Here is a 143489-nt window from a genome sequence, read left to right on the forward strand (position 1 = left end):
GCTCTGTATCTTCATCAGCCACACGAATATCTACTGCAATCACCCAGTGTCCTTAACACTCGTGACGTCACGCCACATCGACCAGCCCCCCTCATTAATATTCAAGACCAGGTGACGTCCTCCAATGAACACCCCCCCCCAATCCTTCCTCATTAATAATCATGAGCAGGTGACGTCCCCCAAATGGACACCCCCCCCCCCCCCCCCACATTATTATTACCTACTATAATGAGCCAAAAATGTCTCTGTGCAACGCTCGTGATGTCACTCCATGTCGACCAGCCCCCCTCATTAATGATCATTAACAGGTGACGTCCTCCACATGGATCCAACCCCCCTCCATTAATAATCATGAGCAGGTGACGTCAGTCCACATCGAACAGCCCCCCTCATTAATAATCATAAGGTGACGTCCTCCAAATGAACACCCCCCCCCCATTCATAATAATTAGCGTCTGACGTCACTCCACGGGGGGGGCGAGGCGCCTCCTCTCCTCTCCTCAGCGTCAACTGACAACCCTCACTACAAAGGCAGAACCCTCACGTCACGGGATCTCCGTTACGCTGTTGAGACATCAAAGTAAAAAGGACGTCATGATGAACAAGGGGTCATAACCTTTAAATGAAATAAGTCTGTGTCACCGCGCCCTTACAAATTGCACACGCATCGATGCAATGAATATCACGTCGAGGTCTGCTTTTCGCTTGCAAGTTTCAGATTGACTGCAATACACCCGTCCTTGGACGGGCAAAAGGCTAGTTAAGAATATTGTATCAACTCCACGTGTACAGCTGCCAATGTCCGTCGATGATGGACGGGTAGTGTTAATCATAAATCCTACAAAATAACATATCCATCTGGCTCGCAGGTTAAAAGTGGTCACTTTTTTTTTCAGAGAGCTCGACCGTGGAAGGCTCACGAGTCATGCGGGGGTTTATGTTGCAAAACTCTCCGGCAAATCAGAGATATGGGGCCAGGAGGAACAGATGCCCCTCGAATCGGTAGACGCACGCACCGTGGCTTCTGCGCGCTCACCCCAAAAAAATCTCAGACCTCAGGTGGACTTCGGACCAATAGGACTGGCACCATAGCGCGATCACTGTCACGCCAGCTCACCCCGATGTAAACGTTTGCTCGTCGAGGTCAAAGTTTATCAAACGAGCCCTATCCAGGAACGATAGGAGCTGCTGCACAATCACAGTCTTGCCGAGGACGCGGCTGCCCCCGTTCAGCGTGTGCCCTGTTTGCTCTCGGTCTCTTTACACTGTTATGCAAGGATGTGTTTGTGTTGGCAGGTGAGGAGAACGTCGACACATCAAAACTTCTCGACAGTCCATCGTGTATTTAATACAGCACTCCCAACACGAAGTGTTGCCATTCCCATCCTGTTCGTGATTACTTTGATGCAAAGGCGCGTTGGCTGTGGGGAGGCCACAACAATGAACTTTGTTCACCCAGGAAAGCCTCGCTGAGTATCAATACTTTTGTTGTTGTTGTTGTTCAGGAGGGTTCTCAATTGTGTCATTGGGCGAAGTTTATGAATGAGTGTTTGGCATGTGCGAAGAAAGCTGGAGCAGCCTGTGAAAGCCCACTCATTGGAGAGGGTAAGATTCAGAATCGTCATCTGTATGTATACTGGAGGAATCCGACGAGCTATAAAGCAATTTTTTTCACAGATGTCACTCAAGGCTCCACACAGACGGAACTCAAGTGTCCAGATAGATTCACTTATCCATCCCTGTACGTCATCTCCTGGCTACTTAACAATAGAAGCCTACAACACGTGATATTCTCAACCCGACTCCCGTCCAGAAAACTAACCTGGCTTAATCCAGCTTAGCTTCGGAGGTGCGATGAGATTTCACATTCAGGGGTGATTTAGACGTGCGCACCTCAATCTGTGCGAAACCAAACGACTGATGGATCACGGCAGTAGGCAGGTGCCCTTGCAGCCAATCTGTTTACACCCAATAATGGGATATGCGCCTTGGCTTAATGAGCACAATCACGGCTGTTGTTTGGGAAACGGTCAGTGCGAGTCTTGGATTTCTGGTGCGGCACGCGTGGAAGGCTGGAGAAGTCGAAGTAACCGGTAGCTTTAGAAATGAAGCCACATTCTTGGTGCCACATCTCAATGCTGTGGGCTCTTACCACCGCAACCGCCGTCACCACCGCCACCACCACCACCGCTGCCACCACCACCGCTACCGTTACCGCCACCACCACCACCACCGCCACCACCACCACCGCCACCACCACCGCCACCGTTACCACCACCACCGCCACCACCACCACCGCCACCACCACCGCCACCGTTACCACCGCCACCACCACTGCTACCGCCGCCACCACTGCCGCCACCACCACCACCGCTGCCACCACCACCGCCACCACTACCATGGCCGCCACCACCACCACCGCTACCACCACCACCACCACCACCGCCACCACCGCTACCACCACCACCACTACCGCCACCACTACCATGGCCGCCACCACCACCACCGCGGCCACCACCGCCACCGCCGCCACCGCCGCCACTGCTGCCACACCACCGCTATCACAGCGATGTGGAGGCACGCGTGAGCACAGCCTCAGCTGAGAGATCCAAGGCAGAGCCGTGAGAATGACGGCGATGCTGACTCGTCGTGCAACGTTATTATTGTGGATTGCGCGACTGCGTAAAAAGACAGACAGCATCATGGTTAAAGTTTAACCAAATGTTACAATATACGGTGGTCTAATTTTGATTTAAAACTTTCGTGACTGCAGGGATTCATATTCTTGGTTCTTTCGGTAAAGTCACGTAGAAGGGAAACAATAAAATAATAGATTGTGTCTACAGGAAAGCTACCCATACGGATGCTTACCTGAAACCGGATTCCCACCACCATCCATCCCAGAAGAATTCCTCCATCAAGACTCTGCACTATAGAGCCCAATGCATATCCGACCAGGAACACATAGGCAATGAACTCAAGCACGTACACCAAGCTCTTAAGGCTAATGGTTACTCTGACTACAGAATCCGTAAAGCTATCACTCCAACCATGAAGAAGGACCCTCTTGAGGAGCCATTCAAAACCATCACTTTTACCCTACATTGTGGGGATCACAAAAAATATCTCCAAAATCTTGAATAAACACAAGATCCAGGTCCGTTTCAACACGTTACATAAAATCCGTGATCTGGTTCCGTCTGTAAAAGATGTGATTCCGGACATACAGTACCCTGGCGTCGACAAACTAAGTTGCCTCTGTGGTAGTAGTTACATTGGAGAAACCAAACGACATGTCTCGGACCGCATTCGTGAACACAAAGCAGACCTAAAAACGGTAGGACCAACACCTCGGCCGTGGCAGATCACTGTTATAATTCAGTAGGCTCACATGACATTGACTTCTCCAAAACAGAGGTTCTCTGCAAGCCATCCGGCTACCATGAGAGATTCGTTCATGAGGCCATCCACATATACAAACACAGAGACAATTTCAACCGAGAAGATGGATTCTGGCTTAGCAATCATTTGAAGGATTTGATAAACCATTTTGGGTCTTAATTGATTGTTTACGCTTATGGTGGCTTTCAGACCGCATCCATTATTTTCGTCTCCCCCCTCCTCTTTTCCGAACATAGATAGACTCGTCCATCTGAATAACTGCCAAATCACTCTCCGTGGTACTAACGCAAAAAAAAACCTACACTTTTTTCAAATTTTCTTGCTATGGTTTTCGCACCTGATGATGATTGCTTGTGTTGCAGTGGAAACGTCGTGAGAATGTTATTGTTTTATATTTTTATCATTTTATTGTTTCCCTTCTACGTGACTTTACCGAAAGAACCAAGAATATACGGTGGTCTTTTCAGAAAATATAACCCCAATAGTAATTCGGTTTTACAGCCTCTTCTATACACAGTGGGGGGGGGGGGGGGGGGGTTGCTTTCCAGATGATTTACTGCTTATGTTGGGGAGGAGGTGGAGGGCGTTTGGGAGGTGGGTCAGAGGGCCTCGTCAACCCCTTTACAGCCGAAACCCAACCCAGACCTCCCTCGCCCCGCGATTATAAAACCAGGAGCCCAGCGTCCGTGTCACTCACTCTTGAGCTGCGTTCACAAAGTCCGCAAGACACCTCGCACACGCCACCCTCTCCTCGTCCTCCTCGGTAAGTTACAGCGCAACGTTCCTCCCGGTGGCCTCTGCTCTCTGCGCGTGACCACATTCATCATCCTCATCATCAGCCATGGTCAATCCACTGCTGGATGACGACCTCACCCCTAAACCGGCGCCACCTCTCACGATGCTGATAACCCGCGCAGGAGGGCTCTGCTAAAACTCAACGGAACCTTTTTGTTTGATTGTGTTTCGAGCCATGCATTGATGATTTTCGTTTTTTTTACTTTTACAATGAACATGATTGCCCTTACTGTTCGCGAATCGCTTTTGTCTGCCCGTAAATTACATTCCGCACATGTGGCACGAGTGTGGGAGACGCCGGTGGTGCATCTGTCTGATCATTTCAGGAGGTCAACCCATAAAGCGCCTGGCTCTGTCCCGTGACCTCTTGGCAGCAGCATCGAGCCCGCGACGCTTCACGCGGCAGCCTAAAGATGCACCTAGCCTGGCACAAGCGCTGCGGTGACGTCGACGCCACGTGGTGGCGAACGACGGCGGCTGCTGCTGCTGCCGTTGTCGTCATCGTGTGAGTGTTAACTCAGTGGCGTTCGCTGGTTTGTTGTTGTTGTTGCAGATCAGATCAAGATGCAGATGAAAGTGGTCGCCGTGGTCGTGGTCCTCGTGTCCATGTTCGTCTGGGGTGAGTCCTCCAAAACGTGGCGCACGCCAACTCTTGACGGGCAGATCCATCAAAGCCATCGCTCGCAATTGCATTTCGTTACCACACTGCTGGACACTCTGCACCCACAACCCACCACCACTGCCCCCTCTCCCTCCTCCGAGAGACTGCAGGTAAAGAACTCTACTCTCCATTCACGTTGCAACCTCGATTGCAAAGGCAGCGCAATAACGAACGACTGAGCAGTAGTGGATGTTGTTTGTGGCTGAATATTTCGACGCGGTTGGGTGAAACCACTGCGCCGTGAACCCGCCGATCCGAGTTTGATGCCTGGACTAGGGCAAACGTTTCGTGATACCGAGTGATATCTAAACCGGTCCCGGGATGATCACCCCTCCTCCCCCATCCGCGATTTCTCACTTCACCGACCCGCACTGACCGGCGTGGTGAAGTATGGTCCAACAACTGGCACGGTGAGGAGGAGGAGGAGGAGGGCCTTCGCCCAGCAGTGGACTGACAAGAGGGGCAGTGAATAATTATTGTGTATTTGACACGAGCGTGATAATTATCCGCATATGCACGAGGCGAGGGCCAGACATCGCGTGAGTGAGTGCGGTTGCGAAACAGTCCTCATCTATTACGGATGCAATAGGGGCCGTCCATAAATGACGTCACGCACCTAGGGGGGGGGAGGTCAGACATTTGTGACGATGTGTGACGAGGGGGGGGGGGGTTGAGAAATGTGACGTCACATCAAAATGCGCAACTTTAAATAAATATAGACAACACGTTCTACTTAATTAAATAGACTTTTTAATAAATGTTTTCTCCTACAACATCAGAGTGCAGCGCCACATTACATAGTACTACAATGACAATAAGTTAAAGCAATTTGAAGCATATTCTTGGTTCTTTCGGTAAAGTCACGGAGAAGGGAAACAATAAAATAATAAAAATATAAACACTTTACCGAAATAGCCAAGAAATATGAATCCCTGCAGTTACGAAAGCTTTAAATAAAAATTAGATTTGAAGCATGCTTTTGGGGGGGGGGGGGCAGAGCTTTGTGACGTCATATTTGAGGGGGGGTCTGACTTTTAAGACGCCGTGTGACGAAGGGGGGGGGGGGTCAAAAATCGTCAAAAATCACGTGACGTCATTTATGAACGGCCCCTTACGCGTACGCACACTGCTCCGAGCTTACGGACGATACGATGGGCACACCAGTTGGACCGATTGCCCCCCCCACCCCACCCTACCGTGGCTGCACATCGGGTGCTGTTGAACCGGGCCCTTGTGATTTTTGGGGCTTTTTGGTTCCAGCCTTGGGGCGACGCACAGCGGGGGACGACTGCCATTCTGGCCACACTGCACCGCGGAGTTGGCCCAATATTGAGCCCAGAGGTGGTGGCACGTCTGGTCAGCTCTGTGGTGACCACGCGCGCGTTGCGTGCGCTCGTGACCGGCACATGAGGCTCCTGCTCCGCCTGTGTGCGCGCGCGTGTGTGTGTGTATGCACGTTGAATTTCTTTCGCGCCGTACGGAGCCAACCGTGCGAATCGGAGGTGCGGGGAAGGACAACAACACTAAACACAAAAAAATCACTTCTTAAAAGCAATTCTGCTTTTTGTGTTTAAGCGCAGTGGTGTGGCGGTTAGCTGCGCCACGCTACGAAACCCGGCAGTTCCCGAGTTCGACTCCCGTTCACGGCCAACATCGGTGACAAATATCTGAACCGGTCTTTGGTGGGCCTTCCCTAGGTCGACTAGGCCTCAAATGAGTACCTGGTGCGGTGTGTAAACATCACCACTGGGGAGACAAAGGCGGCCGGGCGTGGTGCTGGCCACCCACCCTCTACGTGTGCCGTGCTCGGCACCTTCTTCGTAGGTGCTACTCGCCAACAGCAGCACTTGCCCCCAACAGTCTGTTAAGGCTATGCGGGGGTGTCTTTGTCTGCCTGTGTAATTTGCAGCCGAGGCACGGTACGCCTGGGATGAGAACGTGCAGGCGGAAGAGCCTGACCAGGTGGACCAGGTGCGCGACATACTGGTCTCATTCATGCGCTCGCTGACCGACAAGGCACAGGAGGGCATCACCCAAGTGCAGAACAATGAGCTCGCCCAGCAGGCCGGGTAAGTGTATTCAATGACTGGGCAACAACAACAACTGTCATTCGCCACTAAGTGACAGTGACGTCACCGCGGCGCTTGTGCCAGGCTAGGTGCACTTAAAAGGCCACGTGAAGTCATAACGCCCGCTAGCAGGAGGTCACGGGGACAGACTCAGATGCCATGGGTTGACGGACTGAGACGACAGTGACTGAACACACGCCGTCACACACACACACACACCTCCGTAATTCGCCTTCGAGCCTACAGGCCAAGTGCTATTTATTAGTAAGCATTACGGGTAACATGGTACACAAGAGGGCAATATTGCCAGCAGCATCCCTGGCCACGTGTGTCCTCCACTGCTGGTGAGGTGTTCACACCCATCCACCCGCTGCAGCAGGTAACTCATTTATGATGGAGTTTGTTAAGGGAAGGCGGCTAGTGTTAACTACTTCGCATGGTATACAGGTCGAGTGTTAACTACTTCGCATGGTATACAGGAGGTCGTGGGTTCCAACCCGACCATGACGCCTGTATATTTGGAATTTGCATTTTCTCCCCGTGGTCATGTAGATTTTTTCTCGGGTCCACCAGATTTTCTCTCCTCGCTTAGAAACATGCGTTTCGAGTATGTGGCTGCTACAAATTTCCACACAAGCCACTTCGTTGAGCTATCAATTGTGGCCAGGTAACTTCTGAAAAAAAGCTGTACAGCTCAGCGGCCCTTTCCTGATTATATAAAAATACTACAGGTTCAGATACGACTCGTCACTAATTTTATTAATGGTCGAGAATGAACAGAGGTTGCTGGATCTGGGGGAAAAGTATTTTTGGATCATAGTATGAAAGAGAAAAATACACAAAGATTGGTTAAGATTGCAGTGTTCTGCCTTCCCTGCCGCTGACCATGATTCTCTTAATTTTCCAGAAAACAACTGAAGGATGGTGCTCATGCTGTATCCCAGTACAGCCGTGAATTCCTAACCAAGCTCTCGGAGTTCTGGTCAAAACTGGGCAGCCAGTAGAGAAGATGCCGCATTGAAACTACGCAATGCCCACACACAAATGCAGCACGCATCTCAACCACGGTTTCCACGTACGCACGCATGCACCCACGTAACAACGACACGGTTAAAACACGATCGCAGGCGTGTCTTCCGACACCTAGCTTTTCCCCAGTGGAAAGCCTTGATCCCGATCGACACGTGTTTCGCAAGCATGCGAGCATTCTGCACGGATATGGTTCGGACCCAACATACAAACAGTCCAGAGAAAGAAATACAATGTTCTTGTTGTTGCGAGCAATACGGTTATCCTTTATAATAAGCATTGAGCTTTCACGCTAATGAGCGAATGTTTTAATCAAATACATTTCTAAAACGTATCTACAATTTTTACTCATTTAGGTCACGGACACATGGACGTAATCGTTTATTAATAAAGTTTGAAATGTTTGTGCCTGTTTGTGTTCAATGCCAACGCAGCTCGAGGTTGGGTTTTTGTTGTTGCATAAGCTTACAGATTTATCAGCTTTCGCAGCACAAGTAGTGCTCGAGAACAAAATCCACTTCAGTGCTTCAGTGGAATCTGCTACAAAACATGCAACGCTCCTCAATGCTGCAGTTACTTTCTCTGTTGACCACACTTAATGCAAAAGGATTAAAAAAAGGGTCAAATGGTAAAGTATTGGAACGTTAATAAATTACACGTTTAAAAGATAATTCGAATGATTTCATGCAAATTTTTGTGCAAATCCGTTTGCAGTACACGGTGGAGCAAGAAAACACATTTTCACTCTGTATAACATCCAGAATCAGCTCTTATTTTCGATATGCAATTACTGTACCAAGAAATGCATTGGAACGTTACAATCTATCCCAACGCTAATACTGCGATATTGATAGGACCATTCCAGGAAACTTAGTTTAAAGCAGCAGAGAGAGGTCGAACCCATCACCAAATAATCCACGAGCTGCATTTGCTAAAAAGAGGACCGATTCACATAACGGTGAATGTTTTTTTGTTTGTAATTTACAACCATTTTCCAATCCAATGCTGGATGAAAGCCTCCTCAAGCCGTGCCGGTCATAAAGGTTAACCATACTCCAACACTTTGGTCAGTGCTGGTTGAAGAAGCAGGTCGAAGGAGCAAGTTTATTTTGCTGCTATAAATTGCTACATGAGCCACTTTGTTGAGCGATCATTCATGGCCAGATCGCTTCTGAAAAATAAGCTAATAGGTCAGTGGGCTTTACCAGGTAAGATAAAAAAGAGTAGTTGTATTTGTATATATCTTTTTGTATTACTTATCTCTCCACTCTTGTAGTGTTTTTGTATTGTTTGCTGTAACGTTCTGACCTACCCCTACTGGATAGCTGTGAAAGAGCTTCATCGCTCATAAGATTCCTCCAGTATATATATTCTAATTCTAATATCACTCACCACTTATATAGTTAGCTGTGGCCCGGAATCAAAACAAAGTTGTCTATTACCATTGATAGAACGATTGGCTCTGTATGGTGCGAAATAAGTTCAACATACGTACGAGAGCAAATTACCTAGGCCAGTGATTCTCAACCGTTTTGAATCCACGGACCACTTCCTGGCAACCCTCAGGTTTTGTACGGACTACCGTGCAACAATGACATCCAGCAATTCCTCGTTTAAACACGGCATGTTTAACTTTTTTCGCACTGCACGTAGCCAACCATATTCTTAGCTCTTTCGGTAGATACGTTGAAGGGAAACAATAAAATAATTGTTATCACGTTAAGTGATAACAATTTCACCATAATTTAACAGTAAATTAAGACTGCTCTAAATCGTAGTGTTTGAAACAGTTCTGCAAACCACTTAAAACTCAACTATTTGATGTTACCAGGTAAGGCTCACCGAGCTAAATAGCTTTTTCAGAGGCCATCTGGCCACAAATGATAGCTCAACAAAGTAGATTATCATGGGGAAATTTCTAGCAACCAAATATTCAACACGCATGTCGATTCTAAAAGTGGAGGGGGAAAACCGGAGGACCCGGAGAAAATTCCACACGACCACGTGGAGAGAGACATACAAACTCCAAATACAGAGGCGTCAGGGTCAGGATCGAACCCACAACCTCCTGTTGTATCAGGCGAGGTAGTTAACATCTCCCCACAGCCTCGCAGACCACAGGTTGGGAACCACTGGCCCAGGCAACATTTAAGCTTGTTCAATAAAATGTGAATTTGGGCATAAAAGTTGCACTCCTACCTACACACTACTCCAATAATGAATGCAGACAAGTAGTTTTCCATAATTAACTTCCTTTATTATAAAGCAAAAAACAGATAATCGTGTTCTTTAACCTTGTTTTATAAATGACTTGTTAAAAAGTCAGCATGTGGTTTCATGGTGTTACTAGCCGACCAAAAATCTGTGCAGCCTCTACGATGACAACAAAGTGTGCTCACAAGAAGCCAGTAAAGTTCTTCAGAAGCTCGGACTGTTAACGTTTCACGTGCAAGTCACTGTTATAATGTACTGTCAATACATCAACCCTGCTGTATACAACTCAACGTGGTTAGAGTCTACTGTGTCTACGACGTCTGTTTCACATAGGCAAAACAAAAGTGTGAAATCTGTGTTGTGTGAGAAATCTCCCTGTGCTGGCTTATTTGTAGAACTCGTGCTCCTGTTCATCCTTCTTTATGTTGTTCTTGTACGCTTTCTCAAAGTCCTTGGCCAAGACGATGTATCGGTTCTCCCGCACTGCGAGCATGCCGGCCTGCACAGCACAAGCGATCGCATCTCAGCACACTTACACAGATACTGCAACACCTCCCGATGAGCACAGTTTTTCTACGTACTGCGCAAAACAAGTTCAACATACATACAACACAGGCCAGATGGCTCATTGGTAGAACGGGCCCCGCGTTTTAGCACACTTATACATGTAACTGGACACAGGCCAGGTGGCTCAGTGATAGAATGAACGGCTCGCAATCGGAAGGTTGCGAGTTCAAATCCTTGTCGGGGGTCAACTCAGGCCATCATACTTAAATGGGTCGTTAAAATTAGTACCACTCTGTGGGCAAGGCCAACAGTGGATATCCTATGGACATTCACACCAGCTATAGAAATCAGGAATAACCTCCGTGACACAGGGATGTAAACACACCACCTTAATGCTGTTTTGCTCAGAAAATTACTTTGACTTGACCGTACACACTGCTGTTTCACAAAATGCACTTATCCATTTTAACCATGCAACAACTTGTATTTAGTGTCAAATTAAATACAATCATATCATGAGACTGCAATTGGTACAGTTCAACCGATTCACTACCCGAGGGTAATCATGTCACCCCTTCACCCCACCACTCTGACAATCGCTTTGTCACTTTATTACAAATGCAATAATTGGGTTGTCCTTAATGTACACGTTTATGAGCCCTCATACACCATCCTTTCTGTCAATACACTGCTGGAAGAGGGCCTCCCCACTCCGCGTGGATCGCGTGGGCGATTTAAAACAATACTGGTCAATGCGAGTTGGCAAAAGCAGGGAGCATAGAAATGGGAACACAAGACATGCAGTAAAATGGGAGTTTGCTGCACTGCCCCCTACTGCCCACAATGCCCCATGGTATATGACACCAGTGTTATGCATAGCGGTTTACTGTCCTAGCACTATCGAAAAGACGTGACAGAATTGGGCAAAATACTTGGAGATTTGGGTCATAGGCGTAATGAATGTCCTCACCTCCTGGCAGATGGAGTTAATGTCGGCTCCAGAGATCTTGTCTGGCCTTGCAACATCTGAACGATGATTCGTTAAGGTAGCCGACATACAATGTTGTAGACCATATTTCATTTGTATTATCCGTCATTAAGTGTCAACTGTTGCCCCACTTTCTAACAAACGCTTAATCTGTTATGACGGGGGCACTATAACGCTTGTAAAGAAGATCCAATATGAACCAAACTATACTTTAAAGCTCTGTTGCTGTTAGGGACTTACTATTTTGAAAACTGGAATTATTCACAAATATTGAAATGCATTTTGCCCTGAAACACTACTCGTCAGCTGCCGCAATGCTAATTCCATACTTGCCAAGAGGAACGAACATTGGAAAGCGTGACATAATGACCTTATTTTAACATCACAAGTCTGGGCTGCTTGACAAATCATAAGCCCTCGGGTACAATCCCATGATAAGATGAACAGCAGAAGGATACAATCCTCCAGGTCGACCTCCTCGGAGAGGTTCATTTTGGCGGTGACGGTGGAGAAGATGAGGCGTTTCTGCCGGCGGTCCGGCATGGGAAACTCGATCTTGCGGTCAAGCCGGCCCGGACGCAGCAGCGCTGGGTCCAGGGTATCCGCACGGTTTGTCGCCATGATCACCTGACCCAAAAACAAATTAAACATTGGGAATCTCAAACGTCGTACTCAAGATTGTTAAAGTTGTGGATTTACTCTCCAAACACACCGTTGAGCTCATGTAGTAATTAATTGGCACATTTTGTTTAAGTGACAAACCTTACTGGTTGGCTGTCAGGTGGTGGCGGGTTAACGACACATTTATACTTTTGCGATCTAACCCAAAAAACCCTTTATTATGAATAACATTGGTCGCGAAAGCCTACGTGTCAAATTGGGAATCTCCACCAACAATATTTGCAGAAACCGATCCATTTTCACACACCAACGAACTCCCCGAGATCTTCGGATCACCTTCTCCCAAGTACTCCGTGGTCAAGGCTCATTTTCTTGGGTGATCAGGCATTTTGGAACACTTTGCCTCTGCTAATAAGAGTTTTTAGACATCTAAGTCTGTTTTGAAAACTCACCTCTTTAAATTGGCTTTCATCCCCTATTCACGAGCATTTACCCCGGGCTCTGTTTATTTCCTGCTTTCCATACACAGGGGGCTACTGGGATCTACGAATGAAATGCGCCTTACAAATGCCAATTATTATCAACCACAATTGGTTATCCATCTCCACTTCTCAAATGTAGTAAGTGCCAAGGTCACGCTCACCTTCACATTGACAGTTTGATCAAAGCCGTCCATCTGATTTAGAAGCTCGAGCAGAATGCGCTGTACCTCTCTGTCAGCTGCACACAAAGTGGACAATGGCAGACATCCACAAGGGGCACGTGTGTAAACAATCTCGGCAAAACAATACAGGGTGGCAATGTCATGTCTGTCTAATGCAGAAGATGTGTTTAATGACATTTATAACGATTTATTTGTTAACTTTTACAATGTTTTTATTTTCATCAATTTGTACAAATCATTGTAGCATTGGTGTCGTGTTATCAGGTTTCCATTTGAGCTCTTGCATTTAGATCTTGCACAGCAGTGCAACTCTTCGTGTAAGAGGATGGCCAGAATAAGCAGATATCAGCACATCCCCTCCAAGTGACCCCTAGTTCCCACACTAGACGGAGAATGTTCACCACGGGATAAGAAACCTAATATTTTTTATTATCAGAGCTGTAATTTAGCTAGCTTCGGTGCAGAACCTCATCTAACGGGATGGTTACCTGGGTTGTCATTGGTGACGGGACTACCGGTACTTGAAACTAGGATCTCAGCAGTGGCAGCAGCTCAGCTCTCTGACCCGAGTTACACAGTGACATCTAGCATACACAATTTTAATGGACAAAACAAATCCTATTGTGCAATTACATTTGGACATGTAGCTATATACTTGGTGCATTTGTGATTTAAGATGACTCAACGTAATTCAATGTTGTGATACCGATAATTTAATGCATTGGAGACTCGGCCTCAATTGTTCTAAACTGTATGCGCGTCGCCGGTGCGGGCAACTGCGAGCGAGCAACGCCCACCTCCAGTCTGCGCGTCAAATCGCTTGGTGGCGATGGCGTCAATCTCATCGATGAAGATGATGGCCGGGGCGTTCTCCTTGGCCAGACGGAAGACGTCGCGCACCATGCGTGGGCCCTCGCCCAGGTACTTCTGCACGAACTCGGAGCCCACCACGCGGATGAAGGCCGCTGCACACGGCCAGGAGCAGATTTAAACCATAAATGCCCGCACGTAAAAAAAATTCACGCAAAGCGCTCCAACGCACCAGGACCACAGACATAAACGATGCACGGACAAATTAAACGTTGTTCTGCACCAAAAAAAACACCACTCCAGATTGTGTCATCCCCGACGCACGTTCAGTTTTCGTCAGCTGTCTAGCAATGATGTGCCAATGTCTCCAATTGCCAACAATGATCGAGCAGCTTACCAAAGCAATGCATTTAAGCAGTTTTATCACGAGCGAAAAGACTTACTCAAATTGTAAATGTTGTGGCTTTGCTCTGCAACACACCGGTGTGCTGTACTAGTAACGCATTGGCATGTTTTGTTCACATCACAAACCTTACTGTTTGGCTGTGTCGGGTGGTGGCAGGTTAACGACACATTTATACTCATGCGATCTAACCCAAAAATACCTATATTATGGAGTTTTATCACGATGGAATTTGGCCCGTGATGTTCAATTAAACAGCTAATGAGTAATGTTGAGGTTTTATCTTTAATATTTAATATGGAGCCGCACATGTTTACTTGCAAATAACCATGTGCCCAATGTTTCGATTTTGGAAATTAAGAAGGGTTAAGTTTGGATAGTCCTTGGATGAGCATAACACGGCATACTAGGGATTGTAGGCTTGATGTCTGGGTTGGCCAGGGGATGGCAATATGAGAACTGAATAAACGTATCTGGCACTGGGTGTTGTTGCTGAATATTTGTGAGTTTATAAGGTGTTTTTTTGTGAGTTTCCTCCAGTAACTCTCATTTCCCAAGACATAGCACTCACAAATATAAATCAGGTAATATCCCTTTGCAGGAACCTCTTGAAATTAGTACCGATGAAAGCAAGCTTAAATGGGCAGGAATGGGTTGCTTACCTGTAGTGTGGTGAGCCACGGCCTTCGCCAGCATTGTTTTGCCACAGCCAGGCGGTCCGTACATCAGCACTCCCCGAGGGGGGTCAATCCCGATCTGGGTAGACAACAAAACTCTGTGAGAAACACTCAAGAAATACAAAAAGGGATCTGCATTTGGATTCATAACAATTAATACAAGTAAAATCCACACATGCCTTAAGTGGCTTAAGGTTTCAATGTTATTACGTAATTAAGTCAGATGTGGAAAATTAAGAAGTCCATGTATTACATTTATCAATACTTTGCTTATAATGTAACAAATGGAAAAACATCTGTTATTTGCAACTAGTAAGCTGTTCAACAGTTGTAGAGTGCCAGAATGCTGGCACATGCCTGTAACCAAATGTTCTGGTGGCAAGTATTGGTTTATTAGCACAGTCGGCTATGTACAGTGCAAAAGAAGTTCCACATACATATTAAAACGGATTTGTAAACGTTAAAAACCCGCTCGGCTGCAAGATAGCCATATATGATTGTACAAGGAGTGGAATTGTAAACCCGGTTGTGCAAAACTTTGAAGAATGCTTTCCCCTCGTACGTGTTGGATTTTCTCCAGGAAATCGGGTTTCCTCCCACATGCAAAAATGCTCCTTAAGTAGCAATTAGTAAATAAAAACAAATGCAGCACTCACCAAACAAACAATCTGACTGCTCCCGAGTGAAGCCAGACTGGCCTGGAACGACCCTGGTATAGTTTAGTTGTACAGTAGAAAAGTGTAAGTGCTCTAAAGAGGTAGCAAGCTCTGTGAGAGAGGCACCTGCTTGTAGAGGTCAAAGTGTGTGAGTGGCAGCTCCACAGCCTCACGGACTTCCTGCTTCTGGATGTCCATCCCTCCGATGTCCACGTACGTCACGTCCGGCTTTTGATCTGCCAAACGCACAAAGGCGTAAGTCCATTTCTTTTCCCGGTGCCTATTTCCGTTGGCACAGCTCATGAGATTGTGACGAGTCGAGCACATAACCCAGCTAAACTTTGTATGGCCACCCACCGTAGGTGCAGACAAGCACACTTTTGAAAATTGTGCTAATCACTCACACTGTTTGTATTGTTTGGAAGTATTATTATGGATAGCTTTAACAAATATCAAACGGGTCCAAACCAGATATTTCACTCGTTGGTTCCACCTGTGGCAGCGTAACTATAGTGGTTCTGAATTGATTTCCGGCCAAATTAAATTAATTACATGGTAGCCATTTGAAACTAGTGGGTGATAAAATAATTAACTCTTATTATCCATATAGATAAATCGGTCCTACAAAAGTTTTGCTACCTTACTTAAATGGTAAACATTTCTGCCCTGGTTCATGGATGAAAATATCCCTTCGAGTTACATGCATACATCTCTCCCACAGGAAGACTGATTTGCTCTGTATACAATTATAATTTTGGTCATTAGTTTGCCTGTGACAATGGGCAACATAAATATACTGAAAATGTTCATGCCATAATTGTCAAGTCTGGACCGTGTTACATTCTTCTTGCAATGTCTCCTATGAAAGATAAAACATACAAGCAGTCACAACTCCCCCCCCCCTACGTTTAATCTTTTTCAGATCAGTTTGTTTGTGGTCAGCCACAAATCCGTTCCGTGTTATATTCGCCACGAGAAGCATGGCGGAACGTCAGGGTGCTAGTTGCTGCTGTTCTTGTCGTCGGCACACAGGTGCAGGAACCAAAGTACCTGCGGTGAGCATAGTGATGCTGCTGTCGGCCTCCGGGGGGAGCACGTCCACCAGTGCATTGCTGTGCTTGTGCAGTGCCACCGAGGCACTGGGCTTCAGCAGCTCGCGGTCGATGGTGCTCAAAATCCGCACGTAGTAGTTAGATCCTGCATGGCGAAAAAAAACAGTGGGCTCCGTTAGCCACGACATCACAAGCAGGCGAATCCAGCGGGTAAACTTACGCTGGACGTGGTGGGCGCACGCTGCGATATGGTACTTAGGAGGTGAAAGTTGGTGTAAAATGTCGATTTGTGAAAACAAACCCGCTTGGCTCTGAGGTGGTCAGAAGGTGCCAGTACAGCAAATGGGTTATGAACCCATCTGTCCAGACCTTCAGGTGTAGATATTTGCCAGGTACACCAGTTTAATCGTTAAAAGTAAAATACTCATTGACAACATTTTCCATACAACCAACTGCAGGACCCTCCTGAAAAAAAGTTGTGACGGTGATTGAGGCTTTCCTGGATAAATAACAATTATTTTACTTTGATAAATCCATAGCTTACAAATGTTAAATGTGCCAAATGTATACAGCGTTGCCATTAATTAGGTCACATTAGACAGGTTCTTAAACGATATTGTGTGCAACACCAACCAGTGGTGGATCCAACGATGCCAGTGTTCTGATCAACGGCTTCCAAGAACTGCCCAATGACGAGCGGGATGCTCTGGATTCTTTTGACCTCCTCCTGCGCATGCAGGTACTCCTTCTTGAGGTTCTTCTGCTCATCCTTGATATACTCCTCCTGCACCTCAAGGAATTCCAGCTCCCGCTGAAGCTTCTGCAATGGGCACAAAGAAGAATGTGCATTCTTAGTCAGAGCTAACAAATCTACTAGGAATTGACACAAATAACCCACCCACCCGACCCCCCCTCCCTGCTTTAGGAACGGCCTTGATACCTTGAACTTGGAGTAGAGATCTTCCAGATCATCAGGCTCAGGTGCCAGGAAAGACAGACTTGTCTGGGGCCTACTGTCAGGCACCACGGTCAGGAGCTCCTCCTGATATAAGCATACATCACATCAAACAGAAAGTAAAGAGACATCAAACAACACAATTCAACTGTAGTAGAGGCCTGCAATATAGGACAGGCTTAATACCACAAGCACACTGAAGAAACAGGATACCAAGCAAACAGCATTCAAAACGAAAATAACTATCTAATCCATTATAAGCCACTGTAAAATACAGCAATATCATACACCATAACATTGTATACGAAAGCATTGCAAAAACACCTATAACTTAAATACATCACACCATGACTCAACACAGCACAAAGGGTCACAACCACCATAAACAATGGTATGTTAAGTGTTGAATACGCGAGTCCATGCGTCAAAATAGAAACGGGCCTGGAAACAACTACAGTATTCACCCCGTTACTCTCTTCCCTTCGATAGATCTGGTCTGACCTAAGCCTCTCACTTAGGCAGGGACATGTCAGACTAACAATGACTTCTAACTTTTCGCTAAAGTTAAAACATTTCATTTTGCAAAACGATCGGCTGTTTTCATATTACCAGTTGTTCTAAGAGTTTTTCATTGTAGAGGCCTTCTGGATCGATGCTGCCCCGCAGTATTTGTTTAAGTAGCAAATCATGGGCCGGAGTCAAGTTTGTGAGTGCTAGTTATGCTTTCAACGTAACACGTAAGAGACCAAACAGGGTTTAAAACGAAAAATTATCTTCCATCGACCACATACTATGATATCATAGTCTGGAAAAAAAGGCAATAGTTTTTAATTACCGGTGTGAAACCCCATTGCTTTAGGGCGCCTTATAAATCTAAATTATATTTATTACGAACAAAAAGCAGTCAATGAGATACAAGAGTGTATGTGATACAACACGCATCGGTAGTAAGCCATTACAAGTCTGAGCCCCAAGGGCCTGGCGGTATCGCGTCTGCGGGGACAGCGGCCAAGTCCGGCAAAGCGGGGTCGCTAGGAAAAACGTAAGGCTCCGTAGCGGCCTACCCTATGACTTGGCACTTATTAAAACGCGGTGAGAGTGCGCCGAGCGCGACCTCGCGCTGTGTATCAACGGCAGCGTTAGCTCGCTCGCTCGCGCGGCGCTGTTGATGTTTCTCGAGAGCTCAGCGAGCTCAGTTTACCTGGACCTTCTCCACCACCACAGGGCCGCTCTCGTCCATTGCTGAGCTGTCTGCGAAGTCGCGTGGGCGTTAGTTTTATCGGTCTCTCCTCCGTTACCGGTGGAGGAGGAGGGAAGATTCTACCGGCAGATGGCTGTTTGTTTTATTGATGCGCCTTCCACCACCGGTGGCGTCTAGGAGTGTCTGCTGGTGACGGTTTGGAAGTCTCTACCGGCAGATGTATGAGGGTTCTTCTTCAGCTACCGGTGGCGCTTTAGAAGGAGTGCTACCGGCAGTTTTGAGGGTCCGTCTATCGCCACCGGTAAGAGGATTACAAAAAACGGAAGATCTCCACCGAATACGGAAGATTTCCACCGAATATGGAAGAGTACCACCGAATACGGAAGATCTCCACCGACCATAGAAGCGCGCGGTCTTCCCTCTGTTTCGGTGGACATCTTCCAGACTCGGCAGAGGAGGCGTCCGGGCGCTGCGCCCTGTGTAGACTGCGCGCCTTCCCCTCACGGTAACGAGTCTCGCCTTCGTTTTCGCTGACGGGCGGTTAAACAGCACAACGCTAAGACAACAAAATACACAACGCCAAGTAGCGGCTGTTTAATTTTATTTATATATAAAATCAGTCGTCGTCCCCCCCCCCTCAGCTTCCTCTCCTCGCGGCGCTTTCGCCAGGCTTTTGTGGGGGGCTACGCAGGGCCGACAGGCAGGGCGAGGTGTTTCGCGTGCGACCTCTGGATAAGAAATCAATAAAACGTTTTAACGTCGAATTACCCGGCCGTTTGCTTTTGGCGCATTAATTACCATCGGCGCTGTTGCGTTAATGTAGCGTTAAGTTGCCACGACGGGTTGCTTACGTGGTGGGTTTCGGCCGCCTCGTTGTGGTGGTGGTGGTTGTTGTTGTGCCTGGTGGTGCTGGCTTCTTCAATGGCTGAACGTGTGCTCACTGTGAACGGGACGGTGTTGCCTCATCGCGTTAATTATATTCGTCGGGGTTTCCCCCTGCCACTGAAGACGACGGCAAGATCTCGACGTTTCTGTCATCACGGTCATTGTCAAACGCAAAAAAAATATATATGGAGGTTTTTACACAGCGAGAGAGATTGAGAGAGAGCGGTGGCGCAGCTGTTAGCGCACTGTCACGAGTTTGGATTTTATATATATCGATGCCAGTCACGGCTATCGTGTGGGTTGGTGGCGCATTCTGGCTTAAGCGGTCCCGAACCGGAGGGGGAGAGGGCCATTCACTACACAACCCTCAATGACCGGCATGGAGAAGTATGGTCAAGTAAACAACCACCCCCATCTGCACCGCGTGGAGAGGAAGGGCAGGCCCTTTAGCGGTGGATTTTCAAACACGGGGGCTGTGAATGACAATTTTACATAGGATGGGGTGGAGGTGGTTTTATGAAGCACACGCAGCACAAGCGTGCGTGGGTGGGTGGTTGGTCGTGCCACGTTGAAAAGAAGATGGTGAAGTGAAAGTGAGACCTTGTGAAAACATTTCCACGAGCCTTGCGTACACTGCAAAGTCAAATGAAATGATTACCAAACTCACCGGCACTCCAGTGAGAAAATCTGCACATTTTGAAATTCCAGTAGATTACTTAAAACACTGAATTCGTCTATGGTCCAAATGTATGTGAGATAATAGAAATGTCAGCTGGCAGCCATAGTAACAAGAACAACCGCTGTTTCACCACGAAGTGATGATAACCCTTGTTAGGTTGCACATTGATGTTTTGAAGGCTCGCTGGCAAGAATTCGCGGGACAGACCCCAGGTGTTATGGGATGACTGGCAGATACACCACCAGTGCTCGCCACTGTGCCAACTTTTGCTGCGTTTTCGCTGCCCTGCGTTCTAGAACGTTCGTTCTTGTGAGCGTCGCTCCTCTGCCAGTTTTTGGAGGGCGACTGCCTGCGAGAGTACCACGACAGAGATGGAGCGATGACATTAACTGATGTGCAGGTGCTGCAGGGATATTACATCGCAGGACCATGAGGGATGGTGGTGGCGTCTGGAGGCCTTTATCCAGCATTTGATGAAAGATCGTGACTGATGATAAATTCGTCTTGAGTAAAGTCCAGTTTATGCTAATGATGGGGCACCCACTGGTGCAGGAAGGATCAAGCATGGGCTGTTATTCGTCAGCCAGCCAACACATGTGTTTTACTTGTTTGTTTTACAATCACATGCAAATTGACTGAATGAAAAGTGGAAAGATAGACGTGCAGTGGAGTCCGTTCTTTAATACCCTAGTTATGAGGAAATGCCAACTATTTGTATGGTTTATAAATACTTTTCACAACACCCTGATTGCCATTACGTATGTTACACATTGATGAGTAATTATTTTTATACCATTTACATGGTGGCTAATGAACAGGTAAAATTACACCACTTGCGATTAAATAAACATGTTTTACTCATCACCATCCCCAGCCATATTCTCTCCTGTTGGATGATGGAGCCCATCTCTAATTCAGTGCTTTGGAGGTAATGGTCAGTGGATCATACACATTTCTAAGACTAACCAACCCTTTCGTCTGGAGATAGCAATACATAAATATTTGTGGACCTTTTTTTATATCGTATTTGTCAGTTTTCTCTAGGTACTTTGGTTTCCTTTTAACAAGTGATTTTGTCCAAACATCCAAAAGCATAACCTTCCTCAAGTCTTTAGATTTCCTAGATAAGTCGTTATTTGATAACACTGTGGAGATGTAAACATGTATTTTGTTCTTCACTTGGTTAGTTTTAAAAGCGATATACCCTTTATCCAACTGATTTGAACAAATATTTATATTGGAAACCCATTGATTGCATGTTTTTTTCTGTGTGGTGGTTACAGCAACAGATAGGTTTGGCTTGGCTTGGCCTGGCCAGAAGAGTACTGCTGATTCCGCGGACTCCAAACAGTCGGATTAGTAGAGATGAACGACCGTGAGAATAACAACATCTCGACCAACCCATTCGCAGCGCTCTTTGGATCAGTGGCTGATGCAGAGCGTTTTTCAGCCAAACAGGGCCAACAGCATGGTGACAAGATTGAGGGTGAGTGTGAATGAGCAACTCTAAATAATCAGCATTTTCTCCGCCTAGGTGTTTGCTCCTTAAAGTAGCTGTATTTGATAGGAGGCATGATGATTTGGTGGAACACTGAGAAAATTATCTCAAGGTCCTGAATTTAAATCCTGGTTGGTGATGTATAAATTCCCATAAGCTGTGGTTAGCATTCCACGTATCACTGTTTGAGCAGGATGTGATGGCATCTGAATAAAATGAGTCCTGTCATAGACAAGTGGAGATTTATTTATCAGCTCAAGATTGCCATTTGAGATGAGTGCTGTATAAAGCTCATCCTGCAGAAGGAGTGACATGCCACTTCATCTGACCCTCAACACTCACCAGTGTATGCAAATATAAAGTGGGAAAATCCATTGAGATTCAATTTCTCCCCCTGCCCCACATCCCATGCCCCCCTGCATTCTCCACCCCCTCCCAACCAACACCATATGCCAATACTTTGTATACTTTAAAAATGAGACTGGAGCTGACATCACATGCCAAGCTATTATTACAAACAGTAGAACGGGTATATAGCACCGGATTAAATAAGCCAAATTATTGGATGAAACATCTTATTTGATTAAAATCTAGACCTTATTGTAAACTACATATAAGCTTTTACATTATACCTTTTTATACTCTTTGGGTCTTTCGGTAAAGTCACGTAGATAGAAAAAATATCAAAAAATCATGACGTTTCAGGTGAAAAAATACAGCATGCTTTCGTGACTGCAGGCGAACTGCTGCCTCAGTTCGCCTGCTGTATGTTTTCACCTGAAGACGATTGCTTGTGTTGCGATCGAAACGTCGTGATATTCTTATTTGTATTATTTTTCTATCTACGTGACTTTACCGAAAGACCCAAAGAGTATGAATTCCTGCAGTCACGAAAGCTTTAAATCAAGATATATGATACCTTTTTTTCTCAAATCCATGTGTATTGGTCTCAGAGTTCTTCGGCCAGCACACGCATGTATGTTGAACTTTTTTTTGCACTGTACGTAGCCGACTGCTATTTGGAGGTGCGGTGGAAGGACAACAAACTAAACAAAAAAATCTGTTATATAACATAACACTGTACAAAGCACAAGATAATATTTGGTGTCATTGTGGAGAATGAGTAACAATAAATAACCAGGCACTTTATCTCCTTCATATGCCTGTCCCTCCATATTAATAACAAAAGTTTTTTTTACACTTCCCATCTACCACACATTATGTATTCCTGGAAGGCCTTGTGGTTGACCGAAAGTGTAATATATACCTTTATTATTAATGTGGAGGGACACGTACATAGTAATACTGTTAAAGTAATAGTATACTAGGAATTGACTTACTCAGGAAAGCCACTCGTGAGTCGTACACATTAGCCACTGATTATATCTATATTTTTTTTATGCATGATAGGAGGACCACACGTTTTCACTTTTTAAATCGCACACCAGTCTGCTGTACATGTGAACGGCAAGTAACGATTTGCAACCTCGTAAAACGCAGATGAGAGCCCCACAGAGGGTTTCACGGAGAGCAGCAGCAGCAGCAGGTCGGAGAGCGCCGACGAGGAGACGGAGGACTCGGTGGAGGCGTGCAAGCGGGATTTCCGCAACCAGCAAGAGACCTGTGTACACCTCAACCTCAACCACATGATCCAGCGCGTCTTCCTCATCACGCTCGACAGCAGTGAGTCAAAGTGGCGCCCGCCGAACGTTGCCCCGCGCCAAGCAGGGGTCAAGGATTTATTTTGCTCATTGCAAGTAATCCGGTAGCATTGGGTGTAACGTTTGGAGGGATTCGCCGAGTCGACCAACTTCAGCGTGGCTTTCTGCGCTCCAAAATTACATTTTTGGCTTTTGTCAATCGATGAAAAGTTAATTGAGTTTTGTTTGGTTGAATTTGTTTGCCTTCAGATCGGAAATGACTGTAGTCTTTGCATTGCCCTGGAAAGGGCACCATATACATCCTAAATACAATAGAATGCTGTTTTTTATGCAAATTTCTGAATGTATTTTGCACGTTTTTTGAATTTAGCCTTTTTTTTTGCTTTGGATGCAGAAACAAAACGCTTCTACTTTATAGGCCATATAGTTGATCTTTTTTCAACACTGCTGTTTGATATCATATTTTATACCCCTGTGCGTCCCTTGCACAAATGTACTGTTGTCTTACTGGTCACTGACCTGGTCATAAATAATATTTACGTACTGTGTATGTTGTGCAATATTTATGGTGTTAGGTTATATCTGTTCATGATTGAACAGCTTATAAAGTGGATGTGCTATCTCCAGCATGTGTTTTCTTCAACAGGACTTGGCCCAAATATTTCTAATATACTAAATTCAATGTTAAAATCGAATGTTTCCAAAAACATTATACAGCATACATGTGTGTAGTTGTGCAGATATCTGTGTGAGGAGCAGTGGCACGGTGGTTAGTTCACTGCGCTACAAAATCTTAGTCTTAAAGGCCTCCATGAAGGGATATTTATCTTTTTGTGCGTGTACAGGTGAACCCAGTACTCGGAACAGCAATGGGATCCCACCATGCTGCGTTTATCTGCAGGAGACAGTTGCGCAGCCAGACGCACAAGACTGGCTCGATATGGACAACTTGGAGCAGGTAAGTGGTTGCATGCAATTGTAGAGCAGCTTACTGACGGACAATGGAAACGGTTCCGTATTTCCAACAGATTTCATTTCCTGACTTCGTTTTATTATCTCACTTGCACATTGTTGGGACGTGAATACAAATGAGTGCTTGCAATGCTGATTTTACTTGGTTTGTGTGGCACATTTATTGAGTGCCAGTGCTCATGACTCACCATGATTTGGATTTTTTAATCAACAATTTAGCATTTGCATAGTTCGTTCATGCATTAGTCAATGCTTGGTCTGCTCTCGAATGGAAAAAATGAAGATTTCTGCATGTGTCTTCGCCTATGGAGTATATGTTACGTTTTTAATGGTAATTTTTGCATTGCTGGTATATACACACGTCATGCACTTTCACGATTCAAATGAAACGGAGTTTATTTTAAAGTGCTGTACATTTCTTATGCCAGCATGGTGAAGAATGGTTAAACCACCCCTGCAGTCCATCACAGGTTTGATAAAGGGCTGTGGATCTATGTGGATGTATGTGTGCTAATTAAATAGTATACCATGTTTCTTGGGTTAATACGGACGGTGCGCATGTGTCTTGTGTGGCTGCAGGCGTTGTTCACGCGCCTTTTGCTGGTGAATCCGGACAGACATGTGGTTTCCATGACCGCCGGCCAGGCCAATTTTTCAGCAGAACGTGATGCTGGGGAGCACAGCGTGCTGCACTATCTCCTCGCCTGCTACCGGCGCGCCAAGATTGAGGTGCCCGTCCTCACATTCGTGAACGCGCGGGGTGGCAGTACAGCGACTGATTCTTGAATCTGTCCGTGCAGAGCTATGAACACTATCCCCGGCTGTGTGCGTGTTGGTCCTCTTCGGGAACTCCAGTTTTTCATCCCACGCGCCAATCCACTCATTGGTTAGAATTGGCCAAACATCCAAATACTGGACCTTCATGAAAAGTCTTGAGACCTGAGTGTGTAAATAAGCGTATTATAATGCTAAAACGAAACATTTATGTTGGACTGTTAGCAGATGTCTATGCCAATAACCTTTTACTGATTAAATTACAGAATATCTTGCTTGTGTGCCTTGAATTCTTCACAATTACAATAACAGCTGCATTGTACTGTATTGCAGCATAATAGTATATTCGGACTTAATATGATTGTACAATACGCACAGCACATTGCACAAATGATCTGCGAAATGAATATACGAATATTTTTGTTTGATTGAAAGGAAACGGGACACCCCGCAAAGCCAGATTTACCTCTTGGGCGTAACCACAGACACAATGGAGTTTTATTGTCTCACAGCTTTTAATGAACATGAGACAAGCAACAAAAAGCGACCCCGCTCTTGAAGGCAGGTTTCACACGCGAGTTTATACGCACACAAAATTAGCAGTGGTGGCGCGGGGTGGGGGTGAAGCCCTCCTGGTGTGTTTGTGTGCGTTTGCTTCTCCAACTTTGGGTTGCGGTAGTCCAGTCGTTAGTGCATTGCGCTTCAAAGCTGACAACCTGAGTTCGATTCCCGCTTGCGGTCAACACCAGTGACGATTTTCTGAACCGGTCCGGGGCCTCCCCTAGGTCGACTCAGCCTTAAATGAGAACCTGGTGCAATGTGTAAACATCGCCACTGGGGAGACAAAGGCGGCCGGGTGTGGGGCTGGCCACCCCCCACCCCCTTGTGTTCTGTGCTGGCCTTTATACTGTAGGTGCTCGCTAGCAACACTTACCCCAACAGTCTGTTAAGGCTACATGGTGGTCTTTGTCTTGTCTTTGCTTTTCCAGTTGGCCAAAGTCCCGGAGCACTTGCTTAGCTCCGTGGTTCAGTGCCGCAATCTGTGCGTGTCCAACGCGCGAACGAGCCTGCTGACGCCAGAAATCTACCCCGACGCGGACACGCATGCCCAGCTGCTGGAACTGCTGGCCGACTCTGCGTCCGTCACCCCCGGCGAGTGTAAACTGTTAAAAAAAAATTCCGTTTCAAATTACAACAGCGGGAGCGGTGGCCAGTTGGCTGCAGGGGTGCTAAACAGCGTGTCGGGAGCATTGCCCTGGCACCGCTGAGAAATCCCGGGCTAGAAATCGAGGCAGCCCGCCTGTGATTGTACAGGGTTGTCAAGTGCTGTGCGCTGGTGGTTGTCAGCCTGGTAAACAATGACTGAACAAAAACATTTGATTCATTTAGTTTTTTTCACTTAATTGGCTATTTTGCAGATTAACATATCTTCTGTTTGATTGGCATACAACGAATGCAGGACAATTAAAGGCTGTGCCATGGGCCCCTATTGAGGATAAATGTCTTTTGAAGTGACTTTAGAATTTGTTCTATGGCCTCATCTTTTCATGGCTGTTCTTTGATACAGGGTCGTGCACTGCTAGCTGCAATAATTCCCAATGTAACATTTCTTCATTGTGTGGCATGGTGAAATTTGCACGATTGGAATATCTATCGAAAGGGTGGCAAAGGGTTATGTTCTTCGCCTGGTACACAATAATATATGGGTTCAATCCCTGCCCTGTCGCCTGTGTGTTTGGAGTTTGTGTGTTTTCCCCGTGGTCGCGTGGATTTTCTCTCTCGAGTCCTACGGTTTTGCCATCCATATTGGGAAGCATACATTTAGCTTAATTTACTGCAACTATAAATGACCACATGATATAAGCCACTTGCATGACCTTTTGTGGCCAGGTCACCTCTGAAAAGAGCTATTAGCTTAGCAGTCTTTACCTGGTAAATGAATAACTTGTAGAAAAAAAGCAAGTGAGTTGCGTGTTATGTTTCTTAACTGCCCTCATAATAAACTAAGATGTGTATAGCTGTAACATTAGTAATTTAGTATGAAACCGATAATTAAGTGTTTAGCTAATATATGCAGAGGCAGGGTAGTGAGGGCAGACACAGATGCTTTCTATGTTTTATAACGTGACTGGGAATTGGCTTAGCAGATCTCTGCGTAAAAAACGATGGAGGACATTGTAGGATCATTTCTATACATGACAAAATCCTGCACGCATGGAACAAACTACATTTTTTACTTCTAGGGTAGTAAATTTCAACATACCACACTTTTACAAAGTTCTCTGATGTGGCAATGAGCAGAATAACATCTGTAAGATACACTTTTATAAACCAACATATTGGGTTTATTTCGAACGGCTTATCTAAGATTTGTATGAACTTCAAATGCGGGTGGAAATTAGTCAAGTATGCAATCAGGGGGAGATGATCTAATACACCCCCCCCCCCCCGGCTGTGTGTCATTTGCCAACCCAGGTGGGGCGCTAGGCGAGGGGGCCGAGTTCATGCAGGCAGTGCTGTCGGCGATGGTCACCGAGGGCGACTCCCTGGAGGACGCCTTTTGGCCAGCGCTGGACGTGCTGCGGGGCCAGCTGGACACAACGCGTCTGGAGGGACCAGCCCTGCCGCGCTGCTTGGCGGCACTCAGCGCCTGGGTAGCGCACCCCGAGATGGCCAAGGTGCGCGCGTGGTGGGGCTGCGCAAGATTGTGGTTGTGTGTGGTGTGTGCGCAACGTGGTCATGCACACAGTTGTGCAGATGCACGGCTGGCATATTATTGTGTTAACGCAGCGTTACTATAATAATGGATGCAACTGCGGCAAAGATTATTTAAAATCAAGATTTAGATTGTGAATTAAAAAAAAAAATTGATTTAAAGCTTTCGTGACTGCAGGGATTCATATTCTTGGTTCTTTCGGTAAAGTCACGCAGAAGGGAAACAATAAAATAATAAAAATATAAAACAATAATATTCTCACGACGTTTCGACTGCAACACAAGCAATCAATCATCATCAGGTGTGAAAACCACAGCAAACATTTTTTTTTAAAATTTTCTTGCTGTGGTTTTCACACCTGATTGATTGCTTGTGTTGCAGTTGAAACGTCGTGAGAATATTATTGTTTTATATTTTTATTGTTTTATTGTTTCCCTTCTGCGTGACTTTACCGAAAGAACCAAGAATATAATAAAAACAATGCTTTGTTATAACAAGCACATGCTATTATGCCATTATGACGTGTGCTTAATGTAGCAGATTGCATTACGCGAGCAACGTGTACTTTTGAACGCGTGCCGCCTCCTCTTAAATTTTTTTGTGATCTTTTCCACGCAAGCATTGTGATAAAAATGACCACATCTGTTATCTTTCAGTCGGGTCACGCCACGCGTGTTTGCACGTGCTACAATGCAACATTCGTTTGGCTTTGTGTGTAAGACATTGGGTGATATAGATATCTGACAATCTTTGCGCGACACTCAAGGGGGACGTAGAAGAGATGCAGGTGTACTCGCCCAACTACATTTAACCACTGCGCGTGTGTGTGTGTGCGCGCGTGCGCAGGTGCTGATGCGGCACGTGGCAGTGGCGGATGGCCAGCAGGGCGCGCAGTACGACAGCACGATCCTGGGTGCGGTGCTGCGCCCCTCCTGCCTGCCCCTGAGCCCCTTCGCTCCCCCAGGCCCCTCGGGCGTCGGGCAGCAACCATACTTCTCCAACCCGACACGCATTGGCCCCCACGAGCTGCACATGCAGGAGGCCAACATACACCAGGTGCACTTGCCTCATATGTCTCTGTGCTTCTATGTGCGTGCATGCACATAATGCTTTGGGCATTACAAAATATATAATTTAATTGGTATTTTCGACAACAACATTGGGTACGGGAAAGCACAGAATTCGGGTACATGACATCTGTACAACCAGCAGAAACAAGCGTAACCATAGGAGCCCATACGTATAACGCAGGAATTGAATAGAAGAGCTCGAGAAAGGAAATCGACAAATAGGAGATAGAAAAGATAAAGGAATTTAGATTAGTGATGGGCGGAAGTAGAAGAATCGGCTTTGGACCTTCCCTGATTTATAAATTACGTTTTAGCGAAATTGTTTATTTTAAGTTCCCGTATGACGAGGGATGGCTAGTTTTTTTTTTTTAAAGGAAATGTGCAGGCCCGATACATCACGTTGTGATGCACATACACTTTAAGGGATAACTGCTTAATAAAATGTATTCGTTTTTATTTAAACAAAAAAACTGCATACAGTAGTTTAGTGGTACACATTGCGGAATGTTCCCTTATGGGCCTCGAGGATCACATGACCACCCCAGCACCACGAACGAGTGTTTTTTATGTTACGCGAACTCAAGCTATGCAGAAATATTGCTAAGTGCATTATTACGCATAACACTGATCCGTATATTCTTGGTTCTTTCGGTAAAAGTCACGTAGAAGGGAAACAAAATAATAAAGATATAAAACAATAAAATTATCACGAAGTTTCGACTGCAGCACAAGCAATCATCATCAGGTGTGAAAACCACAGCAAAAAAAATATTGCTGTGGTTTTCACACCTGATGATTGCTTGTGTTGCAGTCGAAACGTCGTGAGAATTTTATTGTTTTATATTTTTATTATTTTATTGTTTCCCTTCTACGTGACTTTACCGAAAGAACCAAGAATATGAATCCCTGCAGTCACGAAAGCTTTAAATCATTGATCCGTATGTTTGCATTTGAACCTGCCTATATATATTTAAACATTGCTACTGCTATTTCCATCGTCATTACTGCATGATAATCACTGTGCTTTTAACCGTGCTCGTGCTGCAGTTGATGGCGCACCTGCAAGAGCAGATGAGCCTGGTATTGCGGACACTCATGCAGAACCCGGAGACGCGGCACAAGCTGCTCTCCTGGCTCGCCGGATGCTTGAGCGCCAATGCCGGCCGGCGCAAGCTCTGGGCCAGCCAGATGCCTGCCCTCTTCCATCAGGTGTGCAACGTGACAGGGCACGCTATGGCAGGCCCGGGTTACGTTTGTGTGCGTCTCTATGAATTTGCCTCCCCCAGGGTTGATTGAGTCTGCAGTGCGAGTACTCAGAGAAGAGCTCTCACTTGGATCCTTCAGATTTCATGAGTTATTATACGGCGAGCGTCCTCAATTTGGTCAATTTAGCTACGGTTAAAATAATGATACAAGATTAAATAGTTACTGATTTGGCTGCTTATGAACCTCGCATGGTGCTAAGTTCATAACCAGTCAGGCTCTAGATTCATATACAGGGATAACAAGAAAGGACCTTTTTTCATCCACAAAATCTTAGATCGTATCATAATAGTTGGTCAATTTTCAATGTTGCAGTTTCTGGTATGAAGGGGTAGAATTGACAAACCATGCCGTGTCACCTTGTTTCCTGACCACCATCCTCACGTCTTTGCAGGGCTTCTCCTCTGATGGTATGCTGCTGAACCTAGGCGGTGTCCTTGCACGCCTCTGCCGTCCGTTCTGCCGCCCGCATTCTCCCAAGTTGCTGAGTTTCGACCCCACGTATTGTGCAGCGGGATCGCTGGAGTCGACCGCGCGTGCGGCACGTGGAGTGCACATGGCTGGTGAGGGAGCGAGGAAGGAGCTTCTGGAGGTTTCACTTCACTTGGGAAGCACTCAGTTGGTGAATGCATCCTCAAAAAATGATATGTATTTTGGCATATCTTAATAAATTATTAAAATGGCATGGCCTAAACACATATTTTATGCAATATGTCATGAACCCCATTTCTATTGCATGATGCAGTAGCTCTTATTCTGGGCTTTCAGACACAGTGTACTTAGCTCGTCAATATTCTAAAGCTTGCTTTCAGTTTTTAAATGTTTCTCCATTTTTATAAACCATCAAATATATTACAAATGCAAATCTCTTACCTGAAGTGCTACTCTGTTGAAGGCAAAATCTGATTGTATTGTAAAATAACTTTTTCCACAACTGCTCATGATTGAATATTTAAATTTTCACTTTAAAAAAAAATGTAGCTTTTGAGGTTTTGTAACCATTCGGACCTATCGCAGAACATTGGAACCCTTTGCGTGAGAGCAAGGTCCATGTAAACAGATATCACAGAAGCTACCTTTGAGATCGCTTCAAGTGACTTGGCCTTACTTCTAATGACCTGGCCTCAGTACAGAGTAGCACTTTCCCACTCACTCTACCACATTGAGAGTAATGTTTGTCACAGCACGTTCAAAGCAGATATTGTAATTCTCAGAGCTGGACCTTAAGCACATTAATCACAGAAACAAAATTACTGTGATCTGTTATATTTTGTGCAGTCATTGGTGACCAGGCTCAGACCATCAATTCACTCCACTTAAGGACCCAGTTTAATCAGAGGTAGCTTGCCTGGATTTGAGCCCAGCATCTCAGTGGCATCAGCTCAGTGCTCTGACCACCTCCCGAGCCACCCAGCTACTAAATTGGTGGTTATTTTAATAGGCCGGTGCTTCCGTTGTGTGCGCACAGGACTGGAGAAGGAGACGTGCTTGGTGCCGAGCGACCCGGGCGAGACGGTGCATCTGGCCGAGTCGTACAACCTGCTCACTGAGATGCTGATCATGGCACAGCTGACCCTCAGTATCGGCTTTCACAGGTAGTGTGGCCCTGGGCACAGAGTGTTGGATGGCGCAAGAGTGGTCGCATGGGCATTTAGCTGGATGGGTGGCTTTTTAGCTGTACTACTAGCTGCTAAGTAAGCTGTCAGTATAGCTTTCTGTCTTCCTGCGTATCAGTGTTTCTTTTAATCTAAATGCCACTAAAGGAGATTTGAATTGTTTTTCAGAGTATTTTTTTTATTATGCAGAAAATAACACGAAAACGCAGTAAAATTTTTTTCGTGATTTTGCCTCTTATTCCCAATTATATTACAATTGTGGTACGGGCATCATGGCATTAGAAAATAAAGTACATTTTCATTCGGAACTTTCACAGAAAACAGTGCATTACTCCATGTTGGAGAATGCCCTGTGAAAGATAACATGACAGACTGAATGATCAAATTCTTCAATTGCCTCTTATCCTACCTTTAATTTGTGCTCCAATGAGTCTTCTTTGCATAGCAATTGAAGCAATCAATTTTTTAGTCCTCAGAAATGAAATATGTTCAACTAAGTGAAAAACGTCATATAGTGGTATATTTGGCAACCATTGTTCACCGGTTTAATTAGAGGCGGTTACTTGGATTCAAACCCAAGTGTCATCAGTGCCAGCTCAGTGCTCTGCCATGACATTAGCCCCCTAATCAATCTAGCCACCTCTCACAACGTTGACTTTAATTCTCCCTTTCAGTTCCTTGTAATTTGAATGACTTTGTTGAATATTTACGTAGGTAACACGAGGAGTACATACAAAACACTACTGGAAAGCAGAAAGAGAAACTTGCGGGTAAATACTGGATGTGCCTCTTGCGGCAGGCTGCACGGTGAGCTGGTCAATCTGAATCGGGCTCTGCATCAGCTCCGCGCCGCCTGGCAGGACGCCACGACGGTTGGGTCACCGGCCGCTGCTGGGCTGCAGGAGCGGTTTGAGCACGCCACCTCAGCCTACCTGAGTTTAAAGGCATGGCATCCCAACACATTTCCTAACGCAGGTGGAACCTGAGCGTGTTGTACTCTTGACAGTGTTCATCATCATCACCGTAATCGGTCTGCGGGGCCACGTCCCTGTGTGGTCCTGTCTTCTGATCCTCTGTTTGTCTCCGGCACACTCTCGTCCTTTATTTTTCAAGGCCTCAATTACTTATTTTGGCCACCTCATTGGCCTGCCTCATGGTCTTCTCTATCTGTCCCCAACTCAAAATAGCATTTTAGAAATACATTTTCCTTCATTCACTTAGTGTGATCATACCTCTTAAAACTTGTTACCTCAATAACTTTTTCTGCAGCTGTTCTTACCCTATACCATATAGTTTCCCCCAAAGGCTATTGTTGTCAATATGCATGGAAGGTGTCTGTTCATTGATTAAAATCGATTATTATGATAGATGCATCGAACTGTAAATATAGAGAATCAAATATTCTTGATGTATGCGAATTACATCCAAGTCATATGTTACATTTAGACTGATGGCATGAAAAACAGATCATTACCGAGACAAATAACAATTCCGAATCGTGAGACTTTATCCAATCACCTTTGGGGAGTGAATTTTTACATGCTTAGATGCTAAAATGTATATTTTTTATTAGTATTTTCCCCCCTCATCCTTGTGTTTTCTGTCTGCAGGCAGCCCTCACTGAGCCACAGGCACTTGGCCACTTCCTCGCCATTCAGGCCGCCACAGCCGAGCTCTGTGTGCAGTACGCACTGGGAGAGGGGCGACCGGCCGAATACCGCCAAGTGCAGTTTGCCGACGAGGACGATGGGGAGGGCAGTGCCGGATTGGTGGGCAGCCTCCTCAAATACACACCGGGTATGCTGCAGGGACTGCACATCAGAATCAGAATCTTTATTTAGACTGGAGGAATCCGATGGGCTCTCAAGCTTTTTTTCACAAATGTTTCACTATAATTACGACCATCTCTAATGTCAGTTGGTCCCTCCGTCCAGCTGTTTTGTACAGGGTGTCCATAAAAGGTATCATCTATTATTATTGAATTAAGCGCACCAGTTTTAAATGAGTTGGTAAAACTGTATTCACATGCACACATACTTGGTAGTATGAATATTTAATTACGTGAGTTTCATTCACCTAAACCTCCACTTGTTCGCCATGGTGTTTATGAAACATCATATTGAGATATGGGTGTTTTTTGCCAACATCTTGATTGTGATTGTTTTGAATGTGTCTTTTCATAATACATTTCTCAGAGTGATTGTTACTTGTGGCGTATAATACAGATATACAGGAATGTTCTGAGATCGTTATACACGATTCATGAGCTGCACTTTGAGAAATATTGGAATAACCATTTCCTGCAAAGCATTTTTAATTGACCACATTTCACGACTGCTTTCACCTGTTCTGCAGTTTCTCTGGAAGTGGTGTTGTGCCTGCTTAATGTGTGATTCCATGTCAATATGTCTCATATTTAAAAAAAATATGATACTAGCACAAAATATAATTTGGTCTCAGTGATTTTTTGCTAAACGTTCTTCGGAACGCTCATATAACTACAGTACACATGTTTCTTCATCTTATAAGAATGCCATTTTGTTAGATGGGACGTGTCTGACATCTAGTGGTAAGACTCTGTAGTGCATAGTGAATATTTCTCGCATTTCCACGAAGCATTTCCGATCGTCTAGATAAAATAGAAAAAAATACCTTTATGCCCATCTCGTATAGTGAGGTGTGTATAAAGTGTGATCTGTCCAGGTGGTAGTGATGGTGGCTAAGCAATAACAATAAGAAAAATAGCAAGTGCACAAAGTTATTCTTCCGGTGTGTCTTAAAAATCATGAGAACCATACAATAACATTACTATAATCGTATTTACCACCTATATTCATAAGCAATTTGTATTATACTTTTAACTGGATTTCACATTGCGTTAATTTGGCAGTGCCGTTATTTCCACAAATTAATTGTCAGTAATTGAGGTGGCTGACAATATTGATGTAGTGATTAATTTTTGTTTCTCTCTGTGTATGTGCCTCTTCATTTGTATGTTGTGCATAGATGCCTGTGTGTTCCCATATATATATACCATATGCATGCTTGATGGTTTGCGCTGCAGAGTTCTTGGTGGACAACCTGGCCGACCTGCTCATCTTCCTGCGGAGGTTTTCTGAAGCGACGCTGGAGGAGACTGGGGACTCCCTGCAGGACTTCCTCAAGCTTATCACCCTCTTCATGGGCAGCACTCATCGGTATGTAGCCACATGTCCCTGCAAGAGATCTGAGCAGATACTGTGTCTCATGACGTGACGCCGAGAGCAGAATCCGGATAAAATTTGGTAAAAAAGTAAACAAAAAACCTGCTCCACCATGCCTCTCACCGCTGCCGTTTTGTGCTCATTATGCTCTGCCTCCTGGTGGCACCACCGCATGCGCAGTATGCGGAACCCCCACCTGCGGGCACGCCTGGCCGAGGTGCTGGAGGCCGTGATGCCACGCGTTGAGGAGGCGACGCCTCCCTCCGGTCCTCCCGTGCCCACGCTGCGGCGCGAGCAGGCCTTCACCACTTATCCGCACGCGGCCCAGCTCGCTTGCGCCCTTCTCAACGTCTTCGTCGACATCGAGTTCACCGGTGAGTGACACAGGGCCTGCGAGGTTCCTCCCCTAAGAATACGTTTTATGTAATACATTTGTTCTTCGTGTCTTTCTCAGAGCACGCAAGGCTTTGTTTCAGAGATAAAGTAGTTTTGCGGGAGGCGAGGGCAATTTATGAGTCATCTCATTTGATTAATTGCTGTTCATTCAAATTTTGAACCAATGGGTTTGGAGGATGGTGGCAAGTGTTGTCTTGTTAAACTATGCCTTTAAAACTGAAAACTACTTACCTGCAGTACCTCTATTTTAAATACACTATCGAAAAAATAATTTTTACCCCTCTCAATGATCGTGTGTCTCAATGTGGATTTGGGAACACACTTTGTAAACAGTACATAAAATAGTACGTATTTTCAATGCGCTGTTCATATTGTAACAAGCGTTTATACCAATGTTACTCTACAGAGTAGTGGGTCACCGCTCCTCTTATCCGCATTGATACGAGCAGTATGTGGGGACTATGGCTTAACCGCAAAAAAAAACTATCTGCACAGATGCATACGGACAAGAGAAGTATTATCAAACAGGAGGAATTAACGGTGCAGCACATCTCATCTGTTAAATATCTGCAGGTAATAGGATTGTCATCGATTGATCCTGGCTGCAGACATTGGTAGGTCACAAATAATAATGCAGATAAGAGAGCGGTTTCACTGTATTAGGCATACCGTTATGACAAATAAAGGACTTAAGTCGTGTGGGCTAGTTTGAGCGGCTTTGGATAAGAATTTTGATCCTGCCCATACCCGAGCATTGAGTGCATTCGCTTGTTCAGCTCTTCTGCGCATTCGACCTCGCTGCGCTTGGACGACACGACAACAGAATGATCCGCACCAGGTGGGTCGCGGCGCTTATATGCGCGGTGGGACGGAGTCGCCAAAAATAAGTAATTTAATTACGATTTTGACTTCCATTCATTCGGGATCCCGGGGTCCCGCCATAAGGTTCAAATGGCGAATGTGCAACTGCTGGGCCATCTCACTGCCTCAAAGCGGGAGACAAGCGGAATGTAGACAGAGGCAAGGGTGTGATGGGCACGTTCGTCTGTTAACCTGTGTTTATCCAGGAAAGCCTCCCAGAGTCTGGAAACTTTCTCCGGAGAGTCGGTCTTTTATTGGGATGTTAGATTAATTTCTTCTTGTGAGTGTTTTGCATTTTTATTGAAAAATTAACCACTTGGGATAGACGTAAAAACAAATGCTGGTTATGAGGGGATTCCTCCCAAAGATCCACACAGATGTGTTCATTAACCTATTTTCTGTACTACCATGTCCTAGGCCATCTTGAAGCCCACCTCGATGTGGGAATTTTAAAATCTCCACGATCCACCGACCCTTGACTCCAAAGTTCTAGGTTACAGGTGGATGCCACGACGCCCGGCAGAATTCAAGTTGCTTTGAGAAACTCAAGGTAGAAGAGTGCAGCCCATAATGTGTAATAGCAGGTGAAAGAACAGGAGAGTTATTATGAATGGGAAGACCACTCCGGTCAGAAAACGCAAAACTGATGAACAACACACAAACACTTGTTTCTAACATTTTTACATGGTTACAGAATGTCTTGTTTTTTTTGTGTGTGTGCGCTGTATAAACAGGCGACCCGCACCATTTTGAGCAGAAGTTTAACTACCGGCGACCGATGTACCCAATTCTGCGGTACATGTGGGGTCAGGATGATTACCGGGCCAGCATCAAGGTCAGTACAAATCTCCCGACAAAAACAAAGCCGTGCTGCAGCTGAGCGTTACCCTGATTATCCCGGGCCGAAAAATAATATAATTTACGAGTATTATTATTATTATTAATCTACTTACAATCTCGTCACTATAATTGGCCTTGCCCTGTGCTCACTTGTTACGCAATTGTAATTCCCAAAAGGCTGCATTAAGTTATCGCGTAAAAAAAATGCCAGCTTGTATTTCTGTCACCTTCAGTATGAACGCGTTCCGTGTGTGTGTGCAGGATATGGCAAATCAGGCATTGCAGAACATCGATGCCACAAATGCACCCCTTTTCCTGCGATTCCTTAACTTGCTGCTCAACGATGCCATATTTCTACTGGATGAGGCCATACAGGTACGACCAACACTCCAAAAAACACAAATGCACACAAAAGCAAACATCCCCTTTATAGTCTATAATTGTTTCGAGCGCTATTAGCAAAGACCTATTGATGCTGGTACAGCCCATGCTAGGATGCCTGGTTGCCTTTTTCTCCCGAGTGCAGATGTTTACAAACTCTACCAGGTTCACGTTGAATGCCGAGTCGAGCTAGGGGAGGCCCAGGACCGACTCACATTTTCACCACTGATGTTGGCCGTGTATGGGAATGGAACTTAGGTCACTGGGTTTGTAGCTGAGTGCCTTGAAAACTGCCTCCACTCCTCCCTCATACACATGTTAATTGTGCTTTACCTACGATTATTTCTCCTTATGATTTTTTGTCTAAATCTCTGACATGATTATACTCATGTCCCATTTGAAAATAAAGTGTATATTTCTTCGATTTCCCCTTGGTTTTAAGGAAAGCGGCAGTGCTTAGTTATCTCCACGTATAAATCGACGTCTAAGTTGTAAATTCAGTGGTAAATTGTTCCCTGGGAGAACGTTCGCAGTGGACGTGAGTTCACGATGTGTCCCACCGTCTGTCGTGATGCTTCGCGATATTTTCCTCTCGGCCGATTCTCGGCAAAAGCATGTAATTAAAACTGCTTGGCCCTGTGTTGTACGCGTGGCAATGCAGTATCTGAGCCGCATCAAGGTGCTGCAGCTGGAGAGAGAGCGCGGCGAGTGGGATGGCGATGAGCCCGCAGCGAGACGCGAGCGGGAGAACAGCCTCAACATGTTTGGGCAGCTGGCGCGGTTCCACAACATCATGTCCAACGAGACGATCCGCACGCTCGCATTCCTCACGCAGGGTACCACGTCCACCTGTCTTGTCATCTGTCCAGCCATTCTTGTATGGCTGGATGAAGGCCTCACCGAAGCTTTGCCAGTCATGGTGTGGGGAGGGGGTGTGTTTGATCATATTTTACTACTTTAACACGTAGGCTTTTGCGACCAATATTATCCATAGACGTTTTTTTGTTAGATCGCGTAAATATATGAATGAATGTGTTGTTAAGACCAAAAATGGACGATTTCTCCACAAATCTGGATGTCGCCTAATGAGGCTGGTTGTAATTACCGGCGAAACATCACTGTACTCAAATTGTAAATGTTGTGGGTTCACACCCAGGACCAGTTGAGAGATCACTAATGTCCATTGTGGGTGGAAATTGGACTCATATTGACGGGTTCATGTGTGCTAACTAATCAGCCACCTCTCAATCCCAGATTTCACTCTGTAGTATAACAAATAAATAAATAAAGAGGCAAGAGTCTGGTTCACCATGTAAAATTAAATTTAAAAATGTGGCTAATCTGGTTATTGACTCTCCATGTTACAGAAGCACTTTCACAAACAGGCACGCTTGGCTATTTCTGATTTGTTGATTCCCAGAACCAGAGTTGTGACCTGGTAATCAAATGTTGCTTGGTTGATAAAGTTATTGAAGGCAGGAACAGTAGGTAACTCAGCCTGGACAGACACAGACCACTGCATCTAATGCATGGATCTAGCCAATGGTCTCCTGCCATTGAGCATGTTCCACTTGTGGGCTCATTCTGAACCCTGTGGCATCGCATGCTCTGGTAATGTCATCGGCACCATGGTGTTTTGGGAACAATAATTTAAAGGATACAACTCGTAAAAATACTCAAAATTAAACAGCTCTTGTAGATACTTACCAAGGCTGCGTGTGCCAGTTTGTGACATACATTTTAAGCCATGTTATTGAGATCAAAATACTTTCAAATCACAATCAGGCACTTGAATTTGTTGGAGCGATCTACAACAAGGAGTTCTCGATACATTTGTATAGATTAGTTGCTTATATATCTCTATGAGACCCTTGTATATAAATGCCAGTTGGGCATCATTTCTGGGCTGGGCATGATATAATTTGCAAGTATTTTTTGTTTTACGAATGATCGTTTTCTGAATTAATTTGTATTTTATAATTTTGTTCTGTTAATTGTAATTCAGCCAGGTGTAACTGGCAAAGCGCTTGACTCGCAATCATAGCATTGTGAGTTCTGATCTCTATCAATGGTTGGCTAAGCCTGCCAATAGCTGCCACTTCAAACCAACAACAGTTGTCCTATGGAGAGGCTGGTTCCTTCCAATTGTCACTTCACTGAAGAATGTAATGCTGGTTAGATGTATGCACTATCTTGGTCACGGTGCAAGCTGCCGCTCCTGTCTGCCCTTGTCTGTGTACGTCCCCCTCTTGCCCATACAGACATCAAGGCCCTGTTTGTGAACCCGGTGCTTTGTGACCGCGTCATCGCTATGCTCAATCACTTCCTGCAGCACCTCGCCGGCCCGCGCATGGGTGCCCTGAAGGTCAAGGACTTCAGCGAGTTTGACTTCCGGCCGCACCAGCTGGTCTCCGACATCTGCACCATCTACCTGAATCTGGGGTCAGTGGCGTTTTCGCGGCTGTATGGTGGCAGGCCAATGATTTACCCACCCTGTTCACCTACAAATGCTTGTGAATTAGTATGTGAAAATATATCAACCCCGTTCGTAAGGCGTTTTGTCACCAGAGCTATAGTTTGACATAGGTCCGTTTAGATTAACAATGAATTGGCCCTTTATCGTCTATAATCGATCATTCATATTAACTGTTGTCCTGTAGAAACTTGGCTTGAAGGAATTCCATTTGTCTCAGGCACAGAATGTGGTGCCCTTGTTGAGTAAAGATTCATATTAATATTTACTTCATCAACCAATGTTTCATTGTAATGATCTTGTTTGAAAAATTTATGTTGTTTGCGACATTGATTTATAAGCATTGATCTCATTTACAACTAAACCAAACTATAAACTAAATTATTTTGTATTTTATCAGGTAAGGCCCACTTAGCTATATAGATATTTTTCAGAAGTGACCTGGTCACAAATGACAGCTCAAAGAAGTGGCGTATCATGTGGAAATTTATAGCAGCCAAATACTCTAAACTCATGTTGATTCTAAATGTGGAGGGAAAAACCGGAGGACCTGGAGAAAAATCCACGCGACCATTGGAAGAACATGCAAACTCCAAATATATAGGCGTCGGGGTTGGGATCGAACCCACAACCTCCTGCATACCAGGCGAGAGAGTTAACATCTCACCACCTATGTCGAGCCATCAAAGGGAAAGAATACTTTTTGGCTCACTGATTCTATATTTGAAATCCTATTCTCTCTGAAGAAGTGTATTAGGACCTCAGTTTCTTGTCTTGTTTGAGAATCTCAGGGCCTCAGTTTAATGTCTTGTCTGAGTCAATCTGCTCTGACAGCACAGTGGACCCGAGAACCATGCTCGCACGTGAAATGTATGAATGCCCAGCAACAGAGCACACAGTGCACCCTGCCCACATATTGCACAATAATACAGTACAATTGGAATGGAATACAATTGGGCTTATAGGAATGCAAATGCACAATGAGGTGCTGTACAGTTGGGGATGTGTATCTTTTGGAAGAAAGAGAAACAGAGGAGTTGAGGTTGTTTTTAATTGTGTGGAAGGATTATGAGACAGGGCAAGAAGATACTTCATAGAGAGACAGGTCAGTCATGGGCAGAGGAGAAGAGAGATGTCTTGACCCTAAACGGGAGGTGTGTCAGCAGTTGTGGATGGCCAGAGAGGAGTGAACTCTAGACACTTGGGGCAGCGGTGAATATGTATCGTTTGTGTTCGCTTGTGACATTCGCAGGGAGAAGGAAGCGTTCTGTGCGGCCGTGCCGAGGGATGGGCGCTCCTACTCGCCCACGCTATTTGCGCAGACGGTGCGCGTGCTCACCCGCATCAACAAGCCCAGCGACATGATCACCGCGTTCGTTAACCTCGCCGACAAGGTCAAGGTACGGTGGGGCCTATATAGGCTTACAGTTATTATGGCAACGCAACGGAGAGTTCTCGCATGTCTCACAGTTGGCTTTTGGAGAAAATATGATTCACATAATTTTGAAAAAAATGTTTTGCTCTTGTCGATTTTTGTATCTTTGTCTTATTGCTTGAGTTTCTCACTGAGTTATTTTGAACTGTACTTAATTTGCACCCCACATTTTCCCCTGCGAAAAGAGACTTTTGTCTTCGTGGGTTCTCGCCTAGTTTTAAATGCAGTTCTGGGTAACGATGATATAAAGGACAAGCGTAAACATACTTGGACATTTTAAAATGTATTTGAGACGGTTCTACTTGTGAGCCCCCATGAAGCATTGTAAGACATCAGAAGAATCGCACAGTAAACGAGATGCTTAAACCTGCTGGTGTTATATATTAAAGTGCAGTTTTGTTGTTTTATCGAGCAGTTCCATGTCTCGCCCTGTTGTTTAATTTAATCCATGTGTTGACTACATTGCCAAGCTACCTCTAAATGTCATTTACATTGTGGCGGTAATAACCCAGTGTTCTATAAAACCGGCTGTTATCCCGTGCAATAAATTTCCACTTCGATGGCCCATCCCCGGTGCTATGCGAATGCATTGGCACTCTCATACTGGAAGTTAAGCATTGATGGGGAAAAACAGTGATATGCATTGCTAAAGGCTGTGGTGGGTATGGCTTCGTGAATCCAACAGAGTTCATGATATGTATGAGACTTCCAATATTCAGAGATACAAGATGGCCAGTATATGGTAGTGCAATAAACAGGTTACTCATCTGGAGGGGTTTTTGGTTTTTGCTAAACAGCGATTGTCCAATAGCGTTTAATATTCGTCGTAAATTGGGGTTCAATGTGTATTGTCGGGTTGTGTTTATAGTCAGATATCAGGTAATGTTTTCTGTTGGATATAAGTTGACTGATAGTGTTAAATATTGGTTGTCTGATGGTTTATAATGACAGTCATCAGGTGTTATGTGACATTGGTCACTAGGTAGTGTTGAATATTTAATGTCAGGTGGTGTTTGTCTAGTTGGAATGGTATGAACAAGAATTTTTTTTTTAACAAAGAAGTGTTACAAATAATCGGATCCCAAAGACTGATTCTGGGATTAGTGAGCCAGGGGGAACGTAGCATGATGTGGACACGTAGAACACGGCTCGTAGGGTACCCTACTGATGCGCCGCCTCCTTAGGCAAATGGGACACTGATGGGCAAGAAGAAGTCAAAAGATGAACAATTGTAGGGAGTTGGACCCATTTCAGCCGGGTCAACTTGTGCTGAGAGGAATTGCAAGCTCTTCACATACTCTTTGGGTTCTTCGGTAAAGCCACCTAGATAGAAAAAAATAATAAAAATATCACGACGTTTCGATCGTAACGCAGGCAATTGTCTTCTTCACATACGTTAACCATCGACCTCTCAACCCGGGGCTGTGTAGTTGGTACTGCCTGATTACCGTAGCTGTGGCTGAGGACGACCATGTGCCCGCGCAGTCTCTGGCTGACCAGCACCAGCAGGAGGAGGAGACGTACGCAGACGCGCCCGACGAATTCCTGGACCCCATCATGAGCACACTTATGCAGGACCCCGTCGTGCTGCCGTCATCGCGAGTTACCCTGGATCGTTGCACCATCGCACGGCACCTGCTCAGGTGCGCGCGTCCTGCACGCAACGCAACCCAACCCATGCCTGTGTCGGAGGCTCGTGGGTTATACTTTGACCTTGATGTCCCACATTACACGGTGTGAGCGCCGGTTATTATGTTTGTGTTATACATGGGCTTTTTTGTAAGGTGGCGAACTCGTCCACCAAGTTAAACTATGGTTTCTGGCATGAAGCGATTTTTTTTTTTGTAGATCTAAGCTATGGAACTCCTGAAGGACTGTTTGAGTTTTCATTGGACATTATGGTAAAATGCTTATTTTCTGTTTTATTTTATCATTTGTAAATATTGCAGTTTACCACTGTAGTTTCCATTTTGTGAGTACAAGTCTTACACTCTTTATACTTTTGGATTGTATATAGCCCTGTAATAAATTTTTACAGCCTTTGTCAAACCACTGCCTGTTGAAGACCTCTTCACAGCCAACACAGCATGGAGTCGGTGGTTAGTGCAGCCTGGCTAGTTAGTGCGGGCTAGCTAGTGTGGGCTAGCTAGTGCAGCCTGGCTTGTGCGGGCTAGCTAGTGCGTGCTAGCTAGTGCGTGCTAACTAGTGCGTGCTAGCTAGTGCGTGCTAGTTAGTGCAGGCTAGCTAGTGCGGCCTGGCTAGTGCGGGCTAGTGCAGCCTGGCTAGTGCGTGCTAGCTAGTGCGTGCTAGGTAGTGCGTGCTAGCTAGTGCGTGCTAACTAGTGCGTGCTAGCTAGTGCGTGCTAGTTAGTGCGGGCTAGCTAGTGCAGCCTGGCTAGTGCGGCCTGGCTAGTGCAGGCTACTGCGGGCTAGTGCAGCCTGGCTAGTGCGGGCTAGTGCAGCCTGGCTAGTGCGGGCTAGCTAGTGCGGGCTAGCTAGTGCAGCCTGGCTAGTGCGGGCTAGTTAGTGCAGCCTGGCTAGTGCGTGCTAGTTAGTGCGGGCTAGTTAGTGCAGCCTGGCTAGTGCGGGCTAGCTAGTGCGGGCTAGCTAGTGCAGCCTGGCTAGTGTGGGCTAGTTAGTGTGGGCTAGTTAGTGCGGGCTAGCTAGTGCGGGCTAGCTAGTGCAGCCTGGCTAGTGCGGGCTAGTGCAGCCTGGCCAGTGCGGGCTAGTTAGTGCAGCCTGGCTAGTCCAGCCTGGCTAGTGCAGCCTGGCTAGTGTGGGCTAGTTAGTGCGGGCTAGCTAGTGCGGGCTAGTGCAGCCTGGCCAGTGCGGGCTAGTTAGTGCGGCCTGGCTAGTGCGTGCTAGTTAGTGCGGGCTAGTTAGTGCGGCCTGGCTAGTGCGGGCTAGCTTGTGCAGCCTGGCTAGTCCAGTCTGGCTAGTGTGGGCTAGCTAGTGCGGGCTAGTGATTACTTTTTACTTACCAACTAAGTGGCTAAGCAGGGTTATACTTACAATAATACGAAAATTATGCTCTTTAATTAGCCCCACTGGATGGTGATGCTTAGCTAACTCCGTTATATAATATTTTGCTTTGGGATGACTCATTGTAGAGGGCACTGTATTACCTTTATATTATTATTTTACAATCAACAAAACACTTTGGGTAAACATTCCTGAAATGAATATAATGTTACATGGCATCCTAAAAAGTACACAGCATTGGCTGATTTTCAAGCATTCGTTATCGAGAGAACAGGAGAGCATATGGGTCGGAACACAGGTTGGATCGCAGCTTTCACTTGAGAACTTTTCCAAGGTCAACTCTGCGTAAAGGGAGCACCCTATTGTATCATCGCCGCTATGGTTATGCCCAGTCTGCCGTCGCCCGTATTTGTTTAAAACTAAAGAACATAAGCCTCATTGCAACATCTGCTATCCTACAAGGCTTTTAAAAAAATGCTTTATTGCTCTGCAGTGAAGCTGCAAAGGCACCGTGAGTAGTTTTGTTGTATAGCATGCACTGTACAGTTGAACACCTCATAATTTTCAAGGTCAAAAACTCAGTTGCTCAATTAGACACCTGGAACCCTATGCCAACTTTTGTTACAGCCACTGAACTTCATGTGATCTGGAAACAGCCATGCTATGGAGTTCAAAATTAGCATTAAAGTAAATAAATGGCGTTGCAAACATTCTGGTGCCTTAAGGAGCAAAAACTGCAAATGCTTTGGGTTTTCTGGTTTTGCCTGGTTTTTGATCCCAGCATCCAGAGAGGGCTGGATGCTAGGTTTTCCTGGCTTGTTAATGTTAAATTAACCTTCTCTTAACCCTGGCCCTCCCATTCCACACCATCCCGCAGTGACCACACGGACCCATTCAATCGCAGCCCCCTGACTATGGAGCAGGTGAAACCCGACACGGAGCTCCAGGACCGGATTCAGGAGTGGCTGCAGCAGCGGAGGCAACAGCAACAGCAGCAGCAGGAACAGCAGCAGGAGGAACAGCAGCCAAGCGGGACCAGTTAACCCCCTCCTACCCCTGCTGTGTATCCAATGTACATTTATAAAGCAAACCGGAATAAGCCAGACCGTGACTATAGCAAATATAACATTTACCAAGTGTGACTTAGCAACTAACCACGATACTGCTTGACCTACAATGTGAAGCTTTATCAGCAGGGGTGACCCATTCAACCCATAGCTTGAGTGTCAATGTCAATTAACAGCACACCGTACCAGGCAGCCTTTTACTTTCCTCGACAATGCTTGGCGCTCACATCACGGGTTGAAGAATTTATAAGCAGCATCTTCCTTGGCTAACGCTGACCGCGAGGTTATATAATGCAGCACATCACCTTGCATTCCAGACAACTGCCCCTGTTTGCAATTGTGTTAAAAACAAAGCCGTTTTGATGAGTTCAGAATGTTAAATAATGGGGGTGTAGATAGCAATGTATGACACGAGGCATTTATCAATAATAATGAATTGCTAACACGGGTAGCTTGGTGGTCCATTGGTGGCTTGAACCCAGCGATCCGATCCCTGGACATGACTCACATATTTGGTGAGTGATATGTGAACCGGTCCCGACTAACTTTCCACCTTCCTTCATCCTCTGCATTGACCAGCGTCGTGCAGCATTGCCAAGCAACCCCCATGACCGACGGAGTACGGAAGTGCTGTCACCCAGCACTGGATTGAGTAAGAGCTGTAAATTATTATAATTAAATGTATTTGCTAAAACATTTAATTTAATTTAATATTCTACGTAACATATTTAGATGGCTATACGTTTAAGTTCCTGAAGCTAGCTTTACACATGCCTTGCTGCAAGTGCAACAAGGGAAAGTTTATTGTCTTCTAAAGTGTAATCTAATGCAGCGTACAATTGGAAAAGTGAATCGGCATCGAGCCAAGTAAAATTTTTCCACTTATACTGCATGTCACCGTGTAGAAGCTTTCGAGCGTGTAAATCTGCAAAATCAACATTGAACACATGCAGGCTATATCTGTAGGCGATCGTCTGCTTTATATTGAGGCACCGTGTGTGACAGCGCCGCTCAATACATTGTTTTACAAGTCTGTTGAAATTCTTAAACATTAAAAAAACGAAGCGACATATGTTTCATCGTGAGGGCTTTTAACGGGCTAGACGAAGCATTGCCAGTGTAACCTAAGTGATCCAAAAGTTAATGAGTCTCGTCGATGTGGGAAATAATCCTGGTTTGTAAAGTAGCAACGCGCAACAAAAAGTATGGAGTAACTTTGAAAACGACCTTGCATACAGCAGGGCTACAAGCACGTTAAAATATCTGGAATTGAGACTCAAATTGTTGATTTTATTAAGCAAAAGTGCCATTATTCATTTATATTTCTCATTTAAAAACACAGCAGCCTCTTCAGTCTTGCTTTGGACTGTAGTACTAATTTTTATTTATGTTAAACATGTTTTTGGGTAGTTTGTTGTTGGAAAGCACCAGCATACCAATAGATGCCTACACAAATGCACCCCAATTTTCTTTCCCCCCGTGACCTTTTTTATTTGGTTTCTTTGCTACTGTTTGACACAGTCACGAGGCTTTTGCAACTTTTGACAGCTCCCATATACCTCTATCTGTTCTTCTAAATAAATTCCACAATAGCTGATTATTATTTAAGACATTCAGAAATCTACTTTTTTTTACGTTTCAACGATGTGTTGTCACTGTATTTCCTCTGCCTTAGTAGGTGTAGTACACACGATTCCGCTTTGACACGAGTGCGTGTGGGTCCTTGGCTTAATTGGACTCCGAAGGCAACTTCTGACGGTGAGCGCGTGCCACGGTTGGAGTGTGGAATATGCGGGTGTGGGAAGCCAACGTAGCGTGTGAAGGAACTCGCAAGTGGCTCTTATCATTTCTTTATAACTGCTCTTTGTGTTTAGTTGTCCTTTCCCCGCACCTGCGATTAGCACTACTAACGTACGGTGCGAAAGGAGTTCATACATAGACTCGCACAGAGACGCATAGACTCGCATAGACACATAGACTCACTCATTTCTTTCGAACTGCTTTTGTGTTTAGTTGCGTTAAAGAAGTTCAACATGCATACCAATGGCTTGCTTTTGAGGGCTGAGCATGGTGGTGAGTGGTGCGCTGGGGCTAAGTGAAATTTGGTATCTGTACCCAGTACAGGTCCCACTACATTGGAATCCAGTTCATTGCGGTTGTTAGACTGAGTTTCATGAGCACGCTACATTTAGCATTGCATTTATAAGGCCCTATTTCATGTTAGACTCGCTGAAGTTCACTTTTGTATTTATTTTACTATGTGAATGTAACCCGAGTTTGTTAGAAGTAGGACTTTATTTTTGTCGAATTTTCATTTGTTGCCATTCACTAGACTAATTTTTATATTTGTGTGTTTGAGTGAATGATGGACTATCTAATTCAGATGGAGCGGCCGTGAATGTTGCAGATCCTGATTTGAAATTTCTTGAATTAATTTTATTTCCGTTCTTAGTTTATTAATTTGGCTGCTTTAAAACATGGGAATAAATATCATCTCTCACCTTAATTGCATGGTCTTAGGAGTCCATAATGTACATAATTTATACTAGAACATTGTACATACCATACTTCCATATCGTACATGTGTGTGATTTGTGTATGCACACATGAATATTTCTCCATTGTATTTTTCATTTTACGCCTAGGAAACTATTAGAGGACAATATTGGTATAGACTAAATGGAAGTGGACATGCGTGTAATTGACTGCACATTGATCTGTTGTAGAGTAGGTTGTTGTCTAATGCTAAGAATTGAAGAGGAATGTTTATGTATATAAGTATATTGAATATGGTATTGGAAGAAAAATGCTTCCAATGATAAATTAAACATTGTCATTTATTTCCTGATCATATGCTGCAAACACACATTCACTAACACAAGCGCATGCACCTAGCATTTTACTGTCAAGAGCTCATTGCCACACACTCATAATTGTAATAATCTGAATCTAATTTCAAAGATTGAGGAGCCTGCTGGTTTGTCCACATTGATATGGGGGGGGGACCCATATCCCCCATCAAGGAATCTGCGGTGCACTGTATGGGTTGATACAAAATATGCAGTGCCGGCGTGGTGTGCCGTGGATTATGGGAGGAATTGGCCTTGCGATCCCATTAATCTGCGATTGTAGAGGAAGAGTGGCACGTGATTAGCTGCTGAATGCACGATACATTTGCAGATTACAATGTTTTTCAAAGAGCAAAATGGTTCAAAACAGTTTTTTGCGTCTATTTTAAAGTGTTTTTTTTTTCATTTTGAGATTTTTTTTAAAGGGAAAATCTCTTTTAATCGACTAAAAAGTCACATCAGAACACCTAATCTTACGTGGTGTAAATAAAACATTATTTGCAAAAAAGTTGTTTTTTTTCCATTCACTCGTTATCCTTGCCCACTTCGACAGATTATGACTTTTCGGTCCGTGAAGCTTTTTAAATCTGCCGCAGATAAAGGGAGCAGTGGCGAACCACCAATACAGTAGTCCACACATTATTACCATTCGTGGGTTATTGGGATGCAAATTATTGTACTTCTGTAGCTTTACACTTCCAAAAGCACGTCTAAATATCAGTGTTTTTAAATGCTTCTTGAAACTAAGTAAGAGCTGCGGTGGACTATCCACTCATCGGCAGTAGCCCCCAGCCTAGCGCGTTCCAGACGGCTGGCGCGGACACAGGCACCGCACTCAGTTGTGCCAGTGTCCAGTGGCGTCAATTCCATGGTTGACGCATGCTGAATACGCACCACTTTATCCGCATGTTTAATAATGGAAATGTTGGGATAACCAGAATGAATGCAAGTCTAATTTATCTGTTCCATATACATACACGTGCAGGTTAATATTTCTATTTCGTTTTGCACTTATGGAAGTGATGTCATTTGCTTCCTGTTTTTGTGCACATTCAAGATTTAAAATAATTGCAAACAGGACCACATTTGTTGCAGCGTAGTATAAAAGATGTAGTTTTTCAAATCATGAAGCACTTTGAGGTTTTTTTCTCTCTTTAAGATTTGCATGGTTTTTAAGTGAGGGTCGATTATCTGTAAGAGCAGGTTGAAATGCTGATGTGTTGGTATTGAGTGTAATTACAACTGGAAGTGCAAATGATTGCTGTAATAAAGCTGTTGAAGGACTCGCACGCAGCAGTCGTGTTTTAGAATTCGCATATCCCAGGTGTGAGAGATGCATAATAACAATACCGCAAGTCTTTCAAGTGTGTATGATGCATTTGCTTCATGTTGGAAAGTAATATGTTTATGTTAGAGCAAGTTAAAAAAAATTATAGAATACAGAAAACAAAAGTCTCTCTAACAGGCAACCATTCAGTTTACATTTCATACAAGAGAAAAAGGACTGTCTTTCATATCTGCAATTGTGTGCTATGATAAGAAAACTGTTCTGTGTTATCCTTGGCAATTTATAACATGTTTTATCTCTAGCAGTGGCATCGCTATTGAGTGTGCAGGTGGTGAGACGTTAACTCCCTGGCCTGGTATACAGGAGGTCGTGGGTTCGATCCACACCCAGACGCCTGCTGTATAGTTTGCATGTTCTCCCCGTGGTCGTGTGGGTTTTTTCTCCGGGTCCCCCGGTTTTCCCCCCCACATTTAGAATCAACACACATTTGGAGTATTTGGCTGCTATACATTTTCACTAAGTTGAGCTATCATTTGTGGCCAGGTCGCTTTGGAAAATAGTTATATAGCTCTGTGACGACACTTGGTAAATAAAAAAATAGCTTTTTAGTTAAGAGAGTATTAGGCACCAGGCTACGAAGAGGGTGGAAATTATACAGGGAGCCCAATTTAATTCCTTGCACCAGGGGTCCATGCCAATAACACTACTATGCCACTCATTCTAATCGTGGACTTGGTAAGAGTGAAAACACTGATTTGAAGCTTTCGTGACTGCAGGAATACATACAGTGAGGGAAGAAAGTATTTGATCCCCTGCTGATTTTGTACGTTTGCCCACTGACAAAGAAATGATCAGTCTATAATTTTAATGGTAGGTTTATTTGAACAGTGAGAGACAGAATAACAACAAAATCCAAAAAAACGCATGTCAAAAATGTTATAAATTGATTTGCATTTTGATGAGGGAAATAAGTATTTGACCCCCTCTCAATCAGAAAGATTTCTGGCTCCCAGGTGTCTTTTATACAGGTAACGAGCTGAGATTAGGAGCACACTCTTAAAGGGAGTGCTCCTAATCTCAGCTTGTTACCTGTATAGAAGACACCTGTCCACAGAAGCAATCAATCAGATTCCAAACTCTCCACCATGGCCAAGACCAAAGAGCTCTCCAAGGATGTCAGGGACAAGATTGTAGACCTACACAAGGCTGGAATGGGCTACAAGACCATTGCGATCGAAACGTCGTTATCTGTTATTTTTCTACCTACGTGACTTTACCGAAAGAACCAAAGAGTATTGAAAACACTCATTATTGACCTTATTCTACAACAACAAAAAACACGCGAAAAATCATGACACAAGAAGAGGTTTCATGTCTTTGTAGGTTCTTTATTTTGTTTTGGCTTTGCATTTTCGACAACACGGCTTGAATTGCAAACGTTATCACCCACCGCTGAACTTTATAATTCCAACACATCACAGTCGTGTATCAGTCACGAGGGAGATGTCCCGACATGCATAGTGAAGGCTGTGAAAGTGGTTGTAATAATGTCCGATGATTTGTGATGAATATAAATATAGAAATGACGGGAGTTTGTAGTGCTGGTGATGTTCACAATAATGCTTAAGAATCGTATTGAAAGGGGGTGGTAAAAAAGGCTTCGGTTTTGACCGATACCTATGATTTTGAATGACCGAACATGTGCATCAAATTACATAAGTAGACTTAACGGGTGGCATTTGTACACTTACGCACATCAACATACATTGGATGCATGTATAAAACATTTACTGCATTGCGGCCTTGCTGTGACTTGTCATGAGTGTATCTTCACTTAAATAAGTCGAAAACTACCTTGGAATGTCACACAGTTGCGTGGATAACTCCTCAAGTTTGTATTTGATGTTCAATTTGGCTCGAGCGAGCACTGGCTTCACTTTTTGACGATGCTGGTGGTGATGATACTGGTAGGAACCTCCTGGTTACACTAGCCCACAGGGGATTATTGTGTCCGCCCGTCCAAAAATGGGAGGGGTGGGGCTGGGTGGAGAGGGGAGGGTGGGGAGGGGCTGGGTGGGGAGGGTGGGCCTGGGTGGGGAGGGGAGGGGCTGAGTGGGGAGGGGAGGGGCTGGGTGGGGAGGGGAGGGGCTGGGTGGGGAGGGGCTGGGTGGGGAGGGTCTGGGTGTCGAGGGTGGGGCTGGGTGGGGGGTGGGAGGGGTGGGGCTGGGTGGGGAGGGGCTGGTCACCCCGTGGTGCCCTTATAAAACTCAACGTTTAACCTACTCACGCCGGCTTGTGCCCGCCCTCACAGTCGGGCATATTTGCGGAATACACCACACCGCCGTTGACCCTGGCCATTGACCGAGCAACCCAACGTTCTTACCAGCTCCCTCCACAGGAATGTGTTAATGGCGGTGATCATGAAGGACGATGCTTTTCAAAAGATGGGAGGGATGGATTTAATGACGGGTTGTGAACATGATACGGGTGATGGTGATGATGAAGAGTTACACTTTATGTTTAAGGAAGCAAACAAGAAGGCTTACACCGACAAGGCTGAACAGGCTTCCCAAGCCGATGACAACCACCTTCACTTGATTCATGGTCTCCGAATCTAACAAGAAGAAGAAGAAAAAACAAACATGAGTGATATCGGTAGCTGACAACGTATTTTACGTATGGTGAATTTCCTTCCCACTGTTCGGAGCCAACCGTGCATAGTATAATAGTGGTTCAAGATTGTCACGGTTCAGGGATTGAGGAGTAGCCATGTTTTGTTGGTGGTTCCACTACCATGTTAGAGGGAACACTGGGTAGGATTTGAGATAGGATTATGAGCAGCGATGCTAAACTAACTGAAACTTTTTTTTAAAGTTTACCAGGTAAAGCCCACGAAGCTATACAGCTCTTTTTCACGAAGCGACCTGGCCACAAAGCGGCTTATGTGGAAATTTATAGCAGCCAAATACTCTAAAACGAATATTGATTCGGAGAAAATTCCACGTGACCACGGGGAGAGAGCACATGCCAACTCCAAATATATAGCAGGTGTCAGGGTCGGGATCGAACCTACAACCTCCTGTATACCAGACGAGGTAGTTAACATCTAGCCACCGTAATGCAACGGCCGATAAGGGTCTGGACAAGAAACCGCATGTCCACAACAGCTGTGAGACTGGGCCCGTTTCATGCGTTGGCTACGCAAACCTGGAAATAACAAGACGACCTTCGTTGTCACAGAAAAATTAGTGCAGGACGGAAATCCAGACGTTTCATACGACACGACAACGTGAAAAAAGATCACTCGGCATTGCTGCACAATGAAAATAACAATAAGCAGTTCCTGAAGAACTGCACCGTGGTCCTCTTAGTTGCCTCGCGTTTCTTTTCACGACATTTTTTTTGCGTGAAAATGTGTCGATGTTTCTAACGCCGATAATTGCCAAGCTGGTTTGTTTGGCAAGGTGTGGACACGATGTGGTTCGTCTTTTGCGTTGGCTTACAATCTCAACTTTGCTCTTGTTATCGAATGAAACGCTGAGCTGTGTTTTCCAAGCGCAGACTCTCAGTTAAATTGAAGCGAAGCTAAATACTTAAGATTTTTATATTAAGTTGCTTGGTCTTGCACTAAGCCCACCTGGTAGATTACTCCTGATAATGTTTTTTTTAATATCAGACATGCTAATTGTTGATGTGTATACCCAGTGGATGTCGCATCAAATGTTGTGTAATACTGTTATGAGGTGAACAGTTTAATGACCAATACTTTAAGTCTGTACTTGATCTATTTGCACCGGGGTTTCTGTGATTCCACAGGCAACTGGGCAGCTTGTGTAACAGTTTAATCTTAAATAATGTATATTTGAAGTTCCTCTCTGGTAGAGGTAGTTTATATATAAAAACATTTGCCTCCATTAACAGTGATTATGTACCTAATACTATTTTATTCAGTCTAAATACAGTCAGGATGTTCCCAATTGGTTTGTGTGGCCAGTTGCTTGTGAGCATGATTTGTGTGTGGGAGGAAACGCGTGTCCAGGGAGAAACTGAGCAACATTGAAGGGAAGAAAACTGAAATACTCGCATAGACATGTCAGTAACCTACTTGCTGTACCACCGCCTAGAGGCACCACATAATTCCCTAACAAGTGTGGGCCTCGCCTACCTAATGGTTCCAACTCTGCCTGATCTGCTTCATATATGATTTTTTTGGGGGGGAGGGGGGATAGGCCACTTAATGATCTGGCCAAACTTGTGTCGTCAAAACCCTTCACCACCTGACTAGAGTCACACGAATTCATCGTCACGCGTATAGGAATGTTCCACGTGATCTACTAGCCATATCAAACTCCTTACAACGTGAAACATTTGTAAATCTGAAGCGTGAAGACTCTTCGTAACAAGTTCATTATCTTCATTTGAGAGTCACCGCGCTAGGCAGCTGGGGCTGGACACGGGGTCTCTGTGGTGTTTGGATCAAGCACGACTCGCTCGGCCCCATGACCAAACCATCCTCGAGGCGTCAAATCTCTTCAGAACTCGTAGGTTAGGCATGGATTTTGAGCCTGGATTGTACTTGGGATGGGTGACCACCACGCCTTTGGCCACATTGTGGGCAATAGAGGGCGACGCAGCACAATCAATTGTATCGCAACTTCCACTCTCTCACATCTACGCTCGTCGCCTTCACCATCCAGCGCTGACCGGCTTGGCGATGGCCAAAATAGGTCCGTGCCCTGCACGGTTTGATATGGCCCTCATCCAGCGGTGGATTGACATGAAACCTGCACATGTACGGTTCACCAGGGGCGTACGGAGGCACGTCCACCCCACTCCCACACGCTGGAGGAGTTATGCTCCAATAGGGGGGCCCTGATGGTGAAGCCCGATCGAGCTCAAGATGCTCAAATAAAAAACGATTTTATTTACCAGGTTTAGCCCACTGGAGCGTCATAGCTCTTTTTCGGAAGCGACCTGGCCAACAAATGATGGCTCGACGGAAGTCGAAATCTATCTCAAAGCAAGAGCAGCATCAGCAGCCAAAATAATAATCTCAACGCACGCTTGGGCGGCGGCGGTGACGACGGCGCGCAAGTGCTTCGACGGAGGAGGAACGACGGCCACGGGGTGGCCCCCGGTGCGAGATGGTTGCGAGATGCACGCGGCGCCACCTGCACCACCGCTCACCTTCGCCGGTCACCTGCAGGTGCACGGCGTCGCTCGTCTCCACGCTCACGTTGTTCTGCACCAGGCACTGGAACTCCCCGGCGTCGCCCATCCACACGGAATCGAGCTCCAGGGCGTCCCCGACACTGGACAGCGTGTATCGCCTGTCACTGTCCACTGGCACGGGCCAGCCTTTCCAGAGCCACACGTACCTGTGGGGCAGGAGCAGACGCCGAACAGTCCTGACATTTTTAACTTTTTAAAAGAAAAACAAATATAGGGGCCCGACATTAATATATCAAATTGAAAAAAAATATACATTTTGACTTAACTTTCGTGACTGCAGGGATTCATATTCTTGGTTCTTTCGGTAAAATCACGTAGATAGAAAATACATTAAATCAATTAAAAGTGGTCTTCATCAGGCGGAAACCGCTTGTTGCGATCGAAACGTCGTGGTTTTTTCCTTTCATTTTTATTTTCAATTTATTTATTATTTTTTAATTAAATTTTATTTTCTATCTACGTGACTTTATCGAAAGAACCAAAAATATTTAAAAAATACACGCAATGTGTGAGTTTTTTTTGGTGGGACAGCAATTGCTCCCCATCTCCCACCCACCCCTCATTTCCTTGGATGTGGGCAGAAGGAAGGACGGGAGAGAGAGCGAGAGAGAGCGCGGTGGGTTCTGGATGTTTGTGCCCACAGCTGCGGCATCATTGTTCCGTGTTCGATGTCGCGTCTCACGCGGGTACGAAGCAAGTCCCGACGTGGCAAGCGTAATTAGCAAGCACGACTGGAATGCAACGCTGCACATGGGCAGCACACATTATTAAGGGTCCGTAATTATACTCTTTGTTTTTTTTTCGGACAAAGTCACGTAGGTAATAATTGATTTGTTTTCATTTTAATGTATTTTATTTTTTTACCTACGTGACTTTACCGAAAAAAACAAAGAGCATGTATCCTTGCAGGCACGAAAACTTCAAATCTAGAAGTCCGTTATTATGTTTTGACCGTCGTCACTTACAGCTACGTGTCCTGCCCAATGCCACTTATTTTGCTGAAACCAATGATAATGACTCATTGCGTGTGGCCTCTAATCCAATGTGTCTCCGTCGTTCTGTCTCTCAGTGCAATGAGTCGGTGAGTATTGGCCAGGTTGGGAAGCAGGGACATAAAAAAAACAATGGAATTCGCTTCACTACTTCTCTCGTACAGTAGCCCCACAGCCACCTATATCACATGTTATGCATGGTGGTCACCCATCCAACCACTGTTCCAGGCTCAAACCTGATTAGCCTCACAGTCCCGACCAAATTGGGAGCATTCCAGGTGACTTGGGTCATTGACCTCAACGAATCTCCGCTATTTACCCAGGAGGAGAAAGAGGGTGTCGCTGAACATAAACGGATCATCGTAATGGAATTTCAAGTAAAAAAAACGTTTTAATTCACCAGGTAAAACCCACTGAGCTGTTTAGCTCTTTTTCAGAAGCGACCTGGCCACAAATGATAGCTCAAGGAAGTGGCCTATTACGTGCAGCCAAATACTCTCAACGCATGTTTCTAAATGAGGGAAAAAACCCCGGAGAACCTGGAGAAAAAGCCACGTGAGAGAGACATGGAAATTCCAAATATACAGCAGGCGTCAGGGTCGGGATCGAACCCACGACCTTCTGTATACCAGGCGAGGTAGTTAAGTTAGATACGGAACCACCGAGTTGCAAACAGTCCCGGGTAGGCCATGGCTCTTTTGTGTTCACCCCGTGGACCTTTATAAATTTCCTTCCCTTAAATTTGAGATCTCCCTCTTCTTGCAAGCGTGGTTAAGCGCTGACGTATTCTTGGCAGTGCCGGATGAAGCTAGTGCGGGGCCTGTAGCATATCTTATAAAGGGGCCCTAAATAAAAAAAAAACCCGTAAATATTAAAACACATACATTTTTTACTTTTATAGTAAAGTAATTGTATTTTTTCATTTTCTATACAGCGAGATAATACGATAAATAGTTAACCTTAAATACCCAGTCGTTCATAAAAGTTGAAGGCGGTATAGTACTATAGTCATAGAGCAAGTGCAGAATCACTGAACCGGAATTGATAGCTTGAAAGCATTTAGCGCGGGGCCCTTGAAAGTGCGGGGCCCGTAGCTGCTACTACATGTGTAGCTACTACACGTGTAGCTACTACACGTGTTGTAGCTACTACACGTGTTGTAGCTACTACACGTGTTGTAGCTACTACACGTGTTGTAGCTACTACACGTGTTGTAGCTACTACACGTGTTGTAGCTACTACACGTGTTGTAGCTACTACACGTGTTGTAGCTACTACACGTGTTGTAGCTACTACACGTGTTGTAGCTACTACACGTGTTGTAGCTACTACACGTGTAGCTACTACACGTGTTGTAGCTACTACACGTGTTGTAGCTACTACACGTGTTGTAGCTACTACACGTGTTGTAGCTACTACACGTGTTGTAGCTACTAGACGTGTAGTAGCTACATATGTAGCTGCTTGTGCTACTCGGTTGATCCGCCACTGATTCCTGCGTTACTTGCTGCCAGTGTGCTTTGGGTGGTGCCATGATTTGAATGGTGTTTGCTCCTCAAGTCTCTGCAGGGTTATGTGGCACCGCCGCTGCCTTGCGGCTGGAACTTCATTATTATTCCCCCAAGGTTGTCCCACGTGGGTCATTCTTGTAAAAAAGAAACCAGCTGAATGTGCCTTTCATAATACAGGTTTTTGGGTTAGATCGCGTAAGTATGAATGTGTCGTAAACCTCCACCACCCGACACAGCCAATTAGTAAGGGATTTGTCACGTAAACAAAACGCCAAATAGTTACTACTTCAGCCCACCGGTGTGTTGGGAGAGCAAATCCACAACGTTTACAATTTGGGTCGTACGACGTTTCGCTGGTGATTACATCAACCGGCATCATCGGGCGATTGGCCAGAATAGTGAAGCAATCCACCTGCTTCCGCTCTTAACTAGAGCAGCAGGACGAATGTCATCACCCGTCGGGTGGTGGAGGGTTACGACACATTCACGCTTACGCGATCCGACCCCCCCCCCCCCCCAAAAAAAAACCTTCATTATGAATAATATCGGTCGCGAAAGCCTGCTACGTGTTAAACTGAACGTGTCTTACCCGCGCGGGGGGAAAAAAAATTCTAACAATCGATCGAGAGGACGTTGCTGTAAACCGTCGCGTAGGCGTCAGTGGTGAGTGACAGCACACGCACCAGCACTCCTTAATGGGCTTGTGGTTACACTTCATCCTCACTGAGCCGCTCCGCTCCAGGATCTTAGTCTTGTCGATGTCCACCCACGGCTTGCTCACGGGCTCTGTAGGGCGGCGGACAAAAAATGTCAACAGCTTCCGGTGGCCGGTTGCATGAGATGCCCTCACGACTCGGTGGTTCTCAACCATTTCAGTATGGTGCCCTGTGCTAGTAAGGCATTGGTGTCGTGTTAGTGTGTCTTGTGTTAATAAGGCATTGGTGTCGTGTTGGTGTGTCTTGTGTTAGTAAGGCATTGGTGTCGTGTTGGTGTGTCTTGTGTTAGTAAGGCATTGGTGTCGTGTTGGTGTGTCTTGTGTTAGTAAGGCATTGGTTGCGTGTTGGTGTGTCTTGTGCTAGTAAGGCATTGGTGTCGTGTTGGTGTGTCTTGTGTTCGTAAGGCATTGGTTTCGTGTTGGTGTGTCTTGTGCTAGTAAGACATTGGTTGCGTGTTGGTGTGTCTTGTGTTAGTAAGGCATTGGTGTCGTGTTGGTGTGTCTTGTGTTCGTAAGGCATTGGTTTCACGTTGCATGTTGGTGTGTCTTGTGTTAGTAAGGCATTGGTTTCACGTTGCGTGTTGGTGTGTCTTTTCGCCGCAATGTGTCAGTGACGTTTTCCCGCACACATCTGAAAAATGTCCTTCCCCGGCATCCATGCCGCAGCCTACGCCCCTGTTCACTCCTAGGGGTGCAACCCACAGATTGAGAACCGCCGCCTGCAGTTAATTTCCCCTGAGTTCACACCGATTTACTTTGCAAACTTCGGGAAAATGTTGCTTGAGTTATTTTATGCACTTCACCCCTGGCAATAAAGCAAATTATTTATGTGCCGGTCATTCATATCGGTGAATAAGCTACAAGGACGATGATAACATAACAGCTTTATCAATGTAAGTAATGAATGTAATGTCCCTTGTTAATACACTGCCAGATGAAGACCTCCTCGGTCCATGTTGGACATGTGCGGTTGTTTGACCAAACTTCACCAAGCTGGTAAGTGCGGGTTGGTGGTGGTTATGGTCGGGTAGAATCATACTAAAACCAAACTAAAAAAACGAAACTGGCCACAAATGAGACACGCAAACTCCAATTATACAGCAGGCGTCAGGGTCGGTATCGAACCCACGACTTCCTGTATACCAGACGAAGCAGTTAACATCTCGCTACCGTGTCACTAAGTAGCGTGCAGTTACGTTGTAAACATGTAGCTAATTGTTATTCGTTATTAAGGGTCAACTATACGTCGTGGGGCGTTCAATCTCAAAAGATCAAGACACCATAGTGGCCAAAGCCATTTCTTTAAAACGTATTTTTGTGTTTAGTTTGTTGTCATTCCCCCGCACCTCCGATTAGCGCGGTTGGGTACGTACGGTGTGAAAGAATTTCGATTTAAAGCTTTCGTGACTGCAATGATTCATCTGTGAAAGAAGTTTAACGTACACACATACAGAGCCATTGACGCTACTTGGCGAACAATGCGTTGCAGTTGTCGCCAGCCTCCGCCATATGGTAGGTGCTAATTTTAATAAAAATGCAAATTTTATATTACTCCCCCCGCATCATTAGCAGTACAGCATTCCTTCGTTATTTGCGAGGGTTACGTTCCGGAGATGCTCGGGAATAGCACATTTCGCGGGTAATGATATTGGCCGACGAAAATGAATGACCTTATATAAATACATAAATAAGCTTTCTCTCTCAGCACTTTATCGCATCACTTGCTTTCTCTATCTCTCGATGCAGTCGTACAGAGTTCCAGATGCCGAAATCGCAGATAGCCGAAATCGCGGATAGCGAGTTCGCGAATAGCGAGCGAATACCGTACTCTACCCGTTGGTAAAGAAGGGGTGGGGGGGGGGTGGACGTGGGACAGTCATTAGGGGCTGGTAAGGGTGTACACAGCAGGCAAATGGTCGCGGATATGACCGGCGACGAGGCGACGGCCTGGACGTGCCCACAAACGCTTGCGTTCTTTACCCTGCAAGAAGAACCTGATGGACGCCTCCATCTTGACCCCGGTGACCTCGTTGTAACCCTCGCAGGTGTACACGCCCGTGTGCTCCAGCTGGATGCTGCTCAGCATGAGGTTTTTGGTGTAGGTCTCCAGCTCGACGGAGTCTTTCTTCCACTTGATTTCCATGGGCGGGTTGGAGTTGCCGTCGCAGAAGAGGTTCGCCGACTCGCCGGACCTGACGGCGAACGGCGTGGCGCTCCCGTCCGTGTGGATGGCGATCTTGTGGCGCACGGACAGCTTCAGCGACTCGGGTCCATCTGCAACGGCGGCGAGCGGAAACACGTGCGGTCGCGAAAGCGATAGATGGAAAAATGAATGATTATAGTTAGTCGCGATTGATTTCCCGCGGCTCCAATGAGCATTGAGGGAGCCGGTGTTCGTCCTCCTGTTTTACAGCCCTGCGGGGGGGGGGGGGGGGGTCAGTGGTGGAAATTCCACGTTTCTATGGTGGGGGCGAGTCTAACCGTAGGACACCCACTGTTGAACGGCCCCACAAGGCGGTGCTCGTTTTGACGCTTAGGTTTATGCAGCCGCTCGTAATCCAAGCGCGGTTTGGGATTACAACCCTGTCCCGAAACAACACACTTTGTATTTGTGCTATCGAGCACAGAGGCTGCTGAATCAATCCCTACCTGGGATTCGAACGCTCAACGAGTTTTCGCTCGCTCTACCGCCGATCCGCCCAGAAAAGCAATCAAACGATCAATTCAGGAGATGCATTATTATGTACGTCATCATCATCATCAATAACAACAACAGCCGTGATCAACTCACTGGTGGGTGAAGACCTCCCCATGTTGTCGCCATCCCTCACCGTCTTGCAAAACAATGATCACCTTGCTCCTGCCCGTGAGCTCAGTCTCATTGCTCTCATCTGTGTTACGCATGGACACCAGTGGCACTTCTCCCTCGCATGGTATGCAGGAGGTCGTGGGTTCTATCTCTGTCCGTGGTCGCGTGGATTTTCCTTCGGGTCCTCCAGTTTTTCCCTCCACATTTACAATCAACATGCGCTTAGAGTATTTGGTTTGCTATATATATTAAAAAAAATCCACGTGCTAAGTGACTTCGTTCGTTACCGACCCTGACGCCTGTACATTCGGAGTTTGCGTGTTCTCTCTCGCAGAGGTCTTGTGGATTTTCCCCCAGGTCCTCCTGTTTTCCCCACCACATTCAGAATGAACATGCGTTTAGAGTATTTGGCTGCTATAATATTTCCGCATAAGCAACTTCAATAAGCTATAATTTGTGGCCATGTCGCTTCTGACAAAGAACTATATAGCTCAGTGGGCCTCACCTGGTAAAATAAAAAAATAGTTTCGTTTAGTTTTAAGATGCAACTAAAAACCCCAAAGGCTCTCCGACACAAGTTTGAAAGTTAGTTAGTTAATGATTAAAGACGTTATAGTAAAGGTCATTATGGTCAAACACACTGCCGTGGTGTGCACCAGTGATGTCGCTGCGCTGGTGTGTTCCAGTTCTTCAAGTGTCATCACAGTGATGTCACGTGAGTGCTATCGTTGCTTCTCCTAACTTTTAATATAGCAGCAATGAGTTCAGGAGCTGGGCGCCAAAGTCACGACGGGAGGGCTTCACAAGGGAGTTCGTGCAGTTTTGCTTTCCCTCCTCCCTCGCTATCGATGCGCATTGCACACAGACTAGGATTGCATATAGACTGTTATATTCTTTCGTATGGCAGCAATTTGTTCAGGAGCTGGTTGCCAACGTCGAGGTCTGTTATCCATGACGAGAGGGAGTTCGTGCAGTCGAGTTGTACGGATGCAGTTGATCGCGACTTTGTGATATGTTTTATCGCTCTCGTTGACGAAGCTTTAAAGGCATATCGGACTGTCCGCGACGCAGCCTGTGTTTATATCTATAATAAGATAAGATCTTCAACGTATCTTTGGATTTCACCTTTATTTCAATGCAAATGTGTGGATTGAGCACGAGGCTACTTGATGTGAACTTCGAGCACGTGGAATTGAGGCCTCCTACCTGGCATGTTCACCGTGAGACCTGTTTGACCATACCTCACCACGCTGGCCAGTGCATGTTGGTGAAGGTGAGGGGGGACATACACGTGGAAGCGTGTAGGTACAGTACAACAGTGGATGTTTGCCGCGCCGCCCTCTGCCCCTCGCAGCGTGGCCCCACAGCCTGTGACACCTCATACACATGGAGGTCGCCCGTGCAAGCAGAGTCGGGGCTCAATGCCGCTTAGCGTCCGAGAAGGTCCCGTTCTGGGTGATTTGGTCACGGGCTATCTGGGAACGTGAACGTGGTGAGAGATGCGGGTGAGAGATGCGTGGAGGATACGTGGAGGATGCGTGCTTTGAATTACATTGAGGGACGTGTAAAAGGGGGCCACACACACACACAGTTTCATGGCATCATCCGAATTATGAAAAAAAAAATGAAAAGTGGGGCTTGGGCAGGACACGCGCCACGGGCTCGAGGGAATGATGGCGGGGCAGTGGTCAACAACAATAACGGAGCTGCCGCCGAGGAACGGATACGCGTCCGAGGCAGGATGTCCATACACTCTGGAGACGGATGCCATGAATCCGGGTTTTGCGTGCAAGTGCTGCGGCGGTTTGCTGCATCGTTAAGATGGTGAGAGGTGGCAGTCCTCATCCAGCAAAGAGTGATCATTGCCACTGCTGCTGCTGCTGCTGATGCAGATGATGCTGATCCCGATGATGATGATGATGATAATACATTTGTGCGAGCAGTGATTGGACACGCAGCCGAAAAACAAACGCGTGCGTGCGTGCACTCTCCTAACTCACAGTGCACGTCCAGTCGCTTTTCCTTCCGCAGCTCTTGGCCGGAGAGCAGCTGGGCCTGGCACGCGTACGTGCCATCGTGCACCCGGGACACGCTCGGGATCTTGAGGCTGCGGTTGTCCTCGGAGAACACGAAGTGCGAGACGTTGACCCCGTCCGGCGTGTGCCACGAGAAGGTCGCGTTGTCGTCCTCCACGTAGAGCAACAGGCAGGAGAGGGTGACCACGGTGTGCTCCACCGCGGACGAAGGCTCAACGTCGATCACCAGCCGCGGGTTCTGTGCTGCAGAACGTGAGACGCGACGTCACCGCAGCCGCCACGTTCCCGTTATAAGAGTCGGAGGAGGAATGGAGAGAGAGAGAGAAGAAGGAGAATAATAATAATAAAACAACTCGGGTCAATTCCACCGAAGCGTCGCTCACGTGAGACGAGCAATCTCGGTGCTGGAGCGAGCGGCCAGCGCTCTGACGGGTTGCGAGTTACAATCCTGGTTGAGGGTTGACTCGGCCCCGTCATCCCTCTCGGGTCGATAAAATGGGTACCGCTTTGTGGGGAATTCAACAGTGGATAGACTCGCCTGCGTCATAAGAACGTGAAATTTCCGACACTGGCTCAGGGCTTTGAACGGGAGATGCGCACAACCCCAATGCTCGTTAGAGCCGGAAAGCGAGTAACTTGTCTTTTTCCAACGTGGAATTCGTTTCTCCCAAACAGCCACGGCTGGAGCATTTATAACGCCTTTGATCGATGACGTGGTGTATGGAGTGGTTGATCAGCAGTCGGCGCACATTGCCTTGAGCCCGGCAATCCGAACGTGATGCCTCGCCGCAGATAACTTCACTGGCAATATGAGAGACCTCAATTAGAGAGGCTTCGATGTATCTTGAAACCTCCCTTCAGCCTGCACTGACCAGCATGGATGGATTGTTTAACTAATTTCTTCAGAACTGCTTTTTGTGCTTAGTCTGTTGCCTTTCCCCCACACCTCTGATTAGCACGGTTGGCTACGTATGGTGCGAAAGAAGTTCTACATAGGTACATTATATCGTCGATAATTAGAATGAAGCCATCACGTGCAGCTTATTTACAAAAAATTGCTACATCTTTATTGAATTTTTTAAACAATTATATTTTATTTTATACCTACGTGACTTTTCCTGAAAGAACCAAAGAGCATGGATTTCTGCAGTCACGAAAGCTTCAAATCAAGATTGAATTATATATAATTGACCGAAAATGTATATCCTTCTCACCAGTAGGGTACGTTAGTTTGAAAGGACGTGTGGATTTCTTTTTTTCACCATCCAATTGATTTTCCAACTTTCTTTCAATAAATGGCACTTTAATGGGGTTAAAGAGTGAACGGGAAATTCGCTGACTCTGCACTCAGCAAAGAAGCTGTGGCACCAACAGTCGTCAGTGACATTTTCAGTCCATCTGGGTTGCACTCTTCTGGTGAGTATTTGCCTTTTGTCGGCGTGGCACCTAAGCTATGGAACGCCTTGCCACTTGAAATCAGGGCAATCAGAGTCGGTAGATATATTTGAGTCTGCTTTGAAAACTCGTCCCTTTAAAGTGGCCTTGACTCTTTAGTTTGATCGGTTGTCCTGGTTGTGTTCGTGTTTCCTGCTTTTCATGCATTGTGCATAGGGATCCTAGGATTGAATGCGCATTAATAATTTCAATAATTTATTCATAATGTTTTGGTGATTTGCAAATAATGAGTTGACTCACTAATAATCCTTACCAACCCTATCCTTACCAGCGTCACGTTAGCAAAGGGATTTACCAGCGTCACGAGCCAAGCAAGCGCCCTTGACGTGCCATGAATTATGTAATTACTCTAGCTATCAAGGTCTAAATTGCCCTAATGTGTTACTACAATTGTCACCATTGTTTAAACACTAACATACTTTTGCAAACTTAATTAAGGCACCAACACCTAACACTGTTTGCCTAAAACGCTGGTCGATGTAATGTAAAATGTGTAATTTTAGGAATATATATGTTTTGAACCCAGGTGGGTGGTGCGCTAAGCACTCTCTCTGGCAGAGGTGGGTGGCATGCTAATTCCCATGAGACTTTGACTCTCCTCTAATCATTACTTTTATTAAGAGCGCAGTGGTACTGGGTAATATTCACCGAGCGGTATGCACTCACTCATTCATAAATTATATTTTCACGCCCCAATGGGTGATTTTGCAGTTTTCCCACTGTCTAGCCCGGCAGTGTTCCGTGTAAGAGATAAGGCCAATATAACTTAATATGTACAGCCCTTTGTCAGTCCACTGCTGGATGGATGCCTCCTTACGTTGTGTTGGTCGAACAGGTTTGTTTCACCATACTTCATGGTGTTGATCAGTACGAGTCGGTAAAGGGAAGGGGAGCCCAGAAGCGATTCAGGTATCACTGCTGACGTGCAGTGTGCTAACCGCAATGGAACTGAGGTTGCATGGTGGAATCGTGCAGTGTGCTAACCACGGCATCACAGCTCCACAGAATAGCACTCTTGTATCTGCAAATTGCTTGGTTTTTCAAAGAGATACAAAATATTCCATCAAGAAAATACAACTTCCACACTGCCTTTGTACAAATGGTCTGACAGGCACACTTGATAACAAAGTTAATTCACATCAGCATGGGTTTACTTTTAAAGGGCTTATCTGCTGCTCATTGTCTACCGCTGTTTCTTCGTCAACGGCCTTTAAACAGGCTCCACTTTTTCAGGACACGCCAGTCAGTGTAACATGACCTTCACACCGTTGAACGAAAACCACTCGCCACATTCGTCAATAACACTGTGGCCTTAAGATGAAAACGTAGAGGAGAGGTGACGTGTTTTGGTCAAAGGGGTCACTTCTTTACAGCACATACGAGAGGCCAGAGAGGTGGAGTCTTCGACTGTGAGGTATTTTGAAACGAAACTATTGAACTATATATTTTTATATTATACCAGGTAAGGCCCACTGAGCTACGTAGCTGTTTTTCAGAAGCTTATCGAGCGAAAATTTATAGCAGCCGAATACTGTGAACGCACGTTGATTCTAAATGTGGAGGGAAAAAATAACGGAGGACCCCGAGAAACATCCACGCAACCGCAGGGAGAATATACAAACTCCAAATATACAGCAGCAGGCGTCAGGGTCAAGATCGAACCCACGACCTCCTGCATGACAGGCAAGGGAGTTAACATCTCGCCACCGTGCCCACACCCCCCACCCCACAGTGGTGAGATTCAATCTACCCTCTGCCTCTGCACCAAAGAAGGGCCATTGTGAGGAATGCAAGCAGCTACTCTGCCACGCACCCATCTCCTGAGTTGAATCAGCGGTGAGTGATATCTAAACCGGTCAAGGCCCCCCACTCCCTTCTGCCAAACTCGTACTCACCCAACACGGCGAAGTACCTTGATTTGAAGCTTTGGTGAAAAGTCACGAAGGTGACTGATGACGACCGCTTGCGTTGCGATCGAAACGTCGTGCTTTATTTTAATTTATACCTACGTGACTTTACCGAAAGAACCAAAGTGCATTGTGAAGTATGGCCAGAGCGAACAACAGGCAACACTAAGGGGGCAATGTCAGGACTTGTGCGTGCCTTTCGTTTGTCCCCTTTTGCGGTCTCTCACGTCTCTCCAATCGGTATCAGATTTTTTTTTTACATATATACCGGAGGAGGAATCCGATGAGCTATGAAGCTCTTTTTTTAACAGATGTCCATGGGGCGGGGAAAGTAAAAAAAAAGAAAATCTACTGGAGCGGACTTTATGTAGGACAACCCGACCTGGAATCTGTGAACCGCCATGCGCCAAAGGGCGACGTTACAAAACCGTGCCAAGGAAAAGACTGGCAGAGGCCCAGCGTCAACCAGTCCCCCCTCCTCCCCCTGAAAGTCAACGCTGGGAGGCGTGAACGAGGCGCGTGGCCGCCCTTCGCTGTCACCTTGGACGGAGGTCACCGCCCGCAGAGCCTCTCAAGGCAACCACCGTTTGCCCCTGAAGGTATAGGGGGGTGGGGGGCAGCGCGTAAAACCTGCGAACACTTATAGAGCAATGTGATATATGATCTAATTGTATAATTGTACAACATGTGTTTGAAGCAGAGGTCAAAGAGTACCGTCAGTTTCAGTTGTATCAGTTGTAAGTTAAAATATATATTACATATCTCTTTCCCTCTCTCTCTCGAGTGAATTATTAACAAAACGAAGTTGTGACTTTCGCGCTGCTGAAACGCTTTAACCGTCGCTGTAGGCGATAGACATTCATGTTGTGAAGACGATTTGGGTAAAATATTGCTTTGACGTGTATATTCAAGTGACGAGGATTCCACACACACACACACCGCTGGTGTGTTAGCGTTGCTTTATTACGATGCAAACGGCTCGGATTATAGCAATGACCGTACTCAAACTGGCTTTACAATTATGACCCACTGCGATTGCGTGTGCTCGCATAACCAACGGAATGCACGCCAGAGTGGTTATTGCATCGCGTTGAACCAATAGAGCATGCCGTGCTAGAGGAAAGTAAGGCCACACTGCGACCCACGTGGTTTCTCATCATCAATCCACAAATACGAAACACTTAATTTGACGTGGCACACACAGGTGCAGAAATACACAGGAATAGGTAAGGTACCTTTTCGCAAGTATCAAGCTAATGAATGATTAAAGGGTCATTATAATACTCTTTGGTTCTTTCGGTAAAGTCACTTAGGTAGAAAGAAAAAAAATCACGACGTTTTGATCGCAACACAAGCGGTGGTCCTCAGGCGGAAAAAACTAATCTAGCAGTGGAACTGCTGAATCAGCGAGAGAGCTGTTACAACAAGAGGTCATTGGAATCCTTTCTGGCGTAAATCCACGCGTTACGATGTTCAAACACCAAATAGACACCAATTACAAGGCATCGTGTCTGTGTAACCACGATAAACTTGCAAAAGCACACGAACAAATATGCTTAGATAGTAACTGTACGCACTATCCTTGAAACAAATTGTTTTTTTTTTGGTCCCCACAAACATGTGTGGTTGCCCAGACTTGATGCCCTCTAATCGATGTCTATTTTGTGTTTGGACATCTTAACATCTCCTCTGCATTTACGCCAGCAAGCCTCGGATTCTGATTTGTTGCTTACTCCCATTTACCTCGGATTCTGATTTGTTGCTTACTCCCATTTACAAACAACCCCCCCCCCCCCCGATATATTATTTAATCAAAAGACACTATTAGCAAGCGTGTGGATTCTGATGGCGCAGATGATAAGCTATGAACCACACGTCATTTATTTACATGTCATAGGCTGGGCTACATTACTATAATTCTTACATTTCATCAGTAACACTGTGGCCTTTTGAGGAAAACGTTATAAGAGGTAACATTTGGAGCCATGCTCCTCCATATATGTGCTATGTATGTTGAACTTCTTTTGCACCGTACCTAGTCAACCGTGCTAATCGGAGGTGCTATGAATATGGGCCAAAACGTCACACATTATGTCGTGATTAATTTGTATTTTCTACCTACGTGACTTTACCGAAAGAACCAAAGAGTATGGATTCCTGCAGTCACGAAAGTTTCAAATTAAGATGATGTTTTTCCTTTTAAGGTCACAGTGTTGTTGATGAATGTGTTATTGACAAGTTGTTTGTGCTTGTGTTCCGCTGCCAATGCGCCAAATGATCGATATAATGCACCCATGGTGGTTCCTCACTTTGTTTCAAACTTTCAATAGAATTTCCCGAGCGTGCCTTGACTGCTGGGATCGCAGAACCTCATCAGCTAGAAAGGGCCCTTCGGCCTGAGTCTCGCTGTAGGTGGACGCTGCATTGGTCTGCGTCCGTGGGCTCTCTGCTTAGCCCACACCTAATCCCTCTTTTTGTTTAATTAATTGATAATGATAACCTAAAACTAAACTATTTTTTACTTCACAACATAAGGCCCGCTGAGCTATATATCTGCTTTTTTTTCAGAAGCGAAACAGCCACAAATGATAGCTCAACGAAGAGGCTTATCGCGTGGTAATTTATAGCAGCTAAATACTCTAAACGCACGTTGAGTATAAATGTGGAGGGAAAAAACCGGAGGACCCGCAGAGCAATCCACACGACCACAGGTAGAACATGCACACTCCAAATATACAGGCGTCAGGGTCGGGATCGAACCTACAACGTCCTGTATACCAGGCGAGTTAGTTTAATATCTGGCCAAAGTGGCGCTTTCATGGACTCAAAAGAAAGTGTCACTGGGATTCAAAAAAAATTTGTAAGTGGGTCCTGATTTGGAACGTTTTGAGCATTCATTGACGATTTGCTTCACGTGGGAGGAAACGGGAGTGCCCAGAAAAAAGCCATGCACAACAAGGGTGCCACTCAAAGATTTGCACAGATAGATTCAAAAATCCATTGCTGCAATGGCACCTTCCGGCTACCTGGCAACCCAAGCCTATAACTCGAAGCATTCACGGCACAGGCAAAGGAACCGCGTCCTCGCCTACTCAACCACCCGCCGTAGGGCACATGGTTATCTGCAGGCAGCCCTAATGGTTGTGGGCCTGATGGACCGTGACCGCTGGCGTTCACTTTTGCTCCTGCTCAGGCGTTGTCGAGAAAATTCCTCCAGGGCACAGGGTTGACATTTAACGTGAATATATAAATAACTCGTCGGCTTTTATTTTCGCCAATAAGTTACCAGCGCTGTGGTTGGGAAAGAGCCGCTAAAGGGCACAAATGAGCGTAAAGGTCAAAGAAGCCACCTCTCACTATCCTTGTGTTGCCATTGAGCCCTTACTCCTGGCCTGGTTTTTTTCCTGCGGGTTTTGAAGATTCGTTTCACTGGATTCTGTACGGAGCATCGCAGCTGAATAAATCGCGCCGACCGGCACGGGCGCGCTTCCTGCTGCTCTTCCAAAACCATGAGTTTTTATCTTTCTCGATTATATTATTTTTTTTCTGACTGTTCTGAGACCACGCCCGGTGTATGTTTTTGTTTCATTACGCTCTGCGGAGCACGTCAGTTCATCTATACTCTTTCTTTATTCTCGGTTATTCGTTCATCCCGTGAATAGCCAAGCTCTTAGCACCGATTGCATTAAGGTAACGCTTCGGAAAGTAAGGCGCAAACACTCACTCAAGGAATTGGTGTCAGTAACGTTATGCAAATATGGCCTCACACACAACTACTGGATTAAATGATGCACCTTCAAATGTTGATATCAATTACAGGAGAGGAACATACAACTCTTTAAAAGGAAACGTGTTTTTTTATTTTACCAGGTAAGGCCCACTGAGCTTTATAGCTCTTTTTCAGAAGCGACCTGGCCATCACAAATGGTAGCGCAACAAAGTGGCTTATCGCATGGAACTTATTTATAGCAGCCAAATACTCTAAACGCACGTTTCTAAATGTGGAGGGAAAAACCGGAGGAATCCGGAGAAAACCCCACGTGAGCACGGTGAGAGAGACATGCAAACTCCAAATACATAGGCGTCATTGTTAGGATTGAACCAAAGACCTCCTGCACATCAGGCGAGGTAGTTAACATCTTTCCACTGTGCCCACCCCCCCCCCCCCCCCATGACATGCATCTTATGATCCAGAGAATATGGTGCCCAGTGGGATCTGATCATAGATTCAAATAAAAACATATAGCAACAGTCAATATGAAATGGCCCAGTTTTATGACATGTAAGAAACATGTGAATTGGGCTTTGTTATTTGAGTGAACAACTACCAACCCGCTATCAGTAGCATCAGCTGCTCAGTATTGGAGTCACGATGTGGACGATTTTTTTAGGACTATAATCCTCGAGCAGAAGTGCACTGAGTGAAAACATTGCAGGAAACTAAACTGATTGTGTCCAAATTACATTTTTACTTTTGTAGTGTTAAATATCACACACACACATCAAGAAATATTTAAAACATTATTTACTTTTGATTTAAAGCTTTCGTGACTGCAGGGATTCATATTCTTGGTTCTTTCGGTAAAGTCACGTAGAAGGGAAACAAGAAAATAATAAAAATATAAAAAATACAATTATCACGACTTTTCAACTGCAACACAAGCAATCATCATCAGGTGTGAAAACCACAGCAAAATTTGAAAAAAAGTGGCGGTTTTTTTAACGTTAGCACCACGGAGAGCGATTTGACAGTTTATTCAGATGAACGAGTCCATCTATGTTCGGAAAAGAGGAGGGGGGAGACGAAAATAATGGATGCGGTCTGAAAGCCACCGTAAGCATGAACAATCAATTAAGACCCGAAATGGTTTATCAAATCCTTCCAATGATTGCTAAGCCAGAATCCATCTCGGTTGAAATTGTCTCTGTGTTTGTATATGTGGATAGCCTCATCAACGAATCTCTCATGGTAGCCAGATGGCTTGCAGAGAACCTCTGTCTTGGAGAAGTCAATGCCATGTGAGCCTACTGAATTATAACAGTGATCTGCCACGGTGTTGGTCCTACCGTGTTTTAGGTCTGCTTTGTGTTCACGGATGCGGTCCGAGACATGTTGTTTGGTTTCTCCAATGTAACTACTACCACAGAGGCAACTTAGTTTGTAGACGCCAGGGTACTGTATGTCCGGAATCACATATTTTACAGACGGAACCAGATCCATGTCCAGCTGGTTCAGCAGTTCCACTGCTGGATTATTTTTTCCGCCCAAGGACGACCGCTTGTGTTGCGATTGAAACGTCGTGATGTATATATTTTTTATACCTACGTGACTTTACCGAAAGAACCAAAGAGTATGGATTCCTGCAGTCACGAAAGCTTCAAATCAAGATTGTCTCACGTTTAAATAATACAATTAAAAAACACCATTTCACAAAATAGGGTTTTCTAAACTTGACTTCGTGTAGAGTATTCTTGGTTCTTTCGGTAAAGTCAGGCAGATATATATTTATTATTTTATTGTTTCCCTTCTACGTGACTTTACCGAAAGAACCAAGAATATGAATCCCTGCAGTCACGAAAGCTTTGAATCAAAATTCGTGTAGAGTGATCTTTTTTCTTTTGAATATATAATTGCTAAGAGACATTGTACCATTGGCGAAGACAATGCCATTACAATGTTGTTTGTATTCATATAGCATCTCAATGAAGTTGCGGTCTCGAGACACTCAACACACAACTGGAACCTATGCACGGAGGCACTAATGGCATTTGGTGGTGCCCTAAGTGTGTAGAGCTTGTGAACAGCCATGTCCAGGAGGTGACATTTGGCTGTTTATTCTCTTGACCTCCAAACAACCTTTGCGCTCACCCTCACTGTACCTTTGGGTTGGGCCTACACCCCACACCACCTATTCACCTGTGTTAGGGTTGTCTTGCCAACCTTGGCAAGGCCATACTTTGGCCAAATAATACCAAAGTTGAAACTTATGCTATGACAAAACCATGGTACTGTAATGGCAGGCTTATATGAAAATATGTGTTTGTGTGTATAAACTCAGACAAAAAAGAGTGCACTAAAATGGAAGTTAAACACTTTTGTGAAGATTAAAACTCCCCAAACTGCGCAGTTTTTGTTTATTCGCTCACGGTACTCAGCCGCACCCCCTGGGTGTTTCTTGATCTTTGCTCATTCGGGTACCTTTATGGCTTTGAAAAGGACTTTGCCCATAATTGGAATATGATAACTGGAGGCGAGGGGAGCAGGCTTGTCGATTTACGGGTTTCTTTTCCACTGTGAAGTGGTTCATTAATCTGGGGAGCGGTGGGGCGGGGGTAGCCACCGCTCCCCTGTGTCTTGCCTTTGTGTGCTCAATGTCAATCGCAATGGCAACTTTATTCTTGGTTCCGTTTGTTAAAATGTTTACACGGGATTCAATGGATCGAATGCATTTTTTGTTTTCACACGGCGGTGGGGGGGAGGGCATTGTCCTCTGGTCACAAGAGCATTTATTTACAAGTTCAGTTGCACAATTTGTCATTTTACTATTTACAGATCAACATGGTGACTGGTTTTCAAGACGCCTTTATATTTACGCGAACTGCCCAAAATAAAAATAAACCACAACCGACAGGAGGCATAATGCGCATGCATAAATGTACGTTGATTAATTACCATATACATAACCCAACCGGCAAAGGATACCCATAGTCATTTATATGCCTTCAGAGCTCACAAGTGACGCCATCACAACCGCCTCTCAATTTAAGGAACAAAACAGGAGGAAGATTTATCCACAAATCTGGCTGCCGCCTGATCATGCCGGTTGTAATTACTGGCGAAACGTCGTACTCGGCTTGTAAATGTTGTGGCTTTGCTCTTCAGCAAACCGGCGTGCTGTACTAGTAGTGAATTGGCACGTTCTGTTTACGTGACAAACCTCACTAATTGGCTGCGTCGGGTGGTGGCGGATTTAACGACGCATTTATATATTTATGCGATCTAACCCAAAAACACCTGTATTATTGATAATATTTTATACATTATAGCTTTTTTTTTTACCAAACGTGCACTGATCAGTGTGGTGAAGTATGGTCAATTAACCCCCCATCAGTGACACACGGTGGGAGTGCTCTTCATCCAGCATTGACTGGATTGACCAGGCACTGCAAATGACACTATGTAAGACAATTTTTGTTCCTGGGTATTAAGTGTTATTTTTGAATTGCTTATGCCTAAAAAGTATAGAAGATGGCTATTATTCCCCACAAATGTTGTTTTTGTGACCAGGACTTTACGTGAAGGAATGACACAAATGCACACCACGTTTTCTCATTGAAAATAGGTACATTTCAAAATATCGCTGTCACGGTCAGAAAAGCAAAGTTTGTGGGGAATAATAGCTGTTTTCTGTACTTTTGAGACATAAGCAATTAGGAAATAACACTTACTACCCAGGAACAAAATGTAGTTTTTGTTATTACACAGTGTTATTATTGGTACTTATAACGTGCATATCAACGATTCTTACCGTGAGCCTGGTGAACTAAATAAGCTCTTAGGTAGCTACGAAGGTCCAATGTAGCAATATAATTTTTACGTCGGTGTACATAAATATATAATTAAAGGTAACTAGTAAGAGTGTTGTAAAAAATGTTAAATATTCATAGGGTTAATGCTATATTATGTAAGAACGGTACTAATAAATAAATAAACTGTATGCATATATGATTAGCACGGCTGGCTCCTTCGGATGAAAAAGAAGTTCAACATACATACATGACCTTACAGAATGGCACTAAATTATTCAATAACATTTACAGCATCTGCTTTTCGATATTCTTCCACTGCTTTGAACGCAACACGGTCTGCATGTGATGATAGTTATCATCGAAGTCGAATTGTCAGCTGGTCACTCCAATGGCGATGCCCTTGATGCAGAGCGGGCATGTTCTCACAAGAAGGTTACCTACTCCTGGCAAATGTCACGCACACAGCCGTTCGTGGAAGCCGAGGCTTGCCAGAGAAACGTTGTTAAAGAAGGCAGTCACCAGAAAGATGGGTTTTTCGCAACAAAAGTCACCACCTGGGCTCATAAAACGTTTTTGGAGGCTCATGCCCCCCCCCCCCACAACCCGCCCTGTCCTTCATGAGGCCCCTTCAGATGTGTGATGGTTCGGGTAAAATTCCCTCCCTGTCCCCGCAACTTTTCTATACGGCCCTGGACGCTTGGGTTGCCAACTGTCCCGGTTTTCCCAGGATCGTTCTCGTTTCTTGAGGCAGCTACTGTCCTGGGATATCTCCAAATCTTTCCGGGACATTAAAATTCCTGGTTTATGTCAGCTGCATAGCAGCAGCAATAATAATAATAATACACCATTCAATACAATGCATTTGCATGTGTAATTCTAAATTTGAAGTTTTCGTGACTGCAATTATCCATACTCTTTGGTTCTTTCGCTAAGTCACGTGTGGTTGTCCGCTGTTGTGGTATTGTGAGATGATCCCTCTTCATCCCATGACGTGTGCCAGTGTTTTGTACCTCGGAGGTGGGAACCCTCCTGGTGGCACTGTTGTTGTATATGGAAGCGATGGCCGGGCAGAGGAAAACGGTTCTTTTGAAAACGATTCATTTTCCATCGCAAAGGAATGGAGAGAACCCGATGTTCAACACACAGCTCTACATCTTGACTTAAAGCTTTCGCGACTGCAGGAATTCATATTCTTTGGGTCTTTCGGTAAAGTCACGTAGATAGGTTTCAAAGAAAATACCCCAAAATATACCAAAAAAAACTACGACGTTTCGATCGCAACACAAGCGTTTGTCGGCATTTATCAGGAAGGATGACGAACGCTTGTGTTGATAGTAGTTTTTGTTGTTGTTATTTTTTCTTGAACCTATCTACGTGACTTTACCGAAAGACCTAAAGAATATGGCTTTACCTGTTACTGTCATCTCGCCCTCAAGACACATTTGACCAATTACAACTTTATAGTATACCAGTCCCTCACATCTTGGCTTATGTCAATTCAGCATACTTTAGAAGGGTCATTGCCTGAAACGTCACCTATTATATATTGTTGTACCTTTAAGGGTACAGTGTTATCGACAAACGTGTTGTTTTGATTTTTGTGTTTGTTATATGTTCTTGTGCACAAATGACAATGCAGAAACATCACCAAACAACTTTAGTTTAATTGACTGATATATATTTTTTCTCCCCCCAACTCCAGTTGTGTTATCATCATCATCATTATGCTACGAGACCGAGCATTTTACACACCGGAACTTGCGCAGCTCTCATTGCATGATCACCCGGTCAGAAACCGGCCCTGGAAACTACTTCTACTGCCATTTCAGAAGACGCCTCTAACCACACTATTTTGCATATCTAACTGTTGTATATTCCTTCTCAAAGTGTGTTTTTTCACACATGATAATTAGACCAATTGTTTTTTTTTATTAATCAGAAATGGAACTATCTGATTTAAGTGACAAAAAAATCATAACCTAAAAGCAGGGTTTTGTGTACAGTGATTGGCGACTGGGTTGGAACCATCTCTCCTCTCGCTACAAAGCTCAGTTTAACTCCGGCTGACCACCCAGACTCGAACCCAGGATCTCAGCGGTGTCAACTTAGTACTAGATTAGACGCACGACATACCCAGCCACGCAACTATACTAAACTTTCAGTGTAGTTTAAAAAATATATAGTAATATCACATACACCACGAGATCCCACATGATATTCATAAGAGTAACAATTACGCATCCCTCTTATTACTACATTTTTTTTACGAACAATCATGACAAATTTACTTCCGATAATGCTCACAGTGACATTATCAGCGCTAAAATAATTGCAAGTACATATTTTGCTTTAACTACTACTACTTCTCTCAATAGTACCATATTCTCAATAGTACCACATGCTCTGGATTGTGAGGCATTGCAGGAAGTAAGATGCACCCCAAACGTGTGCCTGGTGTCCATGAACTTACGCAGCACACAGCTACCAGAGTATAAGATGCACCCACAACTTTTTGCAATTTAAATTACTGCGTAAAAAAAACACGTGGCGTCTCATATTCCAGAGAATACGGGCATTAACAAAAGTAATGATTACGCTGCGGCCGCAAATGAAGTTACAAAATCAGTTCTGAACAGCTGAACGCAACTGGAAGCATCTCATACAATGTTCTTGAGTGAATATTAATAAGCCGGAGCACGATGTCCGACGTTTTTGACAAGAGGACACGGCTCGCATCGAGAGACACACACACACAGAGAGAGAGAGATCCGAGATAGATGCTGCCACCATTCGGCACAGCGTAGTGCGTCGGCTCACCTTGACAGAGGCGGCCCGTGCTGAGCAGGGTCAGTGGAAGCAGCAGCAGCAGCAGCGTCGGCGGCATCGTGGCGGAGACGGCGTTCGTGGCTGGAGGAGAAAGCCCGTGCCACGCCGGTCGGACTCTATTTAACGACTGGAGGTTGGGGCGGGGGGTCTCGATGGGAGGGAGGGTGGGTTATCGCCCCACCACCAGCACCACCACCACCTAGAGGAGGAGGTCGTGGCTCACCAAGGTTCTACGTTGGTGGCCAGCCAGGGGGCTGGGCGTTGTGGTTTGGAGCTTGGGAGAGTTTAAAAGTGTTCTTAAGCGAATAAACTCTCGAGCGAATACATTCTCAAGCGAATCAACTCTCGAGCGAAGCAACTCTCTAGCGAATAAACTCTCTAGGGCAGGGGTGTCCAAAGTTTTTTTTTAGTGAGGCCCAAATACAGAAAAATAAACAAAAGGCCGGGTCACACACTAGAGGTGACATATTGACACGTGAATACTGTGTGTATTTCTAACTCGCCTATAATGTGAAGAACATTGCACTCAGTGGGAGCAGTGATGCTGTCCTTTGGATTGAAGGATGGCTGACATGTCAGGAGAAAGTTTGGTGGTTGAGACACGAAGGACTTTACAGAGATGGCTATCAGTCATTCTGGTTCTCAGTCTGCTTTTGTTCTGATTTAACAGAAAAAATGTTTGTTCACATATGTATGTTGAGCCGAACAGGCTCATCATTCTTTTTGCGTGGCGTCTCATCAGAGGAAACTTGGCATTATCCAAACTCTGATAGAAGTCAGGGAGGGAGAGAAGCTGATGTTGACTCTTCAGAGAATCATCACATTGCATTTCAATCAGTTCTAACTGCAGACTCTCTTCCGCTTCTTCTGCATCCACCAGGAAGGGGGTCGAGAACAGCTTGATTTGTTTTTCAATGACAGAAAAATCTTGGAAACGCTGGCTGAATTCTGTCACGAGAGATACAATCACAGACACACATTTCTCCTTTTTAGCAGAAAGGTCGGCCTTTGGAAAAGCAGACTTGATTTCAGACAGGCGGAGCTTTACACAGAAGGCTTTCATGTGCGCATACAGGTGTGGCACCAGCTGTTCTTTGCCTTGTAGGTTCTTGTTCAGTGTATTCAGATGATGAGTAAGATTAACTAAAAATGTCAGGTCTGCCAGCCACAGAGGGTCACTCAGTTCATGAAGAGGTCGGCCCTCCTCTTTCAAAAACTTGTCGATTTTTGATCTCAGCGAATAAAACCGCTGCAGCACAGAGCCGCGGCTGAGCCAGCGCACATCAGAGTGGTAGAGCACATCCCCCGTGTTCAGCATTCACATCAGATAGGAAAGCTTGAAATTCTGTGGTACAGTCCTCTAGCTCGAACTATGTTGACAGTTTTTACAACAGTGTTCATCACATCGCCCAGCTGGACAGTCTTGGCACACAGTGCTTCTTGGTGGATTATACAGTGCATCCTAACAGCCTCACCTCCGCTCTCTTTTACCTTGGCGCACACCATCGATGCCATTCCTTTGCGCTCGCCCGTCACGGCCGGAGCTCCATCCGTTGTTACTCCACAGAGCTTGGCCCATTTAAGCCCCCATCTTTTCAACTGCCTCTGACACAGCTTCAAAAATATCTCTACCCGTCGTTGTGCCTTTTTTAGGCTCATCATATCAAGCAGTTCCTCCGTACAGCAAAAATTATCATCTGCTCCCCGCAAAAAAATTAGCAGCTGCGCGGTATCTGTGGGCATCTGTGCTCTCGTCGCATGCTATCGAGTAAAAATCAAAAGCACAAGCTTTGTCTCTCAGCTGAAGTTTCAAGTTAGCTGACAAGTCCTCGATTCTCCGCACCACTGTATTTCTGGATAAGCTCACGCTGTTGAAACCCTGCACTTTTGCCGGGCACATTATTTCTGTGACTTTGATGAGGCACTGCTTTATGAAATCACCGTCTGAGAACGGTTTGCCGTGCTGGGCAATAAGCTTAGTGACTTCATAGCTTGCTGTTGTGGCGTTTTCTTGTATTTTGTTAGCACGAAAAAAATTGTTGTTGAGCTTGCAGGCTTGACTTTCTGTGTTCGTTCGGCACCGGTGTGCTTTGATGTTTGGTCTCATAGTGCCGAGGGACATTATACTCTTTCATCACAACAACATCTTCATTGCAAATCAAACAGACACACTTTCCGTTGATTTCTTTGAAAAAATATTCATTTTCCCACCGTGTTTGAAATCTTCTACACTCACTTGCTATTTTGCGTTTCTTCGGTGCCGCCATTTCTGGTGACACGCGGTAAAAGTTTTTCTTTGCTTAATTTTGTTTAGTGGAGAAGCACGGTTTTCCGTGGCTGGCTCCATCTAGTGTTGAAACTGAGAAGTGCAACAGAGTTGAGCTCAAGCTTCTTGTGCGGGCCATATTCAATAATATTTTCAGAATTTGCTGTGGGCCAATAAAAACTGGACCGCGGGCCGCAGTTGGCCCGCGGGCCGTAGTTTGGACACCCCTGATCTAGCGAATGAACGCTAATGTCCCTACCTCAGTCGTTGAGTTTGGTGGATCTGTTTTATAATCGGGTGTGTGGGGTGCCCTTTGCCATGACCAGGCTCATTTAGTCAGGGAGACCTTTTTCTGTTCTTATGTATGGTGGCGATATGTTCAAGAGCTAGATTGTCGGCCACGACGAGAGGGTTTTAGGAGAGATGGTTCTGGTAGTTTTTGCTATTCCTCCTCAGTTGAGGGAGTGCAAACTTACAGTGGTTTAAACCCCTGGAGGGGAGGAGACTTTTGATAGATAAAGATGAACGTCAACAGTCGCGAATACTCGCGAAGAAGAAAAAAACACGTAAAATCAAACATTTTAAGCGACGCAAAATAAAACCTAAATCTAGTGGAAACTAATACAATCCAAAATAATGTAATTTTAAAAAATAATCAGCGGGTCTTGGTCCATCCAGTTGGTGCGAATATAATCGCACGAATATAATCGCACCAACTGTTGTCACCTTCTCACCTAGCTGCTTGGCAATGGTCTTGTAGCCCATTCCAGCCTTGTTTAGGTCTACAACCTTGTCCCTGACATCCTTGGAGAGCTCTTTCGTCTTGGCCATGGTGGAGAGTTTGGAATATGATTGATTGATTGCTTCTGTGGACAGGTGTCTTTTATACAGGTAACAAGCTGAAATTAGGAGCATTCCCTTTAAGAGTGTGCTCCTAATCTCAGCTCGTTACCTGTATAAAAGACACCTGGGAGCCAGAAATTTTTCTGATTGAGAGGGGGTCAAATACTTATTTCCCTAAAAAAAATGCAAATCAATTTACAACATTTTTTGACATGCGTTTTTCTGGATTTTGTTGTTGTTATTCTGTCTCTCACTGTTCAAATAAACCTACCATTAAAATTATAGACTGATCATTTCTTTGTCAGTGGGCAAACGTACAAAATCAGCAGGGGATCAAATACTTTTTTCCCTCATTGTATGCATTCTCAAGTCGTTGTCATCTCTCACAAGTCCCACGATGTCACAACCCATCTCGCTCCCCTCCCCATCTTCCCGGTGATCATGATCCCTCCTTTGGGATGGCATTCCGTCACCAAGCTCGACAATTTGGCGCCATCCTATCGAGCGAGCTGTCCTGACCAAGCCCACTTCGCAAAGTCAATCTGCCCCTCGTGATAATTATAATGTCTAATTGTAACGTACCACATCGCACAGTTAGTCGCTCACTCTTATAGAGAGAGAACGACTCATAGGCACGAGGAGGAACCACATACAAGTGGGGGAGGCAGCAGCAGCATCAGCCACGTGGTGAGCCGGGAACCAACAAATGGCCAAGTTCTGCGATCCTCTATGTATTAAGGTATTATTGGCTAATTAATGAGTACTTACCTATGAGACCTTTTTGCCAGTATTAAAACTGATGAAAAATAAGAAGAGGTTTTAGCCTTTCTAATGAGTGCTTACTAGCTAAAGGCAACTGGAGCACTCAAGGGAAGGCTCGTGCGAGGGGGAAACACTCTATCCCACATTTTTGCTGTACCGCCATACACTTCACGTTCATGGGAAGAGAGTTTCGAGACATTTGTGTGAATTTACAAACCTACGCCTCCTCGGTGTGCGGTATTCCATTGTGAGTCAACCTTCAGCAGCAACCAATTGCATTTTAAACATCCTGGACCCGTTCCATACCTTCACAAAACTTTTTTTTTAACACAATGACTTGACCATATGCCAAGGCCATTGATGTAATCGCAGACGTTGGCATTCGTTCAGCAAAGGTGTCGAGAAAAGGAGCTTAATCACCTATGTGAAATGAGCCAATAAGATTCAACTCACGTGCCGATGTAGATTGGGACAATGAATAGATAGCCAATGGTGTACTATTCAATCAAACTCAATTGGCATCACTTTAAAAAATATGTAATCATGATGTTCTTCATGAAGAGAAGCCTCGCAGATTCTCGAGATTAATCAAACAGCGTATTTGCGATACTGCGTTGGCTGTGGTGCACACGCACACAAATGAAAATTGAATGTAATTGTAAGAATTAACAAAATTTTGCTCGAATATTTCGACATTCTCGTTTTGCTGATGAACCGAAGCAACTGGCACATTCGCCCACGTGACAATTTCATTTTTATTGGCTCTGTCGGGTGGTGGAGGGACATCCTTAAACATGGACACGACCTAGCTACCCCCCCCCCCTCAAAAAAACTAATCATGTATCATAATATTGCTCGTAAAAGCCAACGTATACAAATCAATTTAATGCTATAGTTTTCATTTAAAGAAGTGTTCCTGATGAATGTTGAGTTTTTTATATGTGATGCCAAAAGAGCATTTTTTCCCCCCAGGAGAGTTATATTTGGGCCAATTACGTTGATGAGTATTTGCCATTAACGCTGGGCTGAACGAATATAATAGAAACAAATAACACTCCTTTATATCATTGTTAGGCAATGTCCACAAGGTATAAATGTGACCGGGAAGCTACACAGTAGTGGCCCCTGCTGTTTGGTAAGCTGAATTGTACCCTAAATGTGGAATTTCATAGCCAATACAAGGATCCATAATTCTTTAGTGTTTGGATGACTGTAAATACCGTATCAGATATGATTCTAATTATTCGGTGATGTATTATATATCATTGTTATGTTTTATGAAACATCACTTATTATTATTATTCATATCACCATCATCTTCTTCCGTGGTAGCTCCTCGTTTCCGTGGAGCATGGAAGCCGGGCGGCGTGGTAGTTGCTGGCAGTGGTGAGGGTTGTGGTGGTGGTGTGGGTTGTGGTGTTGGTGCGGGTTGTGGTAGTGGTGGTGCGGGTTGTGGTGGTGGTGCGGGTTGTGGTGGTGGTGAGGGTTGTGGTGGTGGTGCGAGTTTTGGTGGTGGTGCGGGTTGTGGTGGTGCGGGTTGTGGTGGTGGTGCGGATTGTGGTGGTGCGGGTTGTGGTGGTGGTGCGGGTTGCGGTGGTGGTGTGGATTGTGGTGGTGGTGCGCGTTGTAGTGGTGGTGCGGGTTGTGGTGGTGGTGAAGGTTGTGGTGGTGGTGCGGATTGTGGTGGTTGTGTGGGTTGTGGTGGTGGTGCGGCTTGTGGTGGTGGTGCGGGTTGCGGTGGTTGTGCGGGTTGTGGTAGTGGTGCGGGTTGTGGTGGTGGTGCGGGTTGTGGTGGTGGTGCGGGTTGCGGTGGTGGTGCGAGTTGTGGTGGTGGCGCGGCTTGTGCTTGATGGTTGTGGTGGTGGCGGCGCTGACTGTTGCTGTAACAACTGCAGTCATATTTTGTTTTACTTTGGTCTTGGCCAAACATGAGGGTTATATGGTACGGCTCTACGGTTAATCGTAAATTGCGGTGGTGTTAGTCACCGTTTCGTGAAAGGATAAAGCAATTGCTGCTGTACATTCCTACGCATAGCATTAGCGTGTTCAGGAGCTAAATGCCAACGGCGACGTCTGATAGCCATAACGAGAGTTCTTCAGGACGGAGTCTATTCTTCGCCTTTTGCTGTTCCTCCTCCGTTGAAGGGATGCAGGCGCGCGGCTGTTTTACTGGAGAGGTCCATAGTTGTCGGGGTAGCATGGCCGCAACAATGCCACGACTGTGGCTTGCCTTACTATTCTCATTCGTGAAAGCGATGTTGCGCATCCACCTGCTGTTGATGTTCTGATGCGGTTGACGTTTTCGCCAGTGTCTTTTTTGGAGAAAATGTCGTGGCCAGGAGGTGCGATACTTGCATCTCGAATGAGGCCCTTATTCCGGACGTGACACCTTGTTCCACTCTGTTCGCGATGATCGGCACGGAGAGAGAGAGATGTGCCTGCCCGTCTTGTTCTTAGTTTGTTGAATTCGCCTGCCCTCATTCTACACATGAAGGATCGCATTGCGAGACGGTATATGTGTGGTGCCACAGCAGCAGCGAAGCCGCTCCGTCGGAGCCGTGCCTGCAACTGTGATGCCGCAGCAGCGAAGCCGTCCTGCCGACTCCGTGGCCGCGACGTCGCCACCTCCGAGCGAGGGGGCCGACGCTGCTCTTCCCTCACCACCCCCCGCATGAACACACACAGACCCCCACGTAGAGCCCCGAGGGGAGGTCACCTGGCCGACAGGTTTTCACCCAGAAGCCCTCTCATGGGACCAAACTTCACGGTATCCTGCGACCAGGGAATTGGGCGACCTCCCCCGAGGCTAACTCGCACCGCGGCGCCGTGACCTGGGTTCTAATTACGTGGTCACGACGGGGCTGCTGAGCCACCGCGGATAGAAAACACCCACAACACACACGGGTTCGCAGGCAGGTAGGGGGGGTACGGAGTCACGAACGGCGGGAAAAACAGGGCCGGTCCTCTGATTGGTAGGACAGATGCGCTTGTTTAGAGGGTGAAAAGCGGACGTCTGAGAGAGCACTGGCCTGGGGAGAGTGGCGGGAAATCCGAGCCACCTGATTGGACGGGAGGCCAGTGGATCAGCGCCGATTTATCTTTGATGTAGAGGACAATAAAAAGAGTAGAGAAGGTAGGGATAGAGTCAGTTCGTGTTCTACTCAAGTCAGGCTCGGGGCCGTCGACTTCCCAGCCACTCGAACGTCCGTGTGACGAGTCGAAGTGCAGCGAGGATCCGGCCCAGCAGCTCCGTACGAGTCGAACCGTGAATACCCGAGAGTGAGGTATTGAGGCCATTATGAGATTGTTTTAGGAGAGTGATTTGAAAGAGGCGATACAGATCGGATCTTAGACCATCGGGAGATAGGTTAGACCTGCCCTGCTGACTCAAACTGACTCGGGTAATTTAACCTCGGACTCGCTGAGAATAAACTGCTGGGGATCAATAAACCTTGTCGTGTTGTTTCTGCGAGGGTGGAACGTACGCATGTTGGTGTGCGTCGTTGTACCCTGTGCTTGTGCGTGAGTGTGTATTTACCCACGTGTTTGCGCTCGCCCATGCGTGTAGCTCGTGGTTAGCGTGTGTGTGGTGAGCGGCGGCAGACTCGTACAGGGGCACGTGAAATTACTCATACGCCCTTTCGTTTAACGTGTGCGTGAGGCTAACGGGTGGCGTACACGCGAGATTATTGGTGCGGCCTTTTGTTTAGCCTGTTCCTTGGGGTGAACGGGCGGCGTAGCTGTGAGTTTGGTCTCATCTGACCACAAGGCGGCTGCCAAGATGGCGGCGGCGGCGTGTGTAGCAGCATGTGAGTTGTTTTTGTGAGTTGTTTCGCGTGAGTGTAAACTGTGCGCGAGCATGTGTGAAAATGTGAGTGAGAATGAGCTGTGTGTGTGTGTGAGCTGCGTGTGAGTGTGTGTGAGTGAGCCGTGTGTACACTACACTAGTCTGGACAGGCAGGTTTGCGTGCTCCCGCGTGCACGTACACCCATCATCATCATCACAATCCATCTTCACCACCCATCATGATTACCATTCATCACCAACACCATCACCCATCATCAACACTCCGGTAATCAATAAATGTTCTTATGGAACATTCTTAATCTATAAGTAAATTAAACGTAATTGAGGATTCAGGCTTTGCCGAGAAACAGGTTTGTACGCCTCAAGCATTAGGCCTAACGGTTTCAACTTTAATTTGGTTACCCAACTAAGGTGTTTAAAAACTTAATTGCAGAGATCGTTAGGTGGCAGATCTTCAGTCACCCCTAAATCTGTTAGTGCATTTTTTACTCATTTGAGGATTAATTCTCACGCCGCAGGCTTCGTCTAATAACAGGTTAGTAGGCCTCAGGCCTAAAGATTTAAACTTTAATTTAGTTCCCCATCTAAGGTATTTAATAACTTAACCATTTTACAGATGTCCTTCGATGGGAAATGATCAGTCACCTCTTAATCTATAAGTATTTTTAAAACTAAATTGAGGATCAATTATCTTGCCACAGGCTTCGCCTAGTACCAGATTAGTAGGCCTAAATGTATAAACTTTAAATTTGTTTACTCATAGAATGTGTTTAATAACATAACAATTTTTACCGAGATCCATAAATTGCAGATTATGTGTTGTGGAGTACGAATGTGCGTTGTGGAAACAACGCTGTTTCCACATGATCACACAGACAGTACGGGTTACCTTGGGTCAGCCTGTAGTGAAGGCGAATACAGTGCAGGTTATGTTGGGGCAATTAAGCTGGGAGAGCCGTGGACGGCTGTGATTGGTTGGTGCTGTTGCCGGGGCTGGAGAGGCGTCTAAAGGTCTGGAGAAGAAACAGGTGACGGTCACGCGAAGTGCCGTTGGGACGCGGGTTAATTAATTGGAGGTGTAATGAGAGCGGGTATAAGAGCGGGAGTCGGAGTCAACAGAGGGGGTTGAATGGTGAAGAGCTTGGAGAGAGGTTGAAGAGCGGAGAGCTTGGAGATGGGTTGACGTTGGAGAGCTTAGGGAAGACAGAGTTTGAGAGACAGAGTTGGAGTTAAGAGTTGAAGGGTGAAGTCGCTGTGTGTGAAGACGCTGTGTGTGTAGTCGCTGTGTGTGAAGATGCTGTGTGCGAACTCGCTGTGTGCGAAGACGCTGTGTGCGAAGACGCTGTGTGTGAAGACGCTGTGTGCGGAGTTGCTGAGTGCGGAGTCGCTGAGTGCGGAGTCGCTGAGTGCGGAGCAAGCGAAGTAATCATGGAGAGTGGAGAGACAAAGGTGGCGAGCGAGTCGAGTGAAGCACGGCGAGCGAGCCGTGGTGACCAGGATACTGTGGAATGTGGAGGACATGCTGAGAGTTGTAAATAAAGCGGTGTTCGAAGAAAGACAAGTTGTCCGAGTGAAATCGAACACTACATATGTCACCCCTTAATCTAAGTCATTTTGTTAAATGTAATTTGGGGATTAATTCTCTGTCATGTTATCGTGGTTCGAGCTGTTCATAAATGTTGCAGAGGTAAAGGTGCAGTCCTGCAACTGCCGGCTCATGCTGCCACGAGAGGAAGCTTTCGAAAGCCTGATTAGATCTTCCTCAAGACATGGCCCAGGCCTTGTTAAAAGTGTGATGGACCACAAGCTGTGTCTCTGCTAAGGGGGCACTGCCACGGACCCCAAGCTGTGTTCCTGCTAAGGCAACATTGCCACGGACTCCAAGCTGTGTTCCTGCCAAGGCAACATTGCCGTGGACCCCAACCTGTGTTCCTGCCAATGCAACATTGCCACGGACTTCAAGCTGTGTTCCTGCCAAGGCAACATTGCCACGTACTCCAAGCTGTGTACCTGCCAAGGCAACATTGCCACGGACCCCAAGCTGTGTTCCTGCCAAGGAAACGTTGCCACGGACCCCAGGCTGTGTTTCTGCCAGGGCAGCATTGCCACGGACCCCAAGCTGTGTTCCTGCCAAGGCAACATTGCTACGGACCCCAAGCTGTGTTCCTGCCAAGGCAACATTGCCACGGACCCCAAGCTGTGTTCCTGCCAAGGCAACATTGCCACGGACCCCAAGCTGTGTTCCTGGAAAACTTCACGGAGATCGTCAAGACGTCCAAGGGTCGTGAATGAAGAGCCCCCTGTGTGGGCTTCAGTGGGGCCGTCTGGTCGGGCAGCAAAGACAACGAGAGGCCAAGAAACGACATTCCAGTCGTGGGCTGAGCTCAAGGAGGGCTAGCTCGAGCACCATCCTGCGGCGGGGAAAGGAGGCGGTGCAAGCGGTTCAGCCGAGCCCATAACAGCCAAAAATCTGCTGTCCCTGTCTGGGGGGGGGGGGGCGCTGTTCAACCCTAGCACATGGGCGAGAAGCCGTGCATGTGTGACGAGTGCGGCAAGACGTTTTATTGCGCTCGGCCTACAAGTATATATATATTTTTTTTCCGCTTGTGTGTTAATCTGAGTTTACCCCGGATATTTTAGAGATGGCAATTCTCCTGCTGTGTATCCTACTGCTGTCCCTCCCGGCCATATCTAGCGCCACACTCAACTCTACAAGCAGCTACCCTCGTTACTTTGCGTCCATACTTGTTGCTCGATTTGCCACTACACCTGCAAATGAAACAGCTCATAGACACTTCTACACTCCATCATTGTATGCTTTTAAACCCTATCTTTGTCCCATTACTTCACCAGCACTCCTTCCAAACTTCATTCTGCTCTTAAAAACAACACCATCTGCGAGCTACTGCTATTCGTCCAAGGTTCGCCGCTCTTGATTCTTTCACAGAAAATACTTGTGCAAACTATTAATTCTACTTTTCTTATTTCTAGGTGGTATTGAGCTTCATCCTGGCCCAAATGAAAATAACTCATATAATTCTAGAGATTTTTGTGGCAGGAAAGGTGTTGGTGTTCTACATGTCAACATCAGAGGGCTTGTGATTAAATTAAGTAAACTAAAACCAGAAGTGGCAAATCTTGATCCGGACATTTTTTGCCTAACAGAAACATTTCTCACTCCTGCCGTCAATGACTTGCAGATTGCGATTGACAACTACAACCTTTTTCGGCTTGACCGAGGATCTAAAGGAGGTGGAATTGCCATCTATGTTCGTAATACTATTGCATGTTCACTAGCTCACTCCTTGTTTAAAAAATGTTGCTTTGAAGGTCTGGCTCTCAAAATAACTCTCCCAAATAATCAACAGATATTGGTAGTGTGCTGCTATTGACCGCCTAGTGGGAAGGATGTTGAAGCTGCATCTGCACTGAGAGAGCTTTTTGGGGGCCTCCCTAAAGGTGAAATAGTTGTAGTGGGTGATCTAAATTGCAATTGGCTAAACCCGCCGGCCGTGGCCACAAATTTTGCAGATTAATTTAATCTGTTTCAATTAATAAATGTCCCCACAAGACCCAACCTAAAAAATCCGGGACAGTCATCTCTGCTTGATGTCCTGTTGACTTATGCCCCACTCAATTTCACACTGACTGGTGTTCTGGGTAATAACCTTAGTGATCACTCCTTCATTTTTGGGGTGAGATTATCAGCCAGACCCAAAGCCCCCCCTAAATTGGTTGAGAAGCACTCTATGAGACACTTCAGCACTCAGGCATTTATTAATGATGTGCTTCACTCGGATATTGACAAGGTCTGTGATATCCCCAACCTGACTACGGCTTGGGAGACCTTCAGGTACACGTTTCTCCAAATTCTTAACAAACATGCTCCGTTGGTTGATTTAAAACTAAAGACAACCGCCCACCATGGTTTGATCCTTTGATTACAAAGCTCATGAAAACTAGGGACAAGGCTTGGGCATGTGCTCAGAAAAGTAATTTGGTCAATGACTGGCTAGAATGCAGGATTTTAAGGAATAGATGCGTCAATAAAAATACGGCATGCAAAAAAATGCCTACTTTTCCTCCACTCTCCTGGAATCACATGGAAATGTCAGGATTTTCTGGAAAACAATCAAATGTATTGAAAAGGTATCCAAAACAGACAATCTGCCCATTGAGCTTAACCGAAATGGGGAATATTTTTCAGATCCCAAAAAAATAGTTGACAATTTTAACCTTCATTTTTCTGAAGCTGGTAATCTTTTTGATAATGTTTTGGGAGTCACCCCTGCTCATGCAAATTCCTACACCCCTGTCCAAACATTAAATGAATTTAGTTTCCAGCCAATCCACGAAAGTAATGTTCTGAAACAACTGTCCCACCTCAAAGGGTCCTCCTCTACCGGAGCAGATAGTATTCTCGTCTTTGCTCTACTAACTGTTGGTCACCTAATATACAAATCTATAGCGCATATTTTCAACCTGTCCATCAAAGAAGCATCAGTTCCTCTAGAATGGAAACATTCCTATGTCCGTCCACTTCACAAAGGGGGCCCTAAAGATGATCCAAATAACTACCGACCTATCTCAATTTTGTCCCCGTTGATGAAAATTTTTGAAAAATTATTGACCTACCAAATTAGCAGTTTCCTGTCCACCAACAATCTACTACATCTAAAACAATCTGGGTTCCGAAAAAAATACAGCACCACATCTGCTGCATTAGACTCTCTGAATCACATTTACAGTAGCCTTGATAATACGCAGTACTGTGCCCGTCTTTTTCTAGACCTGTCCAAAGCTTTTCATACAGTAGACCACAACACCCTGCTTAGTAAATTAAGTTGCCTCGGTTTTTCCAAAAACGCAGTAAAATGGTTACAAAATTACCTCTTTTCTCGCATCCAAACTGTATTCACAGATGGTTGGAGGTCAAACAGTGTTAAGATAACAAAAGGGGTTCCACAGGGTTCCATCCTTGCCCCCCTTTTGTTCTCTCTTTATGTCAATGACTTGGGCACTGACCTGGATCATTCCAGGGTAAATCTTTTTGCAGATGACACGATACTGATTACTGCTGGCCGCTCTCCAGATGACTTGATTGCTAAGCTACAGGGTGATTTCAACAAACTACAACATCAGCTAGTTGCTCTTAAACTAGTCCTGAATACCTCCAAAACCAAGCTGCTATGCTTCTCACCAGGACTACAGCAGGAAGTTATTTTTCCACAATTACATTCCTTAAATAATTATCAAATAGAACAAGTCAAGATCTATAAGTATCTTGGGGTCATCCTGGATTCAAAACTGAATTTTGAAGATCACATTGATTATATTGGTAAAAAGACAAAAATAAAAATTGGTTTTCTGTATCGACACAAGCACTGCTTCCCCCCAATGTTCCGTTTTGAATTGATAAAAGCTACCATACTGCCTCTACTTGACTACTGTGACGTGTATAAATCAGCCCCAAGTACTGTTCTGAAGAAGTTTGATTCCATCTATCACTCGGCCTTAAGCTTTACATTGAACTGCCCATATAGGACTCACCACTGTGATCTCTACATTGGGTCAAACTTAACATCTCTTAATGTTCGACGGCTTGTGCACCAGATCTTATTTATTCACAATGTACTTACAAAAAAATCCGCAGACTACCTGCTGGATCTCCTCTCTGTTTCAAAGAACAAATTTGACCTCAGGTCTTTGCTCATTTACCAGCTTCACATTCCCTATTCCCATACAAAAACTGGAGGAAGGGCCTTTGATATTGATGCCCCCAGAGTTTGGAATGCTATTGCCAATAAACTGCAACTTGAATCACTACCAATGAGATCTCTCAAAACTGCTCTAGAGGCGTTGTACACCCCTAGCTGCCACTGCTATTCATTGGCGTTAAATAAACTAAAATGTTGCGCTCCGGATGACGCTGCAAAGTATTATCTGTATTTTGATTTAGCGTGCTGATATTAAAGGTGCATTGAAAAATTTGATACTCCGACTGATGCTTCTGTTGTTGTGGAGTAACTCATGCAGCCAGCTATGGCTCTAGGGTTTTGGTGTCACATTATTTATGTAGTTAATTGTAAAAATTCGGTCACAGTCCCTGTGATCACTGTTACATTGCAATTATGGCTTTATTTTTTGGTGATTTGGAAAAAAAATTTTGGTTTGGACATATTTGTTTTGTTGTAGTACGGAGTTAGACTGATGGCCTTAATCTAAGTTTTCTTGTTGTTGTTGTTTGACTTGCATCCCACTGGGATTTTTTGCACACAGCGTTGGTGTACGGTGCTTTTTTTCAGGAATATTTTGCTGTTTTTGTTCCATGGATTTTCTGTTTGCACAGTCACATAGTCACTTGAAGATGTTTTTCTTGTTCGTGTTTTTGTTTTTTGTGGTTGCACCCGATTCAAGAGCCGAATGGCTCACAGGGCTATACCAAAATAAATAAACTGAAACTGTTCATACAGCCCTTCAAATAAATCTCCGAGACAAACTCCCCAATCGGCTGCGCGTGTGCGAGTGACGTCCCTGCCCTCTAACCCCCGACCCCGAGTCCCGCGCGCGCGATTGGTGCGTGACACGGGAGAGGAGCGGTCGGATTTCGAGTGAGTAGGTGTGAGTCAGTGTGCGCAGAGATTGTGTGGATTGATCCCAGGTGGCTAAGCGCCAGCCACGAATCATGCCCCGAGGGGCCGCAGCGAGGGGGGGGGGGGGAGTCGGTGAGCGGGAACCCTCCCCAGGACACGGAAGAGGGGAGCAGTGGATCCCACGTGAGCGAGGAGCCGGGGTCAGCCTCCCCGACATATGTTGCACACTCGAAATGAAGGACTTGGGCAGGTGCTCCAAATCGAGGGCAAACACATTTATTGTGGTTAATCTGTAAGATGCAACAGCACGTGTGTCACACACAGACACACAGCAATCCTCAACCGAGTCGCCATGAACCACCTGACTGGTGTACAAGTCCAGTTAATCAATAACCCTGCCAGCCACCCACAGGCCCAACTCAGTCATCACATGCTGGTGTACACACGTGCATTGATGTACTGCACAGCACATAAGGACTTATTAAAAGAGTGGTCCATTCCTAATGTGCGACATATACCCCTTGACGAATATCCTCCATCTGTGGACCGTAGCCCAGTAAACGCGGCAACCTTGGACGCAAATCTGGAACGCGCTTGGGAACCGTCGGGCCAAATGTTGGCCCGACGTTCCATGTTAAAACAGGCTCAAGGCATATTCATCTCTCAAACGTTTCGAGTGTGTCTAGATTAATCAGAATATTTGCCTATACGGGAGGAATCCGATGAGTTGTGAAGCTCTTTTTCACAGCTGTCCAGTAGGGGACAGGTCAGGACGTTGCAGCACCAAACAATACAACAACACGATAGGGCTGAAAAGTATCGAAAAAGTAAAAAACAAATAACTTCTTTCAAAAAATATACAAAAATAACTTTTTGGTTATCTTACCACGTAAAGCCCATCCAGTTAAACATTGCTCAAGCTAATGATTGCTTTATTTCAAGATGTGCAATTTGTGTTTTGTTTCACCAGCGAGACCAGCAGTTTATGAAGCTCAGCTGGCACTTTCTTTTATTGCTCAAAGTCCTCACACAGGGCGTTGCGGTTCGAGGGTCGGAGCGCAGTCGAGCGCACACAAGGGGATGGAGCAGGACCTTGTATTCAACCTGGCACGGCCGGAGGACTACGAAGAGGTGATGCGCATGTCTGAAGGCATTTACGAAGGGAAAGACTACCTGCCCAGCATCTACCACGACTGGCTCAAGGACCCAAACAGAACCGTGATGCTCGCACAGCTACAGGGAAGAATCGTAAGTGTTTCGTCCGTATGCCCCGTCAACGCGTACGATTAATTACACTTCGAGATCTTGGCGAGACTAAACGTCGAGTTAAACGCAGAGTGGCCATGACCGACAACTCTCACGTGGCAGATTGGGTGGGAAAGTCCTGCTCTCTACTGTATTTGGTGGGCTGGAGGTTACTTGAAGGGCTGTCAGTAATCGCTCTGCGATATCTACTTCCGTGGACCATACTCTTGACACTAAATATTGCACTGCTCTGCAAGAGACTCCAATGTGTACTTTGTCTCGTGTCATGACACTGATAGCACAATCAGGATAGAATTTGGGTGGAAAGCACAACATTTATTTTAAGGTATGTGAGTGAACCCATAAAGAACAGCCACACAAAATAGGAATAGGTTTTACCCTTTTAACTGGCACAAAAACTGACACCTTTATTCAAGGCATCATGTTTGCAAAAACCACAACACAAGCAGTCAGAATGCAAACAAAAAAGACAACTCTGATAATATGCACTGTCCTTGAATTTGATTGGTCCACACCCGAGACAGCTTTTCTTAGAGCCTAGTCTCCATTGGTGTTGGACCAAAGGAGGTCTCATAATGTAAATGCTCACCCCGAGCCCTCAATACTCTGATGGTGCGCTGTTTTTGAGTTGTACGCCTTTTGGCGTCTTCTGGTCCAACACCAATGGAGACTAGGCTCTAAGAAAAGCTGTCTCGGGTGTGGACCAATCAAATTCAAGGACCGTGCATATTATCAGAGTTGTCTTTTTTGTTTGCATTCTGACTGCTTGTGTTGTGGTTTTTGCAAACATGATGCCTTGAATAAAGGTGTCAGTTTTTGTGCCAGTTAAAAGGGTAAAACCTATTCCTATTTCTTGTTTCGGGCAAAGGAGGTCTCATAATGTAAATGCTCACCCCGAGCCCTCAATACTCTGATGGTGCGCTGTTTTTGAGTTGTACGCCTTTTGGCGTCTTCTGGTCCAACACCAATGGAGACTAGGCTCTAAGAAAAGCTGTCTCGGGTGTGGACCAATCAAATTCAAGGACAGTGCATATTATCAGAGTTGTCTTTTTTGTTTGCATTCTGACTGCTTGTGTTGTGGTTTTTGCAAACATGATGCCTTGAATAAAGGTGTCAGTTTTTGTGCCAGTTAAAAGGGTAAAACCTATTCCTATTTCTTGTTTCTGGCAAAGGAGGTCTCATAATGTAAAAGCCACACAAAAGTCTGCCATGTCAGGAATCAATCGCAGGTCCTTCCTGCTGGCAGCTGTAACGCGAATAACGAACTCACGATGTAAACTAAACATTGTTTTATTTTACCAGGTAAGGCCCACTTAGCTATATAGCTCTTTTTCAGAAGCGACCTGGCCACACATGCTTGCCCAATCGAGTGGCTTATCACGTGTGGACATTGATAGCAGCCAAATACTCGAGACGCACGTTGATTCTAAATGTGGAAAACCAGCGGAGAAAAATCCACGCCACCACGGGGAGAGAGACACGCAAACTCCAAATATACAGCAGGCGTTAGGGTTGGTATCGAACCCACGGCCTCCTGTACACCGGACGAGGTAGTTAACATCTCTCCTAGCCACCGCGGGCACCCCAGCAGTGCCAGCTCGAAGCTCTTGAGCCCTGAGTGCGCCGCGTTCTCAGGTGGCACTGGAATCTTTGCTGCTGACGGACGGGGGGGCGACGGCCCTCGTCGGTGGTCTCCGCGTGGGCCCCGAGCACCGGGGCAGAGGAGTGGCCGGCCTCATCCAGCGCCACACCCTGGAGTACGTGCGGGAGCGGCACTCCGGTGTGATGCGCAAGCACGTGCTACGCGGGGACACGGTGGGCCCCGAGGTGCTCAAGAGCCACCGGCTGCTCTTCACGCGGGTGAGGACGTGGCCCTGCAGCAGCTAGCGAGCGGCTCTTTGCGATCAGTGGTGGATACCAGGACGGGGGGAGGGGGGTGGGGAGACTCTGAAAATCGAGTGATTAAGCGGTGAGGACACGAGCTTAAACGATCTGAACCACCAGTCTCACCCCGGTGATGAAGAGCAGGTGGGGGACACGTGCCCCCCCTCCCCCACCCTCCACGTGCCAGCCATATAAAATACGTAGGGCCCTATTTCAAAAGTGAGACATTTCAGGACCTCCCCGCCCCACTTGGGAAGTTCCTAGATCTGCATAATTAGATCCGATGGTTTGAATCGCCTGCTCTTCTTCACACGGGTTGAGACCGGTGGTTGAGACCGTTTAACCTCGTGTCATAACCGCTTTATAGCATGCTCATTCATCATGCCTCGCTGCGCGCTCTTTGCGACCCATCTCCTTGCGATTCACAATCGTCAGATCGGATCTCGTGGTGTCGCTGCCACCTCTTCACCCCGGTGAGGCTTTGGCGGGTGGATCGCGAGTCGAGTGATGGGGGTTCTGTTGTGCGGCAGCGTGGTGCCCGTCCTGGCCGCAAGGATTGCCCCACGGTTGTGTCACACGTAACCCTACCGTGGCCATTTAATCTTGTTCAGCTTGGGGAACGATCCGAAGTTCGTAATGACTTTTCGTAAAAAAACGTGAAAATGTATTGTTAGACTTTTTGTGATGTCCACTGTTTCCCTTTGAGGCTACTGATACAAATTGACTATTAAAGAGGAATGACTCAGATGTAATGGCAAATTCACATTTAGCTGCAGATAACTTCGGAATTATATTTGTGGATCGGCTGTGCCAGCATCTTCCCCATATATCGATGGAGATTAGAAGTTTTCTATGTACCTGCCTACATGTTGTTGATCAGCACTGGGTAGGCCATTGAATGAAGTAGGAATGAATATGCCACTGACTTGGGTAACAAACGTAGAGTTAACCCTTCAATTATTTTTTTAACTTTATAATTTATTTCATTATGTGATCAATGAATTTGACCAATGCAGCGATTTCTCGATTCGGTGCTTGGGGGGGGGGAGCAGGGGGGTGGGTCGCAAGCACGCTAACCGCATCGCCACCGCTCCCCTGCAGGTGATGTTCCACCTGCACGTGACATCGGAGGCGATGGCCGCCACCGTCGCTCGAGCCGCCGACCTCACCGACCGCTCGCTGTCTCTGGAGGTGCGGCAGAGCGAGGCGGAGGCCATCCTCCTGAGTGCCGCCGTCGTCGACGATCTCCTCCCCGCGCGCCTCTTCGTGCACAACTGGGAGCCCTGCCGCCCCGACCCGGTCAACTTCCCGGCTCTGAGACGCCTCGCACTCACCTGGGCGACGGACGACCCGCGCGAGCCCTCCGTGTTGAGCGTCTGCGGCCGCGCATTTCCCATACCCAAGCCGAGCCGCTGGTGGCGGCAGGACGTCGATGTTTTCAGCAGCAGCAGCAAGAGTAGCTGCTGCCTTGCAGCGGTCAACGCGCAGGTGGCGTTTCACCTGGCACGGGCACCAGAGGCTGCTCCTGGAGGCAACGTTTTGCTGTACGTGAGCGTGGAGAGCACCTTGGCCGAGGGGGTCCATGGCTTCTTGGCCAAGGTCCTTGGCTCGGCCGCATTGATTGATAGATTCGAGCAGAAGCTTTTGGAAGTAGATTTGTAAGTAGGTCGTGACCCCCCCGCCTCACGCAAGTGAGGCGTGGGGTGCGTAAATGATTACGTCGAATTGTAACGATTTGGAGTATGCGGGATATCGCACATAATCCGAGACTCTTCTCCAAAGTAGTCTGGCGTAGAGAGATTATAATTTATACATTTAGATGTGTGATTACCTTTGTTCCGACTCTGTTCAATTTAAATTCAAGGTTTAATCAATATTATTCTCCATTACAAATATTGGGTCTTCGATCAGAATTGTCATATTGGAACACAAGCTGTTGAAAATTTTGTGGCCGAAACGTCGTGAGAATTTATTTTATTATGTTTTATTTGTATTATTTTATTTCCATTCTACGTGACTTTACCGAAAGAACCAAGAAGATGAATCCCTGCAGTCACGAAAGCTTTAAATCGAAATGTTTCGAGCTTAAATAATTGACGTGATTATAACTTGTGAACGCGAATATCCGGCGCTCCAGATGGAGATTTAACAGGAGGCCTGACCCTGATCTTGATTTGGAAAATGTTTTATTCCTTCAGTAATAATGTGGCCTAAAAGCACACAATTCAATGGACGTGACGTGGCTGGGCTGTTCGTGCGGTTAATGCCATGTTGGAGCTGAAGTGGCATTGTTGAGAAGTGATGGTTCAATTGGGTTCTCAAGTTTATCGAGTTTATAAACTATTTTTTTTTTTTACCAGGACAGGCCCACTGAGCCATATAGCACTTTTTCAGAAGCGACCTGGCCACAAATGATAGCTCAACAAATAGGCTTATCACGTGGAAATTGAGAGCAGCCAAATTCTCTGAACGCGTGTTCATTCTAAATACGCAGGGAAAAACCGGAGGACCCGGATAAAAATCCACGCAACCACAGGGAAAACATACAAACTCTGCATACCAGGCGAGGTAATTAACATCTCGCTACCGTCGTGTTTATGGTCTTAGCCGGGTCACCAATGCCTGCCCATCCCCAAAAAAACATCGCAATGAATTTGGTTCTGCACTTTATAGTTTATCTAAATTCCAGCTCTGTGGATTAACATATTTGTTTTGCACAACAGGTGTGAAAGCGTTGCCCTCTGCTGTGTGAACCAGGTCACTTTAAGGAATTTCAGAGGTTGCTCTGTCATTTTAACACGTAGGCTTTCGCGACCAATATTATTCATAATAAAGGTTTTTCGGTTATATCGCGTTTATTTATAAATGTGTCGTAACCCTCCACCACCCGACACGGCCAATCAGCAAAAAAAGTGTCACGTTGACAAAAGACAAATAATTCACTACTTTAGCCCACCGGTGTGTTGAAGAGTGAATCCACAACATTTACAGTTTGAGTACGACGTTTCGCTGGTAAATACATCCAGCAATTGCCCGATGATGCTGGATGTATTTACCAGCGAAACGTCGTACTCAAACTGTAAATGTTGTGGATTCACTCTTCAACACACCGGTGGGCTAAAGTAGTGAATTATTTGTCTTTTGTCAACGTGACACTTTTTTTGCTGATTGGCCGTGTCGGGTGGTGGAGGGTTACGACACATTTATAAATAAACGCGATCTAACCCAAAAACCTTTATTATGAATTGCTCTGTCATGTCCACTTCCGTGGAGCATTCACTGAATGTAAGCGTTACACAGCTCTACAATAGATCCTCATGGCATGACAATCTATAGAAAAATTGGGATGCAACAGCTCGGGTTAAATATAAAATCATTAAATAGTTTTGAATGGTATGCATGCAATTCAAGAGAGCTCTGTTATTATCCTCCAGAGCGCATTATTTAAAACTGTACATGAGGTGGAAATGTCCTCAATTCCACAATATGACATTGATAGTTTAATTCACTGAAAAATTAGAAAAAGCCAAAGAAGCAACGAGAACCCATTTTGTCAATCCATTGCTGGACGAGGATCTCCCCCTCACCCTGTGGGTCGTTAGTCGTCAACGCGATCACATTTCACAACAGGTCCCATGATGTAGCTGCTCACCCCGAGTTCTCAGTGTCCTGATAGTGGCATTGTCTTTGTGCTGGTCGCCTTTTGGTGTCCTCTGGTCTAACGCTGTTTGTGACTAGGTTCTAAAGAAAGCTGTCTCTGGTGTGGACCAATCAGTCTCAAATACAATGCATATACTACCAGAGCATGTTTGTTTTTGTTTACATATTCGCCACAAGTATATTTGGTTAATGCAGACACGATTCCTTGCAAAGGGTTTATGTTTGGTGTTTTAACATCTTAACACAACTGTTTTATTGCCAGAACAGGTAAAACCTATTCTTATATTTTGATACTGGCAAGGGAGGTCCCATGATGTAGCTGCTCACCCAGAGCTCACAATGTCCTGATAGTGGCATTGTCTTTGTGCTGTTCGCCTTTTGGTGTCCTCTGGTCTAAAACAGTTTGAGACCAGGATCTAAAAAACACCATCTCTGGTGAGGACCAATCGGTTTCAAAGACAATGCATCATATACTACCAGAGCACGTTTTGTTTGCGTGTTCACCACAAGTATGTGGTTAATGCAGACATGATTCCTTGCAAAAGGGTGATGCCTGGGGGTCACGATTGTTGCACAAGCACAATGCCAAGCTTGCGGCTCACTGAGGCCAAGGAGGGCTGCTCACGTGGTTTACCGACTCCTCTAGGTATGTCCACCAGTGCGTAGGAGAATACAAGTGCAGCACAGCGGTGGATTTTTTTTTACCATGCTGTCCTCTGATGCCCACCATGAAGAAGGAATGAAAACTTCACAGAGTGTGCACGTTCTGCAACGCCTACTCACATGGACCTAGTAAATAAGGCCTAGTCGATAAGCCTAGGACAATAAGTGTAATACAATAGCGTGAATATTAATATTGTAAGCAGGTCTTGGTTGTCCTGCTCTCGTCCATAAAACCCATGTTGCTATGGGAGCTCACAAGTGCCATCCAAATCCAATCTATCTCACAGGCAGGTAACCAGAGGACTGTTTAACACGTAGGCTTTCGCGACCAATACTATTTATAATAAAGGTTTTTGGGTTAGATCGCGTTATTTATAAATGTGTCGTAACTCTTCACCACCCGACACGGCCAATCAGTAAAAAAAAGTGTCACGTTGACAAAAGACAAAATAGTTCACTACTTTAGCCCACCGGTGAATCCAAAACATATTTGAATCTAAAACATGTTTTGGATTCACTCTTCAACACACTTTTGTCAACGTGACACTTTTTTTTACTGATTGGCCGTGTCGGGTGGTGGAGGGTTACGACACATTTATAAATAACGCGATCTAACCCAAAAACGTTTATTATGAACCACAGTACTGTGCTCTCAGTCACACTATGGGGAGCGTTAGTGCATCGGTTAGCGCGCCTGCGCTACGAACCCGGCGACCCGAGATCGATCCCCAATTCACGACCAAGACCAGTGACAATTATTTGAACCGGTCCTGGGCCTCACCTAGGTCGACTCAGCCTCAAATGAGTACTTGGTGCGGTGTGTAAAACATCGCCACTCTTGAGACAAAGGAGGCCGGGCGTGGTGTTGGCCACCCACCCCCTCGTGTGCCGTGTCGACCTTCATAGGTGCTCGCTAACAGCACTTGCCCCCACAGTCTGTTCCAGCTATACAGGGGATGTCTTTTTCAATCACATTACTGCACAAAGTCAATATTTGTCAAAAGGTGTTAGCAGGGCTTTCTAGCTCATGCAGTATTTCATGGAGCGCTGCTAGGCTAGCTTGGAGTAAGGATTAAATACCACTCGTGTACACGGTACACCCACAGTATGACTTCCTACGTTATTAATCATCGTATGTTATTGTAACCAAATATTCCAATGAACAGGCGTTGACGTATCATTGAGGGCAAAATAAGGTGAGATGGATGTGGCGTGCCAATACAATTCCATGAACAATGTTCCAGACCGACGTGGCTGAAATTAAGCACCGGGCCGTAAAGGTAAAAATTGCATGAGCACGCGGTTCTATTTATTTATTTACGGAGCAAATTTTTTGTCCTCGACGTTTAACATGGTAACGGAGCAGTGCATAAATCATTCACCGGCATCACTCATGAAAAATACATCCTTGCAGAGGGGGGGGGCGGGTCGCAACAATAACAAAACATGCAGTCTGCGTTGCGTATTGATCACGCCCGTTAAATGCGGCAGCGAAGAGTTGGTGGAATCGTACGATTGTTGTTGAAGCTGCCTTCCCGTGAGCGCCGAGGTGTCCCCCGTAAGCGTGGCTCACGATGAGTAAAGGCAGCAGCAGCGGGGGGGGGGGGGAAATGTGGACTCCACACATTTCCCCGTACGTTTGGGCTACGAAGTGTTTCCCCCCCCCCTCCGGATGCTCCAGTTTCCTCCCACATGTAAACCACACTCAGTAATTTGGCCGATGACAACCTTAATTAATATATGTGGAGGGCCGCAGAGCTGTGGCAGCAATTGTTGACGCCGACCCCCCTCCCGCGTAGCTGCCTTCCCGCTTGCGTGTGATTCTCCGTGCCTCCGATTCATTCTCTCCCAGAGTGAGCGAATGCTGTGCGGCGCATTACAAGTTGACAATGTTAAAAACATTCGCACGGATGGCTACGTACGGTGTGAACGAAGTTCAACGTACATACATTCACGAATTACACTTATCTTTGGATGAGTAGGCACAAGCATTACCCCCCCCCCCCCACCAAAGAGTGAATCGTAGCAGATCCACGTAATAATTACTTCTTTAAAAGAAAAATGAGTACAGAAGGCAGCAAAAGCGTGTAAAAACACCAGATAAAACATGGATAAAAACACACGCGCACAAACACAAAATGCAGGAGTGTTAGCGGAAATTACACATCCTTTATATATATAACAAACATAAGCAAAGCAAAGCTTTGTTCACCCCTCAGCACCGGACTCCGTTGTTTAGGCTGCGCTCCGATTGTAGAGAATGCCCTTTGTGAAGCCGTTTCTCCATTTTGCACGCAGTCATCGATAAACCGTGAATGGCAAATCAGTGCAGTTCCATGGCTATAATCATTATGTGCAAGTTCAATATTCAAGACTTAACTTGCAACAGAGGTTCAATCCTTGAGCGTGTCTTTCGCCACCTTCTCTGCTGTCGTAATCGAAAGCAGTGAAGCGCATTGAGCAAATAAAAGAATATCTGAACATTCCTGGCACAAACATGAATCTGCGTGCCTGGGGGCCTCAATGGCACGGCTGTTGGCTCAATGCTCGCTGAAATGAACTCAAAACCAAAAGCCGTGACGGGGTGAATAATATTGAAATACTGTAAAATAATTGTGGCATTCGAAGCCAGCTTGGTGGTCCGTGGTCACTGTGCATAGCGTGCATGCATCCTATAGGAGAGTGGTACGGGTAAAGTACCATAATGCTGAGTAGCAGAGTAATTGCAGCTACAACCTACAGTACTGCGGAAGCATAACTTTAAAAACAATGCATTCGCAACAGTTATGTTTTGGTAAATTTGTAAGTGAAATGGAAAACTACGTTTTGTATCTTACATCCTCGTTTCATGTTGCTCCTTCAATTAAAATTATTAATCACGTATGCCACGACACCTTGTTTTATTTTAAGGTATGACCGTTTAACGAAGTTACACCATCAGTTTGACAGGGAATGTGTGAGTGTTTTGTAAAGTGGGGTGTGGGTGACAACCAGCGCTCCAGATAAGGGTCATGCAACATTACTTTGACGTCGTGAGGACTTTAGAGAAATACTGCACAATCTCTCAATGCCAGCGTATGGTAGAGCCTTACATTTTAACAGAAATGGTTCTTTGTACGATACAAAAAGTTGGTACAACCTCAAAGTTTCTCAATGAGACTGTTTCAAAAAAGAAATTAAGTTCTTTGTTTTTGTTTAAATCCTAAAGAAACACAAACTACAGACGGACGCCTCCTCATGGGCCGCTAGGATCACGCGGACCGCCAATTCAAGCCCGACAGGCCCCAGCCCTGCCAGTGGGCCCATAGGGTTCTGGCACCCAGGGAACCGTCAGACGCATCGTGCTCAACACATCACGCGGGCCCTCCTTTCGAGCCTTGATCGTCCTGCTCGGAGCGATATTTTTTTTTGCTAAATGCCACTGCCACGCGTCACATTGATAATGCCACGCAACAAAAAAAAAAAATCCACGTGCGTTTAATGAGCGGAATTCCCAGTAAACGCTGCTTATTTGGAGCACTGATGACAAATGCGCGTGCATGGGTTTATCACTCTGCAAGAGCACAATGTGACCAAGTCTTCTCTAACCTCCAGCGAAAGTGTACATGGTATCCCCTTGAGTTACAATATTTCCACAAGAAAGCAGTGAAGCAACTTGTTCTTCCAGCCTCATATGCGCACCGGGTTAGTAGCTTTGTTGGCAAGGGGTGTGGGGAGAGGAAGGGGTGGGAGGGGGAAATCGATAACATTTTTACATTTCTTTTAAACCAACGTATTTTTGAAAGATAAAGCATTGCAATGGTGCCAATTAATGTGAAGAACACTCGCAAATTAAGTTAATATGAAGTAGGATGTTATTCTGTTGCAATGTAGATAACCGTAAGATTCCCCCGTAAGAATGTCGCCGATTGCAAATAAATAGTCATCCAGTTACAAAAAAATAAACCTTCATTTTTGAAATGGTGTGATCGATTTAAACCGTACTTGAGAACTGTTGTTTACAAAAACTTTGTTGATTTTTTTTGTTTTGTACATAAAACGTCTTGGCCCAAAAATGAGATTTCATTGACAAAAAAAATTAACATTAATAAAAAAAACAATTAACTGCAATGTGGATTTACAAGCTATGCTTAATGTCAAAATCCACGGAGAAACATTCCCATATTCCCGCTAACTTTTGTTCAAATGATAAAGGCAGCCCGAAACTTAGTTTCAGAGGTAACAGCCTTAATAATACTTTATTGATATTATTTTGTCTAAAGCAGGTGATTGTTTGCATAAATGTGTTCTGCATTTTCTTAAACTGACCGGCTGGATGTGGTAATGTACAGTCGCTGCGCAAACTGCTTAAGATGTACAGACAATGGGTTTTCTAATACTTTCCCAGTTTTTTTCAGTCTTAATTACAATCCATTCAATGAATCTTGCGATTGAATTGTCAGTAAACAGTACTGGCCTAAACAAACAAAAACTGTTACAAAACCAGCGAAAAGCACTTTTCGCGAGTGCTATCAATTAAACGAATTCCCCCCCAAAAAAAACACTGAAAAAGAAAAACGGCACGTGTCGTCGGTCCGGTGTTTCGTATGCTGCGCCAGCGTCATCGGGGACCTAAACCAAAATAACCAAAAAAACTGTTGGATGACGATGAAGCCATTGAGAAGGGCGGTGCGGGCCCTTAGGAGATCAACCGCGATGTCCTGGCTTCCTCGTCCACGATGACCGAGCAGACGGAGAGTGAGTCGGTAGGGGTGGCGTTGCCCTCGTAGTCGTAAATCAGAAGTGTCTCGTACGGGGGCGCTGAGGGGTCCCTGTCGGCCAGGCTCTTGGCCTAGAGGAGGCAACGGAAAGAGCACGCGAGAAGCACGTGCCCATCAGTACTGCAGCGACGCTATTACGTATTTGTTGCGTGAAGGTTAATTGTTAAGTTATTTAGAGTCTTGTAAAAGATTTAAGTTGTCTTTTTGACGGGCATTTGAGAATCAAATTTGAACAAAAATTACTCTCGCGAACAATTATTACAGTGCGATAATTCAACCTTTTCACACAGTTTATGCAAAGCGACATTTGTCAAATGAATTTGACGACCAGTTGCGTATACGGTTTTTTTTAGGCAAATATAATTGCGTGTGATTTTTTTAAGTGCCAATGGTATTGACCCAGCAAAGCTTCGTGGTGTGGGTAACACTTATTAGAAACATCACGAGCGAAAGAGAAAAGCCCAGCCGCTTCTCGAAACAGTGAAGGAAAACCAGAAGCACCAGTGATAAATGTACCCTGGGCCCATAGAGTACCGCTCGGTAAGGGTGAGACCGGAACATTACGGAAATGTGGGTCACTTGCACGTACGTACGTTGAACTTCTTTTCACACCGTACGTAGCCAACCGTGCTAATCGGACCAATTTGCCTTCGCGTGTTTGCCTGGCTTTAACACTTATCACTGGGCACGGCCACCACACTGCTAACTCACATGGGGGCGGCTGGGCAGTCTAGGGGGTCAGGACATTCGCCTCCAAGTCCATTGGTGACTGGTTCCAACCCCCATCTCGGCCCCCCTGCGATAGCGTTCTGTGGGAACATTGTCAAATACGTTCTCTATCCTACACAGGAAATGCTCTTGCCTGCTATGCTGGGGGGGGGGGCAGTTTATAACCGGTCTCAAATGCTTCCCCCACGATACATTTATTTAGGTCAATTTGGCAGTCTCTGCCCGAGTCGCCAACATCCGCAACAACAAAAAATTATTTGGCACTCGTAGGAAATTTCACTCATTGTGCCAATCTCTGTGCGTGCACAGTGATTGGCAAAAGGACACTCCGATAATCTGCACAACAAGAAGCAAAAAGTGCCGACTAGTTTCCAATAGATACAGCATGACAGGAACACAACTTTTGAGTAAAACAATTAATACTCTTTGGTTCTTTCGGTAAAGTCACGTAGGTAGAAAAAAACAAATCATGACGTTTCAATCGCAGCACAAGCAATCGTCATCAAGGTGAGACAGCTACAGCAAGAAAAGTGCTGAAGCAGGCGGGAGAGCTGCCGTGACAAGAGGTCATATAGGTCAGACCTCTTGTCACGGCAGCTCTCCCGCCTACTTCAGAAGTTTTCTTGCTGTAGTTGTCTCACCTTGATGACGACTGCTTTTGTTGCGATCGAAACGTCGTGATTTGTCTTATATGTGTTTTTTCTACCTATGTGACTTTACCGAAAGAACCAAAGAGTATGGATTCCTGGAGTCATGAAACCTTTAAATAAAAACAATTAATGTTAATTGTAAATAAAGTCGATGCAAACAATGGAAATCGTTGCTATTCGGCAGCGGAGTGCTTGCGCAGCAGTTCGCAAACTGCGCTATAAACCCGGAGTGATCTTGAGATCCATTCTCGACCATGGCCAACATCGGTGGCAGATTACATCTGGAATCAGTCTTGGGTTGCCTCCCCTTCACCAACCCGCACTGACCGGCATGGCGAAGTAAGCTTAGACAACCCCTATAAACTGATGCGGTGTGGGGATGCCTACATCCAGCAGTGGATTGACAAGGATTTGTTAACTATTACTTTTAGTATTGCTACGATGCTTTTGCCCGCTGCTCCTAATGAAGACGATAGTCCCATGGCTGCAGTGGCATAGCTTTGCCATTCCTCGAAGACGCTGTCGCAGCCATCAAACGAATCGGAAGATCAACAGGCCAATGCACACTTCTCCTTCACTCATATAAAATGAACAACACAAAATCTCTCCGGAAGCCCTCTCGTCATGCTTGGGCAGACCTCGATATCGCCGATTAGCTCCTGAACACACTGCTGCCACACGCAAGAATAGAACAGCGATGCGGCGTGGTTGGAACGGGCCCTGGTACACCGAATGTCAAGCCGGGGCCCAACCTAAACAATTTCCCCATCCTTCACAGCCCGCCGCCTGCCCCACCCCCCAGCCCGTGGTTCCCTGACACAGTTGCCCCGCCTGCACACTCGACAGCTACGCCAGTGTGCGGATTGCGCTGTGGTCACCACCCCGCTTTGGGGGGGGTTTATTCTTGGGTCGTGCCGAAGGCCGCGGCATGTCGTTTCGGCAGCAACGTGGGCGGGACGTGGAAAGGCCTGCTAAGGAAACGATTGCGACGCCGGAGCAAAGCGTCGCCCAAGGTCTCTGTTCCAGGGGCGGGGGGGGGAGGGTGGTGTGGGGGGGGGCTACCTCTCCGAGGAAGAGTTCCACGTTCTTGACTCCCTCCCTGTGACTCTGCAGCGAGCGGTAGTGGTATGACGAGGTGGACTCGGTGATGACGGGAGGAGCCTCCACTCGACGCAGCCTCCCCGGGTGGGCCCAGGTTCCGTGGTCCGACAGCCTGTGTCGGGCACGGGCGCGATGTCAACCCTCGTGTAAAGAGTGAGGCGTCGGCGCGGGCGGCCGAGTTTGAGCAGTGGTCGAAAGAATCCCACCGCTCCCATCGTTGGCATTGCATTAGGACACAAGACTGATTTACGCAATGGTCCGTATGCAGAGCAGAGAATATGCACTATTGCCCAAAATGTTAACTTATTACACGTTGTTTTACCTTAACACAGCTATTGCAGATGTTAATGGCATGGAAGGTGTAATCAATGTTTTTTATTAGCAGTAAAATACAAATAATACATTCATTCAAAATCCGTGCATTCAAAGCAACCTCTAGTGCAATGATGTAAGCAAGAGATTACAGGGCTGCACTTTAACCTTGTTAAAAAACTCAAAAAGAAAAGCCTCAAGGCGAAATTCATTTCTCACCCATAGTCAGCGCCGTAAACCTCCGTGCCGTCGAACCCAGCGGCGCCAGCGCCATAACGCCCGCCGGTAGAGTAACCGTGCGAGCGCGTGGTGGCGTAGCCGGAATGCACGTCCCCTCCCGCTGACCTGCCCTGCCCCATCCCCGCCGCCCCTGCCATCAGACTCGCCCCTGCCGCCCCGGCCGCCCCTGCCGCCCCGGCCGCCCCGGCCGCGTGCCCCGATGCGCTGTGGGCCCCCGACGAGGACCGAGTCGTGGTGACCGTCTTGGTGACTTCGTTCCGCGTCTCCGACGACCCGCTGGCCCCCGCCATTCCGGCGCCCATTGCCGCCCCGCCAGCCGCCGCCGCCGCCGCCGCGGCAGCGCCGGCCGCCATGCCCCCGACCGCAGAGCCGTCGACCATTTGGTTGAGCCTGGAGATGGTGGCGTCGGACGCGACGGAGCCCCCGTTTTTGTGCACGTGGGACCCGTGCAGGGACGACAGGGCCATATTCTGGGGAGGGGAAAAAAAGGATCAACGAATGAATAAATAAAATGCAAAAAATTAGTATGGGACATTTTAGCCAACCGATTAATAAAGTTTCTGTAGACCTGGTGAGATTTTTGCACCTGGTCAAACACTTCACATGTGCTACATTGTAAAATCATACTCCCCCCCCCCCCTTTTGGGCGTGGTAGTGTTTGCATAAGCAATATCTCATATGGTTGTGAAATGTGGAAAGTAAATGCGACTCATTGATTCACTCCCAGTCACTCGCTCACAAGTGGCCAGTCGCCCCTTTCCACTTTTCCCGTCACTACTGTCATCATTCATGGTTTTTACGAAAACGTAAGTTAGTTGTTCCTCCACCCATGTTGATGACTTGGTCCCCCATGACTCGTTTTTTGTCTCATCCGTGCTGCGTTCAACCACCCACACTGCAGGTCACAACTTTTCTCTTTTTGATCCTTCCCTCGCGCTGCTCGAATCATCGCCTCTTTGCACAAGGCCTCATAACCTTGCTCAATTAAACAAATGTACCAACTCCTATCTATTACTCATTATAAAGCTTATTTTGGGTTAGATCGCGAAAATATAAATGTGTCGTTAACCCACCACCACCCGTTACAGCCAATCAGTAAGGTTTGTCAAAAAACTAAATGTGCCAATTAGTTCATACTTCAGCACACCGGTGTGTTGGAGAGTAAACCCACAACATGTACAATTTGAGTACAACGCTCCTATGTATTACACCTTCCGCAGCGTAGTTTGCTGCCCATCACTTGGCGTGTTGAGCCTTCGAGCCTGGCCCTATCTTTCCCTCTCTTTCTCCACCAGCGGTAACGGTAAACGACACCACAGGCCCACTGACAAACGCCGCGAGGAGCAAGGCGACGCCCGGCTACATCTGCAACCAGCATTCAAAAACGAAACTACCAAATGAAACTATTTTTTATTTTACCAGGTAAGGCCCACTGAGCAACATAGCTCTAGCTCAGAAGCGACCTGGCTACCATAAATTATATCTCAAGTGGTTTATGGCGCGGACATTTTTATAGCAGCGAAATGCTCTAAATGCACGTTGTTTCTAAATGTGGATGGGAAAACCGGAGGACCTGAAGAAACATGCACACTACCACGGGGAGAACACGCAAACTCCAAATAGACAGGCGCTAAGGTCGGGATCAAACCCACGACCTCCTGCATACCAGGCGAGGGAGTTGACATCTCGCCACCGCGGCGTCCTATAACAAAACACACGCACCTTGTCCACTTCTCCGGCCCCCTCGTCGTGGTACGACATGAGGGAACCCTTGATGCCGTCGTCCGCGGGAACCATGAAGAGCTTCCCTTTCCCGGCCCCACCGGCGCCGGCCACACCCATGGGGCAGCACTTGGAGAAGAGCAGCATGAGCAGCAGCGCTGGTGACCATCGAGAGATGTGGCGGTGGAGAGAGGGGAGGTCGGACGGAGGTCAGGGCTCAAAGAGGCGATTGACCGTCGCTCAATGGAAACCGGTTATAATTACCGGCCACGGCATCCCGATGGCAGGCAATATTGTCCGCTGATTTTGTTTTGCTTATGTTATCCGCAACGACGATTGTGATCATGTTGTGTTTCCCTTGGGTGCACGAGGATATTCTCCCTCCATGAGCTTCCATTCTGCGCCTCTTCTCTCGTCACATCCACTGGCCTCGTATCGTGTCTACCACATCCTCGTCTCGGTCTCCCTCTACTCCCGTCTCTTTATGCTGAGATCTGTTCAGAGCCGTTTTCAATCACTCGTTTTCACACGTATTTTACTGGTGTCTTACACCAGCAGTGAGAAGTTAAGGGCTGACAAGTCCCGAACACGAGAGGTCATCATCAGACGGACAGAGCGAACGTATAAAACGAGGCTTTCAGCCTTAGTTAGGAGCGTGTTAAATAACACCAAAACAAAAATCAAAGCCTGACGGTGCTCAGCCATCGCGACCCGTCCGTACCGAGGAGAGGCAGCAGGAGGAGTGAGAGGACGAGGGCAGCGATTGCCCCTGGGCTCAGCCCGGCTCCGCCCACCAGGGGAGCAGGAGGCACGAAGGGCCACTGCTTGCACACGTCCGAGTTGTCGAAGCACTCGCAAATGCCCACGTGCACCATGTGCTCGCTGGCCTTGCCCTGCCGGTCTTGGATGCGCACAGGAACCTCGTGGATGTGGTGAGGCGCCTTCCCGTTGCGGTACACGATGTACGCCGAGCGGTCTGTGACGGCGCAAAAAGACAAAGAACCCCCGTGTAACCTTAACAGACTGTTGGGACGAGTGCTGTTATGCGAGCACCTATGAAGGCTGGCACGGCACACGAGGGGGTGGGTGGGCAGCATCGCGCCCGACCGTCCTAAGTACTAATTTGAGGCTGAGTCGACATAGGAGGCCCAAGACCTGTTCAGACAATCGTGACTGGTGTTGACCATGAGTGGGAACGGAACTCGAGTCGCCGGGTTTGTAGCGCAGCGCGCCAACCGCTACACTACCGCTCCCCACGTGTGTGTGATGGTTCACGCACGCACACGGGGGATGGGAGGTTCATACGTGGATTCTTAATTGGCAGCAGATTGTGTTCAAAAAGTCAAGAGTGAATTCCTGCTCATATGAGCATGAAAGTGGTCCACGTCTCTTGTAATAACTATTAGTGATTTCTACTTGTAACTCGGTACCGTATTCGCTCTCTCGTCGGCAGAGAACGACTCAGAGGCGTGAGGAACCACAGACAGGTGGCAAGGCAGCCACGCGGTGAGCCGGCATCAACAATTGGCACAGCTGCACGGCCCTTTATATATTAAAGGTGTTATCGGGTAAATTAATGAGTGTTCACACGTGGGAGGAAACCGGAGCACCTGGTAAAAACCCACACGTCTAAGGGGGGGAAACATTGCATCCCACACACGTAGGACAGGTGTAGTCCACATTTTTGCTTTACCATCTTCTCCCATAGTGCTTTCTGTATTGAAGGCATGCGCCACCACAGCCCTGAACCAGTGGTGAAAATAAAAAAATTCCTGTGGCGGAGGGATGATGAGCTGAGTCAACGCCTCCATTCCAAGATTTGAACTCGCAAACTTCCGATTAAGAGCCCCTCGCTCTACCGCTGTGCCCCGTTGCTGGCCTGCGGAATCTGGTGAGGTTGTGGGTTCGATGCCGACCCTGATGCCTGTATATTTGGAGTTTGCATGCTCTCTCCGTGATCACGTGGATTTTATCTGGGTCCTCTGATTTTTGTCTCTATATTTAGAATCGTGCTATACATTTCCAGATGATGAGCCACATCGTTGAGCTATCCTATTTGGTCAGGTCGCTTCTGAAAAAGAGCTACATAGGATGGTGAAATTTATTAACGTAATTTTACCTTCCACGAAGATTTTCAAGAACGCATCTATCGTGTTAATCAGGGACTGCCTGTATGTACGCTGAACTTCTTTCTCACCATGCGTAGCCAACCGTGCCAATTGAGGTGCGGCGGAAGGACAACAAACTAGGTCTCTGAAATACAGCGGTGCCTTTGTGAAATCACGACTTGATTTGATGTGTCAGTGGTAACGACGATGGCAATGCCGCTCTCACCGTCAATGGGCTGTATGGCCCACAAAGCCTGTGCCTCGTTTCCGACCACTTCGAAGCGCAGGGGCCCGGCGTTGGGGTAGTTGTCCCGGTCGATGGCCGTGATGTTGGCCTGCGTCGGGTCGTCTCTGGTGCACGATGTCACGTTGCCATTGAGCAACGCGGGCGCATGGTCGTTGATGTCCTGCACTGCCAGCACGAGCGTTCCTGTCGACGTCATCGACGGAGGGCCTGCGGACGAACGGGGCAGGCGGTTACGTTATGCTGCGAAAGAAGTTCAACGTACATATGTATATATGTATGTATGTAGCCAACCGTGCTCCTTGGGAGGTGTGCGCGACACCTGCTGGCAACAGAAGAGCCAAACCGGCCGCAAACACGCGTCGGTCCATGAGGGCGTACGTAACGCGCGCGCCCAGCGCGTGCGTGTTCGTATGTCGAACTTCTTCCAGCACCGTACGCAGCCAAACGTGCCAATTGGAGGTGCGGAGATCAGCGCGTGAAGCTGATCTCCGCAAACTTGCGCCATTGTTTCCCACGTGCTGACCACCGATAGCGCGGCAGCAACCCTTCGTTTCGCAGTGTACCCGGGAAGAGACGTAACGTTCATTGCTGCAGACGTGTCTACACGTGTGGCAAAGCAGTACAAACTGGGTTTTTAACTTACCTTTTCCAATTTGGTTATCGGGCGGTGCGCGAATGCCGGCTATTGTAACAGAACGCGATTATAACCCGGGCCTGACTTTCGTCTCCGCGGATGGCAATGGTGCAACCCCTCTGCGTGGGCCGGAGCCCCGGTGCCGCTGACCATTGTCCGTCACGCGCCGCGGCACCGCGCCCCTTCACCTACGGCGACCGTCTCTGTTCGGTGTCGTGCGTCGACAACAACCCCGGCGGAAGGCTTACCGTCCTTGATGGCCAGGATGGTGGCGGTGTAGGTGTTGTTGTGCACGTACGGGCTCTCGCGGTCGAGCACGGCGGTGGTGTACACCGCGCCGGTCACAGGGTCGATGCGCAGCCAGTTTGCGGGGTCCATGATTTTCTGGTATCTGCAGCGCGAGGTGGGCTATGGATTAGCCAACCGTGCCAACCAGAGGTGCGGGGGGCAAGGGCAACACACTAAACATAAAAAGCAGTTCTAAAGAAATTCGTTTTGAATCTAGATTTAAATGCGCATTGCTCCAGTGGCTTCCTAATATTGGAAGGAAGAAGCATTCCAGATGGCCACAGAAGCGCATCTGAAAACGAGCAATGCGGTGACCGTCTTTGTTCGATGGCTGCTTCGGGGCTCTGGCCGTTAGCCCCCGGCGTGCGCGCATGCTCGCGCGCGTGCGGGCAGGCGGGGCGCACCCACCGAATCCGAGCATTGGGGTCCCTGTCTCCGTCCTGGGCCGTGAAGGTGGTGAGCAGCGTTGCTACGGCGACGCCCTCGGCGATGGAGACCCGGCGCTCCGGCGGCATGAACACGGGCCCCTCGGCCTGGTTAAGCACGGTCACCGACACGGTGCTAGAGTCGTACTTGTAGCCCGAGATGACCTGGCCCGTGCTGGTTAGGAGCGGCACCTCGTTCTGCACGGAGACGCCCAGTTGCGCCTTCTGCATGGACTCGTAGTCCAGCGCCTGCCAAAGGGGGACAGCCGTGAGCATCGGGAGAAGGGCACCCCCCCGCCGCCCGCTAAAGTAGCGGTTACGGGAAAGCCAACAACATGGGGTAGCCCGGGTGAGTCACAGGTCAGAGGGCGGAGGTGGCGGCGCTGGCGAACCTGGGTCACATGCATCTTTGAGGTGTACGTTGAGAACCATGCGACTGCCCGAGCGTGTAAAGGTGCACGGTTCTTCAAATGGTTTTGGCAGGCAACGTAATAAACGAGGCGTCTGCTTGCGGGGCATGCGACGTCATGTGTTTTAATGGCGTCTCGTGTTGTTGTGACGTCATGACATCTGTACGTGTGACAACTAATCTGTGCTCTTTGTCTTCAGCTGTCTCATCTCTGTCTCGTTCATCTCTAATATCATTAATCGCAATCTCTTGTCTACGCCTCCCTCTCATCTCTATCTGCTGTGCGTCTCTCTATCTATCGTGTCTATAATTGTAATCTCTTACCAACGTATCTCTCATCTACATCCCGTTTGAAAAATCTCTTTGTCTCCCATCTGTAGCGCTCGTTCAATTATCTCGAATCTCACCAATATGTATCAATTTGGGCATTGGCGGGCAATATCTCTAGGCCGGCTGTAGCTGTGCGGGACACTCTGTAAGTTTTTTTTCTGGCCAGCTGCGGAAGAGCCGCTGATGTCAGGGGCTGGTGCTGGCGGGGTTTGGTGCTGGAGGGTGGTGGGGTGCGAGGCGAGACCTTGATGGTGGTGATGACTCCCTGGTTGGTCTTGGGGTCGGTGTGCACGGCGAACCAGCCGCCGCTGTTGCCGCTCACGATGGTGTAGACGGCGCGCCAGTTCGCGGAGAACTCTTCGTCGCGGTCGCTGCAGGCGATCGTGGCCACCGTGGCGCCCACCATGTTCTCCACCGCCGTGCCCGAGAACTGCAGGCGTCGATAGACGTGGATGGAGCGGGGTGGGGGCGGGGGGGACAGGGCAAGACAAGAGATTTAAACGGGGAGTGGACAAAGCAACGCGCAGGCAGAGCAGGACTGGCCTTAGCGGCCAGGTGATCCGGGCGAATGCCCAGAATGCAAAGCTGTGGAGGGGGGGGGGGCGACAGCGACGGGGATGATTCTGTCAGAATCAGAATATTTTTTCATCCTGGAGGAATCCGATGAGCTGCGAAGATGTCTAGTCGGGACGGGTCAAAGCGTTACAACAAACAATGCAAAACACGATAGGAGTGCAGAGTATAGGAAAGGTAAACAAATCAATTCACGAAAAGATGGAAATACAACTCACCTAAACTATAAATGTGGTGGCAACTTCCACGCAGCGGTTCCCGTGACGGAGAACGAACGACAACAAACGACGGGGTTATTACCGGAGGACAATTTTAATTTTGGTTACTTTCCTTCATCCACCCTGGGCGTCATTTACGGTAAGGACGGGCAATGCTCAAAAATATAAACAGATAGGTCAAAAGATCATTCTGGCAATTATAGGCTATATCCTGTACCCAAAGCAATCGTAATAATACAATATGATAACTGTACAATTTTAGTTTGTATCATGTCCAAATATAACTGCATCACAAAAAAGTCCAAGGCAAAGATGCCCCCACCCACCACCCGTGTAACTCACACACAGGCTGTGGGGTGCAAGTGCCATCAACGAGCAACTCCGCAGGGTGGCATGCCACTTTAGGGGGCGGGGGGGAGGGGGTGGTGATATGGTCAACCACCACCATCACCGGCCACCTTCGCCTTCATGTCCCCATTGCTGTCTGCACACTCCACCCACTTATGGCCGAGTCGACCTCGGTATGGCCGCATCCCACTGGATTACAGCCACGTCTCACCGCGCCTGTCGCCGAGACAAACAGCACCGGAGCCCCGCCACCCACCCGCCCCACCCGCCGCCCCACCCCCATCGGTGTCGCAAGGCAGATAGAGCCCGGCTTCTTGTGCTGCCACCGCCGCCTCTACCGCGAGCGCGCGTGCGGGCACTCACGCTCTTGCTGTTGAAGGCGGGGGCGTTGTCGTTGATGTCGATGAGGCGGACGGTGTAGGAGGCCATGCTGCTCAGGCCGTGGCCTGCGCCGATGCTGTCCGTCGCCATCACGGACAGCGAGTAGCTCGATGTGGTCTACGCGAGGACGCGGGCGGTGCACACGCGCCGGCTCGTGTTACCCGGGGGGGGGGGGGGCCGCTTCGAACCTCTCCGGCCGCCCTGGTTAATGCTGCGCGAGCATTCAGGCGTCAACGCGCGCCGTGCTGCTTCGCGGTGGACGTCACGGGGACCCTCTGCGAGGGTGGGCCATTGTGGGCCAGCGTCGTGGTCCAAAAGTAGCCGAATTTTCTAAAATTAACAGCAATTAACTCAACTGGGGCAATGCGTAGAAACGTCGCCCCGTACTGTGAAACTACTGCCGACTTTGTACAACGTAGCGCTTCCGTGATAGCCTTGCGCTGTAATACACAGTGTACTCACGATGTGATTCGATTTTTAAATCCTTCCTAGCTTAGTATTTTTTTTTGTACCCATAACTGGGGGTACGAAGATATTTCCACGGCCGTTACAAATCAGAGCTGAGCTCGACAGCTCGACACGGCCCCCGAAGCGCCTGATTTCTCGTCCGAATATTTCAACAGCCGTCTGGTGCAGTGGACTCAGCCCACTCCCCTCTGCCTCCCCGTAGTCCCACCCCACCATTGCACCGTCACCCCACCTTCCCTCCGCTGAACAGAAGCAACATTTTTTTCTTGGCATCGTTTAAAACACAGTATGTGCCGGGTTTGCTGACCGTGAACCAAACATGTATTTATTATCCATAAAATAGAGGGTTTTTTTTGGGTCAGATCGCGTAAATATAAATGTGTCGTTAAACCCGCGACCACCCGAGAGTCACTTAGTAGGGTTTGTCACGTAAACAAAACATTCCAATTAGTTACAAGTTCAGCACACTGGTGTGTTGGAGAGTAAACCCATAAGATTTACAATTCGAGTACGATGTTTCGCCGGTAATTACAACCAACCTCATCAGACGACAGCCAGAGTTGTGGAGAAATCCTCCTGTTTTGGTCTCAAATAGAGACCGAAATACATTTATAATGATGAAATGTGCAGTGGACAACTACGAGCTATCTGCCAACGAATCGTGACGACAATGATGATGATAACGAGGCCCCCTAAGTGTCTCGCCCCCTCGCCCAACACAGAATATCAGCCTGGGGGGGGGGGGGGCGGCTAAAGTCAGTTGTTAACAAATGAAAGAGGAGGCAGTCTCACCTCGCGATCGAGGCCGCTGGATAATGTGGTGACGATGCCCGTCTTCTCGTTGACAGCGAACAATTTTCCTGACGGAGTCTGGCTCAGAATCTTGTAGAAGAGCCGCGCGTTTGCCGTTTTCGGGTCATCCCGGTCCGTGGCAATCAATTGCATCACCATGGTGCCTGCAAGTCAGGGGATGCGCGAGGAATGCAAATTAAAACGAGTGAAGAGGTGGAGGGGAAAGGTGACCGGGCGGTTCGAGAGAGAGGTCAGAGCACTGAGCTGGCACCGTTGAAATACTGGGTTCCAACCCAGGCGCAGCCGCCTGTGATTATATAGCAAGTAGTTCTGATGCTGAGATTGCCGTCTCACTGGGAAATCGGAGTAAAAGATTAAAGCGCGCGGTGCCATGGGGTTTGCTGTAGGGGTCGACCTGGCTTACCGGGCGGAGACCCCTCCTTGACGGCGCCCTGGAAGGAGATGTTGAAGACGGGCGGGTTGTCGTTCTGGTCAATGATGGTGATCTTCAGGTCGCATGGATCCTCCACTTGCAGGCCACTGGTGGATATGGCGTGGCCTTTAAGCTGCCAGAGAAACGAACAAATTTTCAATGGGGGCCGTGCACGTGAAGACTTAGCCCCCTTTAAAGGGTCGTTTCCCTCAACGTGACGCGCAGCTCTGATTTCTGCGCCTAAATGGCGGTAGCACGACTGGGATAGCATTGGTGTGGGGGTGGAAAGACTACAATTTTAAATGATTGTCAATAAATGTTGGTCATACCCACCCGTCAGCATATGCTCTTCAACAAAGATGAAGATTGTGGAGATAAGATGGCTATCGACTCTCCAAATATCGCCTATTTTTTGCATTCTAAGGCTTAAATCAATAAAATATTTAACTTTCTCAACAAGCTGTTATTCAGAAGGGTGTTGCATTGAGATGTGCCACCAATGTGGTATGTGCATGGGAGAAAACTGCCATACTCAGAGACAACCCACTCAACGTGATAGCTTAACACTAAAATCTCCGCACAATTTGTGTTCATCATTTCATTGCCATACAGCTATCTTCCTGGTCAGGCTGCAATGCAAGTCTACAACACACGCTATTCCCAGGCATTTTGCCATCTAAGCACTAGCCAGATTCAAAATTCTGGCGAGCCTTGGTGATTTCAAATCGAATGCATCCAGGGTGATGCTGGCGATGATAGTTATCAATGATTTACCAAACCATGGCAGAGGCGGATCCCAGATGCACAAATGGAAAAGAAAAAAAACTCTCCAGGAGTGTACAACGGTGGTCATCCAGAACAGACCGTGAAACGTATAATGACGCAATGCCCGGTCCACAAATACAAAGGAGACGTGACAGCGGTGACACTCCGCTGCTGCTGCTGCTGCCCTCTGGCTTGACCACCTGAATGTGAAATTGTTGTTGTTGTTGCTCTGCATATACATCAGCCATACGACATGAATAAGAATTATTTTTAAAAAAACTGAGAGCTCATTGTGAGGTGGCACCAGCTCCCGAAAACCTGTTTTACAATGACCGTGATGGTACAGGTCATGATAATGATGATGGTACAGTCATATCCATGGGTATTAAATCCAGGTTGCGGATTAACCGTGCTTGTGAAAAATTAATCATTCGTTGAGCTCCAGATTTTTTGACTTAGCGCCCACATAGCGGCAAATGCCAGAAAGTAAGCTAATTAATGGAATAAATAATACCAGCATATAGCACATCCTGTCCATCACTCGCTTTCTGTGTTGGTGAGCAATACTTGCTATCACGGATGCTTCGTGTTATCCGTAAATTAGTTTTTCACCTGGGCCACCACTCCCACAATTTACAGCCGGTGATCGAGAGTTGACCAGCAGTGACGTAAATCAGCAAGAAAGTCAAGGCGTAACCCTGCAAGTCGCTCACTCGCACCACTGCTGGCGGATGGGACTGGATGAAGCTCTCGAGAGTCCACTGGAGGGTGTTTTGGCCTACTCTTCCAAGAGTTAGGAGTGCCCCCACTTAAACCCCACCACCTGCCGATCGACCAACTGCGATGGAGGGGCAGGGGTTGGTGTGTCGGGGGGGGGGGGGGGGTAATGAGGAAATCGGCACAGTACTTTCCGCTGCTTGCTGTACTTTACGAGGCACAAGCGGAATTTTGAATGAGTGACTCAGAAGGAACGAGCAGCAAGGAGAGTTCCCAGATTTGCAGCTAAATTCCATTTACCCACGTACTCACACACTCAAAAGGCAAAGATGCCCCGCATTGCCTGTAACAGACTGTTGGGGCAAGTGCTGTTAGGGAGCACGTTTGAAAGCCAGCACGGCAAACGAGGGGATGGGTGGCCAGCACCATCTTTGCCTCCCGAGTGGTGATGTTTACACAACGCACCAGGTACTCAATTGAGACTTATCCGAAATAGGGGAGGTTCAAGACCGCTTCAGATAACCGTCTTCATGGTATGAGAATCGAACTCGGGTCGCCGAGTTTGTAGCGCAGCATGCTAACCGCTACACTACAACTCACTCACTCAATCAGACACAAATATACAGATCCCCCGTATAGCCTTAACAGACTGTTGGGGCAATGGCTGTTAGTGAGCACCTTTGAAGGCCGGGATGGCACACGAGGGGGTGGATGGACAGCACCACGCCCAACCGCCTTTTTCTCCAACAGTGGCGAAATTTACACATCGCACCAAGTACTCAATCGAGGCTGAGTTGACCAATCAGTCGCACACTCACTCACGCACTCACCCTGAACATCTGGTGCTCCTCCCTGTCGATGGAGCGCGTCACTTTGAGCTCTCCGGTGTTGCTGTCGATGATGAAGAGCCCGACAGGGTCCTGGTCCGCTCCACTCCCCGTGATGCTGTAGCGCAGGTCGTAGGTCACGGACTTGTCCGACTCGATCTGCGTGCAATCCACGCGGCATCCGTGTTTGTTGTTGTAACGTTCTGACCCCTGTGCCACTACTGGACATGTGTGAAAAAGAGCTTCATAGCTCATCGGATTACTCCAGTTTAAATATTCTCATTCCGATTCTGTCCCTCGATCGCTCTTTAGCCATCACGGACCATTGTGACCGTGCAACCCAAACTTTCGACCACGTAGTTAACCGCTGTAATCTGCGCTCCTTCAATCGAGGAGAAATAGCAAAACTACGCGAACTCTCTCTCCTGGAGCTCTCTTATCCTGACCAGCAGACCTCGATATTGGCATTTATCTTCTGAACATATTTCTGTATGCACGAATAAAATGCACAATTGCAGCCGTTTTGTCAATCCACTGCAGGTTAAGGGCCCACTCATTGCCAGCATTGTGCGTCGTGGGGATTATTACACTAAATTGAGGTCAGTGCAGGCTCGTGAAGCATCATAGACGTGGAAGCATAGATGTACAGTACAAGAATCATGCTGCATGGCATCCGCTGCCTGCAACGTAGCACAGCCCCGCATCTGACTATGACAACCGCCTATGGTGTTGCTGTCGCTACTGCTGCTGATGATGCTGCTGCCGATGCAGCTGCTGCTGAATTTGATTAATGAAGATGATGATGATGTTGCTGCTGATGGTACCGCGAAACATGATGACGCGATTGCTGCCGATTCTACTGCTGATGATTATGATCACGATTGTCATGCTGCTGCTGCTGATGATGATGATGATTCTAATTGTGGTGCTGCTGCTGCCGCCGATAACGATGACAACGAACGTGGAACACCCCCCCTCCTCCCCCCACCCCAATCCCTCGCACGCACAGAGACGAGGAACTCCGGGAAGGGTCCGAGTGAGTTCTCGGAGAGGCTGATGAGCGGGATGTTCCACTGGCGCTTCTGTCGGCGCGATGACCCAGTCCTGAGCACGAGGTCATCCCAGCGCAGCACCACGGGGGAGCGCGGGTGCACCGCCGGGTTGCCGGCGTCGCCCGGATGCTTCACCCTGACCTGCCGGCGCGGCCAATCGCAGCGATTAGCGTTTCTGGAAGAGTCAAGGGTCCGCCACAGGGGTCGAGGAACCCATTCCCCGCGACTTCATTGCTTCCGGCCCGTGGCCACGTGAGGCCAGCCCGCCTCAAAACGAAATGTATCTATCGCTGCGAGCATCTTGGCAGCACTAATCGGACGCTAGGGGCGAATATTTTTCACCAGGCAACAACAACACTGAGTTTTCTCATTTTAGTACGTTCGGCCAGCTCTTGTCTTTCAAATTCGCAAAGTAGTTGTGAAAACACAGTCAATAATGCCGTCCTAACCTGACGTTGTCTGTGCCCAGGAATCAAACCCGGGACCGTGCAGTCAGAGTGCAGTGCACGGAGGCGCTGCGCCACTCCTCATCTGACCCCTATCCGATTACAATTTGTAATTTTCTAAATCGAATGTCACCACAGCCTTGCATCTGTGTTACTAAACGGTGGTTATGCTCATAATAAGCGCACACCTTTCGTAAGGAACACGCATTCTAAAAGTAACTCCATTTCTGATTTCCGTCTTCAATGCAATTCACATAAATCCTTTCCGCTGAAATTCCTTCATATAGTAAATGTAATAGTATGAAAAAATAAGAATAGATTTTACCCTTTCTCGCAATAGAACATGCAAACCAAAAATGCTCTGGTAATTGTTTGCACGTTCACCACAAGCAGGGGCAGAGCCACAGGGGGGGCTGGGGCTTAGCCCCCCCCCACCCTGAAATTTTGGGAAAGTCGGTAATCGGGATAACCGGATATCTGGCTGCTGCAAAATGCTGCAGGCTGCCACCTTGTGCTGCCCTGCAGGCTGCCACCTCGTCCTGCCACCTTGTGCTGCCCTGGAGGCTGCCACCTTGTGCTGCCCTGCAGGCTGCCACCTCGTCCTGCCCTGCAAGCTGCTTGACCGGCAGCCTTGCGAACTTATCGAACTTATTAGCCACATCAGCGGCTCTGACATATTAATAAACTCCGCGTTCAAATCCAATAAAATTAGTTTTATACATTTGTGGCGCCCATTGGAAAACATAAACACACTGAGATATCTCAGAATATTGAAGTCAGCATCCCCAAAGTCAAAATCCTGGCTCTGCCCCTGACCACAAGTACGTGTGGCTAATGCAAGACCTGATTCCTTGCAAAAGTTTTCTCTTTGGAGTTTGAACATCTCAACCCCTGTTTTATTGCCAGAAAGGGTACAACCTATTCTTATTTTTAATCCTTTGATAATTGCAAAAAAATATCCCATGATAGATAAAAACAATGTTTGATGTGCACACGTGCAGACAAGTGCATGCACAAGGCAAAGTTCAATCAGCACATGAAAAGAAGTGAGCCATACAACACACAAAATAATAAATCGGCCTCAATGTAATAATCTCGACGGCACTGAACCAATTTTTTCAACATTTTCTGCAAAAGACGAGAAACTCATTAGACAGAGAGCAGCATACAGCAGGCATTTTGCCATTGCACTCAAAATCAAGACACACTCACAAAGAACACGGCATCTTTACTTTACCTTAAGCCTCGAACTGTTTTTTTCTGAACCAGAGTGAATTCACATAAAATGCGCATTTGTCACCATATGCCATAATATTCCATGTGTATCACAAGGTACATAAATTCATATTTACTCATATTCGCTCTTCACAAGAATCGTAGATCAATGTGTGCTGAGAGCAAAATGTAAAAAATGGACCGGGGAAGATGGTGATTAATGATCTTGTTCGTGTTGTCTAAATACAAAAAAAACATTTTACTTTTTCCAATTATATTAAAATTGGCCAAGAAGGCAATAAAAGTGAGAAGGTAATTTCCCATTTGGTGCTCTCACAGCTATCAGTGTTTCACTTTGTGTCAGACGACCCTGGAAGATGACTTCACCACACTTCTTCTCAAGTTCTTCAAAGGCGTCATCATTACCGCGCGAGACGAACCTCGTATGTGGACCCGCAAAAAGTGCTCGACACATTATCATTCAAAGTAATTGTTTCGTTATTAAATTCCACCGTTGCAATGTGCAGATCTGGTGAAAAACCAACATTTTATACGATGCAAGTTTAACATAATGCATATTATGGACGATGAATATTTTCAGACAGTTGTTGGCAACAAAGCTGCACCCATCAAGGCTGTGGCCATCGACACAGATTGGAGCCAAAGACCTGAGCGACGCTGGCTCAGAGTTCTGGCACCAGCCTCCTGAGTCACCCGGCCACCTCCGATTAGCGATTAGCACGGTTGGCTTCGCACGGTGGCGAAAGAAGTTCAACATTCGCATACAGAGATACTTGTGAAAATGGGACGTGCTCTTTCTAAAAACTGAACTCAAACTATTTTGATTTTACCAAGTAAAGCACACTGTTAAAGGGAGTGCTCCTAATCTCAGCTTGTTACCTGTATAAAAGACACCTGTCCACAGAAGCAATCAATCAATCAGATTCCAAACTCTCCGCCATGGCCAAGACCAAAGAGCCCTCCAAGGATGTCAGGGACAAGATTGTAAACCTACACAAGGCTGGAATGGGCTACAAGACCATTGCCAAGCAGCTTGGTGAGAAGGTGACAACAATTGGTGCGATTATTCGCAAATGGAAGAAACACAAAAGAACTGTCAATCTCCCTCGGCCTGGGGCTCCATGCAAGATCTCACCTCGTGGAGTTGCAATGATCATGAGAATGGTGAGGAATAAGCCCAGAACTACACGGGAGGATCTTGTCAATGATCTCAAGGCAGCTGGGATCATAGTCACGAAGAAAACAATTGGTAACACACTACGCCGTGAAGGACTGAAATCCTGCAGCCCCCGCAAGGTCCCCCTGCTCAAGAAAGCACATATACATGCCCGTCTGAAGTTTGCCAATGAACATCTGAATGATTAAGAGGACAACTGGGTGAAAGTGTTTTGCCGTCAGATGAGATCAAAATGGAGCTCTTTGGTATCAACTCAACTCGCCGTGTTTGGAGGAGGAGGAATGCTGCCTATGACCCCAAGAACACCATCCCCACCGTCAAACATGGAGATGGAAACATTATGCTTTGGGGTGTTTTTCTGCTAAGGGGACAGGACAACTTCACCGCATCAAAGGGTCGATGGACGGGGCCATATACCGTCAAATCTTGGGTGAGAACCTCCTTCCCTCAGCCAGGGCATTGAAAATGGGTCGTGGATGGGTATTCCAGCATGACAATGACCCAAAACACACGGCCAAGGCAACAAAGGAGTGGCTCAAGTAGAAGCACATTAAGGTCCTGGAGTGGCCTAGCCAGTCTCCAGACCTTAATCCCATAGAAAATCTGTGGAGGGAGCTGAAGGTTCGAGTTGCCAAATGTCAGCCTCGATACCTTAATGACTTGGAGAAGATCTGCAAAGAGGAGTGGGACAAAATCCCTCCTGAGATGTGTGCAAACCTGGTGGCCAACTACAAGAAACGCCTGACCTCTGTGATTGCCAACAAGGGTTTTGCCACCAATTACTAAGTCATGTTTTTCAGAGGGGTCAAATACTTATTTCCCTCATTGAAATGCAAATCAATTTATAACATTTTTGACATGCGTTTTTCTGGATTTTCTTGTTGTTATTCTGTCTCTCACTGTTCAAATAAACCTACCATTAAAATGATAGACTGATCATTTCTTTGTCAGTGGGCAAACGTACAAAATCAGCAGGGGATCAAATACTTTTTTCCCTCACTGTAGCTCTTTTTCAGAAGAGACCTGGCCACAAATGATAGCTCAACGAAGCGGCTTATCGTGTGGAAATTTATAGCAGCCAATACTCTCTACAAGCATGTTGATTCTAAATGTGGAGGGAAAAACCGGAGGACACCAGAGAAAAATCATCGCGACCATGGAGAGAACAAGCAAACCCCAAATATACAGGTGTCAGGGTCGCGATCGAAACCCACGACTTCCTGCATACCAGGTGAGGTAGTTAACATCTCGCCACCGTCGTGCCCTTACTCAACACGACAGGTTGCTTAAGTCACAGGGGTTTGGAGCAGTGCTTTGTGGTTAGTTCAATTCACTGTGTGCCACATACCAGGTGTTTTAATCAAGGACACGAGCCATGTCTGGGCTGGCCTAATCCCTTCATTAAAGCCACTTTTGCCAGGTGACGCAAAGTGCAGCAAAAAGTTGCAAATTTGGGGCCCATTAAATCATGCTTTGGAATGTCTTCAATCATTATTGTTATTCTTATAAATGACTATCCCCCCCCCGCCCCCGCACAAATAATGAATAAGCTGTAATTGTTGCGTTTAAAAATGCACACCCTTCATGTTTAAGGGAATTAAATCACCGAGTGATTTATAAAAGGATCACTCATACCTTATGTATGAGCGTTGAGGAGAAGAACAAATCTAAGTACAAGCAAATACCACCCATTGGGTAAAACCAATCGAACATATATACGCAGGTTAATGACATCATTCAAACACTAGAGGAACGTGAAGCTGCATAGGTGTAAAACGCGTGTTTAACAATAATAATCATAAACTCACACAAGGCCTCAAAGCCCTTTACAATATGAGAGTAAAGTCCTGAAATGGCTCGATATTATGTGGCCAACTTCTTTGAACATAATAAGTAAATCCTCAACGACTCAAACTATCACAAAACCCACGAAAGGCCCATGACCCTTCATTAATTGACCAACGGACCAAAATATGACAATGTATTTGCGCAGCATCGGGTAAGAGAAGCCCTACGCATCAGTTTAATGTAATTCTTGCCATCGTCAGCCAATGGTCAATCCACCGCTGGATGAAGACCTCCTCAAGCTGCCGCCACCTCTCGTGATCGTGCGATGTACTAGTCAACCTGGCACCCTCTGCACGTGAGCTGAATTCATCACTCCATGTCTGTGTTGGATGTCCTCTCAGATGTGTTCCATTCCTTCACTGCCACCGTGATATTTATTTGACCGTGGGCCGTGTCACTGTGTTATTACTTTGAACATGGGCCATGCCACTGTTATTACTTTGATCATCGGCCATGTCACTGTTTTATTCCTTTGAACATGGGCCGTGTTACTGTGTTATTAATTTGCCCGTGGGCCATGCCACTGTGTTATTGCTTTGACCGTGGGCGATCATGCCTTACAGCAACGGGTCCTACCCTAGCCCACTTAACGTTCCTCAACTGTTTGAATGGTGTCTTTAAACCTGCGTATTGCTCTCTAGTTCACGTATTCGGGATCATTGCTATAAATTTTACATTACTATTAATGACCTATTGGCTATGTTAAAAACATAAGCCAGATATAGTACTGCTTCACGAATGAGAACGTTTTTCATAACTTAAATTAAAGTTAATTAGTTTAAATTACATTTTTTTTACCTTTTTAAGGGATGCAGCATGTGTCTGTCAAATCAAGTAAAGAAGCAAAGAATAGAACTCCAATTATCTGTGATGTTGTGGGGTGCTATTGCCAAATTAGTTTATCCATGACTATCTATGAAAATAATACAATTTACAGCCAATTTTTTAAAATGTGAATACAATTAATTTTCCACACACTCCCCCTATCTGCAGCCACTTTTCGGGAACTCCTCTTACCTATGTGTAAAGAGAGAAATAGGAAGATAACAGAAGCGAACATAGCAGAAAGAAAACAGGACAACAAGCTCTAAAAGGTTCACAAAATTTGCCCGGGGCTTATGGATAATAGGAACAGCGAACAATGCGGTCATGAAAAAGAGGTGTTCTACTGCACTCGTGATCAATATAACTTCGGGCCTTCTTTTATGTATGTACGTACATATGTTGAACTTCCATAGCACCGTATGTAGCCAACCGTGCTAATCGGAGGCTACTTGAACGAGCTGCTGTGCCGATTCGCAGACGCCAGGAGAAAAACGCGTGCTTACCGCGAGTGGTTTCCTATCTTCAAGATGATGGACCTCTGGCTGGGGTGTTCCCTCCCCATGCTGCACGCTCTCCTTGCAGCGTCGCGTGTCTGGCAGTGGGAAGGGAGGAGGACCGGGGTCGTGAGGTGAAGCGACGACGCACGGCAAAGAGATGCACCTCGCCGCGGACACCCTGATGCTCCGCTGAGACCTCGTTTTTAGGCCATGGGTTAACGATAGCCAATTAACGTAGGCCCCTTCGCTTCTTTCACCTCTAATACTGCATGCAGGGACAGTGCTCTCGATCTATACACGTGTAAGTCGTATCTTGAGAGGAATATCAAAGAACGACCATCTGATTTCGCGAATGCTTTGAAATCTACCCTGAATTGGACATAAAAGGGCAATTAACATGCATCACAACAGTAGGTTGTAGTTTGCAGATATAATCGTTGAAATGTTGTTTGTGTGCATATTAATACATCGTGTATTAATGTAAATCACATGTACGACTAGTATCATGTGAAACCCTGTGTTAGGCTATGAGAGTTCATCCTTGGGTAAACCGATAATGACGGATAATTGTTATATACAGTGAGGGAAAAAAGTACTTGATCCCCTGCTGATTTTGTACGTTTGCCCACTGACAAAGAAATGACCAGTCTATAATTTTAATGGTAGGTTTATTTGAACAGTGAGAGACAGAATAACAACATCCATAAAAATGCATGTCAAAAATTTTATAAATTGATTTGCATTTCAATGAGGGAAATAAGTATTTGACCCCTCTGAAAAACATGACTTAGTAATTGGTGGCAAAACCCTTGTTGGCAATGACAGAGGTCAGGCGTTTCTTGTAGTTGGCCACCAGGTTTGCACACATCTCAGGAGGGATTTTGTCCCACTCCTCTTTGCAGATCTTCTCCAAGTCATTAAGGTTTCGAGGCTGACGTTTGGCAACTCGAACCTTCAGCTCCCTCCACAGATTTTCTATGGGATTAAGGTCTGGAGACTGGCTAGGCCACTCCAGGACCTTAATGTGCTTCTACTTGAGCCACTTCTTTGTTGCCTTGGCCGTGTGTTTTGGGTCATTGTCATGCTGGAATACCCATCCACGACCCAATTTCAATGCCCTGGCTGCGGGAAGGAGGTTCTCACCCAAGATTTGACGGTACATGGCCCCGTCCATCGTCCCTTTGATGCGGTGAAGTTGTCCTGTCCCCTTAGCAGAAATACACCCCCAAAGCATAATGCTTCCACCTCCATGTTTGACGGTGGGGATGGTGTTCTTGGGGTCATAGGCAGCATTCCTCCTCCTCCAAACACGGCGAGTTGAGTTGATGCCAAAGAGCTCGAATTTGGTCTCATCTGACTACAACACTTTCACCCAGTTGTCCTCTGAATCATTCAGATGTTCATTGGCAAACTTCAGACGGGCATGTATATGTGCTTTCTTGAGCAGGGGGACCTTGCGGGCGCTGCAGGATTTCAGTCCTTCACGGCGTAGTGTGTTACCAATTGTTTTCTTGGTGACTATGGTCCCAGCTGCCTTGAGATCATTGACAAGATCCTCCCGTGTAGTTCTGGGCTGATTTCTCACCATTCTTATGATCATTGCAACTCCACGAGGTGAGATCTTGCATGGAGCCCCAGGCCGAGAGGGATTGACAGTTCTTTTGTATTTCTTCCATTTGCGAATAATCGGACCAACTGTTGTCACCTTCTCACCAAGCTGTTTGGCAATGGTCTTGTAGCCCATTCCAGCCTTGTGTAGGTCTACAATCTTGTCCCTGACATCCTTGGAGGGCTCTTTGGTCTTGGCCATGGCGGAGAGTTTGGAATCTGATTGATTGATTGCTTCTGTGGACAGGTGTCTTTTATACAGGTAACAAGCTGAGATTAGGAGTACTCCCTTAGAGTGTGCTCGTAATCTCAGCTCGTTACCTGTATAAAAGACACCTGGGAGCCAGAAATCTTTCTGATTGAGAGGGGGGTCAAATACTTATTTTCCTCATTAAAATGCAAATCAATTTATAACATTTTTGACATGAGTTTTTCTGGATTTTTTGTTGTTGTTATTCTGTCTTTCACTGTTCAAATAAACCTACCATTAAAATTATAGACTGATCCTTTCACTGTCAGTGGCCAAACGTACAAAATCAGCAAGGGATCAAATACTTTTTTCCCCTCACTGTACATCAACACGCTTGTTCTTGCGCACTTCACAAAGGCTCCAAGATATTGTCCACAGGACAAGGCCATAAATGGTCACCCCAATTCTTATCGAACCGGAACGCTTTCATCTTGACGGGATTTCGGAATTCCCAAATTACTCTCATTTGGGGGGGGGGGGGGCGTGTGGGATTTGGACATTTCGAAGCCTGCTTGCCGCACGTCTACTCAACGCTCGAATTGAGGCAAAAGGCGGCTGATTGAAGACCCGGGCATTGTGTCACAGGGTGGGTGTCGTATTGCCCTGTAATTATATTCATCATCCAAAGGCGCAAAGTGGGAGATGTGGATGGAGGCCGACGGAGCCAGCACGGCGTCTCTGGCGTTCATACGGACATCATAATCCCCATTAATTAGCGTGCAAATTATTAAAAAAAGAGGGCGATTATAACCGCTTAAAATTGCAGTTAGCTCGTCTGGAACGGGCGTGTGTGGGACTCAGTAACGTCATGGGGACAATGGATGTCCTCACCTCCAAGTGTGTGCGTGGGTTGATGTTTTTCAACAGTTGCTGAGCGCAGGCCCAAAACGCCATTGGGGCCAGCAAACGAGCAGCACTGCTAAAGTCGTAACACGTACGAGCGAATGCGTTTCTCGAATGGGGGGAAAAGTGACGTCGGGGGAGAATTCCAAAGTTCAGCAGTGCGGGGGAAGAAGTGGAAAGAGAATTGTAGTGATCTGCAGTGTGGTGAGTGGGTGGGTGGGTGAGTGTGTGCGGTGTTGTAGTGGGGAGCGGTAGTGTAGCGGTTAGCGTGCTGCGCTATGAACCCGGGGACCCGGGTTCGATTCACGGTCAACACCCAGTGACGATTATCTGAACCGGTCCTGGGCCTCCCCCAGGTCGACTCAGCCTGAAATGAGTACCTGGTGCGGTGTGTAAACATCGCCATTGGGGAGACAAAGGCGGTCGGGCGTGGTGCTGGCCACCCACCCCCTCGTGTACCGTTCCGGCCTTCATAGGTGCTCGCTAACAGCACTTCCCTCTACAGTATGTTAAGGCTATAGGGGTATCTTTGTCTTTGTGTGGTGTTGTGACCTGCAGTGTGCTGTCTGAACACAGTGTGGTCGAGACAAACCAGTCGGTGCCTGGTGACAAAGTCCGCAAATTGAGTGGAGGAATCAATCAGTGAAGTTTGTGGAAAGAGTGACCGGAGGTGACTGACCACCGGTGAGAGTGAATCGTTGAGTACTGGATCGTCAATCAGTCTGACTGCTTTACATTGAATTATATCGAGCCGCCGCGAGGTAGGGCATGGGTGCTTCACCTCAGATATGACGGCAATATTCCAAATTCAGATGAATTTTATATAAGACTATAGCAATAATTATCCGGTACAGAGGGAAGGTTGTAGTCACTGGAAGAAAAAAACCCTAGTCTGATGTTTACGGGTTGATGGTGAAATGCCATTGAGTGTAGTGTACGGAGGGAATGAGTATAAAGTCCGACTCCTCTTGACTCAGGTCTGCATCTACCCACATCGAGCCAATGTAACTCAGATCCACACTGCATTAATGGGATAGCGGTGGTTTCCCCACTCAGTTGAGTGTGAGGCATTTTCCAATCTATTTATTTACAGACCTGAACATTCATTCGAAATTCCACATTGGTATGGCGAGGGCAAACCTTTCCAGAGGACAAGCATTGATGTTGCTACCGTAACAAAAAGTGGCACCATATTCTATGGATCATAAGACACACTCTTTATTCCTCCTGTATTTTAAATCAAAAGTTGGGAGCGGGGGCATCTTATGTTCCGCTAAGTGTGTGCGTGTGTATGTAACCAGATTTGTATTCATTTATTGACACCTGGAACACGTTTAATGTGCGTCTTACCTTCCGTAGGTTTCTCACCATCCAGGGGAATGCGGTGGGGGTGAAGAGCTGAATTTACCCCCAACAAGGATTTGAACTTCTGATTGCGAGCCGCATACTCTAACCACCGTGCAATCCGGGGCTGGGCCGACAGGTGAAGGTAGACAAATCAGAAACTATAAGACGATAGACTTGTTTATATTTTACAAGGTAAGGCCCACTGAGCTATGCAACTCTTTTTCAGAAGTGACCTGGCCACAAATGATAGCTTAACGAAGTGGCTTATGATGTTTAATTTTTTTTAAAACGAGCCAGTGTCTGCTGCCTGTAAACTACTCTACTGCACTCGGCTACCCGTCGCCCTTCTGACAATTGGCAATGTGCACTCACAAAGGAATACAACGGTCACGAAACCCCCTTTTCGTGGAAACATGGGCATACCACCCTCCCCTAGCCCTTGCAGTAATCGGAGAATTTAAGCCACAAGCTTAAAGACAGAGAACAGGAGTTTTGAGGCCACACGGGGGTTTAAAATGAAGTTCCGCTGGCGGGGAGGTTGGGTGCAGGGGGGGGGACTGCTGTTTGTGGGGGGCGGGGGGGGGTTGCGGCCCCCTTTCTGGGAACGGGCGGGAGCGGAGTACTGCCGTGTGGGGACGTTAGTTCACAAGTTCGCATGTCGCGTGTAAATTATTTCATTTGCGGTGTTTATGACACGTCTTCCACTCTTTTGCCCTCCCTTTTCCCCCACCTGCCCCCCTGCCGTTCCCCCCTTCCCCTGACCCCCGTCCCTTTCTTTCTCCCAGGACATTATTTATTTATCTTTCCCCTTATACCCTTTTCTACTCCCCCATATACACCTGGGGGCACCACGGTGGCCAGGAGATATTAACTACCTCGCCTGGTATACAGGAGGTCGTGGGTTCATTCTGCTGTATATTTGTAGTTATCATGTTCCCTATCTCTCCCCGTTGTTGCGTGGATTTTTCTCCGGGTCCTCTGGTTTTTTTTCCCTCCACATTAAGAATCAACATCGCGCGTTTTAGAGTATTTGGCTGCTATAAATGTCCGCATGATAAGCCACTCCGTTGGGCTATCATTTGTGGCCAGGTCGCTTCTGAAAAAAGAGCTACGTAGCTCAGGGGGCCACACCTGGTCAAATAAAAATAGTGTTTAGTTTTATGTATGTTTCACCTTCATGTCCCCCCGCTAGTGGCCCGCACCTGGATGCGGTAGTGAAACCAGTTCCCCCCCCCCCACCTTCATTGCAATGGCCCTGTCGCACCGAACTCGAGCTGCTGCTGCTGAGCTCGGAACTTTTGTGGTTTCCCCCACTCCCCAGCCCCTCCATTCGGTGGCCAGTGCTTTGTGCCGGGCAGCTCGCGTTGAGTTGTAATAAAAACAACGAGAATAATAATAATAAATGAGTAAAACTAAGGCCAACCCCTCCTTTAACACAGACTCAGTGCATTTCTATCAGGAAGATTTGATGCAATAATTTTTCACGGGTGGTGGTGGCGAGATGGCTACACACGACAACATGAAACTGGCAAACAAGAGTTCGAAATTCCGCCACCTTCAGCAACCCACACTAACTACCCACTAACCAGCATGGGGGAGTATGGTCAAACAGCCCCAACCCTGGCTTACACGGTGTGAAGGAGCCTTCTTCATTCAACAGTGGAATGACAAATTACCTACTATGATCACCCAGAAATGTCTGTCCGTCCTGCGCATGACGTCACTCTACATGACGCCTACCCCCCCGCGTGACGTCAATCCACATGAAGCCCACCCCCCTCATTAATATTCATGAGTGGGTGGATTTTTACACGAACGCAGAGGAAGGTTGAGCTGAATTAAACAATTTATTACGCAAAGTCGCTTAAAATATGACGTTTCTTTACAGAAAGTGACGGTAAAAAATAAATCTACGCAGCACAGTGCTACATTCGTGCGTGACGTCACTACAAAAGAGCCCCCCCCCCTTCATTAATATTCATGCTCGTGTGGAAATTTACACTAATGCACAAGAAGGTTGCGAACTCCACATGCCGCATCCCTCCCCTCATTAATAATCATGAGCGGGTGACGTCACTCCACATGCTGCACCCCTCCACAATAACCATAAGGGGGTGACGTCACTCCACATGCCGCACCCCTCCACAATAACCATAAGGAGGTGACGTCACTCCACATGCCGCACCCCTCCACAATAACCATGAGGGGGTGACGTCACTCCACATGCCGCACCCCTCCACAATAACCATAAGGGGGTGACGTCACTCCACATGCCGCACCCCTCCACAATAACCATGAGGGGGTGACGTCACTCCACATGCCGCACCCCTCCACAATAACCATGAGGGGGTGACGTCACTCCACATGCCGCACCCCTCCACAATAACCATGAGGGGGTGACGTCACTCCACATGCCGCACCCCTCCACAATAACCATAAGGGGGTGACGTCACTCCACATGCCGCACCCCTCCACAATAACCATGAGGGGGTGACGTCACTCCACATGCCGCACCCCTCCCCAATAACCATTAGCGGGTGACGTTACTCCACATGCGGCAACCTCCCCCCTCATTAATAATCATGAGCTGAACAATTTTCTATTGAATATTTCAGATTTACTTCAATATACACCCGTCCTTGGATGGGCAAACAAGTTCGTAAGGTCAGAACCGTGCAGGCATCCCTCGCGTAATGCACCCACCCCCCCCCCCCCCTCAGCGTGAATTCAGTGTACGCGATTCATCTTGTAGGGACATACTTCGCACTCACGCTATGCGTTTCAAAGTTACGCGCTCAAGAAAAACATGTAAATAAAATATAATAATTTAATAAAATTCTTGATTTAATGATTATTAAATACTAAGTAAAAACACATTTTTTTCTGATGGTGTCATCACACGCGTCATGGCAGCGCCCAGCGTCATGGGCTGGGTGCACTCGTCTTGGATCTGAGCAGAAGCGGCCCACGGAGGCGTTCAAGAAGCCCTCAAGTTACTCCTCATTGAGTCATCTCTGAAAGTAGTAATCGTTTTAATCGTAATTAATTGTTATTCAACTCATTATTACGTCTTTTTTTGTAATGTTAACATTTTAATTAAATATTACATCTATACGTGTTTTGTAAATCCAGGGCTAAAATAATGAAATGAGATGATACTTAATCTTTCATCTGTAACGCAACCCCCCCTTATAACATGCATGTCTTTGGGAAAACAGGCTTCATACAGCGCGATTCGACTCACGCGCTGTTTTTCAGGAACGCATGCCCCACGTTATGCGAGGCACGCTTATATATACTATAATACATAATTTGAGTAGATTTCATCACCGTCTTATGCATGGAAGAAAATACCGACCAATGAAAGTGTAAACCGGCACATATCTACGTGGCACGTTTTAAATGTTCATCTTCCTGTGTGATAACTGTAGCGAATGCGAAGGGTAAAACAAAACCTCTGGTTCCTGATTCTGCTCTTGAGCATCAACATCACAAGGGAACTCCAATAGTAGATATCAGAAATGTTTAACCCATAGAGATAATTGACTTGCCCTTTACAGCACCGTGCTAGGGCTTGCTGCATGGCAGTGGTGGTGACCAGTGCTGCTCATGATGGAAATTCCATTCATTGAATTGTGTCAATTTAGCGCCAGTCCAGTTGCTGCCTCAGTGCGTTATTAATACTGCAGATGATGTGCGTGAGTACTGGCTAAGATTATTCTAAGACTGGATGCTGCAGTGGTGTAATGGTTAGCACACACACCACCGAACTTGCAGTCCAGACGTCGCGACTGCTATTCCATATTCCTAGCACGATAGTTTATAGAATGGGGCAAGTTTAATAGATCCTACCCCACTCATCCATCCACACCGCATCTGTCCACCCAGAATTAGAAATGGGTAGAGCACAGTCAATCTGCATGCAGGTCGTGTGTCGTGGGATAAAGTGTGGGTACTCCCCCCCACTCCTTTCCAAGGAGTATGGGCGAGCCGGAAAGAGTTGGCCCTCTCGAGGGGGCTCTCCAGAGCTTCCCTCTAGTTCAGTGGCACCCCCTGGGGGTGCGAGATGCCCTTTTTGGGGGTGCGAGACATGGCTAGATTTTTTTGAGAAGGTAAATAATCGAAAAGACAAATTAAGGACGGGCACGTAAGTACAACTACTTTGTTTCATCAAACCTATGTATTTATTAGCATTATAATGTGTTTTTTTAAGGATTGAGAACAGCCTGTAGTAAAGGTTAAGTACCACTGCTCTAGTTGGAGGCCCTTCCGCCAGCAGTGGCATGAGCGTGACATTTCAGGGCTGCATCTTTATTTACTTATTTTTCATTAAAAGAACATATCATGTGATAAAAAAATGGGAGAAAAAAAGTTTCGTCTTTCAAGCAAAATGGAAAGGTGTAAATTATAAGGAAAGAAATCACAATTCACCAAATGAATTGTGAACAATCCTATCCAAGACACACAATCCCTGCCACCTGTATCAATGAAAATAATTTTGCTGCTGGATTTTAAGGGGGTTTTTTTGGGAGGGGGGAGAGCATACAACGTTGTCAAATCTTGCTATCCAAACGATGATTTAAATCTTCTTGTGTACAACCGTCACGTATGTGTAGCAATTGTGCTGCCCGATAGTGATTCATTTGTATCTTGGCTTCAGATGAAAATACGTGGCCTCTGTGAGTTCCCCCTGCCCCTAATTTTGGTTATGAGCGTGGCGCATAGCATTCTGCACATCGGCAGAATAGCGACCGCGTTTACGTGCCCCCATGCCGAAACACGCACGTGTAACCTCACTCGCGAGTGGCAGCCATGTCGCGAGGCCCCGTTGAATGCAATGTGGTGCGTTTCAGACGGACGTGCGATTCAATAAGGGACCGAGACAACACCCACGAGTTACATAGCCAAACGTAGAACGCATGGAATAAGGAGCGAATGTGAGGAGATGTGGAAACGGTCTAAATTGCAAGGAAATAATTAAGCAAAATAAATAAGGATTTTAACGGAGATAAAGTTAATGGAAATGGGAGAGAGATACAGCACATTTTTTTGTTAAGTTGTGAGATGTGAATTGACTGAAAGAGTTTAAACTGTACACCCAAGAACACCATTCACGACCGGATTTGTAAACACCAAGCCCCAGTGTTCTGGTGATTTATAACCATGTCAGAGTACCGCTAGCCAGAGGTCCTGCCATCCCCAGGTTTGTAACTGGAGATGGAGATTCAACCACCCTTGATTAATCCCCCTTCCATAAGCGCAGTGAGGTGCTGTTTCAGTGTAGTCAGCCTTTTGTCACCGACAACTCCACAGGTAACACCGTAATATTAAATGTAGTTGCTTACTCGAAATGACGTATTCCAGCTCTGAGAATTAAAATACTCATAATAACATCATATATAGAGCTCTTTGTTCAATCCACTGCTGGATTAAGGCCATCCCACACTGGGCGTTATTTTACCATACCGGCAGAGGAGTGATTTAGATAGGAGGCGCCTCGCCAATGATGTTAGTCATTACAGAAATCAAACTCTTGGGTTGCCCGGTTACAGCTCAGTGCCCTTTATACCTATCAACATCGCAACCGCCAATGTGTTTGAAGAGAGGATTATGAATTCACTTAAAAAGTGGTTCTGTCACATCATCTCCTGGGGTCAATCTTTCACGGTGCGTGCGTTGTTACTTGTCGAGATCCGATTGCTCATGTAATTGAATATAATTGGAGATATATATATAAAAAAGGATGTTCTTGAACAAATTCTAACAAATTGTAAAAAAAATAGAACATCAACTGTAATTCGAGTAGCCAATTACAAAGCAATGGTCAAAAACAATTGTTTTACATTTAACAGATTTCATATATTCAAACTGCTGAACTGCAACCCGGACATTGCGCGAGTTCTAATAATGATACACTCTCCTTATAGGCTACCGTATGTATACGGAAATCCTATGATCACCGCAGTGGAAAGTCAAATCATCTGAGCATTATTAACGCGTCACTTTTTAAGACCTACCACATGACTGATAGCTCATTTCCCGGCTGCTCTCTTCGGGGGTGTAAACTCTCTGAGCTTGTGGCATGTCACATCTAGCCGTGTTCCATTTTCACAGCTGATGTCATTCCCACAGAGAGAGAGAGAAAAAAATTTAATCTCTTAAACGGTTGACAATTTAGCTCGTCGAGACTTTTACACTCACAATTAATGGATTTACCAGCTGCACACACACATAAGTTGACCGCCGCCACCCAAAACTTATACACGCACGGTCGCCAAATTTGGGCCCCCCCCCAATTATAATTGCTCGTATTTTAAATCGTACGATCATGTGTGCGTGGAAGTGAAAGGAAAAACAGGTGGGTGAATTGGGAATACATTCCAACATTTTGGATCAACGGGGAAGAAAAAAAACCCGGAATTCGGATTGATCATAAAAAGTGCGCCGTCATGGGAAATCACGTCCCTAATTTTACATCCAACTCCACGAATGTTTTCCATCAAAAGTATTGTCATCACGCGGCGTCGTCGGGTTATGTCGCTTTCGTTAGCACCGAGAGGCATCCAGTGACTAGACGACGGTCGTGTAAAAACCGTCAGAAAATCCTAAATCGCAGAGATGGCATTGTCTTGCTGAGTCCACGGCCAATCGTAACAAACCGTCTTCACTGTACAGAAACGAAGCAGCCAGGCGGTGCGTTGGCTGCTCCAGCCACTACCTTTGATGTACCATGTAAGGCAGACCACAGCAGATGTTGACACGAACAGCGTGTATAAATTGAGCCAGATTATACGAGGAGCTTTACGCATGGCATGTACTGTAAGTGGCACGTATTGTCTGTGTAGGTATGTATGTTGAACTTCTTTCACACCATACATCGGCAACCATGCTAATCGGAGGTGCGGGGGAAGGACAACAAACTAAACACAGTTCTAAAGAAATTATTTTCAATCTACATTTAAAAGCGCACAGCTCCAGTAGCTTCCTAATATCAGAAGAGCGATCCAGACAGCCGCAGAAGCGCATCTGAAAGCGTGCCATGCGGTGGCCGTCTTTGTTCAATGGCTAACTAAAAGCCACTGCAAGGATGACTGGAGTTTTGCGTGAGGGTTTATGCTCCTTGACGAGATCAGCAAGGTATTGTGATTCATTTGTGGCAAGCGCTTTGTGTGTGTAATGAGCGCGACCTCGTAACGTATTCTTTGGGCAACCGGAAGCCAATGCAGCCCGGCGAGCACGGGACGGACACGGTGGGAACTCACAGTAAAAGGCTCTTGCAGTGTCGCCCATGTGCCTAATGGTGCATTGCAGCCCTGTGGGTCACTTAAGAGCGCAGCAAAAAACGGCTTACTCTGCAGGCATTCTAATGTCGTCTTATTGAAAAACGTCATTGCATATGATGCTGGCACGAGTTCACATCCTGCCCTTTTCTCCTGTTGGGAGTTTGTTTTTTGTTGTTGTTCACTTAGCCACTCCTTCCTGCCGAAGCGTGCCGCACATAAATGTCAGGAGGGCTAGCGCGTCGGTTGTCAGTCAGCGCGATGTCTCATTGCGTGCCACGAGTTGGGCACATTCACCGCATCACCCGCAGGTCGACGACACGGACTGTGATGCAGTCAGTCGCGTGTTGTCACGTGATCTGATAATGGTGTTTTAAGGCATCGCATTTTAAAGAGTCCTGACGGATTTTGCCTTCGCACAAAGGAAGTGCAGCTATAGTGGAAATAAAATTACACAAAAGCGGCTGGCATTATTAGGTATCCTCAGCTGTTCATTTGAAGCTATTCCTGCAGTTAAAGAACGGCTGAGCACTTACCATTGTGCGAGTCATCTCCGTGGTGGGAGCCCTGCTCTGGACAGGCTGACACAGATGTCCACAGCACCTGGAATTAGAAGAAAATGTGCACATCATCATCATCATTCAGAAGCCATGTGGGTTTGTGGGTATGCCAGTGATGCTTGAGCAATCAACTCTCTCCACTTCCCATAGTCATTTGCAACTTGCACAACGCAATGTCTGTCACCGGGGCTCTCTGTTCCGCAACCGTTTTTTTTCCCTCCACATTTACAAACGTGTGTTTAGCATATTTGACTGCAATACATTTCCACTTCGTTGAACTATCATTCGTGATGGCTTCTGAAAAAGAGCTACATCGCTCAGTGGGACCTTACCCTGTAAAAAAATAAATCGATTATAGTTTATCTAGCTGCTCCATGGTCAACCTCTCTCACTCATCCCTACGAGTGGGCCCTGCGGGGCGGTATTGGAAAGTGCATCTGGTATTGGAGCAACATTGCCCAAGCCATTGTAGCTTCCTCCTCTTTTCTACTGACAAGTCATAGTTTATGTACACCCCCCCCCACGCCCCATTTTTTAAGTCACTCCCCCCCCCTCAAATTGACAACTGATTGTGACTTATGTTTGCCCAGGGCTTCTTATACAGAATATAAACGTCTTACACGATGACTGATAAATAAAGGCTGGATACCGTTTGTATCAGAAGCTTGTGGCCAGACGTTAAAACATTCTTATTGAACGAGCATCCTGGCATATGTGGGCAAACGTCCAATTTAGCATCCACACACTTCCAGGTGAGGCAGCCAGTAGCTCTGATAAATGTGACAAAATTGTTCAATAACTCATGATCTTCTCGTCTTGAGTTACTCGTAGAGTCGGCACCATAGCGCATTTTATTGATGAATCTTCTCTTCCTGGAGTCTAGGAAATCAATACACTAAATAAATATAAAACTTAGAAATAAATAGCCAAAGCAAATCAATAAAAGGCCCCAGACAAGTATGGTGATGTATGTGTCTCTGTGCGAGTCTATTGGTCTCTATGCGAGTCTATGTATGTATGCTGAACTTCTGTCGCACCGTGCGTAGCCAACCGCGATCATTATCGGAGGTGTGGGGGAAGGACCACACACTAAACACAAAAAGCAGTTCTAAAGAAATGAGTTTTAAATTTAGATTTAAATGTGCAAAACTCCAGTGGCTTCCTAATATCGGAAGGAAGAGTGTCCGTCACAATCCCAGGTTGCTCGTAATTTTTTTTAAATAAGTAAGTTAAAATGCGATTGTTTTCATGCTAAAAAAACATATAATCCATATTTGTGGGTTTTTTGTATTTAAATACACACATGTGTTTACATTAATGTTTGGGTTGAGATAATATAGTCAAGACAATGCACATTTTTTTCATGTTTATCCCATCCACAATCTACGTGGTTTGTTTTGTCGACGTGATGCATTCTCAATTATTCATTTGGGATATGAATCACTCAGGATATGAATCATAAGATAGGTTCTGTAAAGCGATAATTGTACATTCGAAGATGACTCATTCACTCCCGACAATTATAATCATTTACGTTGTTAATCTGATTACCGGCCTTTTGTCATTCATTTATTTTACAAAGCACATATAAAGGTCTCTGCTAGGATAATATCAAAGATGTAATGCACGTCCGAGTACATAACTAGTCTATTTTATATTAAACGCAAATATTGTGGAAGGATTCCGTGTACGCATGCTGTCTGCACACGTTAGTGTTATAAAAAATTATCACATTACGTTGTAATCAGCAAATTTGCAACAATTCTAGATTTGAAGCTTTCGTGACTGCAAGGATCCATACTCTTTGGTTCTAGTCGGTAATTTTCAATGGTACAGTAAAAAATTCAAGTAGTGGTATCCCAAACTTTCACAGCAGCTTATTTCTCTCCAACCACTCACTCTATTCACTCCACTCACTCTACTCACTCCACTCCACTCACTCTACTCACTCCACTCACTCCACTCCACTCACTCACTCCACTCTACTCACTCACTCTACTCACTCCACTCACTCCACCCACTCCACTCACTCTACTCACTCACTCCACTCCATTCACTCCACTCACTCACTCCACTCACTCCACCCACTCTACTCACTCTACTCACTCACTCCACTCACTCCACCCACTCCACTCACTCTACTCACTCACTCCACTCACTCCACTCACTCCACTCACTCAATCCACTCACTCCACTCACTCACTCTACTCCCCCCCCCGTCATGGTCCCCACCCGCTCCTGGTCCATCATGGCCCATGCACCTCCTACGTACATCGTGCTCATTTTTATGCTAATTCCTTTGTCAAAGCGTTTTGCTTCCTCCCACACAGCTTAAAGGACGCGACCTGGGCTTGGCTGTTTTCACTCCAACGCTGTCCTCATGACAGCACGGTCCCTTCACCTGATGAAGGCCACTTGTGTTGTGGCCGAAACGTCGTGATTTTTGTTATTTTATTTTTTACCTACGTGACTTTACCGAATAGAACCAAATTTGCAACAAATTCTATGCACGCTTTCTGTTGTCAATAAATGCCTTATCTTTAATTATGAAGCAATGTGCAGCTTGTAATAGCTTGTATCATAATTACAGAAAGGGCCATTGCCTACGAACATCAGACAGTTAACCAACAATGGTTCAAGCAAGCGTGGCTGCGGATGAGACACCGAGTGTCAAAACCGGTCTAGAGACTTGCTCATCTTGAACCAATATTGCCAATGAAGATCCACTCCCAGAGAGCCGTTTGTCCCGATGGCTTGTGCAAGCAAAATATATTTTTTGTTTTTTTAATGTGGAGGGACAAACACGAGAAAGAAGCACCATTTATCCTGCATTATGGATATATCGGTATAAAAATACGGATTGTAAATTAAGAGTAACTTGGTATGGGTTCATTAAAAAACTTGTGGACCAATGATGGGATTTATCCTGTGCCTTAAATTGTTTATTACGTGAGAATAGTTTTTTCCCATTTTTTCCGGCAACAAAACATGTGTTAAGATGTTAAAACACCAAACTGAAACCTTTTACAAGGAATCATGTCTGCATTAACCACAATTCTTGTGGTCAGAATTCAAACAAAAACATCCTCTGGTCTAACACCGTTTCATACTCGGCTCAAAAGAAAGCTGTCTCTGGTGTGGACCAATCAGTTTCAAAGACAATGCCACGTATTATCCGAGTTTTTTGTTTGCATTCTGACCACAAGTATTGTGGTTAATGCAGACATGATTCCTTGTAAAAGGTTTCAGTTTGGGTGTTTTAACATCTTAACACCTGTTTTGTTGCCAGAAAAAAGGGGAAAACCTATTCTCATATTTTGGTACTGGCAAAGGAGGTCCCATGCTGTTTATTACGTGTTTATATGCATTTGTGTCAAGGTCTTTTCTCCAGGACAGTCGGGCTCTGCTAAGCGTAGAATTTGGCTCTGCCAGCCATGTGTTTGATAGCGTTCCACATTCCATTACAGTGAACTCATGGCCTCAACACAGCATTCTTCTGTTGTTTATTTAACTTTTCCCTCCATTAAGGCTTCGGTAGCCTCTTTCTCTGCATGTAGCACGTTTTTGTTGTTGCAAAGGATCCACTGTTGTTTTAAAAAAAAAGTTATTTGGAACAGGTTGCCTATTTCAGTCAAGACGTTACTGCAAGAGAGGTTTACGTCTCCCCTGAAGGGAAAAAGTTGGCAGGGCACAGCTGTGGCATCCCGTGGGTGCACAAGATGTCCACATACAGTACTGTCTCAACAAGGTGAACGTGAAGGAGCGTGCGTATTCAGTTGATAAGTGACACTCCCAGAAACCTGCTTCAGTCCATGGGTTGTGAGGAGCACTATGCTTCGCGACCATCTCCGGCGACCACAGTTCGATTCCTGCTCACGGCCACCACCACCACCAACACCACCACCAAGTGACGATTATCTACGCCGGTCCTGGGCCTCCCCTAGGTCGACTCGGCCTCAAATGAGCACCCGGGGTGCGGTGTGTGTAAATATCGCGACGAGGGAGACAAAGGCGGCCGGGCGTGGTGTTGGCCACCCACCCCCTCGTGTGTGCCGTGCCAGCACTTGCCCCCAACAGTCCGTTAAGGCTATACGGGGGACCTTTGTCTTGTTACGTATTGAGTTTAAAGCAATTGCAGTGCATCATCACCTGATGACGGACGCTTGTGTTGCGACCGAAACGTCGTGTTCTTTTATTTATTTTTTCTATCTACGTGACTTTACCGAAAGAACCAGAGAGTATGCAATCGTAGTTGTTCCCTTCAACAGTTAATTATTCTATCACAGTATATCCATTACAAAGTAAATGTTAACTTTTAAGCAATTCGAATCTTCAGTGTGAATGTTTTTTTTTTAAACTGCGTTCTAACTTAAACGTAACGTAGAGGATTTGAAATAAATACGCGACGTTCTATGGCATGGTTACATTTAACACAACTTCACGAAGCGACCCTCCTTAACACAAGTACCAATTCCCACGTCTTTATTTGAACCCGAGCAACGTTGGAACTGCTGGCCGTACTGTAAGTTACGAAGTGAAAAGTACGCAAGGCAAACACGGCAAAGTGTTCCACATGGCTGATCTCGTCCAACATCTGGGAGACTAAAGCGGTTAAACTTCGTCCCGACAGGTCTGTTCCTTTCACCTGAAGAAGGCCACTTGTGTTGTGGCCGAAACGTCGTGGGAATTTTATTGTGTTATTTTATTAATTTATTATTTTATTCTCATTCTACGTGACTTTACCGAAAGAACCAAAGAAGGCTAAAGCGGTGTTTTCTTTTTTTTTGTAAAGCCCGGAATCGTGGTCAAATTGGGCGACCACCATGCACAACAGGGTGCTATAGGCTGCGGTGGGCTATGCAGTGGGCAGCGGAATGCGTGGGTTTCAACTAACTCACTTCTCTCAACCAGCTTAAAAGACGCTGCGAATCTTAGCAGCGCTCATTGTAGCTCTGTCGTCCCGACAGGTTTGTTCCTTTCACCTGAAGAAGGCCACTTGTGTTGCGGCCGAAACGTCGTGAGAATTGTATTGTTTCATTTTATTATTGTATTCTCATTCTACGTGGTGACTTTACCGAAAGAACCAAAGAAGATGAATCCTTGCAGTCACGAAAGCTTTAAATCGAAATTTAAAATCCCTTTGCTTCCGCACTCGACCCTTACTGAGCTACCCGCATAAGCCAACCCAATCTGGTGCAGTGCGGTCAAGCAATCATTGCCGTGTTTTGTGTTTTACGAATACTGTAACAATACAACGAAATAAATGCAATTTCTGTGTTTTTCCTCTCCATTTGCAGACACCTTTCTGAGCTTTTGAGCCGTCGAGTTTCCCCCCTTGCAAGAGAACCATGATCTTGCAGGGGTCTCATCTGGTTAAACTAAAGCCTCTATGTATATGTACGCTGAACTTCTTTCGCACCGTACGTAGCCAACCGTGCTAGTCGGAGGTGCAGGAAAGAGTTATAGAACTGAACTGATTATTAAAAAAAACTGACATAGCTTTACTCTTTGGTTCTTTCGGTAAAGTCACGTAGAAAGAAAAGTAATTAAATAATAATAGAATACGACCTTTCGATTGTAACACAAGCATCCATTATCGGGTACGAATGAATGAGAAAACAAACATGGAAAACTTATAAATGCAATGCAATACAACCCAGCGAGTCGGGCTAACTCAACAGCAGTCAACGCCCTAGCTGGTTGATTAACGTTCTTCCAAAGAATGCTAAATTTGAAAGAGAGACACAACACAGACACGGAGACACACAATCAACCAGGTAGGATGTTCACCGAAAGAACCAAGGAGTAATTCCTGCAGTCACGAAAGCTTCGAATCTAGTTTGGCGTAGCTTTATTAATGACGGGCCAATGCACCGATTGAGACCATGAGTCCCTCTTTAAAGTGGGACCTTGGATTACAATTGTTGCGCGTCGTCGCTTTGGGATGTTCCGTGTTCATATTTTGTTTGTTGCGGTTGCACCCGACTAATAAAATGAAACTTGCACAGTACAGGATTCATGGTTGTGTTTTTGGTCAGCTCGCGTTAGTAAAATGTGTGCCGTAAACCGCTCCTCCAACAGAAAGCCACAATAAAGTGGTCACGTTAAAAAAAAAAAACGTTCCAATTTCTTATTGCAGCATTTTAAATTGGTACGACGTTTCGGTGATAGTTACGAGCATTATTAGGCTGTTGCCAGAATTTGCTGGCGCGATTTGACTAACAAAAATATAATTTAAGAATCATAAGTGGTCGCAAAAGCCTAAGTGTTAAGTGTACAGCACATTCATTATTTGTTCATAATATCGCGGGGAAATATCTTGGAACTTAAAAAAACGCTGTCTTTCCGACAGTTATATTTCTTCACCTGAGGAAGGCTACTTGTGTTGTGGCCGAAACGTCGTGAGAATTGTATTGTATTATGTTTTATTTTTATTATTTCCCTTCTACGTGACTTTACCGAAAGAACCAAGAAGATGAAACACAACTAATTTTGTATGCTCACCATCCATAATGACATTAATTATATATCAGGCAATGCAACTTCCGTTCTGTGTATGCACATATAAATAAAAAAAATGTCCATCAGCCTATTGTCTTTAGAGACCAATTTTATCAGGTAGCACTCTGGACCAGCTTTGATCTTCTTGGGCTTATCAACAGTCAGGCTTGTT

General features: G+C 46.2%; 7 protein-coding genes across 8 annotated transcripts in view; 3 read left to right on the forward strand and 4 right to left on the reverse strand.

Annotated features, from left to right (window-relative positions):
- The first annotated feature begins 4018 nt into the window (after positions 1–4018).
- On the forward strand, positions 4019–8360 carry APOC3 (apolipoprotein C3). The gene is made up of 4 exons (XM_032964515.2): positions 4019–4165; positions 4751–4816; positions 6768–6927; positions 7835–8360. The coding sequence occupies exons 2-4, from the start codon at positions 4762–4764 to the stop codon at positions 7929–7931; spliced, it is 312 nt and encodes a 103-aa protein (XP_032820406.1). The 5' UTR covers positions 4019–4165; positions 4751–4761; the 3' UTR covers positions 7932–8360.
- A 1831-nt stretch (positions 8361–10191) lies between these two features.
- PSMC4 (proteasome 26S subunit, ATPase 4) lies at positions 10192–18858 on the reverse strand. Its single transcript, XM_032964514.1, has 11 exons — positions 18705–18858; positions 17489–17590; positions 17182–17368; positions 16547–16693; positions 15623–15732; positions 14826–14919; positions 13748–13915; positions 12930–13006; positions 12124–12292; positions 11648–11703; positions 10192–10669 (listed from the first exon to the last, which is right to left on the reverse strand). Exons 1-11 carry the CDS (start codon positions 18741–18743, stop codon positions 10556–10558), a joined length of 1263 nt encoding a protein of 420 aa, XP_032820405.1. The 5' UTR covers positions 18744–18858; the 3' UTR covers positions 10192–10555.
- A 230-nt stretch (positions 18859–19088) lies between these two features.
- On the forward strand, positions 19089–49613 carry UBE4A (ubiquitination factor E4A). Its single transcript, XM_032964513.2, has 22 exons — positions 19089–19209; positions 21552–21754; positions 23267–23449; positions 24273–24385; positions 24979–25128; positions 26163–26325; positions 27649–27851; positions 28736–28945; positions 30007–30168; positions 30617–30785; positions 31691–31817; positions 32638–32782; positions 33449–33635; positions 34903–35035; positions 35222–35415; positions 37033–37133; positions 37400–37513; positions 38181–38355; positions 39781–39961; positions 41245–41392; positions 42913–43070; positions 45286–49613. Exons 2-22 carry the CDS (start codon positions 21634–21636, stop codon positions 45449–45451), a joined length of 3303 nt encoding a protein of 1100 aa, XP_032820404.1. The 5' UTR covers positions 19089–19209; positions 21552–21633; the 3' UTR covers positions 45452–49613.
- A 1366-nt stretch (positions 49614–50979) lies between these two features.
- On the reverse strand, positions 50980–76747 carry LOC116948128 (cell adhesion molecule CEACAM2-like). Its single transcript, XM_032964516.2, has 6 exons — positions 76617–76747; positions 62872–63150; positions 60043–60336; positions 58031–58133; positions 54800–54990; positions 50980–52226 (listed from the first exon to the last, which is right to left on the reverse strand). Exons 1-6 carry the CDS (start codon positions 76681–76683, stop codon positions 52120–52122), a joined length of 1041 nt encoding a protein of 346 aa, XP_032820407.1. The 5' UTR covers positions 76684–76747; the 3' UTR covers positions 50980–52119.
- Positions 76748–91487: 14740 nt separating this feature from the next.
- NAT16 (N-acetyltransferase 16 (putative)) lies at positions 91488–97051 on the forward strand. The gene is made up of 3 exons (XM_076071260.1): positions 91488–92145; positions 93799–94023; positions 95149–97051. Exons 1-3 carry the CDS (start codon positions 91840–91842, stop codon positions 95707–95709), a joined length of 1092 nt encoding a protein of 363 aa, XP_075927375.1. The 5' UTR covers positions 91488–91839; the 3' UTR covers positions 95710–97051.
- A 2606-nt stretch (positions 97052–99657) lies between these two features.
- LOC142929629 (B-cadherin-like) lies at positions 99658–106294 on the reverse strand. Of its 2 annotated transcripts, XM_076071262.1 has the most exons (4): positions 106142–106294; positions 105572–105722; positions 103842–103939; positions 99658–103201 (listed from the first exon to the last, which is right to left on the reverse strand). In XM_076071262.1, exons 1-4 carry the CDS (start codon positions 106279–106281, stop codon positions 103147–103149), a joined length of 444 nt encoding a protein of 147 aa, XP_075927377.1. In that variant the 5' UTR covers positions 106282–106294; the 3' UTR covers positions 99658–103146. The 2 variants fall into 2 exon arrangements, with proteins under 2 accessions (XP_075927377.1, XP_075927376.1); XM_076071261.1 differs by lacking the exon at positions 103842–103939.
- Positions 106285–143489, reverse strand: part of LOC116948037 (cadherin-2-like) — a gene marked incomplete at its 3' end in the record, with an annotated part of 39600 nt that continues 2395 nt past the window's right edge. Inside the window, exons 2-15 of the mRNA XM_032964327.2 lie at positions 136793–136859; positions 124935–125023; positions 118855–119040; positions 117851–118006; positions 115530–115671; positions 115106–115269; positions 113828–113962; positions 112570–112755; positions 111570–111835; positions 111122–111264; positions 110219–110446; positions 108606–108860; positions 107885–108042; positions 106285–106632 (exon numbers count right to left, since the gene is read on the reverse strand). Coding sequence (XP_032820218.2) covers positions 106285–106632; positions 107885–108042; positions 108606–108860; positions 110219–110446; positions 111122–111264; positions 111570–111835; positions 112570–112755; positions 113828–113962; positions 115106–115269; positions 115530–115671; positions 117851–118006; positions 118855–119040; positions 124935–125023; positions 136793–136859 — 2523 coding nt within the window. The remainder of the gene's footprint in view (positions 106633–107884; positions 108043–108605; positions 108861–110218; positions 110447–111121; positions 111265–111569; positions 111836–112569; positions 112756–113827; positions 113963–115105; positions 115270–115529; positions 115672–117850; positions 118007–118854; positions 119041–124934; positions 125024–136792; positions 136860–143489) is intronic.

Source organism: Petromyzon marinus, chromosome 32 (assembly GCF_048934315.1).
Source record: "Petromyzon marinus isolate PM22_M1 ecotype Great Lakes invasive population chromosome 32, UKy_Petmar_22M1.pri1.0, whole genome shotgun sequence".
Classification (NCBI taxonomy): domain Eukaryota; kingdom Metazoa; phylum Chordata; class Hyperoartia; order Petromyzontiformes; family Petromyzontidae; genus Petromyzon; species Petromyzon marinus.

Coding starts and splice junctions, on each gene's coding strand:
- LOC116948128 (XM_032964516.2), bottom strand. CDS start 76,683: ATGCCGCCGACGCTGCTGCTGCTGCTGCTTCCACTGACCCTGCTCAGC. Junction 63,151..76,616: donor CACGGGCCGCCTCTGTCAAG/GTGAGCCGACGC, acceptor CACGTTCTGCAG/CACAGAACCCGCGGCTGGTG. Junction 58,134..60,042: donor CATCAGGTTCTTCTTGCAGG/GTAAAGAACGCA, acceptor GCCGCCCTACAG/AGCCCGTGAGCAAGCCGTGG.
- UBE4A (XM_032964513.2), top strand. CDS start 21,634: ATGAACGACCGTGAGAATAACAACATCTCGACCAACCCATTCGCAGCG. Junction 31,818..32,637: donor CTCAGTATCGGCTTTCACAG/GTAGTGTGGCCC, acceptor CTCTTGCGGCAG/GCTGCACGGTGAGCTGGTCA. Junction 37,514..38,180: donor TACTGGATGAGGCCATACAG/GTACGACCAACA, acceptor GTGGCAATGCAG/TATCTGAGCCGCATCAAGGT.
- APOC3 (XM_032964515.2), top strand. CDS start 4,762: ATGCAGATGAAAGTGGTCGCCGTGGTCGTGGTCCTCGTGTCCATGTTC. Junction 4,817..6,767: donor CGTGTCCATGTTCGTCTGGG/GTGAGTCCTCCA, acceptor TGTAATTTGCAG/CCGAGGCACGGTACGCCTGG. Junction 6,928..7,834: donor GAGCTCGCCCAGCAGGCCGG/GTAAGTGTATTC, acceptor TTAATTTTCCAG/AAAACAACTGAAGGATGGTG.
- NAT16 (XM_076071260.1), top strand. CDS start 91,840: ATGTGCAATTTGTGTTTTGTTTCACCAGCGAGACCAGCAGTTTATGAA. Junction 92,146..93,798: donor CACAGCTACAGGGAAGAATC/GTAAGTGTTTCG, acceptor CCGCGTTCTCAG/GTGGCACTGGAATCTTTGCT. Junction 94,024..95,148: donor ACCGGCTGCTCTTCACGCGG/GTGAGGACGTGG, acceptor GCTCCCCTGCAG/GTGATGTTCCACCTGCACGT.
- PSMC4 (XM_032964514.1), bottom strand. CDS start 18,743: ATGGACGAGAGCGGCCCTGTGGTGGTGGAGAAGGTCCAG. Junction 17,591..18,704: donor TGGTGGTGGAGAAGGTCCAG/GTAAACTGAGCT, acceptor TGCTTATATCAG/GAGGAGCTCCTGACCGTGGT. Junction 12,293..12,929: donor ATCAAACTGTCAATGTGAAG/GTGAGCGTGACC, acceptor TTTTTGGGTCAG/GTGATCATGGCGACAAACCG.
- LOC142929629 (XM_076071261.1), bottom strand. CDS start 106,281: ATGGGGCAGGGCAGGTCAGCGGGAGGGGACGTGCATTCCGGCTACGCC. Junction 105,723..106,141: donor GTTTACGGCGCTGACTATGG/GTGAGAAATGAA, acceptor TGCCCGACACAG/GCTGTCGGACCACGGAACCT. Junction 103,202..105,571: donor TGGAACTCTTCCTCGGAGAG/GTAGCCCCCCCC, acceptor TGCCTCCTCTAG/GCCAAGAGCCTGGCCGACAG.